The 121,896-nt window shown below is 45.2% G+C and overlaps 1 protein-coding gene across 1 annotated transcript; it reads left to right on the top strand.

The window, feature by feature from the left end:
* The first annotated feature begins 603 nt into the window (after nucleotides 1-603).
* TRANK1 (tetratricopeptide repeat and ankyrin repeat containing 1) lies at nucleotides 604-117,472 on the top strand. The gene is made up of 24 exons (XM_056129092.1): nucleotides 604-683; nucleotides 38,994-39,125; nucleotides 43,005-43,131; nucleotides 46,176-46,326; nucleotides 53,046-53,164; nucleotides 57,241-57,324; nucleotides 57,542-57,680; nucleotides 59,566-59,697; nucleotides 67,461-67,631; nucleotides 80,060-80,221; nucleotides 81,445-81,699; nucleotides 83,335-83,502; nucleotides 84,151-87,015; nucleotides 90,879-91,078; nucleotides 91,346-91,483; nucleotides 96,981-97,124; nucleotides 98,601-98,757; nucleotides 101,310-101,398; nucleotides 105,120-105,223; nucleotides 105,337-105,469; nucleotides 108,573-108,718; nucleotides 111,981-115,030; nucleotides 115,848-115,946; nucleotides 117,266-117,472. The coding sequence occupies exons 1-24, from the start codon at nucleotides 643-645 to the stop codon at nucleotides 117,364-117,366; spliced, it is 8,907 nt and encodes a 2,968-aa protein (XP_055985067.1). The 5' UTR covers nucleotides 604-642; the 3' UTR covers nucleotides 117,367-117,472.
* The last annotated feature ends 4,424 nt before the right edge of the window (nucleotides 117,473-121,896 follow it).

Raw genomic sequence — 121,896 nt, 5'->3', positions numbered from 1 at the left:
GATCACATGAAAAAAAACAAGACTGACTGCTCATATCTCAAGAGCAGTTTGCTTAGAACAAAACCAGGGCAGCAGACTGTGCTGACTGATGTAGCCTTCTCTAGCCACTAGCACAGCAACAAAGAGGCGAGAAAGGAGGCGAGGGGAGGGGCTGGGAGGTGTGCAAGCTTCCTACCGCTGGAAAACACTGCACAGGGGCAAGAGATAGTTCCAGAAGGTGACGAGGCTTGGGGGAAAGCTAACCTCAGTGTTATCTCTGCTATCTGTGAAAGCTGGTTCAAGCTGGTTGCAAACTGGTTGCCTTGGCAACAGGAGCTACTTAATGAGTGGTGCTGGGCAGCAGGCACAAACATGTCTCTCGCAAATGCATGTAGAGAAATGATGCCTCTTCACCAAATGATCCATTTTAGTCTGCGTGCTTAGGTCTTTTTTCTTCAAAAATCAGAAGATGCCCAAAGCTATCATCAGAAGCTTTGATGCCTTCTTTCACTACTCTCCTCCCCCATTATTGCTATCTTCTTGTAATATAATAATTCTTTTTTAAATTGGAGAGGAGGGTGCTTGTGTCACACCTGGCTGTGATCAAAGGCTACTGCTGATTCTGTGCTCAGGAGTTACTCCTGGCAGTGCTCCGGGGACCATATGCAGTTCCAGGGATCTAACTTGGGTTGGCCACATGTAAGGTAAGCTCCTTATACCCTGTACTATCTCTCCAGTCCAGTAATTCATCTTGATTTTTTTTAGGTATTTCTTAGTTGTATTTGCATGCATATGCTGCTAACTCAATTTCTCAACTCTAGATACTGCCTATATTAAGGACTGAGTTAATTCATAATATTCCTTTTCTTCTTACCTCTTTTTCATAGCTAAACCATTTTTGTTTGTTTGTCTGTTTGGTATGAGGTCCCAGGAACCAAATGCAGGGCCTCATACATGCAAAACAACTTCTCTACTACTGAGTTACAAACCCAGACCCTGTATCCTTTGCTGTCATTTTACTGGTTACCCTTCCTATGGCAGGGGCGGGGGCGGGGTGTTTCAGAGGCCCGGAGCTATGCAAAGGCACATCCCTGCCTCACGGGGGCGACATACCAACATGAAAGCTAGGCAAGTCCCACTGAACAGGTGGGGATGCAAAGGAGCTGTCACCACCTTCCACCTTCCTGGTGCGGTGTGGCACCACGGCAGGTCGGCTTTCCTATCATCCGTTCACATGTCTTGTCCTTGAACAAAGATGCCCCCACAGTTCCCTTTAAGAACCTCCCTCCATCCCAGTTTCAATTCATTTCGTATGCTCCCTAACATTTTCCATCCTGCCTTTGAGTCTCTGGATTGTTCTTCTTAGGTTCCTCTCCCTCCATCATGAGAATCCATTTCCCAGTCGAAACATGTTGTTTCCTACCAGCCTGCTGAGCATTTTTTTACCCCCTCCCCTCCCCCCTCCTGAACCCTTTCCATGATCAACTTACTGCCAGGAATACCTGCTTGGAACTGTAGCCAATAGTCCTGTGCATTGGTCTCACAATGTGTTATTTAGTCATTCTTGGCATTGGCTAAGTGCCGGGGAGTTGGGAAAACAAGCAACAAATAAAAGGCGAGACTTGGAGGTGTTTGCCCTCTGAATGTCGATGACAGGTAAATAGTTAGAAGGTGACATGAGAAGGGCTCTAACAGACACGAATAAGGAAGAGTGAGCAGGAAGTGGTGGGAGAGCCTGCAGAGGATGATTCAGTCCTGATATACAGATGATAGATGATAATGGATGAGCCATGTAGGGACTTTTGGGTTTTACCATATGGAAGAGGGTGAAAGACCTGATAAGGCTACCGAAAATAAGAGCACACGAAAATTCCATTAGTTCCTCTAACTGTTTAGAGTTCAGTGAGGTCAGAGTACTCCTCGCATGCTTCAGTTGCCAATCAGATATAGTAAAAGTCATTAGTTTCATTAATGATAATACTCTTGGCTGGCATATCTGGCTTCTCTGTGCTTTTTTTTAAAAATAAATTTATTTATCAAGTCACCGTGAGAGTAGTTACAAAGCTTTCGGTTTAAATCTTCGTCATACAATGATGAAACACTCGTTCCTTCACCAGTGCCCATTTTCCACCACCAAAAACCCCAATATACCCCCCATCCCACCCCCTCCCCTGTGTGGCAGATGGTTTCCACATTACTCTCTACTTTGATTACATTCAATATTTCGACAACAGATTCACCATTATTATTTGGGATTTTACCCCAACACTCACATCTGCCAAAAAGGCAACGTTAGACAATTTGTTTTCTAGTGCTGATAATGAATAGTATACAATTAAATCTGGAGGGATTTCTGCCAAAAGCCGCTGGGTTTCAGATTTGTTTCTAAGTATCTGGGATCATGGTGTAAGCCTCTTGTTGAGTAACCAGAGAGCTCGTTCATGGGCAATGACTCCTCCTTGTGGTGGGGAGGAAAGGACCGGCCCTGCCCCCATCCCATGAGACCCCGCGTGTCTCCTCACTATGGGCCCCTACCCGGCTGTCCATTGACCTCTGGAAGATGGCGGACCCCGAGCCGCCAGGGGGAACAAGCCAAGGCACAAAACCTATTCCCATCTGGGGTTGCGTAGGGCTGTTCACCTAATTTTTTTTTACCAAATAATCAACAGGAGGGTTTTTTTTAATATATATTTTTCAGAAATCCTTAAGCTTCAGACAGATTTTATTGTTATGAACCTTATTTTGAAATTTGCTAGAGACTCTAAGGTTAATTTATAACCAAAATACAGATAGAGTAGAAAAACCTATGAGAATTTTTACCATGTCCTAACCAGACTTTAGCTCTTACCATCATCCTCAGCAGCAGAATATTTCAGGGGATTAAGTACTGTTTTAAAGAGCACATTTTGGAGGCCAGAGCAATAGTTTAGTGGGTAGAAAACCATGTGGCTGACCTAGGTTCAATCTCCAGGACCACATATGGTCCCCTTAGTACAGCTTGGTGTATAGCTGGTATCAAATAAATACATACATATTTTGGGTCCAGGGATGTAGCTCATTGGTTAGAGCATTTGCATTGCATTTGTGAAGCCCTCGGTTGGTTCCATCGAGCCATAAAAAGCAAAGAAGCTAAAATACTTTCAAGGTTGGAGAGATTGCTCAGAGGCCAGGAGTGTATGCTGTGCGTGCATGGGGTCCTGGGCCCAGTTCCTGGAACCATATGATTCCCAAACACTGCTGGCATGACCCTAGTGAACTCCACCACCACATTGCCAGGCCAAAGAATTGAACCATTCAGTGACCCGAGTATCTTTGGGAGTGCCCCACTCCCCAAAATCGCAACATGTTCAACTGGTGTTGACACTTGAGTCATTTCATCCCTATTCTTGGGCCAGGGTTCTTTTTTAAATTATTATTATTTTTTAAAATTTTTATTAGTGACAAACCATGAGGCACAGTTGTAGACTTACAAATTTTTGTGCTTGGGTTTCAATTATACAATGATTAAGTTCCCATCCCTCCACCAGTCCTCCCACATCTCACCCTGTCTCTGTGGCAGGGTATTCCTTTTTGTTCTCTCTCTCCTTTTGGGTGCTGTGGTTTGCAAAAGAGGCATTGAGTGGCAATCATGTTCGGTCTAGAGTCTACTTTCAGCATGCTTCTCAAATCCTGGGAGAATCCTCCCAACACCCTTTATTGAAGGGTGCTCCCTTCTCTATCTGAGCTGCCTTTTCCCCTAGCATGTGTGGCTGGCCTCGAAGCCATGGAGTAAACCTCCTGGTACTTATCTCGGCCATTCTTGGGTGTTAGTCTCCTATTTTGTTACTTTATGTTCCCCAGATGAATGCAATCTTTCTATGTCTATCCCTCTCTTTCTGGTTCATTTCGCTTAGCATGATACTTTCCATGTAGTACCACTTGTATGTAAATTTCATGACTTCATCTTTTCTAACAGCTACATAGTACTCCATTGTGTAGATGTATGAAAGTTTCTTTAACCAGTCATCTGTTCTCAGGCACTCAGGTTTTTTCCAGATTCTGGCTATTGTAAACAGTGCTGCAATGAACAAACAATTGCAGATGTCACTTCAACTATACTTTTTTGCCTCTCTGGGATATATTCCCAGGAGTGGTATTGCTGGGTCAAATGGGAGCTCAGTTTCAAGTTTTTGGAGAATCATCCATACTGTTTTCCAAAAGGGCTGAACCAGTCGGCATTCCCACCAGCAGTGAAGGAGGATCCCTTTCTCGCCACATCTGCACCAGCACCGGTTGCTTTTGTTCTTTTGGCTGTGGGCCAATCTCTGTGGTGTGAGATGATATCTCATTGTGGTTTTGATCTGCATCTCCCTGATTAGTTATGATGTAGAGCATTTTCTCATGTGCCTTTTTGCCATTCGGATTTCTTCTTTGAGAAAGTTTCTGTTCATTTCATTGCTCCATTTTTTGATGGGGTTGGACGTTTTCTTCTTGTGGAGTTCAACCAGTACATTATATATCCTTGATATCAGCCCCTTGTCAGATGTATATTGGGCGAATATCCTTTCCAATTCTGTAGACTGTCTTTGTATTTTGGTCACTGTTTCTTTGGAGGTGCAGAAGCTTCTTCGTTTAAGATAGTCCCATTTGTCTATCTCTGTTTTCACTTGCTGGGCCAGTGGCATGACATCTTTGAAGATACCATTAGCTTCAATGTCATGAAGGGTTTTGCCAACTTTTTCTTCAATGTACCTTATGGATTCTGGTCTGATGTTGAGGTCTTTAATCCATTTTGATCTTACTTTTGTACATGGTGTTAGGCAGAGATCTGAGCCCATTTTTTTTGCGTGTTGCCATCCAGTTTGCCAGCACAATTTGTTAAAGAGGCTTTCCTTACTCCACTTCACATTTCTTACTCCTGTATCAAAGATTAGATGATCATTTGTTTGAGGGGAGATGTCAGTATATTCAACCCTGTTCCATTGGTCTGCAGCTCTGCCTTTGTTCCAGTACCATGCTGTTTTAATTGTTACTGCTTTGTAGTAGAGTTTGAAGTTAGGGAGATTGATTCCTCCCATTTTCTTTTTCCCAAGAATTGCTTTAGCTATTCGTGGGGACTTATTGTTCCATATGAATTTTAGGAGTGTTTGCTCTATTTCTTTGAAGAATGTCATGGGTATCGTTATAGGGATCGAATTGAATTTGTACAATGCTTTGGGAAGAATTGCCATTTTGACAATGTTAATTCTCCCAATCCATGAGCAGGGGGCATCTTTCCATTTCCTTGTGTCCTCTTTTATTTCCTAAAGTAGTGTTTTGTAGTTTTCCTTGTACAGGTTCTTTACTTCCTTAGTTAAGCTGATTCCTAGGTTGATTCCAACCCTTGATTTTCTGGGGTACAATAGTGAACGAGATTGTTTTTTTATGTCACTTTTTCCTCTCTCACTATTTTTGTATAGGAAAGCCATGGACTTTTGGGTATTGATTTTATAGCCTGCAGGTCCAGGGTTCTTAAGAAATCTGGCACACATAGTGTTCTGTTCTTAAAATGTGTGCAGATTAACTTATACATTCAATAAATTCTTTATTTTACCTCCCCCACTACGTGCTCTGAGGCAGACTACCTTGGGGAGTGGGGGTGAGAAAGAGAAAGGAGGGAAAAGGAAGAGTTGTGTCAGTCCTCGAGGTTGGTGGCATAGAGGGTCATGGAGGGGTGTCACCTACATAGAGAGCTGGATCAGGGCAAAGAAAGAACGAAACCACACCCATTTGTGTGGCCAAGAGGTGCCTCAAAAGAGAGATTGATGGCCCAGTATACTTCCCTGGACATCAATCCTGTTGTGTGATGGTGAGAGTCAGGGTCCAACACAGAGTGGACCAAGGCATTGGCATCAATAAATCTCCACAGTGGACAGCCTGTCCTGTCACTTCATATCCACACCTATGCATTGCAGCATATGCTGCACCTAAGTGTGGACACTTCTCTTCCCCCACAGGTTAAGTTCTGTCCACAACTCCCTAGGCTTTTGGCAAAAGGCAGCATCCACTGTCCACCCCAGTGTGCAAGTTTGATATAGTTTCAGAGGAATAGACTCAGGAAGCAGATCTAACCAGCTTAGACATCAGTCTCAGAGCCAGATGGGGAGGAAACTTGGCCCAGATCATTGTCTGGAATGTTGATGTAGTTCTGGCTGGGAACATCACCTGCTAGGAAGAGTGTGGTCAGAGGAGGGCCTTAATCTTGGAAGTTCCTTCCTCCCCTCCCCACCCTCCTTCCTTCCCCTTTCATCATGCTCAGGGATTACTTCTGGCTCTGTACTCTTGGCAGTGCTTAGGGGACCATATGGGATGTCAGGGATTGAAACTGGGTTGGCCTTGAACAAGGCAATCACCCTACCAGCTGTACTATTGCTCTGGCCCCAACTCTGGATTTTTATTTTCAAGAGTACCATCTGGGTTAAATGGTCAGGAACAGGGCTGCTTTTGGTCGGAGGCGGAGTGATAGTATAACTGGTAGGGGGGCACTTACACGTCACATAGTCAACCTGAGTTCAATCCCCAGCATTCCATATGGTCCCCCAACTCTGCCAGTAGTGATCCCTGAGTGCAGGGCCACAAGGAAGTTCTGAGCACCACTGAGTGTGATCCTCAAATAAAACAAACAAAACAAGCAACACACAAAACACAAAACTAGAGCTGCAATTGGGTCACTGTAAGTACTGAAGGCTTTTATTTGCTAGGCTTGTTGTAAGAGTACAGAAATTGGAATGTCTTGAAACAACAGAAACTTACTCGTTTTTCAGTCCTGAAGGTTTTAGGAGAAGCTGTTCTACTCCTCTCTTCTAGTTTCTGGTGATTCTTGGCATCCGTGGCATTTCTTGGCTTGAAATGCATCCTTCTCTCTGCTTTCATATCCAATGGTCCTTTCCCTGTGTCTAGGATGTCTTCATCTGCTCTGAAGGATTGCAGTCACACTTCACATGAAGCCTACTCTTCCTGTGTTCTCCTCTACCCAGCCCCGCCGGTTGCAAATAATGTCACATCCTGAGGTACTGGATTTTCTCAGAGGGAACATAATTCAACTTGCCATTGGGTCAATAACTAGGTCACAGGACATGGTAAGAGCCATAGGTCTGCAGAAACCGCCCTGCAGCTGGCCCTTTGGCAATTGAGGATGAGGTGAATGATCCCCAGCACAAGCTGATTCTCATTGACGCTAACGAGAATTGTCCAACCATCTTCCACAGATAAAAGATGCCCTGTCCCCGCTCTGTGTGTCTCTCTTCCTTCTTTTCCATGGATGTCTCAATATGTTTTCACTTTTTCCTTCCACTCTCACTTGCCCCAACTCTCCACTCTAACTCTAGTTCAAATTACTAGAAATATTTTGCTCCAGAATAATCTTAGTGGTTCATTTGGGATTAGTTTTCTCTCTAGTTTGCCTCAGAAAAAAACTGACTGGTTTGCATTGGCTGTCTTTGGGATAGGAAATTCTTCTTGTCAAGTCTCTCGCTTTGAAATTGGGATCTTGTGGTACAAACCATAGCAGGTTATTGCAGCGGAAACAGTGTGTGTGTTTGTGTGTGTGTATGTGTGTGTGTCTGTGTGGGTTTGTAGTTGCAAGGATTTGAATGGGCATGTTTACCGCTTTACTATTCATGTTTATATTTCTGTAAACATGCAATTTTCAGTGTATCTGTGTGAGGGTGTATATATCTGTATGTCTCCAGGTTAAACTGTCATCTAATTTGCACTGCCCTTCCTATTATGTTATCAGAAAAATATTACTTTCATTTCTGATGTGTTTGATATTCTCAGAATATTACACAGGTTAAGAATAATTTCCATTTAAATAAAAAATAAGTTTCTTTGAATATATAAATTTCAAAGTAGGATTGTGGATCATGAAGTTCTATTTTTTAAATGGTTTTTTTTAGGAGCCTCCACACTGTTTTTCAAGGTAGCTTAACCAGTTCATATTCCCATCAACAATGCACCGAAGTTCCCTTTTCTCAACATCTTTGTCAAGTCTTATTATCTCGTCTGTTTTTACTAGTTACTGTAACAGGTGCAAGGTAAAAATATGATTGATTTCATTTGCATTTCCATGGGAAGTAATGATGTTTAACATCTTTTCATATATCCAGTTGGTCATCTGTATACTCATTTTGAAAATGGTCTCACATATTTTGTCCATTTTAATCAGATTCTTTGTATTTTTGCCTTTGAATTGTAAATTCTGGATAATAACACCTTATTAGATATGTGTTTTGCAAATATTTTTTCCATTCATTGAGTTGCTTTTTCATTTGGTTGATTATTTCCTTTTCTGTGAAGAAACATTCTAGTGTAATGTAGTCTGCTTATGCCTTTTTGCTTTTATTGTACATTCTCTTAGTGTCGTATTCGATATGCCAGACACAGTAACAACAAAGTCTCCAATGGAGACGTTACTGGGCCCGCTCGAGCAAATTGATGATCAACGGGAGGGCCTTTACCTTTACCTTTACCTCTTAGTGTCATATACAAATCACCATGACTAAGATCAGTGTAAAAGAGTTTGTCTTTTATATTTTCTTAAGAAGTATTATCATTTTAGATCTTATATTTAAGTATTTCATTCATTTCCAGTTATCTTTTTATGAATAAGACTAGGATCCAAGCTCACACTTTTGCATATGGATATCTAATTTTTACAGTACCATTTACTGACATTTTTCTCCATTGTGGCCTTGTTAAAGATTAGTTGATCATATATATGTTGGCTTGTTTGTGGGTCCTATATTCTGTTCCATTGGTCTGTGAATCAATTTTTGTGCAGTACCATATTTTTTAAAAATCACTGTAGCCTTTTTGTTTTATTTTGTTTTGGAGTCACATCCAGAGGTGCTCAGGGTTTACTCCTGGCTCTATGTTCAGGAATAACTCCTGACAGAGCTTGGGGGACCATTTGAAGTAAGGGGATTGAACCAGGTCAGTTGTGTGCAAGACAAACATCTTCCCTGCTGTACTTTCTATCTTGTCCAATCACTAGAACATTGCAGTAAAGTAAAAAGTAAAGGCCCTCCCGTTGATCATCGATTTGCTCAAGCGGGCCCAGTAACGTCTCCATTGGAGACTTTGTTGTTACTGTGTTTGGCATATCGAATACGTCACGGGGAGCTTGCCAGGCCCTGCCATGCGGGCGAGAAACTCTCGGTAGCTTGCCAGGCTCTCCGAGAGGGGCAGAGGAATCAAACTTGGGTCGGCCATGTTGGCTGCGTGCAAGGCAAACGCCCTACCGCTGTGCAGAGTCTTTTGTAATCAGGAATGTGAGGTTTCCAGTATTGTTCTTTCATAAGGTCATTTTTGGCTACCTGAGTGTTTTTCTTATTGCTCCTCCATAGGATGTTAGAATTATTTTAAACTATTTCTTTAAAAACTTTCAGTGGAGTTTTGATAAAAGCTGTATTAAATAGGTAGATAACTATGGGGAGTATGGACATTTTAACAGTGTTAATTTCTCTAACATATGGACATGGGATGTCTCTCCATTTGTTTTTCTCAATTTAATTCACTAATGTCTTATAGTTTTCAATGTACAGGTCTTTCACCTTCTGGGTTAAATTTATTCTTTTGTATGTTACTATATTTGACACTATTATAATTTCAGTTATATTTCTCTGTTAGTACATAGAATTAAAACTGGTTTTTGCTGTTGATTTTGTATCCTGCAACTTTACCGCGTTCATTGATTTTCGCAGATTTTTTAAAAATAGAGCCTTTAGGTGTTCTATGATCATGTGATTTGCACAGAGAGATTATTTTATTTTTTATTTGATTTGGATGCCTTTTTATCTATTTTTTCCTACCATTTTTGCTTTGCCTAAGATTATGCTAATAAAAGTGGTAAGAATGAACAAAGAACATCTTTGTCTTGGTCTTATTCCTGATCTTAGAGGAAAACTTTCCGCTTTTATCATCAAGTATTATGTTAACTATGGTGTTCATTATGTTGTGGTTTTTATTACATTTTATGTTGTGGTTTTCATTACATTTCTTCCATACCTAATTTGTTAAGAACATTTTTTCTCCCCCTGAAAGGATGTCAAATGCTTCAACTGCATCTCTAGTGATCATATAATTTTTGTCTTTCATTCTCTTAATATAGTATTAAATCAATCTGTTTAATCAATTATAGTATTAAAATCAATTTGTTGTTATAGTAGTAAAATCAATTATACTATTAAAATCAATTTGTTGATTCACTCAGGGATAAATTCAACGTGATTGTGGTTTATGAACCTTTTAGTCTGTTGTTGAATGCTCCTTGCTAGTACTTTGTTGAGTATGTTTAAAATCTATATTCATCAGGGATATTGTTCTGTAATGTCCTTTTCTTTTATTGTCTTTGTCTGTCTCAGGTAGTAAGCAAATGCTAGCTTCATAAAATGAGAATCTTTTATTTTTAATTTTTAGTGAGGGAGCTCCCAAGTACTGTTCAGGGGACCTAGAGCTATTCCTAGGTCAATACTTGGCCAACTGGGTTGGTGGTTCAATGCTGGGGGCTGAGAATGTGGAACTGCTTGCTTCCTGACATTGGAATCACCAAGGTCACACTTATAGTGCTTTGACAATGCTTGAGGGATTCCAGAATCAAACCCAGTGGATCTGGAACTTCAAACTATACCCAGTTATGCTTGCCAGGCCATGTGGTGTTGGGATCAAACCCCTGCCTCGCAAGCTCCCCAGTCCCTGTACTATCTCCCAGTCCATGATTTGGATGTATTCCCTATTCTTTAATTCTTGAGAAGGGTTTGATAAGGGTTTGTACTGATTCTTTCTTAAATGTTTAGCAAAAATAATTCAAAAAACCCTTCATGATCTAATCTGGAAAAGTTTCCATATGAGCCCTAGAAGAATGTGCATTTTGCTGAAATTGAATAGAATGTTATATATGTCTGATAGATGAATTTGATCCAAAAGTATTGTTCAAATCCAATAATTCCTTATTGATTTTCTGTTTTAGTAGTTACATGTTATTGAAAGTGGAGTGTTTAAATTCCACATTTTATTATCTATTTCTCCCTTTAGATTGGTTTTTGTAAACTTAATTACATACTTCAATGTAATACATACTTTTACATGATGCATATAAAATTGTTGTATCTTTTTGATAAGTTGACCCCTTTATCATAATATAATGTTTGTCTTTGTCTCTTGGTACACATTTTTGGTTTAAAGTCTATTTTATTTGACAAAGTACATCTGTCCTATACTATTGGTAAGAATGCACAGAATGTATTTTTCTGTATCTCTGCTCTGAAATTCTGTGTTCTTAAAGCCAAAATCCTTCTCCTTTAGACAGCATATAGATAGCTATTATTTTTAAAATTAGTTCATTCCATCTAGGTCTTTTTATTTGTGAGTTTAAATTTTAATTAATTAGCTACAGGTAAGTACTTACTGCTTCCATCTTATTAACTATTTTCTGAATAGTCTGTGCTTTTATTCCTTTCTTGCTTCTTTTCTTTGTGATTGGATAATTTTCCACAGTGGCTTGCTTGATTCCCTTACTTTTATCTTTTGTGTAAGTAATGTAGTTTTTACACAGTGGTTACTATGAGGCTTACAGAAAACAGTTTGTAGTTTATTTAATATATAGCATATTTAAAGCTGACAACAACTGAACTTGGACAAAATACAGATATTCTCCTTTCAGGACTAATATCCATGAGATATAAAGCTAATAAAGAAGCAAAGAAGCTCAACAACACCTCCCCCCGCACCAATATCCCTATCACAAAATGAGGTGAAGAGGTGAATAGAACACTTTCCTAAAGAGGACATGCAATTAGTCTGTAGTCACATGAAAAAGTGTTCATTGTCACTTGTTTTTAGGGAAATGCAAATCAAAATGACAATGAGAACTCATCTCACATAAGTGAGAATATCATATATCGAAAAGACTGGAAACAATCAGTCGCCGGGATATGGCAAAAAAGAAACAGGGAGCACCCAACATATTTGGTTAAGCTTCTATGGAGAACAGTATGGAGGATTCTATAAAAAAAAAAAAAAGCTAAGAGTAGCGCTTCCTATGATCCTGTAGTCTCACCTTTCAGCATCTGCCCTAAAAATAAAAATATAAATTAAAAATACTCTGTGTTACAGAGATAGCAAAGGGCTTCACTGTATGTAGCCCACCTAGTTCTATTCCTGACTTCATCCCCAGCACCCCATCTGGTCCCTTGAGAAACCACCAGAAATGATCCCTGAACACAAATACAGGAATGGTCCCTGAGCACTGCCAGGTGTACTCTCTGTCCCCAAAGAGGTATGTATGCATACCAGTGCTAATTGCAGCAACAAGTACTATGCCTAGAGTTTGGAAACAACCCAAATGTCCAACTACAGATGACTGGATAAAGAAATTTTAATACGTGTATATATACATATATAATGGAATACAGATTTTCTTACAGCTGTAAGAAAAGGTGAAGCCTAAAAAAAAAGAAAAGATGAAGCATTGCAGTTCATTGCCAATTGGAATTAAAGAGTATTTTTGATAAGTAAAATAAATCAGAGGAAGAACAAATAGTGGATGATCTCATTTACCTGTGGCATATAGAGAAATAAAACAAGGGAGCAGACAATAGCAAAAGAGGGCAAACTCTTGGCCTTTGATTGCAGAACTGAGATTATCAAATGGTGGGCAGTAGGCAGGAAGGAAGCATGAGGTGGATTATAAGTTACATAAGGATAAAAGTAGAGGCTTTGGGTCACTTTGAGAGTGCCAAAGGTACAGTAACTATTCATAAAAACCATAAATAAAAAGAAAAATTGTGCTATTCCCCTTATTTTATGAGTTGATGTCATAATGTCCCATAATTTATATTGTTTTCATTATGTAGCAATGAAAATATTAAATATTTTCCACAAATCTACCCTTATATTGTTACACTTCATTGACTAACATTCTACAATATTATAGAATTAGAATATTTCTGAATTTGACTGTACACTTACTTATTTCCACGTTTTCATGTTATTAGCATCATTTATTTTAGTTTAAGAAATTCCTTTTAGCATTTCTTGTAGGCAGGTATATTGGTGATTGGCTCTCTCAGCATTTATTCTGGGGATGTCTATTGATCCTTTATTGCTAAAGGCAAACTTTTCCAGGTTGTCTTGGTTGGCAGTTTTATCTTCAGGTAATTTGAGTATATCTCTCTCTTTTTTTGGGTCACACCTCACAATGCACAGGGGTTACTCCTGGCTGTGCACTCAGGAATTATTCCTGGCGGTGCTCAGGGGACCATATGGGATACTGGTAATTGAACTCGGGTCGGCTGCGTGCAAGGCAAATGCCCTACTCATGGTGCTATCGCTCCAGCTCCTGATGAGGGGGTCTCTTAAGAGGGTTTTCTTTCTCTTGATGCTTAGAAAATTTCATTTTTTTTAAAATTTTAGGTAGCACTGTAGCACTGTCCACCCATTGTTCATTGATTTGCTCAAGTGGGTCTAGTAACGTCTTCATTTTGAGATTTGTTGTTACTGTGTTTGGCATATCGAATGTGTCATGGGTAGCTTGCCCGGCTCCCCGAGAGAGGCAGAGGAATTGAACCCGGCTCAGTCAGGCTGGCTGTGCACAAGGCAAATGCCCTATCGCTGTGCTCCAGCCCATTATAATGTGGCTTGGAGAAGAAGATCTGTTTGGGAACCTATAAGTTATGATCCATAAATTTGGATGTCCAAATTTCTCTCTAAATTTAGGAAGTATATAACTATTTTTTCTTCCTTTTTTTGGGTAAGGTTGCAGACAGAGCTTCACTTAGGGAATCGCTCCTGGCTCTGTGCTTAGGTATTCATGCTCAAGGCCCTTTGTTTGATTCCTAGCATTGCATGGTCTCCAGAATATTTCTGGGGTATTTCCAATATCACTAGAAATAACCTTCTGGAAGCTAATGGGGGTATTCCAACAAAAGAATGTTCACAAAATAGGAAAGAACTCAGGGGGAAAATGATATCAGAAATAAAGTTTCTATAACTTTATAACTTTTTTAAATTGAATCATTGTGAGATAGACATTTACAAAGCTGTTCATGATTAGATTTCAGTCATACAGTATTCCAACACCCATACCTCCACCAGTGTACATTTCCCAGTACCAGTGTTCCAAGGTTCCCTCCCATCACCCCCACTCCCACCCCTTGCCTGAATAAAATTTGTTTAAGAAGAATCAGAAGAGAAAATCAAAAGTGTCAAACTAGAGCTAAAAAGACAAAAGGATGAAAAAATGGAGAGAAATTATTTGAAAATCAAATAATTGTATCTATTTCAGAACTGACAAATCCTAAAAACACAGTATTTGAATATTAGTATTTCCCAAAAAGAGAAAATAAAGGAAAATAAGGGAAATAATCAACAAATTTATTTAAGATAATTTTTCAAAGTAAAGATCTTGAGTTTTAAGACTGAAATAATTTACTCAGTACATATTTAAATAGTTATTTGGGGCACACATAAAAGCACATTATTCCATTACACTAGGGTGAAAATAATTCAGGCCTCCAGAAAAACAACAAAAAAAGCAGTCACTAAAGATGATTTATTGAATGTTTTCAGAATTTTCAACAGCAATTCTAGAATTTAGTGCCCATGAGGAGAAAAGCTTCAAAATCTTGAGAGAAATAAGATTTTCAACCTATGATTTTATTCCCAGCCTTACTATCAAGGGTGAACTCTTCCAGCAAAGACACTGTAAAATATTACCTGCTGATAAATTCAATCATTTGTCATCCCGTTATTCATCAATTTGCTTGAGCGGGTGCCAGTAATGTCTCCATTTGTCCCTGTCACATGCTAGTGTAGCCCAATGGCATCTGCAGGCTCCAGGAACATGAAGAGCCTCAAACCGTTTGTTCAGGGTTTTGAGAAGTCTGACCATCTCTTAGGTGGGCTGTCACACATCCTTTTGACTTCCTGTAGAATTCAGTCTGTAACAGCTCTAGTCCAGTGGTCATCTCTAAATTGCTTACATGTCTGCTGATAAATTAAATAAAAAACAGGAATGGTAGGCATTATTTAACACAACCATCAAAAAATAGTTGAGCTGACATAAAACAAAAAAAGTGGTTGCTGTTTTGGGAGCAGAAGTGAAGCCTATTCTTAATGCATGGTACCTTTTTTCATGGGAGATAAATTTCTTCCTACCTTTATTTCCTCCCTTGTATTGAAAATAATCAAGATACCCAGAGGGCTATCTTGGGGAGACATGTTTCGAAGCTCTTGACTGAGAAATGCAAGTTATTTCAATTACTTGGAGACTCACGGTGGTCCTCAAACATTACTTCAGGTATTAATCACCTGAAGATTTAAAAAAAGAAAAAAAATACTAGTGCCTTGATCATACACTCTCCACCCAATTCGACTCTGAGTCAGGGGCCACAAGAACAGCAGTTTCCAAAGACTCTCTTGGGTCCAGTTTGCAGGAAGAGGCTTAAAACCGGCAGGATTGGGGCAAGCAATGCAGACGCCAGGGCCCACCCAATCCAGCCAACCTGGTCCCTAAAATGGTATTTGCACGTGGTTGTGCGGCCCCTCTGAGGTTCTGGACCGGAAGCCTGGAGGCAGTCGGGGTGGGGAAGAGGATCACAAGGAGGAAATCGGGGGCTGGGGAAAGACTCCAGGACAAGATAGTGGGCGGAGCCCGGGCTTAAAAGAACAAATCCTGGCCGGGTGTGCTGCCCTTCGCAGCCAAGCCCGAGTCCCAAACCCTCTGCGCCTCCCGAGGGAGCCCCAACCGGTGTCTCCTTTCTGGAAGCCCCATCGGGTCCCCGGGCAGGCGGAGAGGACCGCCAGGAGGCGGTGTGGGTCAGATCTTCCCCGGGAAGGCGGCAGCAGCCCCCTCCTCTCTGATTGGGCCCCCGAAGAGCCGGGCGGGGGGGGGGGGGAAGAAGCGCGGTGGGGAGAGACACCCCCCCCTTGAGCCAGCCCGCGGCCGGGGCGGAGCTGCGCCCGGGAGCCCCCGCGCGGAGTCGCTCGGCTGGGGGAAAACGGCCGCGTCGTCCAGGCGGACGCACCCTCTCGGCAGCCTCCGCGCCGACGCCCCGCGGCTTCAGCGCACCGACGACGCCGCGAGGCGCGAAGAAGGCCGGCCAGGATGACCGCGAGCGCCCCGGACCTGAGGCCCTTCGTGGGCTCGCCGTACCCCGCGTTCCCACCGGGGCGAGGCCCGAGCACGCGGTAAGCACCCCCGGCGTCCACGGTGGGACTCCAGATGGGCGTGTTTTGGGGGAGGCGACGGGGCAGGTGGGTGCCTCAGGGCCCTGAGGGGGTTTCTTCTGCCCGAGAGACGCCTCGCCTGCGCCCCGTCTGCGTCGTCCCTCGAGGCGCGCCCCCCATTTCCGCAGCGCGGGCCCACGTCGGAAGCGGGGGTGGGGGGCTGGGGCATGTGCGCGCCCCGGCGCGTGGCGCCGCCTCGAAGCCCGCGCGCGCGTTGCGTTCCGAACCTCCGAGGGCAGAAAAGGCCGAACCCCCGCCCCCTCCCCGCCACCCCTCGGGGGAGCGTTCGGGCGCGTCGTGACGGGAGACACCGACACGCCGCCTCTGAGCCTCTGGGCGCGGGGACAACCCCCTCCCCCGTTTCCCCTCTCGCCCCCCCCCCAGCGGCGACGTCCACGTGACAGCCCTCGAGCCCTCGCAACGACGTGGAAACTTGGACTCGGGAGGGGGCTGCGGCTGCACGCACCAGGGGGTGCTGGGGGGGGGTCCCCGCGCCCCGTCACGGCCCGGGAGCCGCGCCGCCGCGCGCGCCGGGGGAGCCCCCCGCGCGGCCGCCGCTGCACCGCGCCGTCTCTGCCCAGGGCCGCGGGGCTTCGGGGGGGGGGGCGCCTCTGCCCGGGCTGCCCGCCCCGTCCCCCCCGCACACCCCCTCCCCCTCCACGCCGAGCGGCGTCCCAGGCGGCGGCGCGGGCCCCGGGGCCGGGGCCGGGTGCGACCGGCGGGCTGCGAGGTGCGTAGCGGCGCGGGGAGCGCGGGGCGCGCCTCTGGCCTTCCGGGCCCCACGCCCCTTCGCGGCGGGAAGCGGCCGCGCGCGGAGGAGCGGCGCCGAGCGGCTCCTTTTGGCCTCGGGATCCGCCAGGTGCACGGCCGGGCCTTGTCGCGCGGGGGTCGCGGCGGGGGTATTGGGGCGGGGGGGGGCGGCCCCGAGCACGCGCTGCGACAGGACTGCGGCAGCGCGCGGCCTTGCCTCGCCCCCCTCCCGGGCCCCCCAACCTGCTGCTTCCCCGGCTCACCGTTTCCCCCACCCACCCACTCACCCACCCGGACCCGCTCTCTAGCCCGATCGGGGGGGGGGGTACTCCCGGGCCCACTGGGCCGCCGAGCTGTTCGCGCCCCCGGGGCGGATGGGCGCGCGGGGCGCTATCTGTGGGGATGCCTGGGTGGGTGGGGATGCCGCCTGCCACTTCTGGGCGAGGGGAGGTCCATCTCGACGGGCTCCGGCCCCGGCCAGGCCTCGAACCCTCCCCGGCTGAGCGGGAGGCGGAGCGGGCTGCCGGCCGGGGCCACCAGCCTCGGCCCCCCAACACGTCTGGGGCGGGCCGGCAGTGGGGCGGGGGTGTCCCGGGCTGAGAGGAGGCGAAGTGTCCAGAAGCCCGGGCTTCTCTGCGTGCTGCCAGCGTTTTTGCCCTGCGTGAGCTCGGAGGTGAGAGCCAGGGGAGATGCACCCTCCCCCACGCCGGCCCCCGGGCAACCCCCCAGGCCTGCCGCGACTACTACTCGGGAACCTCCACCCCTCTCCCGAAACGTTGCGACCCCGCAACGCCGCGGTTCTAGAGCCCTGCTCTCCAGCCTACAGCTTCTCACCGCGGGGCATTTCTGGGGGTGGGGGTCCTGAAAGCTCCGGTGCACCCCAGGAGCAGTTCCCCCTCCCTCCCCAAGAAAAAAACCTTCTGATGGAGAAGTGCCGTGCGAAAAACCAAGGAAAGCACGTTGAAGCAGGAGAGAAGAGGGTGCTTAAATCTCTGGCAGGCGGAAGGCGGGAAGGAAGAACAGGGAGAGTAGACGGGCCTCCGCGACTGGGTGCTGAGCCCCCTGGATACCAGGGAGATTTGCTGGTGGGGAAAAGGGTGTTACCGGGATGTCCAGTTTTCCATTTGTGGAACATCCCGTTTCAGTGCCTTGTTGAGGTATTTATGACCTGGTGGGAGAGTCAGAAGTTTGTTTCAAGCTTCCCTTTCCCGGCCTGTTGAGCCATTTGGCAAGGATGGGTTGCTTGAGTTGCAAGTACTCATTGCTAAGAGCAAGTGTTGCAGGTGAACACGGGGTGAAGTGGTAAGGTGCAGCCTTCATCCCAGAGTGGACCCCACCAGCCCCCCCCCCGGGGGGGGAGCTCAGCCTCTCAATCTACTTTAAACCAGGATCCACCTCCCCCCCCCCAGAAATACAAAATTCAAGCCAAACCTTTACAGGATGTTTATTTCTAAAGAGCGGTGCTGTCTTTCTTTCTTTCTTTCTTTCTTTCTTTCTTTCTTTCTTTCTTTCTTTCTTTTTTTTTCTTTCTTTCTCCCTCCCTCCCTCCCTTCCTTCCTTCCTTTCATGCTAGTCATTCATTTGATTAATTTTGATTTGCATGATATCAGTTCCTGGCTTTAGGTGACAAGTATGGCTGTCTTTGGGCACAGCCCTAAGGAGGCTGAGAACACCAGCACTTCCCTGGTACGCCTACTTGGGGGATGTATTTAGGATAGGAGAGGGAAGAAGCTGAAATTCCTGCCTCAGTAGGGATTGCCCAGCCAGATGATAATGTGTGAGCATCAGTGTCTGCAAGACAGGCTGGAGGGCGGGGGATGCTCCCACTTCTGCAGACTCCTTCTATTCCTCCACTACCTGAGACCCCCAGACGTGGGATTCAGTGGGGTCTTTTGAGGGTACTGAGGGGGCAGGGGCACAGGGGCTCCTGACCATTAAGCCTTTGTGGGGGGCATTGGAAGAAGATTCTCAAGCACTATAAAAAAACAAAAAACTTAAAGGGGATCCTTGAAGTCTCTTAGGATTTCACAGCAGGCAGCATCTGGAACTGCGGTGGAGAGGGTGACTCTTTCCTAGGTAAAGATGAGACTCATCAGCTATTAATTATTCCAGTAATTTGTGGCAGATCTGAGATTTAGACACCTCACTTGACTTCCCAGACAATGGTTAGTTACCGAATGAGACTTTGCCATAGTGGAATTCTACCTTTTTTTTTTTTTCGCCAAATTTGACTGTGCTCAGGGTTTACTCCTGGCTCTGTGTTCCAGGATGACTCCTGGTAGGGCTTAGGGGACCATAGGTAAAGCTGGCATTGAGCCTGGGTCAGCACCTTACCCCTGTGCTATCTCTCCAGCCCAAGGGGATGATTCTTAAACTTGTCTTCAGTGAATGGTTCCACTTTTATGTAGTTGCTTCCCAAGACAAATTTCTGTGGTGGATATACCCCTTATTTTACCTTTGCTTTGGGGATGAATATTCTTTCGGGAGTCCCTTTTGGAGTAGTTCTGGTGTAGCTCGAGGAAGTTTGAGGTTTGGGGGGAGGGCTTCTGCCCTTTGTCAAGCTTGTGAACATTGTTTGGTTTGTTTTCATTGCCTTGAGGAACCAAGTATCAGCTTTCAGCTTGGGTGCGGGGAGGGGGGACCTGGGAGTGTGAGGGAATTGATTAGTGCCTCACTTCCTGCCTTGGACTTCACTGACCCATAGGTGGCCTTAGGGTGTTTGTAACAATTTTTTAATTTCTATTTTTTTTTACCTTCAAGGCTCACAGGCAGACAAATGCTTACTGTAAGAAATCTTTGCAAGAAAGGAATTTGGGAGAAAAATCCTTGGGAGCAAAGAGGATACTAAATTACAAAAGAGATTGCTGTTGGGGACAGTGTGGGTGGGAGGGAGAGAATATTCACGTTTAAACTTAAAAATACTGAACCAGGTAAAAAGAATTTCTAGAACTCCAGAATGTCACAGTGCCCCTACCAAGAGTAGGGTTGTTCTTTTTTTAAGAAGGAAATTTGGTGGACTAGAAATAGGGGTTAAAGCACTTGCTTTGCAAGTGACCCGCTACCTCATGGCTCCCAGAGCATTGCCAGGAGTGACCCCGTTTACTCCCTCCAGCTCAGCCAGGAGTAGTATCATCAGGTATGGTCTAGCCCTTCCCTTGAAAAGAAATTTATAATAATTGAGCGATAGCACAGCGGGTAACGCAATTGCCTTGCAAGCGGCCAACATGGCTGACCCGAGTTCGATTCCTCCGCCCCTCTCGGAGAGCCCGGCAAGCTACCGAGGGTATCTCGCCCGCACGGCAAAGCCTGGCAAGCTACCCGTGACATATTCGATATGCCAAACACAGTAACAGTTGTCACAATGGAGACATTACTGGGCCCGCTCTAGCAAATCTATGAACAACGGGAGGACAGTGTTAATATCCATGCACTGCGTGTTCAAAATTATGCACCTCCACCATCACCCAAGTGCCCAAACCTATCACCTGCTCTCTTTATGTCCCTGCTAGTCCTCCCATCACTCCCTGCTCCCTGGGGATCGGTACTGATAACCAGCAATAGGGAGCCCTTTCACATAGCTGTTGGCCATCTGTATGTCCTCCTCCAGGAATTGTCCTCCTCTCCCCTCTCCTTTGATGAGGTGACTTTTGTGTTGTTGAGTTTTGTGAGTACTTAACACATCCTATATAAACCCTTTGTCTGATTATGGTGTGTGAATATTTTCTCCCATTCAGTAGGGAGTCTTTTTTTAACTTCAGCCATTGTTTCTCTCACAGAGTATGTTGTAGTTTCACTTACTACTTATTTTTTTTCTTGCCAATTTGTGTATGGTGTGAAATGGAGGTCTATTTCAATTCTTTTTTAAGTGACTAACCAGATTTCCCAGCAGTCTTGGTTGAAGAGACTTTGTTTGCTCCACCTTTTTTTGTTTGCCTTGCACGTGGCCGACATGGCTGACCCAAGTTCGATTCCTCCGCCCCTCTTGGAGAGCCCATCGAGCTACCCAGAGTATCTCGTCCGCACAGCAAAGCCTGGCAAGCTCCCCATGACGTATTCGATATGCCAAACACAGTAACAACAAGTCTCATGATGGAGACGTTACTGGGACTGCTCGAGCAAACCAATGAACAATGAAATTTCTAGATACTTGATATTTTTGGACACAATTAGGGAATTTTAAATTTTTTTCTCTTCAGTTCATTGCTAGCTTACAACAGATTTTTGTGTGTTGATTGCAGACTGCTACTTTTCTGTATTGATTTATTTTTTCTAAAATGTTTTTTTGTAGAGCTAGTATTTTCTACACAGATTATATCACTTGCAGACAGTAATAGTTGAACTTCCTTTCTAATTTGAACCTCAATTCTTTCTGCCTCACCGCAATGGGTAGGACTTCTTAGGGTTCTTCTTTTGGTCAGTGATGTTGTCCATTTGGCCTATATAGATATTTTCTTTGCCTTGAGTTTTATCATTAAACATTGCTTAATTTCAGGTTTTATAACTGGACATTGCTTCCCCCACCTTGTTAGAGGTAGGTAGGGGTCACAGTGACACAGGGATCACTAGGGCTACACCCAGGGGTGCGGGGGTGAGAAGGGATGTGTGGTGCTGGGTATTTAATGCAAGGTATCACTCATGCTAGGCTTGAGCCATATTCCTGGTTCTTATTTCCTTGTTTTCGTTGAAAAGATTTAAGGGCAAATGAGTATTACCTAAGATGCCCTGTATACAATTTATGTGAATAAACTCCCGTCTCTTGCCTGGTGTGGAACTCAGAATCATTTTGCACCTCCACCTCCAGTGGAGGTGGTTCATCCAACTTTTTGGTAACCGGGGCAGAGAACTCCTGTGTGTCAAGTCAGTTTATTCATGCCTGTGTTTTGAGTTCCTCCAGCAGTTAAACTAATACGTTTTTATGTTGGAGGTACTGAGTCCTCCTGCTAATGGAGGTAATACTTGGAAAGGGGGCAGACTTGTCAGCCCTAGCAAAAAGTAGTGCTATTCTAAAGGAAACGATGCTATCCTACATACTCAAGAAAACAGAGAGAATTGTCGTGCCACGCTAAGCAATGTGTTCACTGTGATATGAATACACAGAGCCTTCAGGTGGGATGAACTCATGTCTAGGTAACTTCCCTTTGCTTACCCTTGGATCTGCTCATTAGCCTGCCAGCGTTCCCCCTATTGGGGGCTCATAAACTGATGACTTCCATAGCTCACTAAGTCAGAATTCATTGTCAAAGTAATGAATTCCCTGTGGTCTGACTTCAGACTTGCTCTCATATGCCCTATTCTTCTCTTCAGTGTTCTAACTGCTCTCACCTCTTTATCTTATCTGAGGCCCCTATGTGAGCCAATGGAGTAGGTAAACATATAAAATAGAGGCATTGATGATAGGTGGTGAGACAAAGTTTCTATCATGCAGACCCATGAGAAGAGATTTGTGAGGATGCTGTTATGCTCCCGGAGAGCCCTCCCCCCAGCCCCCCATTCCCAACTCCTTTGTAGGAGGAACTGAGAGAGGTTAGTTTGAAGCCTTGCTTAGAGAAAGAGAATTCAAGGCAGAGATTAAGGGGTGCCCCAAGGTCATTCCAGGGAAAAGAAATAGTGTCCTGTGGAGAATAATGATGAGCAAATGGGTTTATGTACTAGACTAGAGAGATGGTACCGGAGATAAGGTCTTGCATGTTGCTAACCCTGTCCCCAGCACCCCACATGGTTCTCCCCTTTCCCAAGCACCTCCAGGAGTAAGCCTGTCTCTATAAGGAGTACACCTCCTGGTCTGGACCCCAAACCAAACAAAAAGTTGGTTTTATACACTAAACGTTAATAGAATAGCAGTTCTGTGCATAAGCACTATTAAGCTCATTCCATGTGTTATTTAATTTTTGCAGAAATATTAGTGCAACTTTCACTCATGTCCTCTCACTAGCATATAAGAGGCAGCAGATATTTGGGTCAGTTTTGTGGATTTCCCTGAGGTCAGTGCCAGCAGAGACTGGCATCTGGTAGGCTCTCCATACTGAGGAAGCAGAATCCAGAAAGGTAGGCTGGACCTGTAGGTCATGTTGTGTCTGATTTCCAGTAAGGAGACCAAGATCTAAGGTGGTGAATTGACCAACTGCCATCAGACCTAAGAGAGGTCAAGTAGAACCTGATCTAAAGTTTCTAGACTTTTCTTGCCTCTGAGGAGGAGACATCCATTTCCTTCTTTCACTCTTGGTGCTAGCCCGAGAGATAGGGAGCCCCATAAATTGTAGTTACAACACTAACATGGTCAGCATAGTCCTGGAGAATGAGGGATGGATGAGGTGAAGCTTGTCTATGTGCGTGCATGAACACACACACTTGCAGTCATACCAGTATATTAACAGTCCTAAGTTGTATTTATTTTGTTTCTTTTGGGGGTCACACCCAGTGGTGCTCAGGGCTTCTGGCTCTAGGCTCCAGGATCACTCCTGAAGGAGTTTGGGGGCCATATAGAATGCTCGGATTAAACCCAGGTGGCTATGTCTGAGGCAAGTACCTTATCCCAGTACTATCTCTCCAGTCCTTGTGGGTTATATTCAGAAGGCTGGGATTGTTCATGTATACATTTTCAGCCTAGCCAAAGTCCATCCTGTTGTCAAGGTGGAATTCAAAATCTTGTGTTTCAGGAAACAGGGTGTTAGAACTGGACCTAAAGAACAGGTTCCTCAGTACTGCTACAAGACTGCCCTGCAGGGTCCCTGACTGGGGAAATTCTTGTTTATGAGGACTGCTGGGCACCTCTTACCCATCCCATGCCCAGCTGGCTGGTATTTGAGTTTCATCACTGCTTTTTTCTTGGTTCATAGGGGAAGAAGATTGCTGTGATCTCCACAGTGAGAATGGCAGCCAGAGTAATTGCTGGGGTCAGGGGGGTACCTGTGGGGGAAAGGATAACTGGGTTGATGTTGCACAAAATAGTGTTCTCCTTTTTGTGGTTGTTGTACATTTTGGTTTGCAGGCACACCAGGCAGTGCTCAGGGCCTACTATTCCTGACTCTGTGCCCACCTTCCATCCATCCATCCATTCCACTCTTTAATGGAATAGTAGTAGATGCTGGCTGCAAGAGATGAGGCCAATTTTATTGAGTATTTAATATGTGCTAGCCCCTGTGCTAAGCTCTTAAACACTTTTCTGATTGAATGTTCCCACTAAGCTCTACTCCGGTAGGGCTCGGAGATCAGAAATGTAACCCAGGCCAGCTGCAAGCATGGCAAGCACCCTACTCACTGTACTACCTCTACTACCTCTCCATTCCCTTATGTTCTTCTTTGAGGATAAATTTTTGTTTAAAGGCTGGTTAAGGGCCTATTTGAGTCTTTACCTGATTTCGTTGCCATCTGCCACTCCCAGGTGCACTGGTGAGAGCATACATCTTACAGCAGGGAATTTGACAGTTGTTGGACAATACCTGAGTCACAATTTGGGAGCACCCATGTTGCTGATGCTTAAGACCTGTTTTCCTTGAGATGGTGTGGAATGTAGGCTTTTGGGATTTGCTATTGCAGGGATTCCGTTTTTATTTTGAAGTCCTTTTATTTCAGTCTGCACGACTTGTGTTCAGCCTCTCTATTTGGAGTTGTGAACACAGACTTTGCTAGCCAACTTGGCTCTATGCCTTGCTGGAAGTGCTTTTCTCTTGGTTAGACTTGTTTCCTGATCGGTAAAATAAGGATCATAATTGTACCTCATTCACCAACTTTGGTTGGAACGTTCAATGAGAAAAGTGCCTGAGAAATGTTTAGCAGAGGGGCTTGCACACAGTAAGTACTAAATAAAATTGCCTCATCTCTTGCAGCCAACATCTACTACTACTCCATCAAAGAATGGAGTGGATGTATGGATATATGTGGGGTGACAGGTGTAAAATCTTCCTCCAGGGCCTTACGGAGGTATTCAGAACTGCAAAGGGGACTGCATCTGGTGACAGGTTTTAGAGAGAAGGAAGGAGAAGGGAGAAGGATTCAGAGGAAAGAGACCACAGAGAACCTGAAAAACCTTTGTGACCTTTCATGGAAGGTGTGTTTGTATGCGTGTATCGGGGGGGGCTGGGTGTCCTGGAGTCTTTGATTTTTAGGACAGCTCCCAGGTAGTGCTCAGGATTATCCAATCAGCAAGACTCTACCAGTGGGCCTGCAGTTCAGTGCAAGGGCCCCAGGTTGTGCTGCTTGGGTCCTGTGGTGCTGGAGATGTCTGGGCCACAATTCCAGGATCTTCTGGAGGATTTTCTCACTCTATACACTATGACCCATCCCTTAATGGCAGTGAGGGGCTGGGGCCAGGGAAGAGGCCTCCCTGGTTCATCCAGATTGTTGTGCGGGGCATCTCTGCTGGGTGTCTGTGAACCTGGCTCTGGCTGTTCTTCCCAGTATACCTGTGAGGGGGACAGCATGGGAGTTGAGGTGGAGAGCAAATGACTCCTTGTCTTTGGCCCGCCACGTTCTAGTTATATGGCACTTGCAAAGGTTTGCTCATGGATGCATGAGTTGAATTTGGCCTATGCTTTTGGGATAGAAACTGGAAATGTCACCCAGGATTCACTGTGGAAAGGATGCGGAGACTCTGGCAGGCCCTTGGGGGGGTGGTGATTTCTGTCCCCAGAGAAGTCCCAGTGGTGTGAGGGTAGGTCACCTCTGATACAGATTCCATGAGAAAGGGGTGAAAGAGGGATATAATTTCTGATTCTTCTTTCCATTCTAACAAGGAGGAAGAACAATTCAAATTACTTTGGCAAAGAGAGGAATGTTCTAGAAGGGTGTTGGTGTCTGGTAACTAGACAAGGGCTCGGGAGGCATCCGAGTCTCAAGAGAGTGGAATGTGGAATTGTGGGACAACAGATGCCCCTCTTTCTGCCTTCCCTCATTCAGAGAATAGGTATCACATTCTTGTACCTCTGACTGGCTTCTTTCAGGATGGGAGGGAAGATTCCAGAGTCCCAGCTTTGGAACTCCCAGGGAGGGACTCAGGCCTCCAGGTGGCTACCTTGCTTGGCTCTGAGCTGGAGCTGCCCCAGAGAGGACAGGTATGGCCCTCCCGCAGAGGGACAGGGACAGTCATGGGTAGAGATTTGAGTTTAGTTGCAGGTTTTACTGCACCTGTCTTTCCTGTCTTCCCCAAGACCTTGGGGATTCACAGACTCTCACCACGTTAGATTTTCTCCTGCTTCACGATCACGACTATCCTGTTGTTCGTCGATTGCCTCGAGCAAGCCCCAGTAACGTCTCCTTCATCCTAGCCCTGAGATTTTTTTAAAAGTGCCATATTAAAGGCTCTTTCAGGGTTAGGAGAATGAGACCCATCATTGTTACTGGTATTTGGCATATTGGGTACGCCACGGGGAGTTTGCCAGACTCTGCCGTGTGGGCAGTCACATTCAGTAGCCTGCCATTTTGTCCAAAGTAAGAATGAGCTTACCTGGTCATTTCAGGGAGCCCCTATAAGAACAGCCAAGTACTAGGGTTATGTTTTTTACCAAATATTTTCTCTTTGCTGGGTAAACAAAGCAAAGGTTCTGTAAATGTTGCAGCGCTTACGCTCCAACCTCAGGCCCTAATCTCTGAGTCCCTGCTGTTCACTGACCCATCAGGGACCGGGCCAAGTTGGACTCCTGCTTCTGACTTTCCTGCCTCCCTGAACAGAGGAGATGGGAGTCAGGGCGGCAGATAGAGGCCTGGGTAGGTCTCTATCTCTCTTGGGTTCTCTGACCATACCCAGGTATCGAATTTCTGAGTCTTGTATTCATTGCGCTGGGAATTATAGTCTCACCATTTGGGAATTATAGTTTCACCATTTTATTAAATCCTTCTACTCATAAAATTCTGTTGGACAGATTCGAAGAGGTGTTGTGTTGGTTTCCTGGGACTGTAATAACAAATTATCCCAAGTTCAGTGATTTTCAACAACTAAAATCATCTCCCTTTCTGTGATCCTACTCTTAGTTTCCCACATGTCCTTCCTGAAATTCTCCTAATGTCAGCTGTCAATCCTCTTGAACACACACACACACACACACACACACACACACACATGAATATGTCCTTAAACTCTTCAAGTTGCTCTACAAATAGTTCTTCCACTTACTTTATTCCCCTTAATTGTTTTGATATCTCGTCCTCTTCCTAGATCTGCCTGATATTCTGTTTGAAGCTGTACCATTCTTTACAAATACCTCCATTTGTTAGGTTTTTAGATTTGTATTGGCTTTGCTTTTATGAAGAAGAAGGCAGTGAGTATCCTACTAGACTGAAACGGAAGTTGTTAGTAGGATACTTCAGCAGCACTAAATAGCTGTGGAAGGGTGTGCATTGAGCGCTCCTGTGGTCAGCAGTGCCTCTGTGCTCTGCCACCCCCAGCGTAAGAGACTCACCCAGGAGTGTGTTGATACAAGGAGGGTGTCTGTAAAGTACCTGAGGGACTTCTATTATAAACAGGTTTTTGACTTTTCATGAATTCAAGCCTATCATGTGGTTTTTGCTCTTGATGTCATTAGAATGGTCCTTTCAAATGAGACAAATGTAATTTTTTCATTGCATTGCATTTTTAAAAAAAATTTGGGCCATATAGGAATCAATATGAAATGGTTTCCATGCAGAAGAGTGAGTAGGTCTCTCTCCTATACCTAAACCCTCAAGAAGAGTAAATATTTCTATTTCTGGTGGCTCCTTTCAGTTTTTTAATGCATACACAAGCAACATGAATTTTTATCCAGCCCTTTCTGCTTATTCAATTTTTTTCCACAGAAAGGAGAATAGTTCTGCATTTTCAAATATATTTTAGAAATTATATCACTACAGAAAGTATCTTCATTCCTCTCTCCCCTTCTTTTTAAATGCTTGCATAATACTTTCAGGGAGCTGTACTATTAATATTACTTCTGTATTGCTGGACTTTAAGGTTGGTGCTAGTCTTTTATTAGTTCAATTTGACAGTGAATTATCTTGTATCATCTGCCATTTCTAGTGTGTGCAACCAGGCTGTACGATCCATTCCCAGAAGAGGAATTGTTGGGTTAAAGGTTGTATACATGTGTCACTTTTCTGGATATTAACCAAATTTCCTTCTGCAGCAGGTAGAGCTGATAAAAAAAATTGTACGTGTATCTCCTCATAGTGCTTTCAAGGATTCTTTTTCCTCAGTGCTTTTCTAAAAGAGTGAAATAGTTGCATGTAATAAAAAGTACATATTTGAAGTGTGTGGTTCAATGAACTTGAACATTTACCTGTGTAGTATCCACACCTCACCCCCATTATAATACAGAACATTTTCATTCCTTCAGAAATTTTCATCCCCCTACTATATCCCTTTATGTACAAGCTTTAACAGACAATAATTTTTTCTGATTTAATAGATTTGCCATTTTTTTTTCTTTTTGGGTCATACCTGGCGATGCAGAGGGGTTACTCCTGGCTTTGTACTCAGGAATCACTCCTGGCAGTGCTCAGGACCTTATGGGATGCTGGGAATTGAACCCGGGTCAAACGCCCTACCCGCTGTGCTATCACTCCAGCCCCCTAGATTTGCCATTTCTACAACTTCATCTAAATGGAGTCACAGGCTCTTTGAAGCCTGGTCTCTTTTGCGTAACGTAGTATTTTTGATTTCTTGATATTACTGTTGGCATTTTGTTCTTTTTATTACCCTAGTGTGTTTATTCATTGGGGAGGGGATTGGGCCATGCCAAGTGATGCTTAGGAATCAGTCCTGATAGGCCTCTGGGGCCCATATGCAGTGCCAGGGATCTAACCTGGGTCAGTTGCATGTAAAACAAGCACCTTGATTGTGTACCATGTCTCACCCACAGAAACCAGGTTGCTATCCCTGTTTTAAGACTTCCCTTAGTCATATCTATAAGGTCCCCATTTGTCATGTTATATAAATAACACAATGACAGGTTATGGGGCATAGTCTTCTTTGGGGAGGTGTCATTTATTTAGCTAATCACACTGTAGCAAGAAGAGATTTAACATATTTTCCAGATATTCAGCCAGTTGTACCAAAAAGTTTATTAGCTGCTTATTTAGAAAGCCAAAGCCGTGTCTGGGGGTCAGAGCAATAGTACAGTAGGTAGATTGCTTGGTTTACATATGGCTGACCCATAGTTGATCCCTAGCACCACATAGGGGGTCCCCTTGAGCCCTGCCAGTAGTGATCCTGAGTATAGCTAGAAGTTAGCCCTGAGTACTGCCTGGTGTGGCTCAAAAGCAAAAACAAAACCCCAAACAACAAAAATAGAAAGCTATCTCTGACATGTAAATTTTTAGTAGTATATATTTATTTCTTGGTATTGTTTGTTAATTTATCCTTTTTCTCTTAATATCACTGTCTCTGTCACTGTCCTCCCGTTGTTCATCGATTTGCTCGAGCGAGCCCGAGCCCAGTAACGTAATGTCTCCATTGTGACAATTGTTACTGTGTTTGGCATACCAAATACGTCACGGGTAGCTTGCCAGGCTTTGCCATGAGGGCGAGATACTCTTCGGCAGCTTGCCGGGCTCTCCGAGAGGGGCGGAGAAATCGAACTCGGGTCGGCCTTTTGTGGGCGGTGACCCGAGGTCTCCTTGGGATGGGGAGTAAAGGGCTGGCTCCACCCCCATCCCATGAGGCCCCGTGTGTCTCGTCACTGCGTCGCCTGCAAAATATTTTTAATAGAATTATCAAAAAAACTCTATTCTTTTTAAATATATTTATAGATTTTTCGTTTTCTTTTTTGTTTTTGGGCAACACCCAACAGTACTCAAGATGTACTCCTGGATCTGTGTTCTGTGGTCACTGCTGGCAGTGCTCAGGAACGCTTTCATACAGGTCCAGGGATCAAATCAGGGTCAGCCATGCACAAAGAAAGTGCGCCTTCCCTGCTATACTATCTCTCCAAGTCATAAATTTTAAAGTGTGATAGTAAGAGAAATGACAGAGCCCGGAATTTAGTCTTAACCCTGAAGATGCTGCTTGGACTGTTTCTGCCCAGCTCCAGCTTATTACGACTCCTACTGAATCATAGGGCTGGAGTGATAGCACTGCGGGTAGGACATTTGTCTTGCAAGCGGCCTCTCTGGCTCCTGATAAAGCTGCTTAATAGCCACGAACCCAGAGACTCAGGAACAAATCTCATAACCCAGTAGGTTTTGGCAGAAATCCCTCCAGATTTAATTGTTAAAATTTTGGAATTCCAAAATCGCGCAGCCACTATTGTGGCCGTGCCACATATGTAATTCATAATCAGCAATAGAAAACAAATTGTCTGTGGTGGCCTTTTTGGTAGATCTGAATGTTGGGGTAAATCCCAAATAATAATGGTGGGTCTGGTGTCGAAATATTGAATGTGACCAAAGTAAAGAGAGAGTAATGTGAAAGTCATCTGCCCTAGATGACATGTAGGGGGAGGGTAAGGGATGGGGGGGTATACTGGGGTTGTTGTTGGTGGAAAATGGGCACTGGTAAAGGGACGGGTGTTTCATCATTGTATGATCAAGACTTAAGCCCGAAAGCTTTGTAACTGCTCTCATGGTGATTCAATAAATAAATTTATAAAAAGGAAAAAATAGTAAGGTGGAGTTCATGCCCAACTCAGTCAGCCTAATCAATGGTTGAATAAATAGCAATACTCCTACATTAAAATAAAAAAAATTTTTGCGGGTGAGAGCAATAGCACAATGGGCAGGGCACTTGCCTTGCATTCTGCTGACCTGGGTTCAATCCCCCAAGCCCACCAAGAGTGATGCCTGAGCCAGGAATGAGCTCTGAGCTGCCCAAATACACACACAGACACACACACACACAGACACACAGACACTCACTAAAATAAAAAAAAAAGAAAATATCTTGGAAGCTGAGGAGATGATCAAAAGGCTGTAGCACTTGGTTTGCTTGTGTGATTACCAGCACACATGGTTCCCCAAGCACTGGCAGGAGTGGTCCCCATGAAAAATATCTTGGTCACTTAAGCTTATTTCTTTAGGTGAACGTGCTAATTCTTTCATTAATTTTAAAAAAATTACAGATGTGTTCAGTGACAATTTCATGAAAATAAACATTAATCAATATGGAGAGGACTTGATATTTCATTGTAGTGAATTTGCTCAAACAAGCAGGTTGGTTATTTTTAAGATTAAAGGCATGTTTTTGAGTAAACTTTTGTTTTTTCCTCCATATAAGTCTTCAGTTTTATGTATGTGATATACACAGAGGCAAAAATGCTCCTTTTTTGTTTAATATTCTTATTTCTCTGGCCTTTTTTTAAAATCTGTTTCTCAGGCTGGACTTGGGAGAAGCTATTCTGATCCTCTGTTAATTCAAACCCGTAAACCTCAATTGTAAAGCAATGTGAAGAAAATTGGTCTTCCCAGGAGTCCTGCTTCTGTTTTTCTCATTTTCCCCCATGGTAAATGTTGAATTTATAACTAGAATTTAATTTTTAAAAAATTAACCAAAATATTGCTGAGCTGAGGGACAGGATTGTTGTCAGTGAGTCTGAGATGAATCAAGTTTTAATATAAACTTCAAGGGGAACTTAGAACTTTTAAAAGTGGCTGGATCGAAAATTTGGAGCAACTATTAGTTTGGAATCAAGAATAGCAGAGGGTCAAGGATGTAGCTCAAGGGGTAGAACCTGTGATTTGCATGTGTGAAGTCCTGTGTTTGATCCTGGCACACAGACCCCCTGAACACTGCCATGCTTACTCCCCACTATCAGCACTCCTGAATGTGACCCTCAAAACAATGATACAACATAGAAGAGGAAAAAATTGTGCAGTCCCTCTCCCCTCCTCCTCCTGCCCCAAACAGAAACCAAGTTGCTTCCTGAAACCATGTCAGCAAATTTTCTTCTTTTTTGCTTTGCAAAATAGCATATTAAATAGGCTTATCTTAAATCTACAACTGTACCTCATGGTGCTTCACTAATAAAATAAATAAATAAATAAATAAATAAAACTTTAAATAGTGTTCAGAAATGAAGTTGAAGAATTTTAAGGCTATAGAAAGATATTGACAATATATCAAGAAACACATGGATCTTTGAGGAGCAAGAACACGTAGCTCTTGTCCTATCTTAAGATTATTATTTTTTTGCTTTTATAGAATATGCTTACCCTGAGTTTTTTAAATAACTTCAGTTTTTTAGAAAGCATCATAATAAATTATATTATTTAAAAAATAAAAAAAAATAGGCTTATCTGGGTCTTGTAGGCCTTTGCGCCAAAGGACAAGATAAGATAGAAATACAAAGTATACAAAGTTCTGCCTGTACAGGGAAGTTCTGGAGCAGTGACCTAGCTTCTCGCTGTGGGATAGCAGGCTTTAAATGGGATGCCTGGTGGGAGAGATGGGTCAAGGTCCTCAGCACAGCCTGTGACCACTCACTCTATGCTGGGCTATGGTGCAAAAGTGATTCCAAGAAAGCCTAATTGTTACTCATCTTTTCACGTTAGGTGTTGTGTGGATAAAATATACAAGAAGTCGAGGGGTGGGGGCAGGAAAGCGCAGGAATTGGGAATTTCTCTAGCCTCTGGGGAGTAGACAACACCTGTTTGGGCAAACTAACTCTTTTTTTTTTTTTTTTAGATTTTTTATTAGTGAACGGGCTGGAGCGATAGCACAGCGGGTAGGGCGTTCGCCTTACAAGCGGCCAACATGGCCGACCCGAGTTCGATTCCTCCACCCCTCTCGAAGAGCCCGGCAAGCTACCGAGAGTATTCGATATGCCAGACACAGTAACAACAAAGTCTCCAATGGAGACGTTACTGGGCCTGCTCGAGCAAATTGACGATCAACGGGAGGGCCTTTACCTTTTATTAGTGAACACCATGAAGTACAGTTGTAGATTTACAAATTTTTGCGCTTGGGTTTCAATTATACAATGATCGAATACCCATCCCTCCACCAGTGCCCATTCTCCACCACCACCAGTCCCAGTATCCCTCCCACCCCCCCCACCCCGACCCCCATCCCACCCTGCCTTTATTCCTCTCACAGGCAAGGGCTCTGGGGCATAGTGTCAGGGTGAGTAGAAAAAGTTATTTCATCTGGTGCTCCCAGTACCCCTTCTGTCTAGAGCTGTAGGTTCCAGTAGAATTTTCTGCAGAGATGGCCAGATCTTGTGCTGTTAGATAAACTAGCTGCTAGCTAGCGTAATGATTTTCTCAGGGACTAGGCGAAATTTTCTCTACAAAGAAAATTCAGTATTGCATTCACTTAGATTTGAAACCAAAGCGTCAGTTTATTTCATGTAAAGTTGTCTTTGAGTAAGAGCCTTGGAGTTGGGGTTTTCTGCCCCTTGTTCCCATGAAGTTAACCCTGATTGGCTTTGCCTCCTGAGTTCATTTTCCATTGACACATTTCTCATCTTGGCTTGCAGCAGGATGATCCAATTAGTTCTTGTTAATCCTTTGCTTAATTAATCTCTAGATTAATAACTCTCTAGACTTGTACTGTCCTAGATAGGACCTATATGCCATGTGTCTGTGTAAAGTTAATTAAAATTAAACAATAAAAAAATTCAGGGGCTAGAGAGATAGTATAGGGGATAAGGCATTTGCCTTGTATGTGGCCTCTTCCCACTTCAATCAGATGGCTTCCAGAGCATCACTGGGTGCTGCCTTGGAGGCCCCTAGGCATCGGTTCCCAGCCCTGCTGAGTTGTCCCAGGGAACCCCAGGACTGAAGGGCCTGAGAAGCAGCATATTCTCTGGCCCATGCTTGGACTGTCAACCTGTTGATCAGAATCAAGGGAGAAGCCACCCCTGGGCTCCAGAACACCACTTGTGAGTTGCCCACTTCCTGCAAGTAAAATAAAACAAAAATTCAGTTCTGCTCTTTCACTATGTGTTTTCAAAGCAGCTGTATATGGCTAGTGGCAGAAGAGAACAATAACATGGTGCAGAACAGAACATTTTCTTCATACAAAGTTCTAAGAGGCAGTGTTAGTCTCTCAGTTTACTGAAGGTGAATTCTAAGAGCCTGTAAGGGATTTCAGGGGTTCCTGTACACCATCTCTTTCAGCCCTTCGTTACCCACCTGGCAGTTTTGAACTGTAAACCTCAGAGTCTTTTCCTATACTATTTCTATTATTTGGATACCTTCTCCAGGCAATTGGTCATTTGGGGGGTCTTGGCTTAAGTATCACTTTCTAGAGAGACCCGACTTGTCCCGTGTGATCTAAGTTACGTTCTGTTATTTGCTATCTTAACCCTCTACCTTTTTTTTAAAATAAGAAATATCTGACTGGGGATGTAAGTGGCTTAGTAGTATAGATAGCACGTGATTATCCTGTTTGATACCCTGATTTTGATCCCCAGCCAGAGGCATCAAAAAAGACTATATTAAATATAATATTTGTGTTTAATATCTTTAATATTTAATATTTAATATCTTTCAGAGGTAGGGAGAGCAGTTGTCCCTTAACCTCTATAAAGCCCAGCATAGTACTGTATAATATTTGGGTTGGGTTATTGATAGTCAAAGTTCCTCCAGGGAGACATACAAGTATTGGGCAAATGGGAAAATTCCACTCAGTAGAAGTGTGGGTAAAGAGACAACCAAGAAACATCACCTCATAGGAAGAGAGTTATCTTTGGTGTTTACTTCTTTTTTTTTTTTGCTTTTTGGTCACACCTGGCCATGTTCAGGGGTTACTCCTGGCTCTGCACTCAAGAATTAACTCCTGGCGGTGCTCAGGGGACCATATGGGATGCTGGGAATCGAACCTGGGTTGGCCGCGTGCAAGGCAAACGTCCTACCCGCTGTGCTATCGCTCCGTCCCCCTGGTGTTTACTTCTAAGGTGGGATAACTTTGAGATGATGGATGAAGGGGCTGGGCTGCACGGGCAGAGCTCCAAGTGTCAGGCAGACTGGGGCCCGGGCTTTGCTGAGCTGGGTTAAACCTGACATGAGTGGGTGATCGCATCGTGTTGACTTGGAACCACCCCAGTAGGAGAAGCTTGGGTCCAGAATTTATGCTTTTCCAGTGCCCTTTGAGAGATTTTTAGTGTTTTTATAAAAACAAAATCCCAGTTCTCCTTCCTTCTGTACTTTTGTACCCTTACCCTCAAGAGGGAAGCAGAAAGGAAGGGAAAGGTAAGAAGAAACACTGGCATCCCCACGCAACACCTGATTGAACTCTTATCCAAGACTGCTTGTCTTCAGTACCTTCCTCTGGGGAAAAGCAGGAGGCAGTTCTAAGAACTGTTCTCTCTGGCCAGTGGGGAACTGTCTGTACCCATTCCACCATGGGTGGGTGGGTCACTTGAAAGGACATTTAATTCAGTACACACATTTTCACATAAGAAAAATTTACTGTCCCTCTGGCCAGTGGGTCATATAAAAGGATTCTAATTTAACACAGAAACACACACATACGCACAGCAAGGAAAATTTGCTGTCAAGCTTTCAAGTCATAAAGTATAAAGGTCATCTCTCTGTTGCCATTCCAGTTGCTCCACAACCCAGCCCCAAGTGCTGCCTTCTGCCCCATTATTGTAAGTCACTTCGAGAATTTCATGTGTATATATACACATAACAGAAAACCCACAACAACCCGGTTCTGCTTTGTTTCTACTTGCTTGGTCCCAAAGTATCTGTGTGCACTTTTTCTGTTCCTGCTCCCTTGAGAACAGCTAGACAGCCGCCCGAGATACCTCCCAACAATGCCTGAGTGGAGTTCTCAGAGGATGCAGTGAACTGTCCCAAGGCCAGCTGAGAGCGTGCCGTGCCCCTGGAATCATTTGACTGCCTTTCCCCCTTTGACTTCAGAGCGTAGGCAAGTGCGGAAAGTCAGGTCACCAAAATTTGTATTTTATTAGTTCCACTTTGTCTATGGCAAGTAGTATAACCTCTTCTTGCCTCAGTTTTCCTCAGGTCAAATGGAGCCACCATCCTATCTCATGAGTTTCATGTAAAAATGCAATGACCCAGTGACATAAGCATGCAGTAGGTGCTCATTAAATACTAGCTTATGTGTTTATTAATATCTTATAGTTAACAAATTCATCCTTGTAAATAGACTTTCAGATTGTTAAAGATTTAACAACTGAGCGCTTTCTTATGGCAGTGGTATATGACATTATTTCTTAAAATGAAACTGTAACTCTTAATAAATTCTATGAAGAAGCAAAATGCCTTCCACGTGGTTGATTTTCTTTCTCCTGCGACATGATTTTACCAAGAAAAAGTAGAAACGTAAGCAGATACATTTGATGTACGTTCACACAATATTAAGATCTCACTTTCGGTTTCTAGAGGAATATAAAAAAGTACCTCAACATTTGTTGTGGATTGTCTCTATTATGTTTGTAAGTGTAGAAGAAATGTTTTGTTTGAAATATTCAGTTAAGCCCTTAAAATAGTACTCAAAAGATTTAATCATATTTATAGTCTCCTTATTAAGTGAATGTATTATAGAGCACTTGGAAATTCAGACAAGCATAAGGAGGAAAATTAAAACCTTCCCTAATCCTAAAATGTGGTTCTTAATATTTTGACACATTTTCAATAGATGACATGTGTTAAAATTTAATTTGGTATTTAGGTTTCTCATGTAGCTGCATATTTTCACTTACTAACCTAGCCTATCATTAAATGTTCTTTACAGTATGACTTGTAAATAACTGTGTGGTATTCTGCCTTATGAATGCTCTAGAACTGATTTCCATTCATTTCACTTAGAAGAACAATGTGATGAACATCTGTCATGAACATCAGATTTTTCCATGATGGAGAATATAGGGTAGCCCCCAGAGTTTGGGCTCATTTGTCTCCATTGTCCATTTCTTTGTTCACTTGATAGTGAGCCTGTTTCTCTTGCTCTCCTCTTCGTGAGTTCTATTTCTCTGGCTTACTCATTTCAGACTCTTGCCTATGTTGGTTTAGGGTATTGTGTTTTTCTTGTGTTAGAAAGATTTTTTTTAAATGAAAGATGGGTATTAATCCTTAGTCAGTTATTACAGTGACTTTCCTTTCCTATTTGTCTGATCATCTCCAATTTAAAACAATTATTTGGCAGACGGTGGATAGTATTTGATGAAAAAGGCCATTTTCTTTTTTTTTAAATTTTTTTATTTTTTTATTTTTTACATTTTTATTAGTGAAACACCATGAGCAAAAGTTACACATTTACAAATTTTTGTTGTTGGGTTTTGATTATACAATAATCAAATGCCCATCCCTCCACCAATGTCCATTTTCCACCATCATGGTTTCCAGTATCCCTCCCAAACCCATCCCCCCATCCCACCCTGCCTCTGTGGCAGGGCATTCCCTTTTGTTCTCTCTCTCCTTTTGGGTGTTGTGGTCTGCAAAAAGGCATTGTGTGGCAATCATGTTCAGTCCATAGTCACAATTTTTTTTTTAATTTTTTTTTGTTTCTTTCTTTTTTTTTTTTTTACAGTTGTAGATTTACAATTTTTTGTGCTTGGGTTTCGATTATACAATGATCAGATACCCATCCCTCCACCAGTGCCCATTTTCCACCACCATGGATAATACCCCCCACCCCCATCCCCCCCGCCTCTGTGGCAGGGCAATCCCCTGTGTTCTCTCTCTCCTTTTGGGTGTTGTGGTCTGCAAAAGAGGCATTGAATGGCAAACATGTTCAGTCCATAGTCTACTTTCGACATGCATCTCCCCTCCTGGGAGGATCCTCCAAACACCCGAAAAAGGCCATTTTCAGCCAGGATAATCCATGAGTTCTGAAATGGTTTCTTTGTCTCCTCATTCTGTGTAAAAAGTGAGCCATGGGACAGAGAGATTACATCATAGTCATAAAGAAGCATAGTCGGGGATGAGTACACGGACCCTATTCCCCATCCCATATGTGGATTTCAGTAATCAACCACTTAGATCTGCCTTCCCTCCACCTAGTATATTGTCCAAGATTAGAAATGATGAAAAGAGTGAGCATTTTTTTCTTTCCAAGAACTGTCAGAAGACCCCCAGCAGGCTGACCCTTGAGTACATGGCATAGCCAACTCTGGACTCCATCTCCTCATGCCCCTTCCCACTGCTATGGGTGGAGGGTACCTCCTGCACCTCCTAAGGAACCCGCTCTTCTCTCACTTAGACCTGCCTCCTTGGCATCTGCTGCTTACAGCTCTCCACGACAATCCCCACTGCTCTCCAGAATGCCATGGTGAGCACCAAGTGCTTCTCTGCGACTACCCAGCCCCCCAGAATCATTGCCCACTCTAGGGCTGGCTATGCTGCAATATCTGAGTACCTACTTTCTGTTAGGCTCTAAGACCTGTCAAATGAGGAAAGCAAAGGCCATGACTTCTAGAGGGCAAGTGCTTCTGGAGGGACACAGACAAATAAGCGGGCGAAGGTGGCCAACTCAGGGACAAGTCTAGAGGGGGCCTTATTTGATCTGTTTCAGGAAGGTGGGGTGGGAGGGCAGAGACTGTGGCCCTGCCTGATCTCTGCCATCTTGGGCCTCAAAACTGTACGCTCTTCCGTTCCACATGCTGAGAGTGTAAGGGCTGGCCACTGAGTTCGCCTACATCTTCAGGTGCTATGGCACGTGGTCAAGAGATAGATAGATACCTGGGATCGGGGTTGGGTTTATAGCATGATCCCTAGGAAGATCCCTCAAATTCCTCTGGACCTCAGTGTCCTCATCTAAACATTGGGGACTGCGCCCCTTGTGAACTACCGCAGTGGGTCAATGAAAAGGTACCATGAATGCCAGGCAGGGAGGAAAGCCCAAAGGCGCCACATGTGAGGGTTATGTTGTCACACTTGGAAGCTGCCTCCTTGCTCTGTGCCTGGTGGAAAATTAGCACAGAAGAAATGGAATCATTCTGGCAGCCTCCCCTGAGGTCAGCAAAGAGCCAAGACAGGAGTGACCTCAGCAGACCCCCTGTCTGTGTTCCTGGTGGGTAGGAATGTGCTTAGGGTGTGCCCTCTGCAGGGGGTGGGGCCTGATCCAGCCTGCCTCCCCACTCTCATCCTATGCGGAGTGCAACGGGCATTGAACCTGGCAGCCAGCCTCCTCCATCTCCTCACAGGATGGAACTCACAGAGTATGCTGAGCTCTTGAAAGAATCTGGCAACAAGGTTTTTAAGAATGGAAACTTCTCTTTGGCCATCACAAAGTACGATGAAGCCATCCAGGTTCTCCTGCAGTTATACCAGTGGGGGTAAGTGTTTGGATCTTTCTCCCCACTTTGTAAAAAAGTAAATGGGGAATCATGCTGTTGCTTGCTTTCTTCTCATTTATCAGCCCATCTTGTCTCTGTCCTTTTTCCCTTCCATCTTGTCACCAACCTCCTGGACTTATTTAATTTTTTGTGTCAGCTCAGAAACTGAGCATAAATTACTAGAGTGATACCGGAAATTGAAATTGAAACATGGGATTGCTGATAAATATGAAAACTTCCCTTTCACTCCAGTTATCTGGGAAGATTGAAGTCTTCAGACCTCTCAATCGTCATTAATTTCCTCCTCTTGAGTATCCATGTCACTTACTCCTGGCCTCAGTACATCCCGTCATAAATTGAGGCTCATCGCACTCCCCTGCCCTTTCAGCTTTCAGAAGATCTCCCAAACAAGTTAGCATCAAGACATGTAAAAATTAAAGATAACAGGGCTGAAGAGATAGTATAGTGAGGAAGGTGCTTGCCTTGCTTGAAGCTGATTTGGGTTCAATCCCTAGCATCTCGTGTGATTCTCTGTATAGCATTTGGAGTGATCCCTGAGCACAGATGCAGGAATAAGTCCTGTTCACTGCTGGATGTGACCCCCAAAACAAGAAACAACGACAAATTATAGAGAGCGCTGGGAGATGAGATGGAGAATTGGAGCATGTGCTTGGCATACAGGAGGAGGGGTTTGTTACCTGGCTGGTCTCTCCACTATAGCACTGTCAGGAACAACCCCCGAGAAATGTGCTCAGAATAGCTCCTAAGCACCGTGGGTGTGGTCTAGGCCCTCCTGCCCCCCCCACTATGGAGTCCTTCCAAGAACATTTATTTATGTTGGTTGTTGTTTTCAATATGGTCTATATTAGAACTTAAAACAGAAAATACACATTTATTATCTATTTAATATCAACAGTGACCCATTACATGTTAATATCAGTAACATTCTTATGAAAAATCTACATTTTCCAAGGCACAATATTTAGATAGATGATCAGTCCAATAGAGTTCATCTGGCTTCTCACATCTGCCTATAATTTCAGTGTTCTGGGATAGTTCAGGTCATTAAGTTTTGGAAAATTTTGTTCATACATGTGAGAGAAATATGTAGAAGGCACATTGATGCAGGAGATGTGGCTTGGGTATCAGTGGCCTCCTGCCCACATTGGGAATGGCCCTGGTGCCCTAGAGCACCACAGTGTGAGCGCATGACAGGTAATAAAAGAAGGCATAATTCCTTAGTACTTATTGCATTAGTTTTCTATTGCCAGTGCAATGAATTGTGACAAATACAGTGATTCAAAATGATAAAAACTTACTATCTTACAGTTTTAGAGGTCAGAAATTCAGAATGAATTACATGAGACTAAAATCACCAGGCTCCTTGGGGAAGAAACTCCATTCCCTTGCCTTTTTCAGCTTGGGTGGCCAATTGTTTTCCTTGGCTTGTGACCCCTTCTTCCATCGTCAAAGTGCATCCTTCCAGGCTGCTTCTGCTACCACACTGCCTTCTCCCCTGCTGTAGCCATACCACCTTCTCATAGGACCCCTGTAGTTGTAATATAATCCAGGATGATTTTCTTTTCTTAAGACCCTTTATGTTAATCACACCTGCAAAGTTCCTTTTGTTATGAAAAGGTAACTTTATTTGGGTACTGTGATTCTGCTGACTATAATTGTGAAAATGTTTTGACCTACAGACCGCCTGAAATGGTTCTGAGGGATTGCTAGAGGGTTCCAGATCCTCTACTAAGTAAATGAAGCAAAGGTTGGCCTTTGCGGGGTACACTAGCTACAGGTTGTACTGATAGATGATACTGGATTAAATTACTGAAACCTCCCTCACTCCTGTCACCTGTGTCTATGCTTGAGTTTTATTTGATCGTGATTGGCATGATTCCTTACTTATGTCACTCCTTCCCTCCTGTGTCAGATAAAAACTTCCCTCGTTTGGGCAAAACATCCAGCTTCCTTAAAGAGGTAGTGTTGTATAATGGTTATGACTATAGACTGACCACACAGTGATTGTTCTAATATCAGCTTTCCCACTAACTGGGGGAACGTCTTCCTAAATCCTCACATACTGCTTTCATGGGGCCTTTCTGATACTTCTCTGTCACCTATTGCTAAGAACTTACTTACCCTTTCCAGTGCATGTGGTTTCTCCTAGGAGAAGAGGTGAGGGACGCAAGATGGGGCAGGAGAATGTTCCAAGAAGGGATGGTGTCTCATCTGGAGACACCTTTACCCTGATCTTGTGGTACCTTTACATCATGAGTCATACAGCGGAGCTGGTTCTGCCTTGGGTTCAGGAAATGACCTTTTGATTTCCATATCTGGCAATCATCAGTTGCAGGCTGGCTAACCCCAAGAAATCTTAATGAATGGCACTGTGTATTAATCATTAGCTAATGTATTAATGTATTAGCCCAAGCTAATACATAGCAACATGCCCTAGATTGGGTGATATAAACAATTTTGTTTCTCACATTTCTAAAAACAGAAGGGGGGGACAAGGTCAGGTGGTAGGCAGTTCAAATCCAGGAATAACCCCATACCTGGATTGCAGACAACTGCTTTGTCACTGTGTACTCTATGGTAGGGAGGGAGAGAGGGGAGCTCTCAGGTAGGATTCTATTTATAAGGACACGAATCTTATCAAGGAGGCTCCACCCTCTTAGCACCTATTATGCTGTGGTTATGGCTCTCTTGTCAATCACCGCTGATCACCCACCACCTCAGCTTGCATTTGGGGCCTCAACTCTTCCTTCATTATGAGGAATGAAGGGCAGTGAGAGGCTGGACATGCAGAGCACTGAGGGAGGAGACCAGTATTTTCACAGTCGAAATGTTAGATTTATATAGAAGCATCAACCTTGGTTTTCACAGTTGGATTTCTTGCTTGAATTTCATTGGCACCTGTTGACACATTATGTGCATTCTGTGTTTTCCTTAATTTGATCTGGTTTCACCACTGACTTTGCAGCTGTTTATTCCCAAGACCAGAGAAGCACCCCCCTTGCCCTGCTCCAAGGCATGTGTTGGTCATCGCCCAAGGTTTTTCTTCCCACAGACAGGTGCCTTACGGGGTCCTGGCTTTACCCACCAAGCGCCTTTGATCCCCTTTGCTTCACATGGTGGGTGCCATGACCCTGGATTTACCTTATTGAACAGCTTGATTTTTGGCCTTGACCTAGCATTGTACAGTAAGACTCAGTGTTGTGATGAGAACATTCTGTCGTATAGAGTGTGGCTCATGAGTGCTCTGCAGCTAAGGAACTAAACTTCTAACTTAATTAGAATTAATATAAACAGAACTCACTGCCTGTGACTCATGGCTGTTGCTGTTGTGTTGTGCAGTGAAGATTAGCCACAGAGGGTGTGGGCCTCCATCTGTACTCTGGATCCGGGTTCTGTAGATGTTAGGGTGACCCAGCCTATCGAAGAGGACAGAACCATGTACCTCTTGCTCTTGTCCCAGTGAGGCTCTGGGCCAGGTGTCATCACATGTTCTGATGGCCTATCCTGAGTGCCCCCTCTGTTCTGCTGGAACCTGTGTACAGAGTTTGGAGTGAGGTCAGGCTTGGTTCAATGGAGAGCAGGAGAGGGTACAACCAAGGTCAGTTGAGAACACCTTTTCCCATGGAAAGGTTCATCAACTGGTGTTTGGAAGGGAGGAAGGACTGATTTGTACATTGCCTTGCCCCCCGCTTTCTAGGTGACTAGAGATTCAGATGCCAGAAGCATACCTGGAAACTTTCTTGGTGCAAACCTTTCCTGCCGGCAGCAGCCAGTGTCAGAATGGTGGGCCTCGAGGATGATTTGGTGTAGTTGCAAAAATATAATTTTACTGACCCCCCAGTTTGTTCTTGTTCACAGGGTTCCCCCCAAGGACGTGGCTGTGCTGCTGTGCAAGAAATCCAATGCCTTTTACAGCCTTGGGAAGTGGAACGAGGCATTTATGGCTGCCAAGGAGTGTCTCCAGTGGGATCCGACCTACGTGAAGGTATGGTACTCTCCTGGAGCAGCTGTTGCAGCATCCTTCCCCTTTTTTAAGACTGGAAATTCTGGGGGTGCAACTCATTCATCTCTCCTTGGACTTCAGACAGATGCCCATAGTGCCAGTGAGCTGTGCCTGAGGGAGAGGTGAACCTGAGAGGCCCAAGTGTTGAAATATGCTTGGAGGGGAGAGCAGAGCGGAGTCCGTGCCAGCTGGGGTGCAGTGGAGGCTGTGGTGGAACTTGTTTTGTTCTGATGTAGTTACACCAAAGCTCAAAAGTCTGTTCATGTTCAGCTTAGAAGTTTCCTTTTAGTGATACTTCTTCCATTTGCAACTGGGGTGGATGCCTTGACACGATTCTTTAGAAAGCTTTTCCAAGGGTCAAAAGCAGCACCTTTGGAATATTCTCAGAAGTGTGAGAGGCCAAGACGGCCTTTAAACTATTCATAAAGGTGAAAGTATGAGCATTTGATTGGATTTTCAGCAAAATGCTTGGAGTGCCGCTCTGCATACTGTCACATACTGTCACATTCTTGGTGCCTCATGATTGGGAGAAGGAGGATATGTGGGGGAGGTTTGACTCCCCCGCCAATCCTTGGGGGATATAATCTATTTTACCCGGTTAAAGATAAACTGAGTGTTATGACCCTTTGTAAGAGTTAATTTGAGTAGAAAATCAATTCAATAAGGCAGTGCTAAAGTTGGAGCAACTAAGAGTGGGCCACTTAGGGCAGGGTTTGGGGAGACTGTTACAGGGAACATAGAGAGGGAAGGCCAGGAAGGGGTTGATTGGCCTAGTTGGCTCTTGAGTGATCTTCCTTAGGTTTTGACTTCATAACCTTGAGGTTATTTATTTGCAAATGCAAAATTTGGTATATAAATAAAACTATTAAATTAATAATTCCCTCTTTTGACTAAATTCTCATATGTCAGAAACTGACCCTACAAATACCGTTCTCAATCACTATCAGAGTTACATTGCTTTTGTCATATTGTGGAACTCAGAGGTTATGATGTCACACCCCCGGAAGATATGTTTTTGCTATTCATCTCATTACTTATCTTGTTTCTGCTTCTCCAAGTGCAGTCACACCATCTGACACACTGCTGATGGCTGCCAACATGCATTTAAGACCTTTGAGAGAACGTAGTACACCAAGGAGACTACCGTGATAACTATTAGGTGGATAATACCGAGACCAAAGAATGCTTCTTAACTAGGGCCCCCATCAACCAATCCAGTTAGTATCAGATAAATCAAAGAACAAGCCCAAAAGGAACATCAACCTGTTTTAGCCTAGCGATTTTTTTGTTAATTTCTCATATTTTTGCTCCAGTATCAGAAGTATTGACCCAAGTTCAGCAAGAGGTATTTGCTGGGACACAGTAAATAAAGAAATTTTATTAGATGAAACACTTTGACAAGAAAGTCCAGGAATTTCTATTGTGCAGCTATAGGCTACCATGGCTTAGAGCCACTTCAGTTCAGTGGTCTCTTTCCTATTTTAATTGTTTTAACAACACTAGACTTTATTGAAGGACAGTGACTGGAGGCCTTGAGCAGTCTTGAAAAGAGGAAAAGCACTCTTCTACATCATTTTAAATAGAGGGCAGTGAATTGTGGAGATGTAAGAAAAAGGGAAGGACTTTTAGGCTGTGGGGCCTGCAAATGCTGAGAAAATAAATGAGTGGAGGGAACTAAAGTTGATCCTAGCGTGGTTGATCCATCTAACTGCCAATGTTGACTTTCTCATGGCCAGGAAAATGCCCTGGAAGGGTGGATTTGTGGCAGTCCTCATTCCTCACTTTCTGACTTGAGTCAGAAACAGAGAGCTCTGGGGAATGCCTTCTTGGATCTATTAGCTGTCAAATGCCATCAACTCCAAATAGCCAAAGTGTCCTGTTCTGGGTGGTATATTATGCATACCTTCATCTATTACCAAAATTAAAGGTGATGCTTAACCAGGCCAGAGTGGTAGTACAGTGAGTGGGTTCGGGTGCTTGCCTTGCACACAGCTGACCTGGGTTTGATCTCTGGCATCACATATAATCTCCTGAGCCCGCCAGGAGTGACCTCTGAGCACAGAACCAGAAGTAAACCCTGAGCACCGCCAGGTGGGGCCCAAAAACAAAAACCAAACAAAAAAATAGACATTTAAATCTGAGGAAGTCAATAGAACAATGGAATAGAAAATTCTCTGTTAGATACCATGGTTGGGAGGGAATTCCCCCCGCCTCCTGTTATTATTGTTAACTAAGTTTTAGATTTTTCAATGGTTTAAAAACATCAATAACTGATCAATAACTTATTGAGATTGGGGATTAAGTAGAATTTTTTAAAGTGCTTCTGTTTTTATGAACTCAGTTGAACACCTTCTGTTATGTTAGAAAATTGCTTTGGTAGATCCTGATGCTGATTCTCTTAGATGGTCAAAGTGGAGAAGGCAGTAAGTATCATTTTGTTCCTACTCAAAGAGTCCTGTGGCAACACTATACCATTCTCCTTTAGTAATAATCGTAATTTCCCCATCTACATAGACCCCAGTGCTTGTCCTTCCCTTCTTCAGTCCCCTGCACGTGCTCCATGGAAATAGTGTTTATTTTGCTTGAGAGGAGCTGGGAATGTCTGTGCTTATGTGGCATTCTCATTCTTCTGTGAAGTACTGCAGTCACAGAATTCTGTTCACTCCTCTCTTCTTGCCCAGGCTGTGATTAGAGATCAATAAAAATCAATAATAATAATAATAATAATAAATTAGATCAATAAGCCACATGTATCATTGGAACCAGGTCCACTCTGTTCCTTCTGTCATTTTTCAGATGCCACCTAGGTCACGGGTCTGAAAGTGATGATTTTCTTGTCAGTTAAAAGCTGGCAGGGAACATGAGGCATGTACTAGAATGTGGGTTCCTGTGGCCAGGGCTTGTTAGAAAGCTGGCTTCACTCAGTAGTGGGACTCCTGGAGGCCATATTCCTAGGCCATCAGTCTGACCTTCACAGAGGGTTCGAAGAGATGGATGTGTTACAGTTTGCTTTTGTTCTGTTCCAGGGATATTACCGAGCTGGTTACTCATTGTTGCGTCTGCTCCAGCCTTATGAAGCTGCTCGCATGTTTTTTGAGGGTCTGCGTCTTTTACAGGGCAGTCACGACCAGACACAGGTTGCGGATTTCCTTGTGGGAGTCTTCACCACTATGGGCAGTAAGTTGGACCAGGGAAGCTTTCTCTATTCCCCTCACTCTTTCTCCTCTCTCTCTCTCTCTCTCTCTCTCTCTCTCTCTCTCTCTCTCTCTCACACACACACACACACACACACACTCACTCTCTCTGTCTCTGTCTCTGTCTCTGTCTCTGTCTCTCTTTATTGTTCTTTTATTTGAGTACCTCCTGGAGATAGAATTCCAGGGTGTTTCTTTGTGGCTGATTTATGTGCTCTTGGAATGATGCTGGTTTTCACATTCAAACGCATTTTGGAAATTTGTGTGGCTCATGCCTTTATCAAAACAACAAAGTCCTTTTGTATGAATTTCCTGATTTTTTTTGGAACTTATATTTTCTGTGTTGCTGTTCACAGAGGTCTTCATATTTATACTAATTGATTTATGTCGCTTTTTTCTCTTTCTGCTGAGTTATGCATACATTTTTGGACTCTGTTAAGAAAATATTCTTGTTTGCTGTCGGAGGGTCTTGTGACGGCTCTCAGGATGCCTGAGACTCACTGGGTAGGAGACCCACCTTCTCAATATACCAGGATGCACTGTAGGCCATTTTGTATGCCTCAGTTGGGTTATAACTTGGATGAGTTGGCTCTGTCAGGGACCTCAGTCAAGCAAAACCAGAAACCCATCAAGAATAATATAGTGTGTGAGGTGCTGGGGACTGAACCCAGGGCCTCACACATGCAAGGAAATTAAGTGCTTTACCAGTGAGTCCTGACCTTCTAATATACTTCTGAATGGAGACAGAAGAACTCATTCTCTGATTATCTTAACGTAGCCTGAAAGTTCCATCAGTGACAAGACCACTATTTCCAGATACTGTTTAATCACATTTAAGATAGCATTTACCAGGACGAGGGAGATAGCTCAAGGGGTAGAGCACATACCTATCTAGCATGTGTAGGACCATGAGTAATTCCAAGCACCACTTATATCCTCCAACCCCATCTAAGAACCATGGGGTATAGCCCTTGTAGCTCCAGGGTACTGCTCAATGTGGCCGCTGTTTTTAAAAGTGACTTAAAAGGATGGTTCAACATATGCAAATCAAATAACATAATATACAGCATTCATAAAAGGAAAGACAAAAGTCATATAATCATATCAAGTGATGCAGAAGAAACCTGTGACAAGTTCAAACATTTACTCATGATAAAAACCCTCAACAAAATAGGGGTGGAAGGAAACTTTCTTAAGATAATAATTCCCATCTTTAATAAGCCCACAGCTAGTACCATTTTTAATGGTGAAAAACTGAAAGAATTCCCTCTGAAATCAGGTACAAGACAGGAATGCTCACTTGACCCACTTCTGTTCAACATAGTATTAGAAGTCCTGGATACAGCAATCAGGCAAGAAAAACAAATAAAAGGGATTTAAATTGAAAAAGAAGATCTCAGATTATCACTTTAAAAAAATTTTTTTTTAATTTATTGAATCACTGTGGGAAAAGTTACAAAGCTTTCAGGTTTAAGTCTCGGTCATGCAATCATCAAACACATTTCCCTTCACCAATATTTATTTTTCACCATCAAGAACCCCAATAAACCCCCCTCTCAACCCTCCCAATGCCTGTGAGGCAAATGAATTCTAGTTAACACTCTATCTACTTTGATTAGATTCATTGTTCCGACAAAAGATGCACCATTATTATTGAGAGTTTACACCCCCAAATCAGACATGCTGAAGAGGCATTATGAAATAATTTGTTTTCTACAGCTGGTTACAAGAATCAAATGATGTCGCGTGACCACAAGCCAATTTTGGATTTCTGGTATTTTACTTATTAAACCTGGAAGTATTTCTTCTGAGAGTCAGATAATTATGAGATTGGTTTCTGTGGCTCTGGAGCCATGGCTGTGCCAGAGAGCTGCTTGTGGGGGGTGACCTTGGTAGGGTGTGAAGGACGAGCCGGGAATGTCCCCCTTCCCATGAGGTTTCAGTTGCCCCTTCATGACCGGTTTATGCCTGGCTTTCCAAAAAGCTCCGAGGTGGCTGTCATCTTTCTTTCCAGAGGGAAAAAGGTGGAAGGGAGCAACACCCTTTCCCCTCCGGGCAGGCATGGTGGCATGGATTAACGCATAGTTCATTCACTTTTCTGCTGCAAGCTGCCGAGCTCTGCATTAAGTCCTTGTGCTTCTGGAGCCATAGCCATGCCAGACAGCCGCTCGTGGGGGGCAACTCATGACTTCGGTAGGGCGTGAAGGACGAGCCGGGAATGCACCCCTGTCCATGAGGTTTCAGTTGCCCCGTCACGACCGGCTCATACCTGGCTTTCCATAAAGCTCTGAAGCGGCTGCCATCAGATTATCACTTTTTGCAGATGATATGATGATATACATAGAAGACCCTAAAGAGTCCACAAAAAAGCTCCTAGAAACAATAAACCAGTACAGCGGAGTGGCTGACTACAAAGTCAGTATGCAAAAATTGACCACATTCTTATATACAAAGAATGAATTAGAGGAGAAAGTTATCAAGGAATGTATCCCATTTAAAATCATATCAGAACCATGCCTACACCCGCAGTTGCAGCCATGTAAGCCTCATTTCAGAGACTCATAAATCTTGAAAGTGATCAACTAGAGCAAAAATTTCTTGGAAAATCTATAACATGATAGCTTTAAATTACTTAAGAAGAAGATAGAAGACCTTAGGAAATGGAAAAATATCCCATAGTCATGGATTGGAAGAATCAATATTATTAAAATTGCTATTTTCCCTATGCTATTATATAGAATCAGTACTGTCCCTATCTAAATTCAGACATCTATTTAGGATCTAGAAAAGTAAATAAAGTATGTGTCGAATCAGAAAAGACCACGAATAACCAAAGCAATACTGAAAGTTAAGAAATTGGGAGGTATTTTGTTACCTAATTTGAACTGTATTATAAAGCCATAGTGATCAAAACTGCATGGTACTGGAATAAAGATAGACCCTTTCTGATCAGTGGGTCAGAACTGAATACCTTGTGACAAAGCCCCGTATATATCAGTAATTGATTTTTGATAAGGGAGCTGAGAACATGAAATGGAGTAAAGATAGCCTCCAACAAATAGTGCTGGGAAAACTGAATAACTACGTGTAAGAAAGCTGAACTCATATTTTACACCTCACACAAAATTCAGAGTGGAATCAAAGACTTGGAGATCTGACCAGAAACTCTATCAAGACCTGGAGATCTGACCAGAAACTCTAATGTACATTGAGGAAAATATAGGCAGAACACTTCAAGATTTGGACCTTAAAGGAATCTTCAAGGAACTGATAACACTGGTAAAGGCAACACAATAAAAAATAAACAGATGGGGCTAATAAAATTAAAAAGATTCTGTGTGGCAAAAGAAACACAGGATAAATCTAAAAGATAGGTAACTGAATGGAAAAAATATTTACATTTAATACATCAGATAAAGGTTTGATATCCAGAGTATCTAGAGCACTCAAAAAGATCAACAAAAAAGAAATTAAAAAACCCTATTGCCAGGGTCCTGAGTAGTTGACCCAGGCACACTGGAGTATGATCCCCCAGAGTCACCGACTTACTCCCTATAGGAGAGGGAGTGAGTAGGAGAGAAGCCTCTGTCTTGGCTCTCCATGCAACGTGGACTCCAGCAGCCTCAGAGAAAGAATCACAGGGAGGGGGGAAAGCTGGAGGTCAATCAGCAATCCATTTATTATCTCTCACACGGGTTTTTATACATACGTTTTAGGGGCATTCCACACGTGTCACATTTGTCTTGTCAAGCTCAGTACAGATGTCAGTTAATGATTTACATTTTCTGCTCTCAGGGCTGGGTGTGTCAGCACGGGCAGGTGGTAACTGTCATGTCCCTCATCCTGTTATCTCCTCAACCAGAGTGCTTACATGGGTGGAGTGCTGGAGCAAGCCCCCGGGCCCCTGTGAACAGGGCCGTCTCCTGTTTCTAGGGGAAGGGGATTTTTTGGTCAAAGTCTCAGGCTGGCTGCTAAGACCCCAACACCCTATCAGAAATGGGGAGAGAAAATAAAGAGACACTTATCAGAGGAATATAGGCAGATGTCCAATAGGTACATGAAAAAATTCTTAGCATCACTTATCCAAGAAATCCAGTCAAGACAACAATGAGATACTACCTCACAGCAGTGAGAATGGCACATACTAAAAATAGTAGGACAATTTGTGTTGGCGGGAATGTGTTTAAAAAAGGAACTCTAATCCACTGCAGGTAGGAATATTGTCTGGTACATCCCCTGTGGAAAACAGTATGGAGAGTTCTCAGTAAACCTAGAATTGAGCTGCCATATGACTGGTCGAGCAGATAATCTTTGGTTATCTAAACCAGGACTTAAAAACATTCCCTCCAAAGGACATATGCACACCATTATTCATTTGTTGCACTCAGTACAATAGCTAAGATATGGAACCTTGGTGTCCAATGACAGATTATGAAGATACGGTATATATAAACAATGGAATTCTATGCAGCTTCAAGGAATGATGAAATCATGCTATTTGCTGCGACATGGTTGGAATTGGAAAATACCATGTTAACTGAAGTAAGCCAGAAGAAGAAAGACGAACACAGAATGAACTCACTTATCTTTGGTATATGGAATACTGGATGAGGATTATAGTAGAAGGAGGATGCCTAGATCACCTTTTTTTTTTTTTTTTTTTTTGCTTTTTGGGTCACACCCGGCAATGCTCAGGGGTTACTTCTGGCTCATGCACTCAGGAATTACTCCTGGCAGTGCTCGGGGGACCATATGGGATGCTGGGAATCGAACCTGGGTCGGCCATGTTGGCTGTGAGCAAGGCAAACGCCCTACCCGCTGTGCTATCCCTCCAGCCCCTAGATCACCTTTAACCCCAGTGTTTGGAGAGAAGGACAGAGAAGGAATGAAATCAAGGTGGAGGAATAGGAGAACAGGAAGGAGTGGGTGAACAGTCACCAGGGCTTTAGCCATACTGGTGATATGGGTGAGGGGTATAGCCATATATCCGAAGCACAGACTCAGCAAAACTGAAAACATGAGGTCTAAGCTGGAACCACTGAAACTTTGTAAAGTTCCTGTCAAGTTGACAAGCGCAGATGGCTTGGAGGTCTGGCTGGGAGGGAACACGGAAACAACTGGTGGAACGAAGTTGATGCCGGGGTGGGATTGTTGAAATAGTATATTCCTAAAATGTAGCTATTAACAAATTTTTCCAAGTAGCTTAAGATTGTACTGATTGTAGTGAGTACTTAAGATTGTACTAATTGTACCTTAAGAGGTACAATTAATTTGTGTTTTTCCATTGAGAAACATTGATGTAAACATGAACAATTCTAAAAACGTAAAATTGTGGGAAACGGTGTTAAGATTGAAGCTTTTGGAATGGGAAAATGACTGCTGAGTTGGAGCCCACATTTGGGATATGTCTGATTAGAGTAGGGAGAGTTGGTACAGCTGTGCCCTCTACACAGAGGTCCTAGTGGGGCCCTAAACAGGTCTGATGGGGCATAGCTCCCTCCTTAGCCTACCTCTTGCTGAAACCCACCCTACCTGCCTTCTTCATGTAGGTTTGACCATTTCCCTACACCTCCACATTGTCCCACTGCATCTTTTGAAAGTTGCTATTCTGTCAGTTGAGGCTGGAGTTATTCCAGATAACTAACTTCTTGATGACTACCCCTCCATATCTAGACAGCCTTCAGTCAGTTGCATTCTGAGGTGGGTAGTTAGGAAGATATTTTAGGTACTGCAGCACTATTTGGAGAGTGGCCTAATTTCTAAATTTTAAATAATTCTTTTCTGGTAATTCTCTATACATACATACATATATATATTTGTATATATATGTCAGATACATACAAATTTGTGGAGGGGGAATTGATAACTCTAGAAAAGGTACAATGCTACTCTGTCATTTTATCTTGTATGTTCTCATCCAGGAATTTGGGGAATATGGTTTCAGAATCGAGAGATGCAGTTGATTGACAGGCCACTAGGTTAAAAGAATGCATTTCTGAATTAAAAAATTCTCAGATATGGATTCCAGTCTTGAACTTGCTACAGGAGTTCCATGGAGGCTGGCCTCATTTGTAATAGATTCTCATCTTTTGGGTGAAAAATCACATTTGTCATCTTTTTTAAAGGAAAGTGAATTGAAACATTCCTAAAGCATTCGTTTTCTCCTGTGCAAATGAAGATAATAAGCACTGTCTTCGTGGCTGGTTTGAGGATTAACTGAAGCATGTGTTATGGGGCTTGTCACATAGAAAACTAAATGTTTTTTTAGTGGATGTTGTCCTGCTTAGCTCTTTGCTAAGAGATTGATTTGGGGCTGAACGTAAAATGGTTGCCACTTGAATCAGTTCGATCAGAGTCCAGCCTTGAAAGTGCCTTCCTTACTGATGTGTGAGGACTCAGTGGAGGGTCTTTCTCCAAATATTCTAGTTTTTTCTCCAACTTAAAATTCCTATTATATTTTTAGGAGGGGGGCTGGAGCGATAGCACATCGGGGAGGGCGTTTGCCTTGCACGCAGCCAACATGGCCGACCCGAGTTCGATTCCTCCGCCCCTCTCGGAGAGCCCGGCAAGCTACCGAGAGTATTCGATATGCCAGACACAGTAACAACAAAGTCTCCAATGGAGACGTTACTGGGCCCGCTCGAGCAAATCGATGATCAACGGGAGGGCCTAAAATTCCTAATTTATTGAACTTTCTTTCAGCTGATCCTGTTATTTTGCAAAGTTTCTTGCCCTGCTTTGATCGTATTTTCACTATTGGCTTCTCAACGGAAATGTGGCAGTTCATAATAGAAAAACTGGCAAAGAAAGGATTATGGCATGTAAGTAAAAAGAGACAGTTCTCATTTAATCCTTTATTAAATGATTTCTTTCTGTTGTCACTGGGGGATTATAGATTGTTTATCTTATTGACACAACTTTTAAAATTATAACATTAAGGATGGAAAATTGGGGGTGTATATTCATTAGCTAGTTTCCAGTTATTTCTGAAGTAGAAAAAACGGCTCCATGGTGACCTCATGCCTTGCTCTGTTTCTGTTGTCTATAACCATAAAGTTCAGATGCTGATGGCTGTTTATTGTCATAATCCTCTTTTTATTTTATTTTTTTCCATTTTTTATAATTTTATTTATTGAATCACCGTGAGAGCAGTTACAAAGCTTTCGGGTCTAATTCTTGGTCATACAATGAAACACCTATACCTTCACCAGTGCCCATTCTCCACCCCAACAACCCCAGTATACCCCCACCCCACACCCTTCCCCTACCTGTGGGGCAGATGATTTCCACATTACTCTCTCTCTACTTTGATCACATTCAATATTTTGACACCAGACCCACCATTATTATTTGGGATTTTATCCCAACACTCAGATCTGCTGAAAAGGCAACAGTAGACAATTTGTTTTCTATTGTTGGTTATGAATAACATATGATGTCGCGTGGCTGCGGATTTTGAAATTCCGAAATTTTAACACTTAAATCTGGAGGAGTTTCTGCCAAAACCTGCTGGGTTCCGAGATTTGCTCCCGAGTCTCTGGGATCATGGCCGTTAAGCAGCTTGATAGGACCCAGAAAGGCTGTTCGTGGGCGATGACTTGGAGTCTCGTTGCGGTGGGGAGGACAGGACCGGCTCCACCCCCATCCTGTGAGGCCCTGCGTGTCTCGTCACTGCGGGCCCAAACCTGACTGTCCAGTGGCCTCTGGAGGATGATGGCCACCGAGCCACCAGGGGGAAGCAAGCAGAGGGACAACACCCTTTCCTCCCTGGGGAGACCTGGTGACAGTAACCTACTGCATGGTCTGGGCGCATTTCTGCCAAAAGCCTCTGGGTTTCAAGAATTGTTTCTGAGTCTCTGGGATCATGGCCGTTAAACAGCTTGATCAGGAGCCAGAAAGGCCATTCGTGGGCGATGACTTGGGGTCTCATTGGGGTGGGGAGAACAGGACCGGTTCCACCCCATCCCGGTAGGCCCTGTGTGTCTTGTCACTGCGGGCCCAAACCTGACTGTCCAGTGGCCTGTGGAGGATGGCGGCCACCGGGCTGCCAGGGGGAACAGGCCAAGGAACGAAACCAGTTCCCGCCTGGGTTGGCACAGCACCTACTGCAGGGACCGGATGCATTTCTGCCAAAAGCTGCCGGGTTTTGAGATTTGTTTCTGAGTCTCTGGGATCATGGCCATTAAGCAGTTCTGTCAGGAACCAGAGAGTCCATGCCTCCAATTATATAGCTGAGCCAAAGGTGGTTTGTGGGTGTGTTTCCCACATAACCTAACTTTTGGCCATTTACTTTCTTGGTAAACTTTTCCCCAAGTTTTTGGGGTCTGGCCAAAAGCACAGCAGCAATTTTGTGGTATCTGGAAGTCTGAAGGCACCATCAGGCTGCTGATGGACTCGGCTCACAGGTACAGATTGACCTGCTAGTGGCACCATACCCCCCATAATCCTCTTTTTAAATCACATTTGGTGTTCTGTACCCAGGTGACTTGCTTGAGCTTCTCAAGTGGTTTCTGGAGCGTTTTACAGAACTGCTAACTCTATGGTTAGCAGCTGAATGGTACCCAGAGCCAGAAGTCCAGAGAATGGAGCTGAGAGTGGACTGAGGAGTCTGAGTTCCCTGTCTCAGGGTTGTCTCCTTCACTCATAATTCTCCACTTATTATTTCCGACTAATTTCTTCTTGCTGAATCTCACTTCTTCATCTGTGAGTTTCAGGTTAAAAATTACCCTTTGGTGTCTTGGTGAGGATTTAAAAGAATGGAACGTGAGCATCTAATAATAATAGCACTGTAGTACTGTCCTCCTGTTGTTCATCAATTTGCTCAACTGGCACCAATAACATCTCCATTGTGAGCCTTGTTACTGTGTTTGGCATATTGAATACGTCACGGAGAGCTTGCCAGGGTCTGCCGTGTAGGCAGAATACTCTCGGTAGCTTGTCAGGCTTTCCGGGAAGAACGGAGGAATCGAACCCGGTTCAGCTGCATGCAAGACAAATGCCCTACCCGCGGTGCTATCGCTCCAGCCAATAATAATAGCAACTAATATTTGTGGAGGGTATATAATGTGCAAGGCACTACAGTAAAGGAGTTTCATAATGGCAGGCATATGGTAAGTGACCAATAACCGTTTCTGAGACTAGTTTATAAGCACTCATGAGAATAGGGCAGTGAAGTCTGGGACTTCAGTTATAAAGGGTTTCCCAAAGCTGGCAGTCCAGAGAAGTCTCCCAACACAAGAGCAGCCTCAGTGATCTTTTCGGAAAGGTAGTGGGTTCCACGAGGATCTAGTGGTAGGACTTTCTCTGCATGCATATATAGTTTTGGGTGTAGTTCTAGGGGGATCATGGGAAATCCCTCTCAAGTCAAGCCATGGGCTCCTTGCAGCTTATTCCCATGCTAAGAAGTCCTGATAGCAGCTGCTCAAAAGAGTCCTAGGAATCCAATCTAGGTGGCGAGTCAGATATCCTGCCAGCGGTGGGGCCAGATTTTTCTCACATACTAGAGATATGGACTGGAGCGATAGCACAGTGGTAGGGCGTTTGCCTTGCACGCAGCCAACATGGCCGACCCGAGTTCGATTCCTCCACCCCTCTCGGAGAGCCCGGCAAGCTACCGAGAGTATCTCGCCCGCACAGCAGAGCCTGGCAAGCTCCCCGTGACGTATTCGATATGCCAGACACAGTAACAACAAAGTCTCCAATGGAGACGTTACTGGGCCTGCTCGAGCAAATCGATGATCAACGGGAGGGCCTTTACTGGAGATAGGGGCATCTTGGTTTAAAAAAAAAAAAGTCAGACCAGCCATCAGAATTGTTAGAACCCTAGAGGTGTTGTCAGAATTGAGTTGGGGCAATTGGACATTTTTAGGGTGAGGAATTAAAAATAACTGACAAACTGCAAGAACCTGGAAGCAGCCTATGACTAGAGGTTCATTCTGCCCCTGCCATGTTCCCTGGCAAGAGCAGACATGAGGGAAGTTTGTTCTGAGAAGGATCTGGAGCCTGGCTCTCTGAAAGCTGAAGCTGTTACTTGGACATCTCAATAGAAGCTTCTTGTGCTGTTTGTACAGTTTGTGTGATCTGGGAAAAATTGCTGATCAGTTTCTTTAACAATTTTAGGTAAGGTCAACAATGTGTGCTGGGCAGGGGGGAATATAGACAGGAGAGATAGTACAGGGGTTAAGGCCTTGCCTCGAATGAGGCCAGCCCTAGTTTCATCCCCAGCACAGCATATGGTGCCCCAAGACAGCCTGGAGTGATTGTGGACATGGAGCCAAGAGTAAGCTCCTCCTGATATGGGCCAACCTTGCCCCCCTCACAAAAAAGTACTTTTCTGTTTTATTTTCTGTTCCTGAAGTGTAAATACTCTCACAATAGCTGGTTTCTAGTTCTGAATGTAACCACACTGCATGGGCTTGGAAGAAATGCATGGTTAGCTCTTACTAGCTGAGAGAAACTGGTTTCAGCACACTCAAGAGGGTAATAGAGCCAAGAATATATAGATCTTGTGCCTCCCTGAAGTGCCTAAAGGAGTGATTGGAATGGGATATCTGAGAAGCTTAGAATCTTCTGCTTGCCAAGCTTTAAGAACCTTGCAGGGCTGTACTTGGGTACCCGGTGCTTCTTTACTCTCTGCAGTATGACTTGACACGAACTGTATCTGTCCTCAGTGGACTCTTAGGAAATATGGAGAGCGCTTAGGTTTCAGCAAGAACAGGAAGTTCGCTTGACAGAGATACTTTGGTCATCATGGGTCAGGCGGAAAAGCTAGGCCAGTAACTTGGAAAAAAGGAGAGACGTGAACGGGTGTTTTGTTTTAAAAATTAAGACAATCCTGACTGTAATAACTTATATGGGAGCATCAGTTTCTAACATTTTTTCCCTTCTCTCTCATCAGTCATTTCTACTTCTCTCAGCAAAAAAAGATCGACTGCCGAAAAATATCCATGTCCCAGAGTTGTCACTGAAAAGTCTCTTTGAGGTAAGGTGACTTCTTGAAGTATAGTTTCAATTCGGGACACTCAGGTACCTTCCACTTTACCTGCCTTACCACTTATTATTTTTAATAGTCTTAGGTATTCGCCACAAAGAATTCAGGTTTTACTAATTCTGTGCTTTGTGTGTGAAGGAATTTGACACGTCCTGTTGATATAGTGACTTCCATAATTCTTATGTATGTGTGTGTATTTTTTTCCTAGAAATATGCCTTCATTGGACTGTATGAGAAAATGGAGCAGGTTCCCAAGTTAGTCCAGTGGCTCATCTCCATTGGTGCAAGTATTGAGAGTATAGGACCATACCCGCTTCATGCTCTCATGCGACTCTGTATCCAAGCAAGTGAGTGTTTCCCCAGCCACTCACCCTCCAGGCTGCCTTTCCAGTTCCCAGTTCTGGGAATCTGCTGAGCTCGAGTGAAACCAAGCATGACCACTGGAATGCAGAATATTTAAAGTTATTTGACCATTTGGATACTTTGATTATTCAGACGTATGCAGGCAGCAGGGAAGTAGCCCTCATTTTCGTGATTCTTGGGACCTAGTAGTGATGGGATCCTTGCAAATAGGACCTCTGGAGGGGATTGACAACTGGTAACCTTTGCCTAACAGAGCTCCACAGAAACTGGGGGTAAAGGCAGCTCTGGTTTTTCACCTCAGTTTGGTCAGGTTCTTTTGCTATCCCGGAGGACCACCCTATGTGGAGGGTTAGGGGGAGGGGATGAATCTCTCGGAAGTACTGGCTATTGCTGACACAGTTTGCTTGTGATTCTTTCAGAGGACTCCAATTTTCATTAAATTATTATTTTTCTTAAATCTTTGTTGCATTGCTATAGGATTTAAATTTTTAAAAAATATTTTAAAGTTTATCATTAATACACACATACATGTTCTCATACATACACAAACACTTCCACTTTGGACAGAAGATTTTTTTTCCCCACCAAGTATATATGGCATCACTGTGGCATTGTTTTATATCTGGAGGAGGCCACAACACTTGTCCACACTGCCAGAGGGCAGGAGTGTGGCAGTGGCTTGGAGATCCAGACCCCCCCTTGACTTCAGGCAAATTTGTTCTGTTGTAGACTATACTTTTCCCATACTGTATTGGGGACCTTATGAGAGATTTTATTCATTTTTTAAATTCTAAACAAATATGATTAAAGGCAATCTTATTCATTCCTCCCACTTTCACAGTAGGAGGCTGGACCCCAGAGAAGTGTATCTGCAGTTGTGCAAGTCATGGTTCTTCATTGTGTCTGATCTTTAAGTTAGTTCCTGGGAGTACAGGCAGGTATTGGGAAGAGCCGGTCTTCAAGCGTCCTGGGTATGTTTCTCAGAGGAAACCGAAATTTGATGACAAACGGTATTCATGGAGTTGATGCAAAAGTTCTCCTACTGGAACATTGTCTCCCAAAGTGGGTGATAATGCCAACCCCCACACCAGAGCGAGGGCTGCTAGAACAATCCAGGGCGATGCCAGTAACCTTGGGTGCAGCAGTTTTTGCTTGTTACTTAAAGAAGATATCTTGGGTGCTAGTGATATATATATATTTTTCTTTCTGAAAGGGAGCCAATAGGCCAAATCCTTTTGATCTAAAAGCTGCAAGAAAGGAGTCTGGGAAACAGATTTTAATATATGGTCCTATTGACAGTGGTGTAGCATGGTGATCCAGCCAGAGATTCTGATTTGACTGCTGACCTGGGCACAGTTAGTGACCTGTCCAGGCTCTCTTCACCATGCTCAGGATACCCATTCTACTGTAAACCTGCTGTGCCCTCTAAGAGAATTTCTTTTTACCAGTAGAACACCACTTCCAGAAAGGCTCCCTGTCAAGTTCCCTCCTCACCCCATCCCTCTTTCCCCTTCCTCCTGCCTCCCTGAGGCCGAGTTGCCACTCCTGACGCTCAGCGGGTCACTCCCAAGTTCTGTCACTCCCAAGATCTGTCACTCCCAAGTTCTCTGTGCTCTGCTCCAATCTGTGACGCAGTCTCGCTCCGCTGCACCCGGAGTACTGGCTGACCCCACTCCCTTGTCTGGCTTCTTCCCAGGTCCTGTTTTTCTCACTCTATGTCCTCATTTTCCTCCCCCCAATATATCAAGGATCCTGTCTTGGGCTCTGCCCAGGATATCTGGTCACCCTCAGTTGAGCGCACATGGACTTGCTCTGCTGCTTTTCTTCCTGGAGACAATAACACCAGTTGCTCATTTTAATTCCCTCTAGGGGAAAACCATCTTTTCAGGTGGCTCATGGATCACAAGCCCGAGTGGAAAGGCCGCATCAACCAGAAGGATGAAGATGGCTGCACTGTCCTGCATATGGTGGCCACCCACGCCCCAGGGCACCTACTTAAGCGTAAGTGCAGCACCTTGATGGAGGGTGTGTGGCTAGGGGATGGACACAGGGGCCACTGTGCTTTCTGTGTTTCCTTCCATGGGGATCATGCTTTGCTGTGAATCAGACATCACTGGCTGTGTGCACAGGTGTGAGGTGAGGGAAGTATTGCTGGGCCCCCTTGTGCTTTCTTGGCCTTAAACTGAATCGTGGGGGTGGGGGGCGGTGAATAAAGGATGTGATTCTCAGGCTACATTCGTTCCCTCTGTCGGCTCCACCTGCTTTAGTTTGTGCTAAATCTGTGTGAGTCACCGGGGGTAAAGTGTGAACCAGACAACAAAAACTTGGTCCTACCTTCATGATACTTAGAATCCAACACTGAACTCCCACATTCTCCCATATTCCCAAGTTCCACATGGGCCATGAGGGAGAGTAAAGAGGAGCCAGTTCTTTTGACGAAGACTGCCCAGTTAGCTGTTGAAACAAGAAGACCACTCTACTTCTATGTGGTTCTCTGTGTCTCCCCTCCCCCCCCGCCCCCACCCCGGAGTTCTCAGGGCTCTAAGTCTTTGCTACTTTCGATAAAGAAAAATTTTTTTTTCTAAAAAAATTTAGGTTGCTCTGAGGATAAATGGTAGTGGCCACTCGGCCTCCAGTGGCAGGTCGTGGTGGTGGTGGGGATGATGGAGTGTGATGGGCAGCTTGAACCCAGCTTGCACTATGCAAGGCGTCTTACGTGCCTGTAGTCTGGAACCATCATCCCTGCCTCCGGCACCATCATTTCCCAGTGACAAAAGGTCATGGAAGTCTGGATGTAAAAATAAAATAAGAAAGCAGATGAACAAAAAAGGGAGGCTCAAAGCTAGAAGGCTCCCATTTAGGAGCCTCGAGTCCAGTGAGTCCCCTAGGGAGCTGCAGTTCTTTCCAACCTGTTCCAGGAGGAGCGCGGTGATGTCTGGCTCTCCAATGCCATTGTTGTCTGAGCTGGGTCCTGGGACTTGAATGCTCGGAAAACCAGAGAAATGATTTTCTACAGACTTGGTTATTACTAATTAATTAGTAATTTTTGAGTCTTCTTGACATACAATTTTTATGGCACACAACTGAGTACACTGCTTTTTCAGTAAATTCATAGTTGATTGGCCACCACTGCAGTCAATTGTAGAACATTTTTAATTTCCCCCAAAGAAACTTCAAATCCATTAGCAGTTATTCCCCACTTCCTCCTATTCCTTCCAAGCTACCACGGATCAACTTTAAGTGTCTATTGACTTGCCTGTTCTTGTACCTTTCATATATGGGAGCATCTGTGACTGACATCGTTAAGGGAACACAATGGACAAACTGGCAGGTTACCTACTTTGGACAAACTGGCAGGCTACCGAATGTAACCTGCCCACACGGCAGAGTCTGGCAAACTACCTGTGGTGTACCCAATATGCCAAATACCAGTAACAAAATATAGTATAATTATAAATTGATGGGTTTGTTTTTAAGATGTTTATTATAAATTTGTGTATTTTATCCTGGGCCAGGGATCAAACTCAGAGCCTTAGACATGTGCTTTACCCTGTGTGAACCAGACAACAAACTTGGTCCTTCCCTCATGATACTTAGAATCCAACACTGAACTCCTACATTCTCCCATATTTTCCCACATAGTAATTTTATATGACCCCTGATTAATTTAGGTTTTAATAATGGTCATATTTGTGTATGAACTCACAGATACTCAGGACATTTGAAAGTTGAGTCTTAAGGACTGGGATGAACTAAATGCAGGGACCATGCTAAAGTTATTATTAGCCTAGTGATTTATAGTTTAAATTTAAGCCTCCAGTCATTCTGTCCTCCTTACACATCTCTATGCTGAAAATACTCAAGAAAATGTATTTCCAGGCAGAAATCTTTGGTTTGCAAAGAAATTATAGGTTTTCTGAAATGCTTGATGGTTTGAGGATGAGTAAAGTGTTTTTTTGTTTCATATTTAACTTTGGGGCCATATTCAGTAGTGTTCAGGGTTTACTCCTGACTCTGTGCTCAGGGATCACTCCTAGGTATTCAGACGACCATATGTGGTCCTAAGGATTGAACCCAGCTTGCACTATGCAAGGCGTTTTACTGCTGTACTATATCTCTGGTCCTAAATGATGTGTATTTCATATATCTCCTGTGCTGTGGATATTAACTGTAAGTATTGATAACTTGGCAAGCATTCCATTTCCTGACATTTTAACCAATGTGGTTCAAATCAAACCTTATGATAATCATGTATACAGTTTTACAATTTCCTAGTCTACAAACTAAAAAAGCAAAGCAAAATAGGTAAAACTAGTTTTATTAATATAGTTAATTTAACCCATTTATCCAACACATCAGAACAGCGCAGTCTCCTGCCCCCGCGCCTGGCTGTCCTCACCAGGGCCCCTTGGAGGGGGGAGGGTTAAGTTTCTCTCCTCCCCCCCCTCCCCCCCCCCGCCGCTCCAAGCAGAGCCCCAGCAGCTGAGGACCTCTGGAGCCAGCCACGGCCATGCTGGAACCACCCTCCACACGTCCGGACGGGCCTCATGCATGAAAGAACTGGCAGAGGAACCCAGGCATGCGGGTCCCAGGATTGAGGTCTCCAAGCCTACTCGGATTGGGATTGGGCCTTCTCCAACCAGACCCCCCATCTTCCAGTAGGTAGGTGTCACACCCACCAGCTGCCACCAGCACCAGGTTGGTTCAACGGCCAAGATGCAGAGACTATAAAACCCAGCTCCCGGACATCTTACTATCTTATTTTTTCTTTGGAGAACCTGGCAGGCTACCAAAAGTATACTGCCCACACAGCAGAGTCTAGCAAACTTCCCATGTCGTACTCAATATGCCAAATACCAGTAACAATGATGGGTCTCATTCTCGTAATCCTGAAAGAGCATCGAAATGGCTCTTTTAAAATCTCAGGGCTAGGAAGAAGGAGACGTTACTGGTGCCTGCTCGAGGAAATGGACGAACAACAGGATGATCGTGATCGTGATCCCACCATCATTTTTCCTTGCTTCCTTGGAGATGATTTTAAGGATCTAGTTTTATCTTTTCCCAAATAGCCACCTATTATTTATCTCAGCATCATTTATTCAAATAAATCTGTTGTAGGGCCAGAGAGCTAGTAAGGGACCGAGGTACATGCCTTGTATGTGAGCAATTTTGATTTGATCCCCAGCACCAAATATGGATTCCTGAGTACCACCAGGATTGACTTCCGAACAGAGAGCTAGGAGTAAGTCCTGAGAATCAAAACCCCCCAAAATCTGTTGTGACATCAAGAATTTGAGATGCTACTAATTTCTTGACTTTATTCCCTTATCCTATTGGTTTCTTTGCTTTTCATGTACCTTTTTTTTGTGAGCTGGAGAGATAGCACAGCAGGTAGGGTGTTTGCCTTGCACACGGCCAACCAGGGTTTGGTTCCTCCATCCCTCTTGGAGAGCCCGGCAAGATACTGAGAGTATTCCGCCTGCATGGCAGAGCCTGGCAAGTTCCCCGTGACGTATTCGATCAAAAACAGTAACAACAAGGCTCCAAATGGAGACATTACTGTTGCCCGCTCGAGCAAATTGATGAACAACTGGAGGACAGTGGACAGTGCAGTGCTTCGTGTACTACAGGCTTCTTTTAATCACCATTTAGAGAACTTGTTTAAGAGAATTCAAAGTATGCTTCCAACAAAGATAACTAAAATAAAGTTAGTTGTGTATTTAAGATTGCAGTAAGGATGTAGAAGAATTGACATGACTGGTAAATATAAAAAATGAAAGGAATAAAAATGACAGATCTACTTTGGAAAAGTTCTGACACTCAATAAAGTTAAAATATGGGAGTCCGAGAGATAGTATACAGGTAAGGCATTTGTGTTGCACATGGCCAACTTAGATTTGATCACTGGCATCCTATATGGTCTCCCAAGTCCCACCAAGAGTGATACCTGAGTAAAGCCAGGAGTAAACCTTGAGAACCACTTGGCATGACTCCAAAAAAAGTTACCATATGATTCAGCAGCATTACTTGGAACAAAACCTGTATGTTGAAATGTTCACAGAAACATTCATAATGTCCTCCACAGTGGAAATAACCAAATCTCCATTGATTAACAAATCGGGAAAAAATGTGGTATAGCCATTCACTGGATTATTAGTCACTGGATTATTATTCAGATTATTATTAACCAGCTCCCAGAACCGCGCGGCCGCGACATCTTATTATGACATCTCATTCCTACTTTGACAAACTGGCAGGCTACCGAATGTAGCCTGCCCACACGGCAGAGTCTGGCAAACTCCCCGTGGCGTACCCAATATGCCAAATACCAGTAACAATGATGGGTCTCATTCTCCTAAAGAGCCTTGAATATAATCTCAGGGCTAGGATGAAGGAGACGTTACTGGGGCCTGCTCGAGGCAATCGACGAATAACAGGATGATCTCTGATCTGTGATCTGTGATTATTCAGCCACGAAAAAGTAGTCAGACATTGATACATGCCACTAGGTGGATAAACCTAGCCCAAAAAAAAATCTGTAGAGTTTGATTGGCCCAAACTTCTGTGTATTAAATGATCCTACGTATATGAACTATCCGAAGTGAGGATATCTATTGAGTCTGGAGAAGGTAGTGGAATCATTACTAATGTGTATAAGCTTTCTTGTTAGATGAAAATATTCTGGCATGGATAGTGGTGATGACAGTAAATCCCTATTGTTTAGTATAAATTGTTTAGTATAAAATGTTTACTTATGATAAGATAATTGTGTCTTTTGTTGATATTTGGGGGGAGTGGTACTAAGGGATTTTTCCTGGGTCTGTACTTGATGGAACTATGTGGTGCCAGGGATTGAATTGGCATCTTCTATATATTAACCATGTTCTTCAGCTCATGGAGCTATCTTTCCTGCCTTGAAGTGTATCCTAATCCAAAATAATTCAAACTCCTCATCACCTACCCCACAAAAAGGGAAGTGATTACTATTGGTTAAAAACAAAATAAAACACTACTCAACCACTTCAAAAATATCAGAATTTGGTTCAGGTGTTCCAAAATTATATGTAAGAATCTATCTTAGGGGCTGGATAGATAATATAGGGGTAAGGCACTTACCTGGCATGCCACTGGGCTGGATTTGATCCCCATATGGTCCTCTGAGCATACCCTGGGATGATCTCTGAGCATAAAGCCAGGAGAAAACCCTAAGCACTGTTGGTGTTGCCTCCACAAACCAAAACTAAACAAAATGCATCTGTCTTACCTCTTAGTCCTGCTTGTTTCTGATTTTTCTGTATTGAGTTCATTTTTAGAGGATAATTTCTAACATTTCAGGGAAAGCCCTAGGAATGAGTGTCACTGACTTGAATTTGTGTATCTGTCCTCTATAAGCTAATTACTAGAGCCAGAGGATGGAATGATATGATTGGACAGATCTTGTTCCCGTTGTTTGTCCTTGAAGAACTGGATAATGGACAGAGCTAGGGAACGGAATGGGTGTGATTGGTCTGGTCTTGGTCACATGTTTGCCCTCTGGAGTGGGGGTGGGGCAGAGCTAGAAATGGAATTATTTGATTGGCCAGGCTTTGGTCAGATGTTTACCCTTGGAGCAGGGCCATAGGGTAAGAGTCAGAGGAGGGAATTATCTAATTGGCCAAGTTCCCTCCCTGAAACAGTGGCTTGGTCTGTGGTAGCAGATGAGGTGTTCTGAGGTGTTGTGTTCTGACTCTCAGACCATTTGGGGCTGCTGTGGGGAAGCGATGCTTTCTTGATGATGGGATGGGGTTGGAGGAACTGGGGTTTGATGTTCAGGAAAAGTGGAAGTGAATATTAGTTAAAAGTTAGGGGGGAAAGTGCAGTTTTGTGTAGTCTCCAAATTTTGTGTCCTTATCCCTGTGAAGAATGTCGGGAAAATGTATGTAGAATGTTCCATCTGTTACTTTGAATGGAAATAAAGATAATTTTAGGATTGTGTTCACGTTGTTTTAACAAAACGATTACCTCTTGACATGTAGTGTCATAGAAAGAACATTGTGATGGTTTTTAGTACCCATTTTAAAAAAATTGTGGATGAAAATCTACTAGTAAATGTGTATTCCTTTTTGTAGCTCCCGTTTCTAGCATGGTTTTGAAAGAACGGATGTCCCAATATATATTTTTCCTTTCAAGACTTATTGGTGATGTTTTTATGGAATGCAAATTCGCATATAACTTTAAATTTTGACAAGTTTCCATGATTATATGACCCATAGGGGTTAATTTTTTCCCCCTGAATGGAATCATGGCTTAAGTTACTACTATAGAAATGATCAACAAAGCAGAAACATATGGGAAATCTCTGTAGGTAAAAATAAAGACAAACATTTGGGAGAGGCATGACCAGCGCCTGTTTTCTCCAGGTGGGGCCGGGAGTTCTCAGCTGCTTTGGGGCAGTTCCCGGTGGTCATTGTCTCTGTTCTTCATAGAATCTGGCAAGTCACCTTCAACTTGGCAAGTAGTCTGGGGTGACAGAACTAACTTTCTACCCTGCCTCTGAGCAGATGCCAAGAAAGGCCTAGCTGTGCTCTGGTCTCTCTCCAGCAGCGTGGCTGGACAGAGTCCAGTTCCTTTTGTGGCAGGATCCAGGACCTTATTTTCATGTGGGTTTTCAGCTTGCCTGTGGCCTGGAGCCCACAGGAGAGAATTTTCTTGTGCGTCACATCTCTCTCATACTTTGGTTCTCTACACTCTGGAATATTCCTGTGATTAGGTCAGGCCCACCCTGATATTCTGCCTTCCAAAGCTCAGCGTTTTGGGATTTTGAATTCTGTTTGCAAAATCTCACTACTAGTAATAAAATTTCATTGTATCACTAGTGATTTGAATAACTGGGAGAAGGAGGGTGTACACTGTCAGTCTGGTATCTTAGGATCCATCTTAGATATCAGTCTCTAGGGAGACTTGATGGGTCAGAAGTGTGACTTCGTTTGGTCCCACTTTTGCACAGTGGGAGAAGGACACACATAGGTGGAAAGACAGGGAAGAACAATACCATGAGCAGAGTGATAGCCTGAGTCCAGGTGCCTGCCCAAGGTGTGAGCTTTAGGAAAGCTGATGTCAGGAAGGTGAGGGCCAGGCATTAGTTTATTTAACTGCATCCATATAGATCTTTGTACCCCTGGAATACTCTGTTCCATTCTGTAAAGCATTGCATCTGTGACCATAGAGACACCTCGATGCTCGGCAAATAGATACGTCAAAGCAGCAAATGGAACTGGCATGGCTGTGGGGGGGCCTTGGAAGATAGAAACAGTGGCCACAAAAAGACCCTGATGTGGACTCAATTAACACTTTTTTTTCCTGTCTCCAGACAGGCTTTTTCTTGTCCCCCCTTTTTTTTTCTGGAACAATATTCTGTTTCCTCTCTAGGGAATAAAGAAATCTGAAGTCACAGCTTGCTGTTATCCTTACAGCTGTAACTGTTGCCTAGTAACCAGATCCCCCCTCTCCTTGCTTGTTGCCAAGGAGAGGGGAGAAAGGTAGAGAGGAGCGTACTTCTGAACCTCTTAAAAGCTATTGTCCTTCCCACGCCACGCAGGACTCCATGCTTCGGGGAGTTGGATGGCCGGTCCAGGGCTGGTGGTTCAGGTTCCGTGAACAGAGGGGTCTCACTCCCTTGGCCCCGGACTGCACAGGCAGGGGACTGGGAGGAAGCACACTCATGGGGACGTCTCCTTACGGAAGGAACCATGACAACCCCCCCTTGTCGTTTTGGCCTACTCTAGGACAAACAGAGGGTGTTCAGATGCTCCTGCGCTTTGGGGCAGACCCCACCCTGTTAGACGGACAGTCCCGTTCCGTTGTGGATATCCTGAAGAAGAATAAGAACTTCAAAGCCATTGAGAAGATCAACAGTCACTTGGAGAAGCTAGCTGCATGTTCTAAGGACCTATCAGGTACAGTTGTCAGGGAAATGAGTATTTTGAGTGTGTGTGTGTGTGTGTGTGTGTGTGTGCGTGTGCGCTCGCGTGTGTGTGCGTGCGTATGCGCGCGCGCGTGTATGTGTGGTGGGAAGGATTAAAACTGGTTCTGTATAAATCAGATTTATTTTTTTTGGTATCTGAGGATGGTAGTGAATCCCCTCCTCCCAGTCTTTGGGAAACTTGATTGCTTTTTTTCTTTTGAAAGCTGGATTGAGGCAATTTATATTGAGAGAGTGTCTACGATATTCTGGGAACTTCACCAGGTCCACCTTTGGATGGCATGATGATTTTTTTTTTCTGTACATGCACACAGTAAAAAAAGAAAAAAAATAAGGCAGTAGTGGAGATCAAAATCATGACTTCTCAAAAACACTGTAGCCAACAATTTAAAATAAAATGAATCTCAATTCTTTTAAAATCTGTTTGGGACAGCACACTATAGAAATAAGTGCAACAAGTCAGCCTTACTTGATAATTTTGTCTAATAATGTTCTTCATGCCATTTACATTCTCTTTGCTAAAAAACACTTCATTATTCATAATCTACAGACTGTTTCTGAAAGTAAAAATCCAGTGAATGGCATTTGCTCACTAGTATGATTACATGTTACTTTTCCTATAGCTATTGCTACATATAATTGGACCCACCTAAGCATACACAAAATATATATGTACATGCATATATGTGCGTGTACACACATATATGCCTGTCTACATGTGTGCTGTTTAAAGTTCTGGTGCTCTCGTATGTCTCTGGCTTTGTTTTAATCTCTGCTAGTTTGCCTTCATGGGTCGGGGGTGTGGATAGTAGACTCATGGAGTTTTGAAATGCCTTTATTTCATCTTACCTTCATGATTACTTTGAGTATAGATATTGCTCTTCATCCATTCAAAGTTTTGTTTTTCCCTACGTGTCTAAACCTTTGAAACTAACTGTTTCACAATCAGTGACATGCCACCATCTATCTAATGGCTGCCTTCTCTCCCAGATTTGACAGTCCTTGCTGTCTTAAATTTATAAAATAACTTGTACCATAAAACCTTGTTCCTCAGAACTCTGAAGTGGTTGTTTCATTGTATTACAGCCCCCGATGGCTGCTGTCTGTTGCCAGTTATTTTTCCCTTCTTTTTTCTTTAGAGTTTAGAGTTCTGAAATTTCTCTAGATGTGTCCTAAGTGTGGGTCCTTATTCATTCTTAGTGGTTGCAAACTTATCTTATTATTTTATACCCCTCAAATGTCTTTTTCTGCTTGTAGACACAACTGTTAGATGATTGAGTTTCCTAGATTTATAACATGTCTCTCTACCTTCTAATGTTTCTTATTCCCATTTTTCCTTCCCAGATATTTAATTTGATCCCCAGATTTTAATTTTTTGTTCGTTGTAAAATCAGCAGACTTTTGCTGGTTTTACCTTTGCTGATTTTATACTCTGAATTGATTGATTACATGTTACTTTTCCTATAGCTTGAATGCATTTAAGAATAGTAGAATTTTTTTTGAAAGTCTGACCTCTTGCTCTGAATTATTCATTCTATCTGAGGTTGATTCATTTCTTACTCTTTCTTACTATTGCTTCTCCCTAATTACCTTCTGATATTTGTATAGTTATATTTATGAAAAAGGCCCTCCCGTTGATCGTCGATTTGCTCAAGTGGGCCCAGTAACGTCTCCATTGGAGACTTTGTTGTTACTATGTCTGGCATATCGAATACTCTCGGTAGCTTGCAGGGCTCTCCGAGAGGGGCAGAGGAATCGAACTCTGGTCGGCCATGTTGGCCACTTGTAAAGCCAACGCCCTACCCGCTGTGCTATCGCTCCAGCCCATGTTGACTAGTGCTTAATAAATGGTAACTGGCATTTACTGAAGTTATTTCTGTGTGTTTCTCCAGAAATATTTCCTCTATGAAATGGATATGTAGGTGGTAAGTTGAAGGCAGCCTGTTAAATGTGTGTCGGGGTGGGAGTAGGAGCAGTTGGACAGACTAGAATCATTCCATTTCCTGGGTCAGGAAAGTTTGATGTAGGGGAGATTAAAACGACTCTTCTTCATCAAACATCCTCTCATTTCCTCATATGGGTTGAAATTACTGATTTGAAAGGATCTATGTTGTTTCCATGGTAGGTCAGGCAGCAAAATACTTATGGATGTCTTTGTGTGTATATGTGTGTGTGTGGGGGGGGGGGGTTGGGGGGAGGAAGTATCTCCCAAGCCATGCAGTTATAAGCCAGCCAGGCAGGATCAATGCAAGGGCCTCAGGATGTTGTGTTCCTCAGACCCTGTGATGCCAGGAGTGTTACTTAGGCCATCCCAGCCATGCTCTCTGGGACCACACCTGGGAATGTTCTTGGGGCCAGGTGGGAATTGAGCCCTGGTTGGCTGCATTCAAGACAAAGATTCCATCCTTTTTTCTTTTTCTTTTTTTTGGTGGAGGGAAACTTTCCCAAACCTCTTAAGCAGTGCTTGGGGGCCCTCTCTGTGAATGTTGACTGATGAGCTGGTGATTCAGTGCAAGGGCCTGACACTGCAGATGAGGTGCTGGATCACTGTGGTTCTGGTGGTTACCAGGGTGACCCCTGTGGTGCACAGGAAATTCCAGAGCTGCACCTGGAGGTGCATGTGGTGACCAGGGAGTAAATTGTGGCTTACCTCATGCAGAATGTGCACCTTAACATCTGCTCTAATGTCCTTTTAAAGCTGTGGCAGATAATCTTTAGTTTTTATTATTTTGAAAAATAGTGATTTATTCAGTGAAATGCTTTCTGAAAGCTTGTTCCTGTAGTGTCCATTTTCATAAAACCAAGACAAAAGTATCTTTGCCAGTGAATCTCCAGGTTTTAAAATTATAAAAATGGGTCCAGTGAGTAGTAGGAAATGGCTTGCAAATTTTTTTTTATTAATTCTAATCTAAATTCTTAGACTGTTATTTGTTATGTATGTATTTAGTATTTAAGGTTACAAGCTTTTATGCCATTCATTTCTATTTAGTTGTTTTTTTCTAAAAAATACTTCTTTTTTTTATTGAAGTAACTAACGTTGATTTATAACACTGTCATTGTCACTGTCTTCCTGTTGTTCATTGATTTGCTTGAGCGGGCCCAGTAACATTGTGAGAGTTGTTACTGTGTTTGGCATATCGAATACGACACGGGGAGCTTGCCAGGTTTTGCCGTGTGGGTGAGATACCCTCGGTAGCTTGCCAGGCTCTCCGAGAGGGGCGGAGGAATCGAACTCGGGTTGGCCGTGTAGGCCGCTTGTAAGGCAAACGCCTTACCCATTGTGCTATCGCTCCAGCCCGATTTATAACACTATACAGGTTTAAAATAAAAAGTCTTATAAATCAGCATCTGCTACTCACTACCAAAAGTCTAGTTTCCATCTATCACCATGGAGTTGATCTTCTTTTTGCCAGTTCACACCTACTCCTTCACCTTCTCCTCAGGTAATCCCTGTGGATTTTTTGTTTGTTTTTGAGCCACAACCAGGATGCTCAGGGCTTACTCTGTGCTAAGACATCATATCCTGGCAGGACTCAGGGTGCTAGGATTGAACTCAGGTTGGCCACATGTGAGGCAACCCACACTCACTGTTATGTCTATCTGTCTCCATCACTAATTTTCTGCATATATACACATATGTACATATGTACATATATACATACATGTGTGTATATATACATATATACATATATATATCTCACATCTTTGTGTACTTCTTCCTTTCTTCCTTGATAGTTACTTGCGTTCTTTCCAAGCCTTGGTTATTGTGAATGGTGTTGCAGTGAAATTGGCTGTGCAAGTCCCTACATCATCACTGTGGATTTCATGACAGATGTTTTTACAAATTTTTTTTGGCGAAAAAGTTGCTGCCATTGTGTGAGCTTTAAAAAAAACTGTTCCAGTATTATTTAAAAATTACCTGGTTGGATCCTTGGCACTGAGTATGGTCCCCTGAGCACTGCCAGGGGTCACTCCTTAGCACCAAGCTGGGAATAACTCCTGAGTACCATGATCTATTACTAAATTGTCTTTAGTGCAAGATTAGGATGCAAGAAATACCTGTGAATATATATTAAGTGAAATGAGTCAGAAAGAGAGGAACAGATGTAGAAAGATTGCACTCATTTGTGGAATATAAAGTAATAGAATGCGAGACTTACAAGTGCTTTACTTCCATACCATCTTTATGCCCCCTTGAGCGTTTTTTATGCTCATAAATAAATTTTGGATCTTGTCAAGTGATTGTTCTGAACCTGTCAAAATGATTGTATAATTTCTGTCCTTTTATTGTGATATGTCAACATTTTCTGACTTGCATATATTGAGCTATAATTCCATCCCTGTACTAGATATTGCTTAGGTTTGGTTATTATCCTGTGTGTGTGTGTGTGTGTGTGTGTGTGTATGGGGAAACCATATGTGTGTGTCATAACTGGCTGTTCTCAAGGGCTGTTTCTGTATCTCTGCACAAAAGTGATTCCTGGTAATGCTCAGAGATCCAGCTGGGTTGCTGGTGATTGAACAGGTGTCTGACACATGCACCTTAACTTCTGTACTGTATCTCTGGCTCAGATTCTTTTAATGTTGAATTTGTTTGCTAAAATTTTGTCGAAGATGTTTGTGTCCATGTTTATCTGAGATTATTAGTCCATAGTTCTATCCTGAATGCGTGATTTGCCCAGTTTGGGAATCTGGGTAATGTTGAAATAAGTTAGAAAGCATTTTCTACCCTTGAGTTTTTTTGAGAGTTTGTAAAGGATAGTATTCCACTTTCCTTGAATGCTTAATAGAACTCACCAGCAAAGTCATCTGGTCCTGGATTTTGTTTTTAGAGAGGATCTTGATTTATTGTGTCAGTTTAGTTGTAGTGATAAGCCTATTCAGATTTTTCTTTTTTATTTGATTCTTTAAATGATGAAATTCTAAGAATTTATTGTTTTATGGTCTTGTCAAAAATTCTCATAGATAAAATGCAATCTTTGAATATCTGCTAATTCTGAAAATGCCTCATTTTCAGATGTGGGTCTAACACTTATTTCTTCTCTCTTCACCAAATAAACATGTGGCCCAGGTTTTAGAACTGAGGCAGGAGACTCTGTAGAACTGCAGCCTGTCTTCTATCTGTATGTTAGACCTCAGCTGTAGTCACTTGGAGCAGAGTGCACATGCGAAGGATGCACCTTATTCCAGGCCTGCTGTTAGACTCACTGGGTCATTTGTGAAGGCAGCAGATGTGGTTAAGCCTAGAGTCCATGGGGCTCATTGGATATTTGATTACTTTAAACCATTCCAGGTCACTAATCATGAAAGATTTTCTTATCACTGTAGAGGAATATTGGAAGACTGTCAAGAAGTGCTGAGTTTAAGAAGGCAGAAGAAATCAATGAAAACAGAAAAAGGAGGACCACAGATACCAGGAACAGTTATGTGGAGTTACTTCCCTAAGTACTCCTAGCCACAGAACCTGTAAGGGAGTCGATCTCTGAGTTCATCTTTGTGCAGAATTTTGTTTCAAACAGTGATGTCCACACGGTTGTCTGCATACGTTTCCTTCCCTTAGATTTTGCCACTTGCTCAAACATGAAATTCTCAGTTAAGATAGGTTTTAAGATTGAGATTTAAGAGTTAAGATTTAAGACCAGTACCATCCTCCAGTGTAATTTTCTATAATAATGAAAATATTCTATATCTGTTCAATATGGTAGACACTAGTCACATACTATTATCGAGCACCTGGAAATATTTCTTGCTAACTTCTTTTTTGTTGTTTGTGGTGCTGGAGATTGAACCCAGGATTTCACATATTAGACATCTACTCTACCACTGAACCACATCCTAGCCCCTTATTTAACTTTATTTTTATTTAATTAAGCTAGTGGGTTACAGTAGTAGACAGTGTTTCTAGACTTAGACCCAGCATGATCTTTTTCTCCACAGTAGTAACTGATAAAAAGATTGGCAGGAAAAATGAAGGGAGATCTGGGGCCAAGGGAATAAAGGTAAGCCTCCATTCATAAAAATGAAGATATAAGGGCATTACTCTCTATAGTCACCTATTAATGGTGATAATTTTGGGGGAATAGCTGCAATGCAGGATTGCTAAGGAACTCTTGTAAGGAACAATTGCTTTAGAAAACAGCAGAAAAGTTTAGCAAGCCCCTTGCTTTCCTAAGTTTTATTTCTTACTTAGATGGCAAAGAGAATCAGCACCTCTGTTACCATCAAAATAGGGCACAGTAAGAACTGCTTTTATCCTTGTCTGTAAATTAGAACTTTTCCTTACAAGAGTTCAACTTGATGGTTCTTTCATCTGTGGTCCTGAATACCTTTAGGAGATTAAGGATTTGTATCTATTGATGAATGAAAGTTCTAATTTACAGACAAGGATAAAAGCAGTTCTTACCCTGGGTTCTTACTGTGCCCTATTTTGATGGTAATAGTGGTGCTGATTCCCTTTGCCATCTAAGTAAGAAATAAAACTTAGGAAAGCAAGGGGCTTGCTAAACTTTCCTGCTGTTTTCTAAAGCAATTTCCTAATATCTAACCTGGACAAGAATCCTCTGGAAACCTGAAATGCAGATTTTGATTGTGCAGGTTCAAGATCCAAGATTTTGCATTTCTCATTGGCTGCCAGGGGATGCCCACATGAGGAAGGATGACAGCGGGCAGAAAAGCCAGATTACATAACTCTTTACCCACTACTCCTAGCCACCACCAGATGGCAGCGCATGCCCCTTCTCTGTCAGCTGTTGCTCTTTCCTCAGGACCAAGAACAAGATCTGCCTTTGTTTTTCTTAGTTGTTTGTGTCAGTCTGTTTCACCAGTGCCTTTTAGGGTGTGAACAGATCATGGCTCTGAAGCTTCTCTCTCCTTTCCGGTTCTGACGTGGGGTGCTAGCTGCTCTCTGTTCTGCCCGCGCAGGCCCCTACAGCTCAGGATTCAGGGTACGCTGTAACCTTCTCTTTGTGCTGATTTCTTCCATCGATGCCCTGTGACTCAGAGGCCATGATTCATCATCTTCACAGCCCCCAGCTCGAACCGTAGTGGCCTGTTCCCAGCCAGTGCCGGCATGGGGTATTGACTTAAATACCATCTCCCTGATAGTATTAATCAAAGCAGAATATTTTCTTAAAAGAAAATCTACAAAATACAAGAAAGGAAAATAAGACTCATTGCCCCTAAAGCCACCTGCCTGAAAAAAAAGAATATTTATGATTCGGTAATTTTATACACATCAGTAATTATGCATTTAAATTTTCTTTGATAAATATATTTTAATTGATAAAATCTTATGTAATAAAACAGTTTTACTTTTTATTTTGAAAGTAGATTTAAATCAAAAATATGTTCAAAGTAGTGATGTCTGTTTTCTAACACTGCAGAGCCCAGTTCTAATTAAACTCTCTTAATTTTTATTTCAAATATATTTATATTCTTGTTAAGAATGATCATTGTAGAACTTCTCTCTCTGTTTTCTTTGACTTTTCTTTCACTTCTGGTGATGCTCAGGGGTTACTCTTGGTTCTGCACTTAGGAATTACTCCTGGCAATGCTTGGAGGATCCACATAGAATGCCAGAGATCAAACCCAGGCCAGCCACATGCAAGGCAAATGCCCTAACTGCTGTACTATCACTCTGGCCCCTTGTAGAACATTTTTTTCTTTTTAGCTTTTTGGGTCACAACCAGCGATGCTTAGGGGTTACTCCTGGCTCATGAACTCAGGAATCACTCCTGGCGGTGCTGGGGGAACCATATGGGATATTGGGGATTGAACCTGGGTTGGCCACGTGCAAGGCAAACACCCTACCTTCTGTGCTATCGCTCCAGCCTCCTTGTAGAACATTTTTAAAGAGAAAGGTTTTATATAAATTGTATTATAATTACATACAGACATTTTTAATCTTCTTTGTTTTTGGTTTTGGTTTGCTTTCTTATGTAGTCTTTTTTTCCCCCTTATTTTTGGGGCCTTGTCTGGCTATGCTCAGGGCTTACACCTGGCTCTGTGTTCAATGATCACCCCTCCTGGTGCTTAGTGAACACTATGCAATGCTGGGAGTTGAACCTGGGTCAGCCATGTGCAAGACAAGAGTGTTACTATCTCTGTACTGTACTGATAGTGCTGTACTATCTCTCTGGCCTGAAGAATTCATTTTTTTTAAATTTATTTATTTATTTATTGAATCACCGTGGGAAAGGTTACAAAGCTTTCAGGTTTAGGTCTCAGTCATGCAAATATCAAACACATTTCCCTTTATCAATACTTTTTTTTTACCATGAAGAACCCCAATAAAACCCCACCCCCCACCCCTCCCAGTCCCTGTGGGGCAGATGAATTCTAGTTAACACTCTATCTGCTTTGATTAGATTCATTGTTTCAATAAAAGATTCACCACTATTATTTAGAGTTTACCCCCCCCCCAAATCAGACATGCTGAAAAAGCATTGTGAAGTGATTTGCTTTCTACAGCTGGGTTCAAGAATTAAATGTTGGTTTTGGATTTCTGCTATTTTACTTATTGACCCTGGAAGTATTTCTACTGAAAGTCAGATAGTTAAGAAATTGGTTTATGTGCTCTGGAGTCGTGGCCGTGCTGGAGAGCCGCTAGTGGGGGGCAACTGGTGGTCTTGGTAGGGCGTGAAGGGCAGACCGAAACGCCCCCCTTCCCATGAGGTTTTAGTCGCCCCCACTCCCCCGGCTCGTACCTGCTGTCCACAAGGCTCCCATGCGGCCGCCATCTTTCTTTCCAGAGAGGAGAAGGCGACTGGGGCAACACCCTTTCCCCTCCGGACAGACCTGATGGCTTGGATTAACACATAGTCCGTTCATTTTTCTGCTCCAAGCTGCCGGGTTCTGCATTAAGTTCTTGTGCTTCTGGGGCCGTGGCCGTGCTGGAGAGCCGCTCGCGGGGGGCAACTGGTGACCTCGGTAGGGCGTGAAGGACGGACCGGAACGACCCCCTTCCCATGAGGTTTTAGTCGCCCCCACTCCCCCGGCTCATACCTGCTATCCACAAGGCTCCCATGTGGCCGCCATCTTTCTTTCCAGAGGGAGGAGGGCGGAAGGGAGCAACACCCTTTCCCCTCCGGGCAGACATGATGGCCTGGATTAACGCATAGTCCTTTCACTTTTCTGCTCCAAGCTGCTGGGTTCTGCATTAAGTCCTTGTGCTTCTGGGGCTGTGGCCGTGCTGGAGAGCCGCTCATGGGGGGCAACTGGTGACCTCGGTAGGGCGTGAAGGACGGACTGGAACGCCCCCCTTCCCATGAGGTTTTAGTCGCCCCCACACCCCCGGCTCATACCTGCTGTCCACAAGGCCCCCATGCGGCTGCCATCCTTCTTTCCAGAGAAGAGAGGGCGAATGGGGCAACACCCTTTCCCCTCCAGACAGACATGATGGCCTGGATTAACGCATAGCCCGTTCACTTTTCTGCTCCAAGCTGCTGGGTTATGCATTAAGTCCTTGTATTTCTGGGGCTGTGGCCGTGCTCCAAACTTAACTATGATTTTCAGAGAGAAACGTTGGGTGGTTTACTTCCCATGGATCACTTTGTATATAGAGAGATGTCTTGTTTTGAGGAAAAGTCCTAGTTCCCGCATACTCGAGCTGTGCTTGTAGAGGCTTCTGGTCACTGTGGTTCCATCTGGGGGAGGCGGGATGCGGTACCTACCCCATCTGGGACTTCCGGATGATCTCGGCTCTTTTTGGAACCTGTTTTTTTTTTTTCCTTCGGGATCTGTGGATCCCGCCCTCCATGTAGTCCTTCTCTTCGGCTGGGGTCCTTCAGTCTTACTGGGGTAGGCTTCCAGCTGAGGTGAAGCTGGACGGTTTCTGTTTTTGTTTTGCATTTGCCCTGGAAGTTGCTGTGTGTGTGTGTGTTTCCCAGGTGCCTACTTGATCTGTTGAAAGGTGATCCAGGTGTGTGTGAGAAGGCACAATGTTGGTCCTCCTTGGGTCCTCTAAGATTCTTTTTCTCTTTGAGTGCTCTCTGACATGAGTGTCCCTTTACTTTGAAAAACCAGGACCTTCGGTGTATTTACAAGGACAACAGTAGGTTCATAGACCGTTTTGCTTAAATTTCTTCAAACCTGAAGTGCAGGACTAGGGATATAGCTCAGCAGTAGAGTATCAGCCCTGCAGGTGTGCAGCCCTGGGAGAAAAACGCACCATACCACACCACACCGCTCCATACCACACCACACTGCTCCATACCACACCATACCGCTCCATACCACACCACACCACACCACACCACTCTGTACTACACACATCACTCTACTCCACTCCACACACCACTCCATTCCACACTGTATCACACTACTCCACACAATACCCCTCCACACCACACCACTCCATACCACACCACACTGCACCACACCACAACACTCTGCACTACACCATATCACTCAACTCCATTCCACTCCACACCACACTGCACCACAACACTCCACACCACTCCTTACCATACCACACTACACCACTCCACTCCACACCGCTCCATATCACTACATACCACACCATTCCACACCACACTGCAAATACACCACAAATACCACATTACATCACTCCACACCAGACTGTAAATACACCACAAATACCTTACCACACCACTCCATACTACACTACAAATATACCACAAATACCACACCACTCCACAAAACAGCACACCACTCCATACTACACTACAAATATACCACAAATACCACACCACTCCTCACCACTCCATACAATACCACTCCACACCACACCATACCTCTTCACACCACACCATAACACTCCACTCCACACCACATTACAAATATTAGACCACAAATACCACACTACACCACACCACAAATAGCACACCACACTACTCCACACTGCACCACACCACAAACACCTGAGAACTTAGAACTTCCTAGAGAGCTTGTCACAAGTAGTATTGATGTGAGATGTTGAAAGCCCATTTTCCTTTTCTTACATAGGAACAGTGAGATGTGACTCACTCCAGAACTCCCCTAAGGGTTCAAGCACATCCGCCCTCAGGGACATAGTGAGCCTGAGCTCATGGTCAAGTGGGGGCATCCCCACTGCTCTTTCCCCTGCATGGGAGTCCTGTTTCATAAGCAACTGGACCCAGAGCCTTGGCTCAGGATCTGCTGCCAAGGAACCCTGTATGAAGCCAGGGTACATGTTATTGAAAACTTTCTCATTTTCATATATTCCATTTATTCTAAAGCATTCCTACCCTATTAAAATACACCATTGGGTATGTGCTCATCTCTCTATGAAATGGTACTTTGCTGTGGGCCAGGCCTTTTTCATTGGTAGGAGGAATATCCAGTTCCTCCTCCCTTTGTTTTGGAACCCACAACCAGCAGTGCTCAGGGGCTGCTACTCCCAGCACTGTGTTCAGGAGTTATGTCTGGGGATTCTCAGACAACCATACATGGTGCCTGGGATTGAAACAGGGTCAGCAGGATGCAAGGCAAGCTCCTTGCCTGCCGTACTATCACTCCAGCCCCAGCTAACACTTTTTGTATGACTATATTTTGGGGTACAATTTCACACTTCTTTAAAATGGTATGTTACTGCAGCTTGTGTGACCACAGTCATCACAAGAGTACCAATATTCCTCTACCTAAAGTGTTTTCTGAATACATAATCAGACATCAAATAAAAATTTACTTATTTTCAGCATTCTGTCCGTGGGTGTTGTCTGTATGATTTACTTTTTACGAATCAGCTGAAATAGGAGATAGTGTCATCCCATCTTCTGCTGTAGAAATGACTCTGCTCAAGATTTTTTCTATTGCCTTGTAGATTAGACTTAGAGTTTTGGGTAGATAGATGTTGCCATGGCATGAATCCATCTTCCTGCTTCACTTTCCTGAACTAGTCTATGAGTTAACTCTCACTCTATAGCAAACTATGGCTTCAAACACCAAGCATTGATTTTACTTATGACCTAAACTCCTGCCAACATCTCAGCTAACCTCTTCTAGGTCTCTATGCCTGGCAGATCTTGGCTAGGATGTTTCATAGACACCTGGGATGATTCCTCTTGTCCCATGCTGGGCTCTCACCCTCCAGAAAACTAGCTTAAACCAGTTAGCACAACAAGAACTGGAGACCCAAGAGAGTGAAAAGAATTTCTGCAAGACCTCTGGTGCCCAGACTTCAAGCCTGCATGAACGTCACGGCGACTGCATCCATTCACCCACAAGTCAGGATGCCAGGCCAGAATGGAGGGTGGAAGAGGGGAAGCAGCTTCAGTTCTTCATGGGAGAAGCTGCAGAGTCAGTCATAGGGCGAAGCATGTGCGGACCCAGGGGGTGAATTCTGGTCGTGTCCGCAGTTATGAATCAGTGGTCTCTGTCTTCAGTAGCTTTTTATGTTTTTAACCAGATATTGTTTTGCAGGACTGAACAATTGTGATGGACCTACTAGTGAAAGTGACATTTTCCGGAAGGCCTCGGAGCAGCTGGTGAAATACTTCAGCTCAGGAAACTGGTTATTGCCTAAAAACTTTCAAAAGCACGAAGTGGTTCAGAGATTCTTGCGCCTCCTTTCTTCTTTGCAAGGTAAATTTTTCCTACAGTATTTAGTTATATTAAAACAGCTTCATACTCAGTAAAACACTTTTTTGCATATATTTAAAAATTAGCTAAAAGATAAATATAATTTTTCCGTATAAAAGCATTTAAGAAGACAAAATTATTCAGTGGAAAGTCTGTTATTGACTGTTGAACAACCTGGTGCTTATTTTACATGTATCCTCTTAGAGTTATCCTTTGCCAACAAAATTATTTAAAAATACCACAAACACTTCTATACATATTGGCTAATGTTGATACAAATTTTGGTAGAAACTGAATGTTAATTTTTCCTCTGAGGGTATTGGGATACTACTAAAAGAACTTACAGGATAAACTGTTGGTAGTTTGGGAAGATTCCAAAAACCCCAGTAAGTGCAGTTTAGTATTTCTTAAATCAGCCATCAGTATGGTCCGTACAGCATCACTGCTACCATATGTGGGGCAGAGATTTCTCAGTCTTACAGAGAATGCAGATAGGTGATGCCCGGATGCATTTACAGCTCCGAGCAGGCAGCAGAAGATAAGCTTGGAGTTTTGCATTTCAGTCTCAGCTGTGCCACTTACCAAGTTTGTGACCTTGGACCAATTACTTAGCTCCTTTAAGCTTCCATTGCTATTCAGTAAGGATCTATTTCAATAGAATATTATTTTACCCTTAAAATATATCAGCAGTATGAACTGGGATAACCATTACATTTGTAGAGATCCATTGTAAACATGCATCATGTGCGAAGTCAACAGTTGAAGTTAAATCACCCTTTCCTCATTACCCTACATTCTTGATACTATCTCCTTGTGTTTCAGTGTTCTAGAAACAGGAATATGCAAAACTTGAGTCAGGCCTTACTATCTTTTCTTCATTTTTTTATTTAGGCTCCACTATTTATAAAACTGTTGATATCAGAGTCATGGGCTCTTTCCCTTTTGACTCAGTAGAATTCCTGTTCTCCATTTGTTCTTTTGGATGACCCAGCCAGCAATCTGCTCTCCTGGACCCAGCAATACTCTCCTTAGGAAGCCTAATCATCCTGAGTAGCTCAGGCTGACTTTCACAAGTCAAGTAGCATGCTTGTTAGTTAAGTACTGGCTTCACTTTCCATGGTGCTTAGAACTACTCACTGGTAACCAACTGTTAATGTATATATGGGGGTGTGGTTGGTGGCAGAAACCGTTTTTCACTGTGTGCTATATTCTTTCATTTTGGAAAGAAATTCCTCCCGACCTGTTCTGTGACATTAATCATGACTGTGCCAACGCCTTCATCAAGTTTTTACTAGAAAGACACAAGTGGCCGGAAGTGCTACTGCTGCTGACTCGCAAAGTGAGTGGGGAGCCCCCGCTCGGAGATTTTGTCCTCCGAGCCTGCTGCTTCTCGGACCTTGACCTCTGCTCTGTCATCCCGCACCTCAGCACTTGGGACCACCGGAGGACCCTGCTTCTGGACCGCCTGATCGATGGAGGAGGTGAGAACCAGAATGGTCATCCTGGAGAGCTGTCCGTGGTTCTGCGCTCGTCACCTGCCACAGCGTCCCGTACTTGCTGTTAGAGGCTCCGTTCAGCCTGGCCTTCTTCCATTGTCCTCTGTCCTGTTTGAGACCCGGGATGGGGCTGATCCCAGGAGTGGTGCTGCCTGGCAGGAACCCTGCAGTTACGATTCCTCTCTACTGTCTTCTCTCTTCTCCTGGGTGAGAAGGCGCACATAGGTGAAGGCCTTTGCATCTGGATTAACCCTCAGTGGTCATATCTTCCTGGCCTTTTGTGGGCCTTTGCCCCACATGAAACTCCATGGCATTCTCTTCCCAGTGAGTAGATGGGGAGTTGGGCTGTGTGTTTTAAAGAGATTGTCAAATAATTGGTGGGTGGAAACATCTGTCGCTGTAATCAGCACCCACACTTGGCGGGTTGTGTGTCTGAAGTGCACAGACATCCTGCTGGATTGGGTTTTATTTTATCCTTATTTAGAAATAACCAGACTCTTCCCGCCCTCACCCACAACCCCCACCGATGCCACTACTAACTGTGTGGCCTTGGGCATGCTATTTATGCCTGCAGCTCCTCATTTAGGAAATGGGACAGCAATAGTCACTCTTTCTTTGGGATGTTCTTCGTAGTAAGTGAGTTTGTGCATGCGAGCTCCTGGAGGAGCTCCCTGTCAGTGTGCTTGACTGCAGGCTTTGTGATGAAGAGGAAAGGCCTTTCTGAGGAAGGGCCTTGGGCTCTGCTCTAAGTCCCACACAACACTTTTAGGCATTGGTTCTCTGCATTCTGTGGGAAATAGGTGGAATACCTTCTCCTTTTTATTTCTTCAAACCCATTCCATGCGTGGGGCATTACTAGCCCTGCACAGAATTATAGTGTCATGGACTTCCTGGCTTTGTTTCTTCAGTCAGCAAGCACTTACTGAGAGTGTATTTGGGATGAACTGCTGGGAATCCAGAATAGAGAGGCACATGGGAGGTGACATAGGGACAGTGGTAGAGGGCCCTGCGCACTTTGAAGTGTTTGGCTGCAGTAACTTTGTACATTAATGCTATAAAGGCTAACACTATTGTAACCAGGATGCCTAAATGATAATACATGTTTTTTAATTTAAAAAAGAAGAGAGGGGTGTGTGCACACAGGGGTGGGGACACAGTGCTGGGGACTACCAATGCACTACTGTAGATGGGGGCCAGGAAGCCTGCAGAGCATGCAACATTACTGGGTCTCTGCTCAGAGGAAGGTGAGAGCAGGAGGAGAGATGTCAGGTGAGGTGACATTAGCGTCACGCTGGGTATTATTAGAGAAGGCTCACAGAAGCAACACAAGTGCCCTGGCCACTGACTCTGTGTTCCCTGCCTTGTGGGACAGACATGGAGTTTTCACTTGTTGGTCACTCTGAACCCTCTGTACGACAGGTTCTGTGGTCCAGCTGGGCAGCTGCAGAGGTGGCAGAGGCCAGGCCCAATGACAGAATGCCAGAAGGAGCTGGACCAGGAACAATGGTGGTGACAGGGGTGTGCTCTTGCCTTGGAATCGGTGGTGGAAGAGCCCCTTCCTCAGGGGTTCCCTACTCAACGTAGCAATAAGGTCTCACAGGTGCCCTTCACCTCCTACAGCCTTGCCTGAGGGTCTCCAGGAAAGACCCCTCTCTGTGTGCCTCGAACACGAAGACTTCGAGTTGGCTTTTGTTCTGCTGAACCGGGGTGCAGACCCGCACTTCCTCTCTCTCACGGAAGGCGATACGCCTCTGCATGCAGCACTCCACATCTTCTTAGACATCCAAGGTAAGCCTTGCGTTTCTCAATGTGTTGTCCTTGAGGTGTCTGGCTGGGAGAGACGATGCTGTGCCTTTTGGTTTTCCCCTCTAGGACAACCAACCATCTGGGGACAAAGAGTGGGAAAGCTCACCTCAGATCCAAGCCTGTTTGTCTCCCCTGGCCTCTTACTGCAGTTTGAGAAGGAGGTGTGATCAATATGAATGGTGGGGGGAAGGGAGGAACATTAGGACCCTTAAGTTTCAGAGTTGGTAGGCTGTAGTGGATGAACACAATCCACTTGTTTATACCATTCTCAAGGTTGTTGATGTGAAGCATCTTACTGGAATATTAAAGTTGGCTTCAGGCTCCTAAACCTTGGCACTATTGACATTATTATTATTATCATCCAGTTCTATGAATTGAAACGTGTTTTGTAGTGTCCCTGCCACCACCTGAAGCTAAATGCCACAAACCCTTTCCTCGTTGCAACCTTTGAGGAGCAAAGAGCCTCCCTAGTTGGAAATCGCTGTGTTGCTTAATGGATATCACATACTTCGGGGAAGTTGAGGGGAGGGTTCTGAGATGCCCCAGGCTGGTGTCTCTATCAAATTCAGGAGTCTTCTGTCCCCAGGAAGAGCAGCTGAGTACTCACGGGTTTTTGTTTATGTTTTTCAGTCAACATCGGTTTTAACTTGCTCAGCTACCTGTTGGATCTATTCTGGTACAACCCCACTGAATTTGACTACCTCAACCCCAACGTCCAGGATAGCAATGGAAATACCTTAATGCACCTCCTCTTCCAGAAGGGGAAGATGAAGCACACAAGGAAACTCATAGAGCTGCTGGCAAGGTTTGACATTAACTTGAACCTGAAGAACAAGGAAGGAAAAGATGCACGCCATCGGATCAAGAAGAACGATTCTTTGCTTTTGACCTGGAACAAAGCGGTGACAGAGAACAGGCGGAAGGTCCGGCAGGACCCTGCTGCTCAGCCCCCAGGCAGGTTCCCGAGGCAGGGCACCCCTGGGCACCCGTCACTCAAGGGCCAAGGCTCGTTCAAGTCCCCACCGTGCTCTGAAGAGGCTGAGGTCCCGGACAGCTGGGAAAGTCTTCCTGAAGCCCAGCTGAGCAGGCCAGAGACCGGAGACGCCAGCTCCTGCTCTCTGAGAGACCGCCTTGTGCAGGATATCACGGTTTTGATTCAGCAGGTTGAACTGGAGACATCCCTGCAAGAGGACTGTCCTCAGAGCTCCAAGCCTTGCAAGGCAGGGACTGGCGCAGAAGTAAAGAGAAACAAGCTCCAGCAAACCCTGGGGTTGGGGGCCACAAACTGTGGCGAGGATGACCCCACTGCCCTTGAGGTAGTGGGGGGCTGTGGCCAGACAGGCCCGCTTCTTCCTGCCTGCCTCCTCAGGAAAGAGGGCAGTGAGGACCAGGACGACTGGGGCATGCAGGAGATTGAGGCTTGTCTCCAGGACTTTGACAACATGACATGGGAGATCGAGTGTACTTCCGAAATGCTCAAAAAACTGTCCAGCAAGGCCATGACGAAGGTCATAAAGAAGAAGATCATCCTGGCCATCCAGCAGCTGGGGAACGGTGAGTGGACTCAGGGCCTACAGAAACGGCTGAAGCATCTGAAGGGAAACATCCAGCTCTTTGAGGCCAAACTCGACAAAGGAGCCCGGATGCTGTGGGAGCTGGCCATCGACTTCTCCCCACGCTGCAGCGAGAACCCGGAGAAGATCTTCGCCACAGAGCGGAATGTGCAGCCCATGGAGAAGTCGGGACGGGTCTACACAGAAATCATTCGCATCTGGGACATCGTGCTGGATCACTGCAAACTATCCGACTCCATTAGGGCCATCTGCAGTGCCTACGACCGGGGCTTCTCCTGTGTCCTGAGAAAAAAGCTGAAGGGCATCAACAAAGGCCGGGTATCAGCCAACAAGAAAATCCAGAAGCGGATCCCGCGCTGCTATGTGGAGGACACAGAGGCAGAGAAGAGCAGGGAACACATGAATACCGAGTACTTCCCGCCCGCCAGCTCAGTGGATACAGAATACAACATCATGAAGTTTCACAGTTTCAGCACCAACATGGCCTGCAACATCCTCAATGACATGACGGCCACGGTGGAGTACCCGTTCCGCGTGGGCGAGCTGGAGTACGCTGTGATTGATCTCAACCCTCGGCCGCTGGAGCCCATCATCCTCATTGGCCGCAGTGGCACTGGGAAGACCACTTGCTGCCTCTACCGACTGTGGAAGAAGTTCCACGTGTACTGGGAGAAAGCCGATCAGGCAGGCAGTCCGCTCCTCACCAAGCCAATCCTGCCTAGGAGAAGGTTGGAAGTGGAAGCCAGGAAGGAAGGCCCTGGTGCAGAGGAGGAGGAAGAGGAGGAGGAAGAGGAAGGCTCCATTGAAGTGGAAATATCAGACAGCATAGAGGAGGAACAGGAGAGTGAAGCTGGGGCAGGGGGAGGCAGTGGGGAGCCAGCAGGGCACAGCCAAGAGGTGGACATAGGTGCCGATGAGCTGCCCCAACAGCTGGAGCATTTGCATCAGATCTTCGTGACCAAGAACCACGTCCTGTGTCAGGAGGTGCAAAGGAATTTCATTGAGCTTTCCAAGTCCACCAAGGCCACCAGTCATTACAAACCCTTGGAGTCCAATGTCTACAAGCTCCAGGACCTGCGGGATGAGAATTTCCCTCTGTTTGTCACCTCCAAGCAGCTGCTTCTCCTCCTGGACGCCTCACTGCCCAAACCCTTCTTCCTGAGGAATGAAGACGGCAGCTTGAAAAGAACGATTGTGGGGTGGTCCGCTCAGGAGGAGCTGAGCATCCCCAATTGGCAAGAGGACGAAGAGGAAGCCGAGATGGACGGCGACTGCGGGGAGGAGGATAAAGCCGCAGAAGCACGCGCAGGTGACAGTGATCCCCGGGTGTATGTGACATTCGAAGTGTTCACCAATGAAATATGGCCCAAAATGGTCAAAGGGAAAACCTCCTATAACCCTGCTCTCATCTGGAAGGAAATAAAGTCTTTTCTGAAGGGGTCTTTCGAGGCCCTCAGTTCCCCCCAAGGGAGTCTCACAGAAGAAGCATATAAGAAATTAGGGCGGAAACGGTCCCCCAATTTCAAGGAAGACCGGAGCAAGATCTATAATCTCTTCTGCCTCTATCAGCAGATCAGATCTCAGAAAGGTTATTTTGATGAAGAGGATGTTCTGTACAACCTGTCGTGCAGGCTGTCGAAGCTCAAGGCACTCCCGTGGTCCATCCACGAGCTGTACGGCGATGAGATTCAGGACTTCACCCAGGCTGAGCTGGCGCTGCTGATGAAATGCATCAATGACCCCAATGCCATGTTCCTCACCGGGGACACGGCCCAGAGCATCATGCAGGGTGTGGCCTTTCGCTTCAGCGACCTGCGCTCTCTGTTCCACTATGCCAGTAGGAACACCACTGACAAGCAGTGTGCTGTCCGGAAACCCAAGAAGATCCACCAGCTGTACCAGAATTACAGGTCCCACTCGGGTATGTCAGCCCTGGCTTGCCTCCGTCTTGGGGAGGTGGTGGGACAGATGCCCTTGGGCTGCTGCTGAAACTGCAGCCAAGCTCTGGGAAACTTTTTTAAGGTTATCATCTTGAAGTTTGCTAGTGGGTGCCCTCATAAGTAAGATTGCTCACTTGTCGCCACTGTTCATTTTAGGATGGTAGTTTAAGCTGTGATTGAGTCCAGTGGATGGCCTTTAGGTCGTCACCTTTTAAGGGCTTGCTATGAGGTATTGCAGAGGTATTGGAGAATGTTTAAAGTGAATTTTTTTTGGTAAGGCACCTTGGAAGCCTCTCTGTGTGTGCAACACCAGTTGCAAGTCTTTAGTCCTAAACAGCTTCTAAGCAGAAGACCTGACGGGGTGAGACGGGGAGAGAGGTGATGCACACTCAGGTGCTTTGACTTTGAACCTCAGTTGTTCCTCTTCTGTCTGTCCCATAACCCCTTCCCCACCACTATTCTGTTCCATTGACCAGCTCTCAGGTTCTGTTGCCTTTGTCTAATTTGCTGTTTTGTAATTATGTTTCTCTTTATATCACACATATATAAATTTCTTTATAGCCACATATGAGTCTGAGAAAAATAATACGGGTATTTCTTGATATTAAAATATGGAAGTCAAAGGTTTTACATTTTCATATTGTCTATAGTAATTAATTTCTTTTTCTATGGATGTCCAACTTCCTCTGAAAAATTGTTGAAAGGGAAGTTCCTCCTCCTAATTGTTCTTTCATTTGTATTAAAAATTAGTTAGATATTCTTACTTAGTTGGATATTCTGGATGTGAGACACCACGCCATGCTGTTTATTGGTGGTATCTGTGCTTACTCCTCGCAGCTCTACAATGGAGGCATCATTCCCATTGCACCAAAGAGTAAAGTGAGGTAGAGAGGGCTTCAGTAGCACCACCCAGTGCCTAATGTGGTCTACAGAGCACTTTTAAATTTGTCCTGTCCTGCATGTGTCCCCAAGCAATAGAGACTGTTATTTTGTACGTTCAGGCACTGGGTTAACCTCCCAGTGGTGCTGAGGATACTCCTGGCAACTCTTAACCTGTGATTCCGTGCAAGGGGCCATCCAAGGATGCCGTGCTGCTCAGACCCTGGTGCTGGTGATTACTCTGGCCACCCTGAGTTTGGGGGCCCCCAGGGCCACACCAAATGATCCTTATGGATCACGATGCTCCTGGTGGTGCATATGAACTTCCAGGGCTGCATCCATCAATGCTTTAGAGAGGTCATGTTCTGGGAATCAAACTGGAACTGAGCACGAACAAGACATGTACGTTAACCTCTCTAATAACTTTTCAGCCCCCAGAAACTTTAATGAGACCATGCCAGACAAACAGGAAGGAGGTGCCTGTAGCTGGTTTCATATTATGATTTTATTTTTGGGTCACACTTAGCAGTACTCAAGGCTTATTCCTGGCTTTGTGTTTAGGGATTTGGGGGAAATGTATGTGATGCTGGGGGGGGAAGGGAGGGACGAAGGGAAGGAGAGGGAGAGAGAGGAAGAGAGAGGGAGGGAGGGAGAGAGAGGAGAGAGTGTTAAAGCACTTGGCTTGCATGCTATCAACTCTGGTTTGATTTAAGGCACTGCATGTGGTTCCCTGAGAACTGCTGGGTGTGACTCAAAATCACTCTCATGTCTCCAAAAGAGATTCATTCAGTTAGTAAGTGGAGCTCCTGCATTCCTATCTTTAGTTTTCTGCTCCTGGTTTATTTATTGACTTCATTGATTTTGTTTTGTTTTGGTTCCACACCTGGTGGAGCTCAGGGCTTATTCCTGACTCTGCTCTCATGAATCACTCCTGGTGGGGGCTTGGGGGACCATATGGGATGATGGGATTGAACCTTTGTTGACTAAATTATACAAGGCAAGTATTCTGCCTGCTCTACTATTGCTCTGGCCACTCTGCTCGTGGCTTTGGCTCAGTTTTTTCCCATTTTTTTAGTGAATGGATGCTGTTGTGAATGCTTTTTATTATTTGATTTTTTTCCTTTTATAATGTGATACTTAACTCATTCAGACAGTTGCTATGTGAACTAATATCCCAGCTTTTGGATGGAAGACTTGAGTGAATGTATTTCTCATGTTGAATCAGAAATAACCTGAATAAATTATTATAGAGACATTAGGAAATACGAGATTTTTGGGAAATATTCCAAGATACAAATACTACTATTAACGTTTGTTTCATTTTCTCTGATAGTAATTTTTCTCTATACACAAGATACGTATTTATCACATTCATTTACTATCTAATGAATATATGCTACTAGTGAATATATGCTATATTAACTGAAAGGATTCTTTTGTTTTATGCTTTTTGAAAATTGAGATTCACATACAATAATATCTGTTTAGAGTGTGCAGTTTGGCTAGTTTTAATATATTCACAAGATGTCCGAGAGTATCTCGCCCGCACGGCAGAGCCTGGCAAGCTCCCTGTGACGTATTCGATATGCCAAACACAAGATGTGCAGCTGTTACCGCTAATTTCAGAACATTTTCATTACTCCAGAAAGAAACCTTCATCATTAGATTAGCAGGCATTACTCATTCTCTGCTCCTGCCATTCATATCTTCCAAAACTACTCATGTACTCTCAGATGTGCCTTTTCTGAAAATTTCATATAAATGGAATCACACAATATGTGGCCCTCTGTGTCAGGCTTGGCATTTAATATAATGTTGCCCAGGTTCATTCACGTTGTAGCCCATATCATTACTTCATATTTATATCAAAATGACTTACCTGATTCTTTAAGAGGACATTTAAGTGGATCCAAACTTTTCCCCATTGTGAATTCTCCTGAGCCCTTCTTTCACTTTCCCATTAATGCTGATCCACACCACAGCCTATTTGCTGAGATCCAGTCAGTCCCACCAGTTTTCATTTTCTGTACATTCTATACATTGAATAATATCAGTAAAATTTCCCTTTATTGCTTGGTAATAATCGTAGAGACATATATGTACATTTCATGATGTTCTACCAAAATCATAGTTTTCCCTCAGGTCTGAGCCAATGGCCTCTGAGAACAGTGGGAGGATTTGTATCCAGGCACTTCAGATCCTGCAACTTGGAGTTTACAAACTTGCACCTTTGAGTCAGTGTTTGTCAAGACAGGATTGTAGGGTCTGTCTTATTGGGAAAATACCTGGCATTCAGTGATATTTATTCAGCATCATTACATCTCAATTTTACCTCATAGTATCTTTGACAAGGTGTGAAAGCCAGAGGGAAAGCTCTGGTGAATCGTGTTCTCACCGGCTCTGACATTTCCCCCTGTGTATTCCTGTTAGGTAGGTATAACCCTAGTGCAAAAGGTGATAGAGGCCTTGGTTGCTGCCCCTCACTACCATCCAGCTCTGCTGTTACTGTGGACACTCTGTGTCCAGTGCTTTGAGCAGCAGTGAGAAGTTCCAGGATAACTCTTGTTTCCTTATCATTGACACAAGCCCCTTCTAGTAGTGTTCTAAGAACTCTGATTCCATTATAAGTTCTTCATGGACTCTTTGGGAGGTGGTTTTTAGAGGTCAGGACTGAGCTTTCATAAATGCTTCTTAGCACAGCAACATCCATCTCTCTCTCTCTCTCTCTCTCTCTTTCTGTCACCTCTCTTCTTCCCCTCCCCACTGTACCCAGAGTAGTATGGCTTGGAGCTAAAGTGTTTATCTCATGGGTATTGAGTTTGCAAAGAAAAAAAGAAAAATATATACACATTCAGAACCAATATTGCTTAAGCAAAACCCAATCAAAACCAGAACAACACAACAATAGCAACAACAAAATCCTGTCATTTGTACAACCTCTGCTGCATCTTCTGTTTAATCCCAGGAATCCTCAATCTAGCCTCTGGAGTGGTGGATTTGCTTCAGTTCTACTTCCCAGAATCTTTTGATCGCCTTCCTAGAGATTCTGGCCTCTTTGATGGCCCCAGACCCACTGTCCTGGAGTCCTGTAGTGTAAGTGACTTGGCAATTCTGCTACGAGGGAACAAAAGGAAAACCCAACCCATTGAATTTGGAGCCCACCAGGTGAGTATCATGAGACTAGGCATTGAGCGAATAAAAAAGGTTGGAAGGGCTGGACTGTTCCATGAGGTAGAATTCAATAGCCCTTTCCTGCAGTGTGTCAGTTCCAGAGACAGGCAAGTGACTGACTTGCCTGGCAAATCAATAATCAACTTCTCTTCTCTTTGGAATATATAAGCAGCCTCCCCTAAAAAATAGACCGAGCGTTCCTAGATTTCACTTTGTAAAATTTGATGTTTCCTTTCTTACCTCACCCTTTCCCCCACTCAGGTAATCCTTGTAGCTAATGAAACTGCAAAGGAGAAAATTCCAGAAGAGTTGGGGTTGGCACTTGTGCTAACAGTTTATGAAGCAAAAGGCTTAGAATTTGATGATGTCCTCCTTTACAACTTTTTCACCGATTCTGAGGTATGTCATGCTGAACTTTTTGCACACAATGCTTATATATGTATGAGCCTCCTTTCCTGTCCAGGATGGAGAATTTGGAGCCGAGGAGCGGAGAGTTTGCCACATGTGCCTGTTTCTGCTCTGGAGCACCATCCACTGAGTGTGGGGCTTTGTGTGTTTGGATGTGGATTTTGACAGTGGCTGTGGATTGTTTCACAATGTGTCGTGGGCTGGTTCTCCCCGTGCCCTGCCCTGCCCTCTGGCAGATACCCTCTTCTGAATACCTGGTACCCAAGTGCTAGTTTCTGTTTTTACCACACTGCCTTATCCTTGACTCCCAAGGATGCTTGTGTTGGAATGAGCGCTAACGAATGGCTTACAGATGAAGGCAGTATTAGCCATGGTCATCCTGGGAGGACAGAATGGGGCAAGGTCAATGCCTAGAAAGAGACAACTCTGGGAAGATGGGTGAAGCATGCTTCCTGTCCACTGGACCAGGTAATGCAGGGGACGAGAACAGCCACCCTCCCAAGAGACATCCTCCGCATGGCTTTGCCACCACTGCTTGCTACCTGTGCAGACACTGGCAGTGAAAGAGTCCCCGGCTGACCCCCCAGTAATGTCTATGCCAGTCCACCACTTGAGTTGGCTCCTGAGTCCCAAGGGGTGATCTTTTCCCATGAACTCATTACACTGTGGGTAGATCCACCAACCCTGGCTGTTGGTGTTGGTTTTCTAGCCACAGGCTTCTCTTCACCCGCCTGTTTTTTTGGCAGGGCCACCGACTGGCTGGCGGTTTTACAGTGGGATCGCCATTTGGTGACTTATCTGCCATGTCCTGGTCCCACCGCACATGGTGCATGTTTGAAGGGGCTGTTGACCATGCCCCCCTGCGAAACACTGTTAGCTTTGACACCTTAAAATCTGCCCCAGAACTCACAGTTTCAAAGAGTTCTTAGGATTTTTCTGTTCGTAAAGGAAAAAAGAAAACAAAATGCCATGTCTGCCTTGCCAGTACCTACCACCAATATTGCTATGGGTGCTTTACAGTTGGTAAAGTCACTCACTTCATCCTTCATCAACCTGCTGAGGTTGCATGTTTGTTTGTTTCTTATCACCCTTATTCTGGAGATAAAGCTGAGGATCATGGAAATTAAGGCAATTACCCAGTCATAATAGATATGGTGGAGTATTAAAATGAAGTCAGTCCCTTTGAGTTCCAATTTGAGTTTAAATTTCATGATCTTCCTACCTTACTTGCTTCCTTTTAAAGCCCCGCATGCAAATTGGCTTCTCAAACTTCCATAAAGAGGAAATCATCACCAAACCTTAAGTCTGTTCCTTTCTATTGACTTCTGCTAACCAGATACACTCATTAATCCTGAAGCTAATCTAAACCTCTGAGGACTAACTATTTTTTTCTCATAATACATCCATTGGTCATGGTTGGACTGAGACTCTCCTAAAAGAGGAAGGGGTAAGACTCCATTGTTCCTGTCCTTTATTAAATCCCAGTTGTATGTTTGTATTTCAGTGAGGTGTTCAAGGGGCTCTCGGACATATGGTTCTATAACTTGACAACTCATTTGTAAAAAAAAAAAAGGTACTCTGTCACCTTGGTCCTGGAAATCCAAAGACCTGGGTCTTTTGACCCTGAGCTACCACCAGTGAGTTGCATGAAAATAGAATGACCACAGGCACACTTGTTTGGTAACATTTGCTTCATTCTATGTACATGGTAATACTGCTACAAAGATTTCTGATGTGGTGCTTGGGATGGTAGGTATGCATTCCCTGGCACACAGTGTACCCTTAGTTGAGCATTTACAGCATCAAAATCAAAAAGCATCAGTCAGTAGAAACAGAGACAAAATGCTTTCATCAAGTCATCCATCAAAGCAGAGGAAATACAGAGATTGCATCAGTCCTGGTCGCCCAGGTCTCTGGTTGCTTCTGTCTGGTGTCCCTTGAGATGATTGGCTGAAGGCTGCTGAATGGGACTATTAGACAGAGAGAGATGTGGATAGACAACTTGTCTCACCATCTCTTGCCTCTTCTTCCTTGTTTATATTTCTGGTAGGCACATTTTTTTTTTGCCATACCTATCAAGTTTGCATGTAAGCGCATGTGCACACACAGGCTCAGGTTCGTGATTCTTCTCTTTATAGGACATCATTGTTACCTCTTCAATCATATGGTCACCAGAACCAGGCAATGATGACGGCAAATCCTTGCCCTATCAGATTTTGCCTCCTTTTCGGGAAGGGGACAGTCATTCTTCGAGTCACCTCCAAATACTCCTCTAGTGTGGACTTGAAAGGTTTCCTTCACTCATGCATGACTTCATGCGTTGTTTAGTTTAGAGAACAGACCTTACTATGTTGTCTTTTCCTCTCCTACTATTATAATGCCAATAAGGAGAAGCCCGCAGACCTAAGTGCTTCTTTATGGCCTCAAGTACTGCGGGCCAGGTGGGGTTCTTGCTGCAAACACACATGCTCCTCTAAGGCTGTCTTGAAAGTAAAACGTGCTTTATTCATCCAAACAGGGTCATCCTGTGCCCTGTGAGCTGCTGTTGCTTTTTCACTCAGCAGTTTTGAATCTGTTATGCATCCCTTGCCCTCCAGGCCTCTTGCCACCTGCTGGGTCAGGGAGAGCCTCTCATCGCCAGGCACAGTGTCTCTCCTCAGCACAGCACTCAGTTGTATGAAACAACAGCCTTCCAGAGAGGACATTCATAAGTCTGTCTTCAAAAGATCTTTTTATTTAACCTCCCACTTTGTCAGGGATTAAGGACTCACCATTCTTCAAAACCAGTGATGAGTCCCAGAGTTTGGTAGGATAGCAGCTGTTGCATAAGATGCACTGCCACAGGTGCCGCAGTCTGCTAATGAAACCATATTCTAGTGTGAGCCACTGGTGGTATGCAATGACATTGTCCTGTTAATAGTGTTGAACACAGTTAACTTAATACTTACATAGTTTAAGTTGAGAGTTTCTTTTTTTTATTATTGAATCACATGATATACACAGTTACAAAGCTGTTCCTGATTGGGTTTCAGTCATATTCATTCAGCTCCAACACCCATCTCTTAACCAGTGTACATTTCTCACCACCAGTGTTCCCAGTTTCCCTCCTTACCAACCCCCGCCCACAGCCTGCATCTGTGTCAGGCATTTTTCTTCTTTCCTCTCTCGCTCTCTCTCTCCTCTTTCCTTGTGGGCACTATGGTTTGCAATATAGGTGCTGAGAAATTATCAGATATTGTCCCTTTACCTACTTTCAGCAGTCAGTTCTTGTCCAGATTGATCATTTCAAACTATCATTTTCTTAGTGGTCCCTTATCTATCCAAACTGCCTTCTCCCCCAGCCCCAGAGGCAGTCTTCCAACCATGGACCAATCCTCCTGGCCTCTCTCCTTGGGTATTAGTCTCATGCTATTTTTTTTTTTGTTTTTCACAAATGATTGCAACCATTCTGTGTCTGTTTCTCTCCTTCTGACTCAGTTCACTCAGCATGATACTCTCCATGTTCATCTACTTACAGGCAAATTTTATGACTTCATTTTTTGGTGGCTGTGTAGTATTCCAAAGTGTGGATGTACCATAGTTTCTTTATCTAGTCATCTGTTCTCTGGCACTTGGGTTGTTTTCAGAGTCTGACTATTGTGAATAGTGCTGCAATGAACATAGAAGTGCAGATGGCATTTCTGCTGTTTTTGCACTCTAGGAGTGGTACTGCTGGGTCATATGGAAAGTCAATTTCTAGTTTTTTTTTGAGAAAAGCCATATTGTTTTCCAAAGATTCAACCAGTTAGCATTCCCACCAGCAGTGATTAGTGTCCATTTCTCCCTACATCCACATTAGCACTGGTTGTTCTTGTTCTTTTTGATGTGTGCCAGTTTCTGTGGTGTGAGACAATATCTCACTGTTGTTTTGAGTTGCATATAAGTTAAGGATTTTCGTAAAAGAGGAAGTAAGCTTGATATCTTTTATATCCTCCTGAAAAAGGTGTATCAGTGACATTGCACCAGGCCAAGAGACTATGACATGTGAAATTTCAGTGGAATTCTAGATTCTAAAAAACGTCTGTAATCTTTACCTGTCAGCTTCCCCTGAGCCTGCACACACTATCTGATGGAGACCAGAGCCCTGCCCATTGACAATTTTTGTATAATCTGAGAGCTAACAATAGCTTTCACATTTTTAGATGGGTGGGGGGAAAGAAAGGAAAACAAATATATGAAAATGATGTAAAAGTTTTGTTTTGTAGCCTAAAGATAAAGTGTTTTTGGAACTCAGAATGTCTGTGGTTACATCTGCACCACAGCAGACTGAGTCGTTGTGAGAGAGACCATATGGTCTGTGAAGCCAGAAATACTCTGAGGTGAAAACCTGCCAGTCCCTGGTCTGTGCAGTCACTGGAATTTTGGGGGCTAGGTTTGAGGAAAGGGAAAAATAACTAGCATATCAGCTGTTTATTAAGCTTTGTGTTAATCACTTGATACTGATTATCTCCTTTTATTTTCCCAACAAACATGGAGGATTGTTTATGCCCATTTCACAGAGCAAGAAAGTGAGACCACAAAAAAAGCCCTTTTTTAGGTGATAGAGCTTATAAGAGGAAGAATATTTCGAGTATTTTTAGTTTTGGCTTTTTAGGTCACACTTGGTGATGCTCAGGGGTTGCTCCTGGCTCTGCACTCAGAAATTAACTGCTGTGGTGATCTGGGTGTGTGGGGGGGATGTGGAGGGAAGAGCGTATGGGATACCAAGAGATTGGCCAGGTAAAAGGCAAACACCCTACGAGCTGCACTTTTGCTCCAACCCCAATAAGTGGAAGAATTGAGATATGACTTGTCCTAACTCTGACTTAGAATCTCTGCCTTGCACAGAGTACCTCATTACCTCTGAGTAATGCTTCAGCCATGATTGAATAATTTAGAGAAATGTAACCATGTGAGATATTCTCCAGTGTGGGTAGGGTGCATGCCTTGCACGCGGTAGACTTGGGTTCAATATCTGGTGTCACATGGTCACATGTGTTTCCCCCCTTGCACCTCTAGGAATGATCCCTGAGTGCAGAGCCGGAAGTAAACCCTGTGCAGCACCAGGTGTGGCCCCAAACAAACAAAATATTTCCATGTCTCTTATCAGCTATTGTCCTAACCGGCATTTGCTGACTTTTTTCAAATGTGGTCAGGGAAACTTGGTTCCTTTAAACTGCTTGTTTGAATTCAAATTTCAATAAGAATTTTCTGGCCCCTAAGCCTTTATCTCTCACAAATAGTCACATGTGCCTGGCCCATGGACCAGGTGTCCGGGGAGTCCTGATCCTTGTCTTTGCAACTTGAGTTTCTGTCCATCTCCCTGACTCGAGGGTTATGTCCCTTTTCATAGTCAGGGCTGAAGTCCTGCTCCCTGGACTAGGGCTCCATCCTCCATGAGACCTAGGGAAGCAATGTGTGTAGCGCCCCAGCACATTCCGTTGGTCTTTAATTTGTCATTGTTGTTCAGGCTTACAAGGAATGGAAGATCATTTCCTCATTTACTCCTTCATCATCGGACTTCCAAGAGAACCAGCCACTGATTGAAGTGCCCCTGGAAAAGCCCAGCTCCTCTCAGGGGCGGTCTCTCACAGTGAATCCAGAAATGTACAAGGTGACTTTCTGCTGTTTGGCTTCACTCACACTTATTAGGGGAACCTATAAACAAGCTGAGGTGATGTGATTAAAGGAGGAGCACTGGGGCTAGAGAGATAGTACGGGAGTTAGGCACTTGTGCCTCTCTGACCATGGTTTGAATCCCAGGAATCCCATATAATTTCCTGAGCAGTTCTGGGAATTCTGGCCCTCCTGAACACAGGTCCAGGAATAACCTCCAAGCACTGTAGGTGTGCCACCAACCCTACCCCGAAAGGAAAAATGACGGAGCCTTGCACCTGGTTGACCTTCCTGGAGTAGCGAGTGGAGAAGGGAGGAGCAGAGGTACAGTGTTAACAAACTCCCTTTTCTCAGCAGATCTGTGTCTGGGCCGGATAAGCACATTCTGAAAGTGGACAGGGGTTAGGGGAAGGTGGCACCTTTGAACTTGGCTCTGTTCGGAAATGTGACTTTTGTCTCATGTGGGAACTCAGAAGTGAAGTCCAGGACTCTAGTTAGTGGAGACTGATGATGGTGACTCCACCTACCAGACCTGACTGGGAGGGACCCAGTTTCCCAGCCACAAGGGGAGGCCAAAGCGAAGAAGGTCTGTGTGTTCCCAGTTGAGGAAGGCTCATGGGAACTTCATGAGGGTGAGGGTGAGAAAATGGAAGCAAGCCAAAACAAAAACTTGGGCAGAAGCTATTGTCCTAGTTTTCTGGCTCATACCAAGCAAACAACAAACAACAACAGAATAACGGTGATCAGACTATTTCTGTAAATGCCCAGAAGGCTCTGCAAAAATAGAAGTTAAATCATCGCCAAGCTATGCATACATTTCGGGTATCCACAAAAGCTTCCCTGTTTTGACGTGTGCATTTATTTAATCAAGGAGGACCTCTTTGTGTCTGAGTCATAGCCTCTTTATGTGCACAGTCCTAAGATGAGGTAGCTCATGAGTAATTTAGTATTAGTGATGGTAACCCGGGAAGTATAGGATTGGTCTAATTTTTAGAAATAAGTTACTGTAATTGTGGGGGATTGGGTAAAGTGAGCGATGGGACAGAGGACTTGTCTGTGCTGTCCTTGTCTATAATTATTTCAGACTATAAAACGATGGGGTTAGAGGGAGAGAGGATGCTCAGCAGGCTAAGTGCAAGCTCTGCATGAAAGAGACCCAGGCTTATGTCCTGGCACTACACATGGACCCCTAAGTGTGCCACCAGGGGCTGCCGCTCTGATCACAGAGCTGGAAGTAGCCCCCAAGTAGTGCTGGGGAAGTGGAAAATTACAGCAAATTAAGGGTCATCCTATACAAATGCTGTGCTCTCCTTCTAGAACCTTGCTTTTCTGCAGTGACCCAAGGGAGCTCCCGAGGTCCTCAGGGCTCTGCTGTCCTCTGAAATATAGTCCTTGTGTTTCTCCACAATCAGCGTTAGCTCACTGTGGCTTTAAAGACAAGGCTCACCCTCATTGTCCTCAATTTTGTCTGTAGCTCCTCAATGGAGAGCTGAAGCAACTGTACACGGCCATCACAAGGGCTCGGGTCAACCTCTGGATCTTTGATGAAAACCTGGAGAAGCGGGCCCCTGCGTTCAGGTATTTCACTAGAAGAAATTTTGTCCAAGTTGTGAAGACAGATGAAAATAAAGGTAAGCTACCATGCCCACATTTTACCGTGCACACATTTTCTGAGATAGGATACTTATTCTGTCCTCGACTGTTCTCATGGTCAAGTATAAAGGGTGTAGTTTGGGGGCCGTACCTCTTTCCTCCCCACATTCTTCTGAGAAATGAGAATTCATATTTATTTTCAGGATGGGTGGTAATGTGTGCTCCTGATGGGGTTGAGGGAGTTAACTTCATGAGAGATCTCCTATTTGTCTTTAAAAGTGAGGGCCATGAGTAAGAGGGAATATGCCCTCACAGGAAACTCAGATTGCTTTGGGAGGCCCATTGACAATTTCTGGCCACATAAAGAATGCACTCACCTTTTGACAGTCATTCTATCAGAAATCTGTCCTAGAGATATTCTTGTGTAAAGTCTCAAGGTTATGCACATAAGAAATTTTGGACAGCCCTTATTTATCATGAAAAGAAACAGCGTGACCTAAGTGTCTGCCTGTGAGAGCCCAGTCAGTGGCTCTGTTCCTGCTGGACTGGGCGGGTGTGTGGTGGGCAAGTCGATCAGGGCACCTTCACTGTGCACCTTTGTTCCCCTCTGGGCTACTGCAGGCATTTTTTGGTTTGTTTTTAAAAATTGCATACAGAAAGACTGGCTGATCGAAAGATAAAAATAAGTCCTTCTGATAGGATAACTAGAAGAGAAATATTAGCTCTTTGTGAAGGAGAAAATTGTCCTTTTCTGTGGGTTAGCTGCTGAGTTGACTCCTCCGGGCTATGGTTGAGGTCGCCAAGGAGAGGTGGAGGCATGTGGCTTAGCTGTTGCAAAGTGCTTTGCTTTTCCCAAAAGTTCTAAGGAGGTTATTTCTGATTATAGCCAGTGAATGGCTCAGCTGGGTATGAGGACTAGATGTTCTGTTCTGAGCCTGGCGATTGTAGAGGGTAATGGGAAAAGTGGAAGGCTTGGAGTTCGTCCAGCTGCTCATTAGCCCTCTCCACCCATACATCTACAGGGTCTTGTTCGGATGCCCTCTCCTGTCCCTTAACCGAAGGGAAAATGGGTGGGTTAGATGATTATGGTCATTCTTAATCTTCCCTGAGAATCACATTCTTCCATTCTCAAAATATGTTTCAGCACCAGTTATAAGAGATCATCTAGAGAGGCTGTTCCCCCCCCCCCTTTTTTAATTTAAAGCTTCCAAATGGGAAAGGATTACAGTTTATTTCATATCTTGGTGGCATTACCAACACAATGAAAAGCACGGCCTCAATTGTGTTGTTAGTTGTACACGGTCAGCTCTGTAAGAACACCTGTCCCCTTTATGCAGGGGATGAATGTAATAGCTCTCTGCTATAGAACATTGTGTGCTGGCAGAGTTCACTGGCCCTGACAGAGATGCTGGGAGGCTTTGCTGTGGGACAGAAAGGTCACCAAGGCATGAGTGGTTCCCAGAATCATAACAAGGCTGTGGCGTGCTAATTGCAATAGGCTCTTGGTTGTACAGAGGGCAGGCACGGAGGACCAGGCTGCAGGATGAGTGTATCTTTGTGTCCACTAAAGACAGCTGGCTGGTATGCCCAGTTCCCCTGGTTGTTAGCCTTTGGCAGGACATGGCTGATCCCTTCTGCTCAGGGTTGACAGCAGTGTGGCCATGGCGTTGGCTCTCTTTTGGGTGCTTCAGTTAACTGTGGCTCAGAATGTACACAGTGTTGTCCACTGCTGCTTGATGCTCAGGGGCTGTGGGAGGGAAGGGGTGACACAGTAACGACATGCTGGTGAGGATAAAAGACTGGACCCAGAGCTGGGGGTTCCTGTGTGCACAGTGCTCTGTGCCCATCTGCAGGAATGTGTTTACTTGCATGCCATGACAAAGGCAAGGCATTGGAAGGTCCTGTCAACCCTGCCATCTTTCCCCTTGCTACAACCTTGGCCATGGGAATTTGTTAAGAACTACATGACATTAGCTCTCAAGGAGGAATTAGAAACTGTTTTTTGCCTTCTAATTCATAGCCACAGACAGGATAGATGTATCATAGTTCAGAAGTCGAGCTTTCTCTCATCTGCACCTCCTCTGTCCCCCCAAATCCACAACAAATGTCTTGGTAAGCTAAATTACATCTTATGTGATGACAAGACAGGAAATACCAGACGTGCTTGTTTATGAGGACAGCCATACGAAAGCATCATAAACTGGTTGACTAACATTCATTGCCTTGCAGTTCTGGAGTCTGGAGGCCAAGCAAGGTCTCAGCAGGTGTGTTTTCTTCTAAGCCCCCTTCTCCTGGGCTGGTTGATGGCCTCTCCTTTGTGCAGCCTGTGTGGTCTTCTTGTGTGCACGACCCTCCTGATAGAGACACCAGTGCAGTCGGGCCAGACTCCCACGAGCTTCCTTCTGAAGAACTGAATCATCTCTTTAAAGGCCCTGTTTCCAAAGGCTGCCACTTTCTGGGATTTGGGTGGGGAGGCGGGAGCAGAGTTAGGGATTCAACACAGGCATTTCCATGGGGTGGGCCCACAACAACAGCAGCTTCGAGTGACCGAGTGCCCAGAGAAGCAACCCACCTTTCTTCTTCATTTTAGACTTTGATGATAGCATGTTTGTTAAGACCTCAACCCCTGAAGAGTGGATCGCACAAGGAGAATACTACGCTAAACACCAGTGCTGGAAGGTAAGGGACCAGGTCTGCAGTCTGGGTGAGTGGGACTTCATCAGTCCCCAGAGACAGGTCTCCCACCACCACCCTGGTCCCTGGAGAAGAGGGTGGTGTGCTTGTGTCACTTCTGAAATGCCAGGTCATTCCACCATGAGGAGAGCTCTCAGTCCTGCTTCTTCACTGTGTGTTTGACAGTTCCACTCACGCCAAATGCCAACATAAGCTGATGGGAAAGTGGGGGGTCCTTTCTGTTCCCCACCAAGGAACACCTTGATTTACTCTGTTTCCCTTCTGTGCTGTATTTTTTTTTGGTGGGGGCACACCTGGTGGTGCTCAGGGGGTACTCCTAGCACTGTGCTCCTGGAGGTGCTTGGGGGATCGATACGGGATTCCGGGGATTGAATCTGGATCAGTTGCGTGTATGGCAAGTGCCCTATCCACTGTACTGCTTCTCCGGCCCCTGTGCTATCCGTCTGTTTAAAGAGCTTTGCTCCAATCATCCCACATTTTCACCTGGGTGGTGGGCTTTCCAGAGACATTTGAAGGTCAGGAACCTTTCCCGGGGATACTCAGCATACTGATCTGGATTTCATGCCTCCATAGGGCCTGTTGCCGTGGGACTGCTTAGATCCAGTGGTTCTAGGGGTCTTCCCGCTACTTCCCCTTATTATTTTCTAAATAATAACAGATTGGTTCTCTATCTGTGTTCACTGTGATCTGACATAGACTTCACTGCCAGTCTGAGCCTAGTTGAATATGGGATGAGATTTCATACTAGACACAGGTGACCTCTATCTAGCCACAAGTCACATTAGTGAGCTTAAGAATTCATCTGCCAGGGAAATGTCTCTCTGCTAGTCCTCTCAGAATTTTGAAACCACCACAACGGGCCCCTTTGCCAACAGTCAGCGTCCCTTCACATCCCAGTTGGCCACCAGGTATGTATCACCTGGGGTTGTGTTGGTGTATATAGCTCTACCTGTGTAGCAAAACACTGGCACCCTGCAAAACATTAATACCCTGAAAAACACGGGCATCTTTGATCACGGTGGAGTTGGTGGTTTTATAAAGTAACCAGAAGTCTGACATTTAGGTTGATTCTGCAGTTTATCATGGGACCAATTTTAGTCCATGTCTTTCCTGTGCCATCTGCAACTTGTCAGAGATGTCCCTTGAAAGCTGAAAGATTACTACAGCAGTACCACACACTCTACACACTCCTTAGCAGCTTCCCAAGCAGCAGGAGAAGGGCCCGCACTTCTCAGCACTCTCTCTCTCTCTCACTCCCCCCTCTCCCCTCCCTCTGTCTTTCTCTGTCTACATGTCTCTCATCTCTGTCTCTCATCTATCTTTCTCTGTCACTCTCGTCTCTTCTGTTTTTCTATCTCTGTCTCGTGTCTATCTTCTCTGTATCTCTCATCTCTCTGTCTTTCTCTGTCTCTGTCTCTCACATCTCTCTCTCTTCTGTCTCTGTCTCTCATCTGTCTCTCTCGTCTCTGTCTCATACAAAGTTCCTAGTGGATATCTCCATAAATTTATTGATTGATACCAAATCACGTATATTTTGGTTGCAAGGGAGTCTGGGAGTGCGATCTCTGTTGACATTTCCAGACCTTCTTGGGAAGTAGATTCTGGTATCAGGTGAGAAAGGAAGTGGGGAACATAGTGAGGATTCTGGCCTGTCGCTGGGGTCAGCTAGTCTCAGCTGGTCTGTTCCCAGGCCTGGACTCATCTGCCAGTCAGCAAGCAGATGTGCTTCTGGGCGTTCACTGACTCTTGGTTCTGGTGATGGTGGTCGTGGGTCACATGCTTTTCATCCTCGAACAGGTCTGCTGCGACTTGTTCCCTGAGCCTGGCAGGTTTGTGAGTGATGGAAGTACACAGGTCCTGGCTTTGGAGCTGGCCCACTATCTTTTTTTATAGCAGCCCATTGAACAACACAAATCACAACTCAGATCTGAAAGCAGGAGAACTTTTGATGGGTGAACGTGTGTGTGTGTGTGTGTGTGTGTGTGTGTGTGTGTGTGTGTGTGTGTGTAAAATTCTGCTGGGAGCCACACCCAGTGTTGCTTAGAACCTGGGACTGTTCTGCTGCTACTCAGGGTGGGGGTGGCATGCAGTGCCAGGGTTTGGAATCCAGGCCCCATCCTTGCAAAGCACATGCTGTACCACTTGAGCCACATCCTTGGTCTCAGAATTGCACTTCAAGGGAATGGCTATAGGAAGGAGTGAAGGACTACAGATTTCCTTGGGATTGTAACGGTGTGAGAACAGAATTTGTACTGTTCTGTGTTTGGAATGTATTTCTACAAATATGCAAAATCTAACTGCAGAAGTTTGCTAAGCCCTTCTGTGCTTGTCCATATTGTAATTGAAAACTGGGCACTTGGCTGTTGTATATAAAATTTTTTTATTACTTTGTTTGGGGGGGAACTGGATAGGGAGGAATGAAATGGGAGGCTGGTGTGAATATGAAACTGGAAAACTTGGAGGTCTTTCCCTCTTTTTTATTCCTTTTATTTCTAATTTGTTTCTTTTGAATGTTTGAGTCTATAAAGTCTTTTTTGTTTTTTAAGGATCTGGCGTGGAGGAGAAGATTACAAAGCCTTCTCCTTGTCTGATTTCATTTGAACTCTGCTAAAGGACTTTAGAACTCTGTGGGAGGGGGTTGAGGTGGGGGTACTGTTTTGGCTTGCCTGCCCCTGAACATTGCAGACCACCATACAAATGGAAACCACTTGAGATTCTTTCATTCAACAAGTTCTTGTTGAAAATGGGCCAGCCATTGTATCTGGGCCTTATGCAAGAGAGACATAAGAAGAGTGCTGAGCTCTGTCTGTGGCAGATGTTGCAGCTGAGACCAGCTGCCCTGGGGCCACTTGTTCTGGACACGTGGGGAGCTGCCTTGAGATGGAGCTATGAGTGTAGACCTGTCGGATGAGTGAAGTTAGCCAGGCCTAGAAAGAGTGGAAGAGCATCAAATCGAGGGAGCCACGCAGGCAGAGACCCTGTGGAGGGAAGGAGTGTGGCCCAGGGCCCCTGGGAACTGGAACAGAGAGCCTGAAGGGGCCAGTGCTCTCCTGGCTCTACTGTGGGCAAGTGATGCTTTGTCCTCCCCTTGCTCACAGTGAGACCTACCCTCTCCGTGCTGGGCAGGACGCCTGCGTTCTCCCTTGGTGCCTCTGCTTCGTACCCACTTCTGGTTTTAGAAAAGCAGCTTTTCACTGGCGGGGGTGGAGATGCAGGTCAACTCCCTCAGGACTGTTGTCTGCCTGCCTTCTGTTTGGTGAGGGTGTATTCTCAAATCCTGACGATTTGGCTGGTTATGTTCTGGGAGGTGTTGTGAAACCCATCTGCCTACCCATTTCTAGCCGGAGTGATTGTCTCAAGGCTGTTCCATGCATTGGGAAGGATGAAACTTCCTGCGCATGTCTGTTGGAAGAGGAACCGAGGGTGTTATTGTGGGAGCCTATGCAGATATGTATAAGGTTGCCTTTGCCATGGCTTTTGGGTGCTTCCAAAATGAGCCTGTGAACTGGGGTGTGTTACCTTAGCACACCAGCTGGGTTTTCTCTTCAGAGGTCAGTTTTAACTAGCCAGCACCTTCCTGCTCCTCTCTCCGGTCCAGCTGGACTGAGGGGCTTTGTCTGGGCAAATGTAGACCACGGCTTTCACTTTTGTTGTGTGTGTCTCCTTCGTTACCTTGCTGGAAGTCAAACCCTCTTGCCTGTTGCAGGTTGCAGCCAAATGTTACCAGAAAGGCGGCGCCTTTGAAAAGGAGAAACTGGCGCTGGCCCACAACACCGCCCTGAACATGAAGTCCAAGAAAGTCAGCCCCAAGTAAGAGTCTTGAGGATCCATCCTTTCATACCCAGTCCCAGGAGGACGGCAGGTTAGCGACACTGATGTCAGGGCCACATTCCATGGAGACTCTTTTGTCGCCCTCCTTCCAGGGAAAAGCAGATGGAGTACCTGGAGCTGGGGAGGACGTATCTCGAGTGCAGCGAGCCCCTGCTGTCTCTGAAGTGTCTGAGCTACGCCAAGGAGTTCCAGCTCTCTGCCAAGCTGTGTGAGAGGCTGGGGAAGGTACTGCCTCAGCCCACGGCCACGCTGCGGCACAGCTTGGACATCGGCGTCCTGCTGCTTCTGTGGACTTTGTCAGGCTGAGTGAGACGGAGACGGAGTAGAAATCCCTGTGGGGGAGGTCTCTGGCCTCTGTTCCAGAAACTATGATGATTTCTGGCCTCTTCATGTTCTCTCAACCCTCCCCACAGCCCATCTTCGTTCTCAGATGCAGCTATCTTGGGACCTAAGCAGTGCCAACTGCAGGGGGCAGGCCTGAGCCTATCACTGTCCCCCTTTTGCCTGTTTCTACCCTGAATGAACCAGAGACTCGTCCCTTTCATCTTTCCCTGGTTCTCCCCACACTTCATTTGCCAAACTCTACTTCTAAAGAGACTAGGGAAGGTCCAGGGGATTCATGTACGGGCCCATGGTCTGCTTCTCTGCCTCCCTGCTCCAGGTCTTCATTGCCTTCCTGAAGGTCCTTCTCCTTTCCCTTCCTCTCCTCTCCCCTCCCCACCCTCCCCTTCACTGCCCTCGCCTCCCTCCCCTCGCTACTGTCAGGGGTCCCTCTGCCTCACCTCCCTCCTGCCTTGTCTCTCTTCAGAGAGTAGCACTGGTTTCTAGGGAAACCCCTCCAACTTCTCCCTCTGGCTGGCACCAGATGGGGACCTCATGGGGCAGAGGGAAGGGAGCTGCCACTGTAATGCCTGTTTCACCCACAGTTCGGGGCCCACTTGGTCCCTTGTGGACCCTTCAGTCATACTCAGGGATTTTTTTTCCTTGTGAGTATTGCCTCTGCTGGGGCGACTAAAGCTACTGGTTATGGGCGGTGTTATTGATAAAGCAAGATGGACCTAGTTGTGCCATGGTCTGGGGGCATGTCTGTGTGTAGACCAACCTCACCACACTTCTGTGTTTTGGGATACTGTGTAGTTCATATCACTGGGGAAAAAAAACTAGCTAAGATATACTAAAGGAGCTTGCGTGTGTACTTCATTTTGTCCCGTTTGGTTTCTTCTTCTCTCTGGGCTTCAGGTGCAGCCATTAGGGTTGTGACATTAAGTATTCAATAACAGATGTACTTGCTGCTACATGTCAGGACCTGTGTGTAGTCAGCCACTAGCCAGCCGCCAAGCAGAGGACTCAACCTTTGCACGGCTTCATGGTTTTGGGGAGTTTTAGTTTCTGGCCTCAGTGTTCCCAAGCCATTGCGGCTAATTTGCCCAGTTTCCTGAGAAGAAGATCTACGAGACGCTATCTTCTCCCAGATGCCACTCACAGTCCTGTGGCCTGCATGTCTCCTTCCAGGGCGACAGTGGCTGTGCCCATCTTGCAGAGGAGGAGGGAGGGAGCTAGATCAGGGTGAAGAGGGTGTCAGGTGTTGCCACTTGGAACTGACTTTTGAGTAGAGAATTCAGAAACAGTGTCTGGAGTACAGAGTGGGCCAAGGAGCCTGGTAGGCAGAAGCCCCCAAGGTAGTGTGTGGGCCAGTACAAAGAACAGCCAGAAAGGTCACCCCACGAGGACAGAGGGAATGGGGTAGACATGGTAAAAGGAGCAAGAGGGGATGAAGGAACAGAGCACCTAGGGATCCACAGTCCCCAGGAGTAATGGGGATGGGGATCCGGGGCAGCCTGTGATCAGGATGCTCTGCTGGCAGCAAGAGTGGGGCAGAGAGACCAGTGAGGCGAGGCAAGGGCTGGGAAGGTGCTGGCTTGGACTGCCTCAGTGCTGATGGAGGCAATGGGAAGAGGGGCTGGGCAGGAAGTGTTTGGTGCAAAAGAATGGAAGATGCTCTTCTGATTAGGGCAGACCCACATTGGTGTGTTTAGGGCCCTGCTCTTAGCATTTTATTTGGCTCATCTTCTTTGTAGACTGTCTCCATGTCCATGTTCCTGTTGGTCTCATTGGCAGCCTTCCCAGTGCATTCACTGTAGGGCCCCAAGCACGAATGATTGAAGGATGGTGGCAGTTTTCGCCCCTGTCTATTTTACACTGATCTAGATAGCATCTTGTTCTGTTTTTCACTCCTCCACTCCATGCCATGGAGTTTGAGTTTCTGGCCTCAGATCACATTCCCAAGCCACAGCAGCAGACTTCAGACTTGCCCCTGTTTTCCTCAGAGGTAGACATCTGAAACGCCATCTCCTCCCCCTGCTCACAGTCCTGTGGCCGGCTTGTCTCCTCCTATCCCTGTGACATCTGGGAGCTCAAGTGCTCCCAGTGGCCTGCTGGACTCACTCAGGCTTGCCAGCAGTTGATTCCTGAGAAGGGGGGGGCGTTTTCTGATTTTTTTTTTTTTTTTTTTTTTTTGCAAACCTCATTGATGTCCCTCCTAGGACTTTCACTCACATTTCTGTTTTTAAATGAAGCTGGTCACCTTCATTTGTTACTGGTTGTTCAAGTTTCCTCCACTGTGACTTGCCAGTTAATAAATATCCTTTATTTATTTTCCTTGTGATTTCCAGAACCTGTCTTTTGTTCTAGATCTGTCTAATCACACCTAGATTACAGTGACTCATCACCACTAGCCATCTATGGGAATTTAAGAGAAAATGAATTTAAATGAAATGAAATTTTAAAAATTAGTTCCTTGGTTGTATTCTTTCAATGTACTCACTTTTGACTTATAAGCTGTGGCTGCCTGTGTTTAGTCAATGGCTACTAGATAGAATAGCACAGATAGAAAATATTTCCATTTTCACAGAGAAGTTTTGGACAGTCTTGGAGTTAATGTTTGTCTTCTTTGTCTTGATTTTTTTTCTTGTGTTCTTTGTTGTATTCTTCGATATTCTCCACTCAATTGAGTGTGGTTTTGTTGAAGACTTTCTTTACTTAAAGGTTACAAAGATATCCTCATATGCTTTCCTCTCTTAATGTCCATATCTAGATCTTTAGTTGTTCTGGAGCTTGGCTTTGTGTATTATCAGAGCTTGGGATTTAACTTTCTGATTCCCTGCATCAAGAACAAGTCTTTATAATACTACTTATGTTTTGCTTTTTCACTGGATACTCACAAATGACAGATGCATAATTCTTTTTATTATTCTCAGTGTTGGTTTATTTTTAAGATTATAAAGTTGTTATGAGTATACTCCACGAGTAAATTTTTACTCTGTCCTAGATAAGAGATGCCGCCTACTTCTATAAGCGGAGCCAGTGCTACAAAGACGCTTTCAGATGCTTTGAGCAGATTCAGGAATTTGATCTGGCACTCAAAATGTACTGCCAAGAGGAGCTTTTTGAAGAAGCGGCTATTGCAGTAGAAAAGTAGGTGGTTGTATTTTCTCCCTTCCCCTTCCTCCTCTGCTTTCTGGGGCAGCCCGCCCTGGACAGTATCATCCTGCTCTTCTGACCCTGTCACCTGGTCTGGCCCTGTCACTTCCTTCCATTTAGCCCCTGGTGCAGGGTCAAGAGCTCCTAGAGATCAGGACTCTTGTTTTCCATGCTTGGACACAGTGTCCTGAAGCTAGAAGAAGATGAAGAATGTGTTAAGAGTGTGTACATATAACCTTCATGATATTTTTATTCTTAGTGTCAGATCAGTTTTATTACCTGCTGCATTGACAATTTCAGTGCTCTGTGACTGTAAAGGTGAGAGAATGATTGGGCAGACGGGATTTTATCTCATGGCAGAGGCTCAGCCATGTTCTTAGACACATATGGGTCATAGATCTGTGACCATCCCTTCAAGTTATAAAGCACAGGATCTTTCCACAGGACCCTAGAGGACTCCTTGAGCCTTTATCTGTAGCTGATGTTCTGAAGGAGTCAGGGAGCTAGGTGGGGTTAGCGGTGGATACGGAGTTTGCAGACAGCATCTAGTTAATGTGTCAAGGGGTCTTCCAGGTTGTCTGAGAGCATGAGAATGAGAATTTGCTCTCCTCAGCAGAATTTGCTTTGCTTCTGAAGGAGCAGTCATTAGATTGCTTTCTACAGAATCAAACATGTCACACAGTGAATGTCATTGATCCAGATGTCCAAGCTTCAGATTTTCATGTTCACTTCCACTACAGTGTATATGCAGGGATGACTTTGTGGCTTTCATAAAACATATGCATAAGGATAACCACACCTATATAAAGAGGTTGAGTTTTTTGCATGGAATGGAATATTTAGGTACCCAGCATGTTCCGTTAGACAGGTCTTCGGTGGTACTATGCATGTGATGTACATAAGTGTGCATTCATCAGCTCAGACTGCCAGTGCAAAATCACATAGACTGACAATTTCATGAGCCACAGAAATTCATCGTCTCACAGATTGTGGAGCCCGAAGTCAGAGCTTGCAGACACAGGATTGCTGGAAGAGACCTGCAGGTGGCTCCCTTGCCGTGTCCTCGCAGGAGCTCTCCATGGCACTTTGGGTGTGGAGAGAAAGTAGGTATATGCAGGGCAGGAGCATCTTCTTAGAGGACATTCATCCTGCCCCACCTCTTACCTCATCCAGCTTTACTTCCTTAAAGGTTTCCCTCCAAATACAGCCACACTGGGGACCTAGGGCTTCAGTATATGAATTTTAATGAACACACACATGCGGTCTACCTGGGTGTCAGCAGTGACATATATTGTGTACCCTTTATATGGGGGTGTGATTAACCAACCAGGCCATATTCCCTTGTGAGATCATAGGGAAAATGAGACTTTTTTGTTTGTTTTGGAGTTGTATCCAGCAATGCTCTGATTACTCCTGGTTCTGTGCTTAGGAATTCCTTCTGGCTTGGGGAACCAGATAGGGTGCCAGGTGTAAAATCTAAGTTGGCCACGTTCAAGGCTAATGTCCTGCTGACTGTACTATTGCTCCGGCCACTGAGGATTTTTATTTATACTTACTCATTTGAACTTAGGGCTGGAGCATAGCACAACGGCAGGGCGTTTGCCTTACACGCAGCCAACATGGTCGACCCAAGTTAGATTCCTCCGCCCCTCTCGGAGAGCCCGGCAAGCTACCGAGAGTATCTCGCCCGCACGGCAAGCCTGGCAAGCTACCCATGATGTATTCAATATGCCAGACACAGTAACAACAAGTCTCACAATGGAGATGTTACTGGGTCCGCTCGAGCAAATCGATGAACAGGAGGGCAGTGCTACATTTGAACTTTGGTCATTTTCAGAAAAGCATTGAATAGTCATAGAGGACCACCCCAGCACTCGCCCCCAGCCCCTGTAATACTCTTTTAGTCTCTTGTTACTTTATATATTTTTCCATCTTTGTTGAGGTAAACAGCTATGTGTGTGTAAGACTTGTTGAGCGCTAATATTAGCTGTATTGGCCAGAATATTTGCTGGAGCCTCACACTAGATTTATCTGAGAGCCTTTTGCCTTGCACAGTGGATATCAAGACCAGTTGCTAGCTGACATTACTGAAAGCATTTTGAGGATATTTGAAAACATCTTGAGTTCCTTAAGCTGTTGAAGAATTGCCTCTATATCAGTGCATGCCCCCCCACAAGGAGATTCCGTTTCCTTCATTTCACATGTACCACGCACGTCAGAGGTTCCAGTTTTCCTAGGAAAACTGGTGGTGCAGGATAACCCCGTGACATTATAAGGGCCCTGAACGCATCTGTGGTTGGGAAGAAATGTGCTGTGAGAAAAGTCCCAGTGAGAGTTTCAACAGTGAGCGTTTTACCGGAGTGCTCCATTGCCTCAGTGTCATATGATACACCACGGTTGATAGGCAGGTATAGGAACTCAGCCTCAAGAGGGGCTGGCAAGAAAGAAAACTCACAGGACCCTCTGGTGCAAGTGAAGCCCTCGATAATCACATATCGAACAGGCCAGAGTTGTAAACCAACACTGTTATATTATCATGCTTTCATGAAGGTTTAAAGGATTTGTTTTTGAGAACAATTTTCACTTTTAACTTAAATTTATGCCTTACAGATAATACCTTCGTACCTTATTCTCATTTATTTAGGTTGTAGGACTGTACTGTCCTCCCGCTGTTCATCGATTTGCTCAAGCGGGCCCAGTAACATCTCCATCATGAGACTTGTTGTTACTGTGTTTGGCATATCGAATACATCACGGGTAGCTTGCCAGGCTTAGCCGTGCAGGCAAGATACTCTCAGTAGCTTGCCGGGCTCTCCGAGAGGGGCTGAAGAATCGAACCCGGCTTGCAGAACCCAGCTGTGCAGAAGGCAAATGCCCTACCACTGTGTTATCGCTCCAGTGCTTGATTCCTTTGAGAATAAAGAATTTATCAGGGTAGGATGAGACATTGGTAGAGATGTCTCTAAGTTGAAGCCCTGTTAGATAATTCATTTGTATTTATCTACTTTGGTAGATAACCTCTTGGTACTTCGGCATGGTCCTCTAGGGTACAGTGCAGCGCCAGGAACAGAATTTAGGCCTCCCACATGCATGGCACACAGTCCAGTTCTTGGAGCTTTTCACAGCCCCTCTATTTGGTTACTGACATCTCCAAGTAGGAGTTTTATGGAAGTATTTTATTTAAGTGGTTTTGTGATGTATGGGGAGGATTTTCTTCTGGGCAGTAATATGTTGGCATCTATGTCTTACGCTGCAGGTATGAAAAAATGCTGAGGGCTAAGACCCTTCCCATATCTAAGCTCTCCTATTCTGCAAGTCAGTTTTACTTGGAGGCTGCCGCCAAGTATCTGAGTGCAAACAAGATCAAGGAAATGATGGCTGTGCTTTCCAAGCTAGACATAGAAGATCAGCTTGTATTTCTGAACTCTCGGAAAAGGCTGGCGGAAGCAGCAGACCTGCTGAAACGGGAAGGCCGGAGAGAAGAGGCCGCTCTGCTGATGAAGCAGCACGGCTGTCTCTTGGAGGCAGCCCGGCTCACCGCCAACAAAGACTTCCAGGCCTCGTGTCTACTGGAAGCCGCCCGCCTCAACGTGGCCAGGGACTTGGATGTAGAACACACCAAAGTCATTCTGAGAGAAGCCCTGGACCTCTGCTATCAAACCAATCAGCTGTCTGGCATCGCCGAGGCCCAGTTTCTGCAGGGCGTCATCCTGAGAGACTTCCAGAAGCTCAAGGATGCCTTCTACAAGTTTGACACCCTCAACCACCCAGCTGGTGTGGTGGAAGTGCTCTATGAAGCTGCCAGCCAGTGTGAGGATGAGCCTGAGAAGGTTCTGGCCCTGGCTCCTGCCGGCTTGACCGTCCTCCTCAATCTTGTCCGGGCCCTCAAAAGAGTCAGTAACAATGCTGAGAAGGAAATGGTCAAATCTTGCTTTGAGTTTTTCGGGTTTTCTCAGGTGGATTCCAAGTATTGGCAGATAGCTCAGAGTGATCCCGGGCCTATATTAAGAATAATTTTTGACCTGGATTTGAACTTGAAAGAGAAGAAAACAAAAGATCATTTCTTGGTAATGACTGACCAGGTAAAATTAGCCCTCAACAAGCACCTTTTGAGTAGACTGTGTCAGATTACACAGAGCCTGCTTGGGAAGGCCTACCCTGGGGTCTGCATGAGGTTTATCGTGGGTTTAAAATGTGAGGATGAAAACTGTGAGGATTTCCACAGGCCTCTGAGACGCTGTGAGGCCAAGTGTTTGGTTCAGTCAAAAATGCACCTGGTGGCCATCAACGGGTTGCTTTTGGAAGCCAAAAAATTATTCCCTAAAATCTTAGCTGAGGAACTTGAAGAAATCGATTATATTTTGTCTGCCGACATGTATGGCCTTTGCAAATCCTTCCTGAACGTCCTCTTCCCCAAGCACTTCCATCAGAGAGTGCTGTCAGAAAACCCCATGGCATGCAAAGAAATCCTCAAGCCAAATTACAAATCCTTCCGAGCCTATCGGCTTGCCCTGAAAGAGTACATCCACTTCCTGTTCCAAAACGAAAGGGCCCGGAGCCGCCGTGAGTCCACAGACCTGTGGCTGAGCGCCATGCAGACTTTCCTTCTGTCCTCCAACTATCCAGAGGAGTTTGAAAAGCTGCTGCACCAGGAGGAGGACAACTATAACCGGGAGCTCAGAGCCCTTGAGTCTGAGAAAGAGGACAGGGGCCGCGGCAGAGGTGGCAGGATGAAGGGCATTGAAGGGAAGTTTGGCATGCTGGTGCCCAACAAGGAGGACGAGAGTGCTGAGAAGACCCACCTGTGCTTCATCCGGCTGCTGGAGAACTGCATTGACCAGTTCTACGTGCACAGAGACCCGGAAAACTATAAGAGGCTTTTTTTCCGTTTCATGAATGTGCTCGTCAGAAGGTGCAAAGAGCCACTCATCCCCAGCATTGGAAACACAGTGGCCTTGCTGGAGTTCCAGTTCATCCACTGCGGGGCAGTCCTCGCCCGCCTCTGGAAGAACGCCATCTTGTGCCTGCCCAAGAGCTACATAGCGCTCTTACACTACTGGGAGTTCCTGTTCAGCAAGAAGGATAAGGAGTTTGGGGACGTGTTCTCCATCATTCAGGACTACAAGCCCAAGGACGTGACCAAAGCCATCCAGGATTTCCGGTTCCACCTCTCCTACCTCGTTAAGGTGCTATGTGGCTACGAGAATATAAACTTCAATGTCCTGCTTGATGCCTTTAGTGAAATAGACTATGTGGTCTCAGGTGAGGCCGAGCGGACCCTGGTGCTGAGCTTGGTGATGCTGGTGAACGCTGAGGAGGTGCTGCAGCCATCCTGCAAGTCCTTTCTGTACCACCACTTCCAGGAGATCGACACAAGGCTGCAGCTGATGACCCTAGACTGGCCAGACCAGGTTCCAGAGAGGCTCCGCAAAGTGGTGAAGCGGGTGCTGATGGCTGCCAACGCCAAGTCGGTGGCAGAGGCACTGCAAGACCTGCTCTTTGAGCGGGATGAGGAGTACCTGATGGACTGCCACTGGCGGTGGGACAACGCACACACCAAAGGCCCCGTGGTCCGTGGCCTGTACCACGAGGAAGTCAGGCTGAACCGCCTGCTCTGTGTGGGCCCCATGGACTACTTTCCGGAGCCAGAGTGTGAGTTTGGTCAGGAAGAGATGGATGAGCTGGCGTTAGAAGACCGAGACCACCTCCTGGCTGCCATCCTCTCCCAGATGCAGCGGAAGGCAAACGTCCAGCGGAAGCTGAGAAAGGTATGCCTGGTGGTCTCGCTGTGCATCCGGTGGAGGCGAAGGGTGAGCGCCCCAACCGAGTGCTTCCTGGAGGAGACCAGGGAGCCCGCGACCAGGCACTTCAAAAAAGCCGACGTGGACAGAACACAGTGTGACCTGTGCGGGGTGAAGTTTGCTCGTGGCCCTGAGGGCTATTTCAACCCTGGGAAAGCACTCGAGGGAGCCATTTCTGAGGATGTGGTCCTTTCCAGGGGGGACCTGGAAGGCAAGGAAGTCCGGGAGAGGAATAGTGAGTCTTACGAGCAGCACATCCACCTCGATGGCCACCAGAGGCAACAAGTGGCCTACCAGAAGTACTTCGAGTTTTTCTGCGACAAGGTGGACCCCGCCATCGAGGAAGGCAGGTTGGTGGTGCAGGACATAGAGCAGAGTGTGTGGGTCCACAGCCACCTGGGCTCCAAAGAGCACAGCCACATGCTGCAGCGGAAGGTCCAGGAGAACATCCAGAAGGTCTCAGACATGGTGGAGGACCTATACAAGCGGAAGGCCTGGGCTGGCGGTAAGGCACCTGCAGAAATGGGGGCCCGATGGTGTTCAGGAGAGAACCACACCACAAGTGACTCCAGACGGTGAACTCTTGGCATTTGTGGGTCTCAAATTATAGCAACCCCCATTATTTGATCCATTCCCCTCCCCAACCCACCCCCCCATGAGAAATGTATGATGACCTTGAACCAGGATGGAGGATGGCCCCCATTATCCCCCCACACTATAGATAAGAAAACAGCTGGCAACTGTGTTCCGTGGAAAAGACAAAAGGGAGAATGTTTAGATCTTGAGAAAAAAATTCAGGCTTCTCCTGATTTCTTCATTCAGTGATCATATTTTGAGCACCTACTATGTACTGACTGGGAGCTTGGCTAAGGGCTGGAGGATTGTGGCCGCTCTCTTCTCTGGAGGACCCTTAAATCATGGCCAGTGTGAGCTTCTGATAAGAATAATTCTTATGAGATCTCTGAATCTGATCCCCTAACTTCCCATTAGCAACTTTGTAAAAGTCGCAGCATGTATCAGATAAGTGACATGGTGTGTGTTTGAGAATGCTGTCATTCATTCTCCTGTCTATCATCTGAACATAAGCTCCTCACAGGCACAGCTATTGACAATCCATCCAAGCACACAGTGGCAGCACAAGGCTGGTGACTGTGCTGGCTCTCGTACATGGCAGCAGAAGGCAGCTGGGGTGTTCTCAGTGGCTACCTCTCAGGGAGACAGAGATGACATCTTGGGAGGGGCAGTAGGGCTGCAGGTCCGCGTGCTGTGAGCCCCCGGCAGCAGCCCGTTCACTCAGCGCCCCTGTTCTCTGGTTCCCACAGCGGAGGTGGGCATGACTCGGCTGATCAATAGCCTGATCCTGTCAGTCAGGGACGCACGGGAGTGGCTGATGAAGACAGAACTCCACTTAAAGGAGGAAGGTAAGGAGGCCTTAGGCCCAGCTCGTGGGGCGGGGTGCTGCCTGTGATGACTGTGAGTCTAATTAGTACCCCGCATTTCCCCGTCTGGTGCCGAGAGTGGGTGATTCCAGGATCATGCCCATTGCTGTTGCAGAAACCTTAGCCACTCACGAGCTGCCATTGACTGTGGTCAGTCTTTACTCATACTCAATAGGGTGACTCTCGGGATCTGCGTGGCACTCAGAGCCATTCCTTGTTAAACGTATTTACCTTCCTTTAACTCAGTGAGCACTGGCTGATGTGTGTCAGCACTGTGCTAGGCTTGGGATGATAGTAAGTAGATGTGTGAACAAAACAAACAGAATCAAGGCGTGGGAGGTAGTTCAAAGGGGAGAGAGGGCAAGCGAGGTGTGCCCAGAGCTTTGAGTTTGGTCCCTGACACTGCGTGACCTCCTAAGTACTACTGAGTGTGATGCTGGTGGCCCGATGAGGGCCTGTTACCCTGTATTGCTGGGCAGTGTCACCTGAGGAACCCACTCCACTGTTCAGAAGCCCTCCCCCCACCCCCAAAAAAGGTCTCACCACAGAAACTTGTATCCATCTTCCTAAAGCAAGTTGAAAGCTTGTGTAGGTGGAGTCAGGTTTGTCTCCAGATGGAATGATCTTGCCAAGTTCTGTGTGATCTGGATAGTCTTCCCTCTTGTCCTTTGCGACCGCTGCCCCTATTGGCCAATTGCCCCTCTGTGAATTCTCCTAATGGGCTGCTACTGGAAAACCCAGTCCCTAGAGCTGCAGAGACTTGAAGGCACTTGGCATGAATACTGGTGTCAATACTGAAAATCTTGAGAGGGCCAGAGAGAGATGTCACTGTACTGGAGCATATGCCTTGCATGTGGGAAGCCCAGGATCTGTCCCTGGCCCCACATGTTTCCTGAGCACAGCCAGAAGCAGAGCTGAGAGACTTTGAGTACTGAGCGAGGAGTAGCCCTGAGCACTGGTGGGTGTGGGCAAATTAAATCTTTATAACGTATTCCCTGCTGAGGACTATGATTTTTTTGTGTTTGTGATGGCTTTAAGTGGAAGAAAACTGTTGGACGCAAGCCAAGTTGCTTTGTTTGATTTCTTGCCATTTGAAAGGCCTCTAAAATAAGGACAGAGGAAGCAGCTTATAAAAGAACTTAATTCCAGAGAAGAGTATTTACTTTGACTTTGAGTCATCCTGGGATCAATATCAGTACTAAAAGGAACTCCCCCCGCTCTGTTTCCGGTGTCTCAGTAACCCCCCCACCCCAAATGGCTTTTCTGCACTTTGTCTCTGTGTTGTGCTCGTTGTTAAACAGGAATCGTTCAGGAAGATGATTATGAAAATGAAATTGAAGACTTTGGTGAACTTCGTCCTAGGAGACGCTGGCGGAAATTTGCAAGACAGAGAAGATACTGAGGGCCACAAAGCTGCTGCCTCCTAAACCTTCAAACCATCCTGCCTTGGAGTTTTGAGTGCGGAGGCAGAGAGAAAAAGAATGTACATCGAAGTAGGGGAGTCTATCACCCCCCTTTGCTTTTTGTTCTTGTTATTTCTCTTTCATCAGTGGCTTCAGCTCCCCGGGTTTCCCCACCAACAGGGACCGCTTACGTGTTTCCCAGGTTCAAATCTAACAGAGTCACTTTCCCCTGAAATGTAGCCGAAGGCAACCTTGGGACCCCTTTCTCAGTACCCCCAGGTTCTCTGTCTCATCAGCCTCATGCCATGGGTCATTGGCGGGACCCCGGCACCTCAGAGTCATTACCACTCTGGCCCAGGAAACCCCTGTTCGATTCCCCTCTTCCCCACATTGCTGTGGCATCAAGTAGAACAGGAGCTGTGTGTGTCCCCGACCCCAGGCCACACTCTGGCATCTCTGAGCCCCCGCGGAGCATAGATCCTCCCCCTTTTAGATTGGTCTTTTGGTTTGGTGACAACTTTTCTGCCTTCCTTCCCCCTCAACCCCCATTTATTGGTGATCATTCTTAGCTGCTTGTGCAAGTCACGGTTAGACTACCTCAGAATGTAGTCAAGAGCCCCTGCCCTCCTCACCCCCATCCCGGCAGCCCCCCCGGTAGGAAAGGCTGGAGCGGTGGTGGGGAGATTCCTCCCCAAGGTGGTCCAAACGCTGCCTTGGTCCTGGCTCAGACATTCCAAATAGTGTTTTGATTAGCCTCAGATATGTCTGGCCTTCTTGGTTCTCCCTGGCAAGTTGGCCATCCTGACGGGTTTTACTGAGCTCATCATGGTGGGACAGGGACCCGCAGAGCTGCAGGCTAGGGACGCACTGACAGAGCCACCGTGATCAGCCTTCCAGGGCCAGCCCAGCTGTCTGGCTGGGAATCACTGCCCCATGGTGGGAGGCCACTGCCCTCCTCACCCCCGAGCCAGCGGTCCAGATGGTCTCGCTGAGGAAGCCTTTGTGCCTCTCATGGTGACTGCCGCCCCCACCCCAGCTCAGCCTGCTTGGAGAGGTGGGCTTCACGGTGGTGCTTCTGCCCCGCATCACCGCTGAGCCACCTCTTGCCCCCAATTGCTGCTGCTTTAGGCTTCTCATTGTCTCTGAACAACTGTGTCCTTACGTGTTCATGTTCCTAATCTTTATTCATTTCAAGTTTTTATTCCGCGTGTGTGTGTTTTTTCTTTTTTATAAATTTCACTTGCCAGAAAAAAAAGAAAAAGAAAAAAATCAAATCTTGCTGTATTACCACATTTTTATAAAGTTACATCATTTCTCTTACTTGCCTCTGTGTGTTTTCTCACTTGCAGCCTACACTGGGGATGAATAGTACTGAGCTGGGATGGGTCCTTCTGGTCAGCTGCTGATGCTGGCCGGAGCAGGGACTTATTGTACCTACTGGGCGTAAGAAATCCAGAGTCAGAGACACCAGCCTCGACTTGGAGGTTTGAGGCAGCTGGTTGCAATGTCTCTTGAGGGTCTAACTGGGCCAGTTCTTTCCACATTGGAAACCCCCGAGTTTACAGAACCATGAAGAGCTTTGTCAGTGCCTGATTGGGACTTACCCTCCGTGCCCACCTGGGTGATGTGATGAGGGACTCAGAATTGAATCCCTGTTCTGTCCCTGAGTGAGCCTGAGGAAGACAAAAGTGTTGATCACTCTCAGCATCTGCATCTAAACGTGGCACCGCTGCCAAAGGACCCAGGATCCAGTGTGGGAGAGATAGAGACATGGAAGACAGCAGAAATAGAAATATACACAGCAGAGCTTGTGGCAGTATTTACAAAACAGGCCTCAGTTTCCCCTTTCGGAAATGTGAATGATCAAGGGCCCTTCCATGCCAGGATGTAGTTGCTCTGACAGCTCTTGACAGAGCTTTGAACACTTTGGGGTCATGAACACCCTAGGGCCGAATCCGGCCTCCTACCTGCACAGCAAGTGCTCACCCCACTGAGCCAGCCCTGGCTCCGGGATGTCTGAGTTTCTTGAAGCAGAATGTCTCTCATCCTGTTCTTTAGGATCTAGAATACACATATCTGGGCCAGAGGCTCCTGCTGCCTTTCTGCCCTGTCTAACTCCCTCAAGGGACACATTCCCCAGGGGCGTCTCCTCTGCTGGAAGGGTCCTTTGAATAGGGGTGTGGAGGTGGGCTTGGAGAACGGAGCCCAGAAGCAGAATACTAAACCCACAGCAGGTGCAGTCCTGAGGCCTACCTAGTCCCCAGCAGGGGCTTCAGCATCAGGGCTTCTCAAGACCACCCAGACTTTCACTAGACCACCCTCATTCATTAGAGGGGCCCAAGGGACTTAACATATTGGCAAATTTGTGGCTCTGATTTATGACAAAGGCAACTGCAAAGTACAAGGGACTTGGGTGTGTGAGGAGGAAGTGAGTGTAGGTCATCTTTCCATGGTCCTTTGCCACTAAGTCCCATGGGATTTGGCTCCCCCGGCCACTACTTGGGACAATAGGTGTGAAGTGTTGCCAACCAGAGTGGCCGTTTTCTTGGGAACTGGTCTTGCAGGCATTTCTGCCCAGCATACAGCCCCAGCGCCTTGGGGAGCTGTTCAGCTTTAACCTCCCTGGTTGTACCAAGTTTGGGCCCCATGATTCTCTCCAAGCAGTCTGGAGGACAGGAACCCTCCTGAGTTCCTTATTCCCGGACGTCTGCTGAGGGCCAGCCTCATAAACGGACCTTGTAAAGGTCAGTGGTCAAGCCTGCCTTTTTCTTTTTCCTGCACAGGGTGTGGTAATTTCCTCAAGTTGGGACTCCGCCACCCTTGCCTGGATGTCCTCTGTGAGTCCAGCTGCTGGATAAGCACGTGTACACCTTCTGTCTATCTCCGGGTCAAGGGTGAATTTTTAGGAACAGTCCATCTGTTCCTAAAAATTCATCTATCAGGATGAATAGGAGCCTCGGCATTGGGTATCAGTCATAATGGCTGGTGCAGACCATCTAGAACTTGTGATTGGGGACCCTGGAGGCTGGCAGAGGGAAGGAAAGGGCCAGAAGCTCTGGGGGCTCTCTGCACCCCCACCCCCACTCAGACAGTCTTGGCTGACCTTGAGTCTGCAGCCCCTGTTCTCTGGGGACAAGAATGCAGTTTCTCAGTGATGAAGGAAAACTCACGTGATAACTAAGAGCTCACAGCACCTCTGAATTAACCAAGTAGGAAATGGGGTCCTGAGATTGTTTTGTTTTGGAGAGCCAGACTGGGCAACACTGACCCTTGGGCCTGGATTTCTGATGCCAGGCAGAGTCTTTCCTAAGCAAGGAGGGAAACAAGGTCGGCAGCAAATAGCACTTCTTTTTGTGGGGGTCAGAAGGGCCACACCCCACAGTGCTCAGGGGATTTTCCTGGCTCTGTGAGTAGTAGTGACCCCCGGTGGTTCTCAGGGGATTTTCCTGGCTCTGTGAGTAGTAGTGACCCCCGGTGGTTCTCAGGGGATTTTCCTGGCTCTGTGAGTAGTAGTGACCCCCGGTGGTTCTCAGGGGATCTGATGTGGTGCTGAGGGGCCATGTGCAAAGTGAGTACCTTAATCCTAGTACTATCGGTCCCCCGCCCCCCACCACCAGCACTCCTTTGGGGATTCTGATGCCAGCCAGTGTCAGTGTGTAGAGGGTACTGACCTGCTCACCACCTTCAAGTTCTCACCTGCTTCTGGTGGAAACTTTCCTAGAGGAGTGGGGAGTGCCCCCAAGGTCCGGACAAAGCTGCTGTTGAAAGACATCCCCAAGGGGCCGCCCAGCATAGCTCCCCAAACTGCCACCTTTACTTTGCCCCAGCGCTCTCATCCTTACCCCTCCTGGGCACTGGAGCCACATTCTCCCTTGAGATCCAGCTCAGGCTCGCACTGGAGCCTCGCAGCTCACCCTTTCCTCAACGGCTGGCTACAGCTCCCCTGCACCTGCAGCGCCTGCAACTCAACCTAATCCAAGGTGCCTTCTTCCCCCCCCCCGCCCCCGTACCCTCTCCCTGCCTCATGGGGCGCCGTGTACGTCACAGCTTCTTTTTTAATTATTATTATTTTAATGTAGGAGTATTACTATTTATTCAGCCATTGATTAGGCTGATTGAATTGGACATGAACTGCACCTTAGTTTTTTTTTTCTTTTTATAAATTTATTGAATCGCTATGAGAGCAATTACAAAGCTTCCGGGTTTAAGTCTCTGTCATACAATGATGAAGCGCCCATCCCTTCACCAGTGTCCATTTTCCACCACCAGAAACCCCAGTATAGCCCCCATCCCACACCCTCTTCCCACCTCTGGGGCAGATGATTTCCACATTACTCTCTCTACTTTGATTACACTCAATATTTCGACACCAGACCAACCATTATTATTTGTTCTGCCTTCTCGTTGCTGAGGAGGGCATCTCGCCACCCTTCCCGAGGTGGCATCTGTTTGCTCTCATGACTTGCTCTGGGCCACAGAGTGCAGCAAAGTGCCAGTGTCAGCAGCCGTGTCTCCGTGAATCGGCCTGA

Source organism: Sorex fumeus, unplaced genomic scaffold (genome assembly GCF_029834395.1).
Source record: "Sorex fumeus unplaced genomic scaffold, SorFum_2.1 ptg000072l, whole genome shotgun sequence".
Classification (NCBI taxonomy): domain Eukaryota; kingdom Metazoa; phylum Chordata; class Mammalia; order Eulipotyphla; family Soricidae; genus Sorex; species Sorex fumeus.
This window is presented reverse-complemented; position numbering and strand designations above follow the sequence as displayed.

Coding starts and splice junctions, on each gene's coding strand:
- TRANK1 (XM_056129092.1), top strand. CDS start 643: ATGCAGTTCCAGGGATCTAACTTGGGTTGGCCACATGTAAG. Junction 91,079..91,345: donor TTGAATTTGGAGCCCACCAG/GTGAGTATCATG, acceptor TCCCCCACTCAG/GTAATCCTTGTAGCTAATGA. Junction 91,484..96,980: donor ACTTTTTCACCGATTCTGAG/GTATGTCATGCT, acceptor ATTGTTGTTCAG/GCTTACAAGGAATGGAAGAT.